Genomic DNA, 137531 nt, shown 5'->3' on the forward strand with positions numbered 1-137531 from the left:
CAACTTTGGAACCTATAGATATGTCACGCTTTAGGCGATTGACATATTTGATGAAATGTCCAACCATGACATCATTTATAATAGCTTTTGCAAGCTTTATTTGTGTAGCCTCGTTAGGAGCACTAACATTTTAGTATGGCAGTCTTATCAGGAGAATCATGCCATTTAGACCAACATGTTTTCCATAATTCGAGTGTGGTCTAGACTGCTTGTACAATATTTTTGCTTTAGGGAATTTTTATCCCTAGTATGAGGATTGTATTTAACACATGATTTTGTCACCTGTAAACCAATTCACTTCAGAAGTAATGATTAATAAATCCTTCGTACTTTATGTACGAGGCTCAATTTGAGACATGATAAATTTACTGATTCATGCTTAGGCATGAATGATTTTACCGGTCATACTTCAAGTACGAGGCCTAATACAAGAAATGATTAATTCACGCCATTCATTAAAGACACTTTTCTCCCCCTAACGGCAAGAATATTGTCTCATTGAAGTGACAAATCATATGTGCAATACTGCTCATTGACAAAATTCCTCATTAGCAAATTTTGCAATCATTATTGTTTAACACAATAAAATTTGAACTCGACAATAAATCTCATTGGAACTTGTTGGTAATCTTACACAACATGAATGACCAATTTGGTCATGCCAAATTAATGTATTTGGCTTGGTGAACTTCTGGTTCATAACCATATATGCCTCTTATTGTTGTGTAATATCATCCAAATGCGAGAGCGGATGTTTTTTCCAATATACACCACGGACTTTAAGTAATAAAGGTACCAAACACAAAGACATCTCTCATTTTGGTAACATAAATGCGAGCTCTTCTAGAGCTATCCACCAAGATCTATAGGATCTGGGACAGATTACCTTTACCTTGGTAAAGATAAATGTTGAGAGCTACTTGTGATCTTTAGAGATCATGCGCATCATTGCAGCACATATTTTTCCTTCTTTCTTTCGCCAAATTTACTTAGAAGGAAACGATGCATTGGAATCCATAAATGTTACAACTCTAGGTTCTTAACAAGGCGACATCTTTGAATTTCATGTCACAATATTTTACTCGAAACTTCTAGTTCGAGGCTAACAGTTGTGCTTTTTGTGACCCTTTAATTATACTCAAAGCGTCTGGGTCGAGTTTAAATAACTTTCGAAACTTCAGGTTCCAAAAGGAGCATGAACTTTATTTGGAGGATCCACATTAACATTGCTGAAGAACTACAAGCTCTCATATAATCAAGAATCAAGAAACTTCAAGTTTCGATATCTTTTTGGCGATACCTTTGTGAAACTTTAGGTTCTCATGTGACTAAAGATAAAGAAACTTCAGGTTCTAATATCTTTCAATCACAAAATTCACAACACCATGTTTCAATATTATTATGGTGGAAATCCTAGCCAAAATAAAGGATGACTCTTAACATAGCACAGTGGAATATCAAGCATGTTGAAAAAATCTCAGTGCTTACTTTGGTTACTTCTCTTCCAGAGTGGCTTGATAAAAATGTGCCGTAGTATGAAGTGCAAAACATGCATATGCCCAATGCTTAATTCCATCTCACATGTAGAAAACATTCCCATGATTTTTGGGCACCACTTAGATGGTCTTTTCATTTACCATTATTCTACTTTTTGTGGTTATGATTTAGCCATTTCAAAATTGGCTTTATGATACAACCCATACAAGATGGCAAGCACTTCCAACATATGTCTCTTTTGGAGGTGCATAATGCAACTATACTCCACTAGATGAACTCTTCCGGAGTCATTGATCAATCAGATCTACAAGACCTGAGATTATTGTTATTACCAGAGCTTTAAAAACCATGAGCACGATCGCATTATGTTGTTGACACAACGTTTTCATACATGGGATGTGTCAGGATTTAGAACTTCAGGTTCTTGTACAATCTCATGTTGAAAAACAACTTACTCGAAACTTTAGGTTCGAGGACGACACATACTAGAACTTTTTCATTCTTGATCCACTCGAAACTTCAGGTTCAAGTCTACACAATTAGAAGCTTCAGGTTCTAAGAGTGGAGTGAACTTCAGGTTCACATGTAATTATAAGAAGAGAGACTGTACGCCCATTTTCATGTAATACCAAGTTAAGGAACTTTAATTTAGTCCTGTTATAATAGGGAAACATTAAGTTTCCATCATATATTTACTCATAACTTCTGGTTCGAGTTTTACTAATTAGAACTGCATGTTCTAAAATATGGTATTTGCATGTGACCATCTTGTAGTAGCATCAATCATGACTATAACTTATAAATGAGAGATTTTATATGGTCATGTAGTGAGTATGATCATTGAGGAACTTCAGGTCCTCATGTAATTAAGGGTCAAGGAACTACAGGTCTCACTACAGGTTCTGATCTCTTTTAATTACAAAAATTCACGATCACAAATTTGGGGTATACTCGTAATCATTCGTCATAAACCAACGGTTAAATATCTGCTTACTTTTAAATTGGTGTCAATAAAATCCCCTCAAAACTTCAGGTTTGGGGTTGACCGAGATTAAAACTCTTCGATAAATTGTCCACATATCCACTCGAAAATTATGGCTCGAGTTTGCACAATTAGAACTTCAGGTTCTAAGGTGGAATGCTTTAAGCAGGCATAAAGAAGAATGTATCAATCGACATATGAAAATTTACTCGAAACTTCTAGTTCGAGTTGACATAAAGTCAAATAAACTATGAATGAATTGTATGTGTAATCGAAGCTTCAGGTTCGAATATTTTTTTTCTATGAACTGCAAGTTCTAAAATTTCGTAATTTGAACTTCGGGTTCAAATAAATTTGATACTCGAAACTTCAGGCTCGAAGTGACTAAAGTGAATCTTCAAGTTCACTTTTAACTAATTTATTTTTTTATACTCAAAGCTTCGGGTTTGAGTTTTAATGTTAGAACTTCAGGTTCTACTATGAAATTTTGAACTTCTGGTTCAAAAATATTACACTTGAAATTCATATGTTCGAGGTATAGGACTGCTGGTCTGTATGAATAACAAAAAAAATAATTAATGAAAGAAAAGAAATTAATAGAATGCGAGCAAATAAATAAAATAATAATGGAAATTTCTGGTTCCAATAATGAAAAGAATACACAGAACTTCTGGTCTGGTTCATGAAAATCCTCTATCTCTCTTCAAATTGCACAAGAAAGCAATATTGTCTTCTGGACAAATTCTCTTTATAAAAAAAAATGTATAGTCAAGGGGCTTCTGGCATTGACTTAGTGTCCATCCTCGAACTACAACTTCTGGAGGTGGTTTGAACCCCATTATTGAAAAAAAAAATTAGAGGAACTTCAGGCCCTCTTATAATTGGGGATTAAGATGAGTTTATATATTCGATTTTATAGGTACGAGGATCTTCTGGCCCTTGTTAGTTCCATAAACTTTGAGGAACTTCATGTCCTTTTGTAATCAGATCAAGAGACTTCAGGTCTCGATTTATTTTGATTACAAAATTCCCAACTAAATCTGAGTGTGAGTTCACGATTTCACTTTTCCAATCGAACGGACGAAGAAGGTGTATCAAATGATATCTTTCAATTAAAAAACGGAAATATGCACTTTCAAAAATAATGCAAAACGGAAGCATGATCAATTGACCATGTGTAAATATCATTGAAATTGCCTATAGCCTACAAGACAATATGTAATCATGATAATGATATTTAGAGACCACTAACAGTGCTTAGACCATTCATCAAAAAAAAAAAAATGCTATAGAACCAATTATATATTGAATGATACAAATCCACTTAACCATTGTCAGTAGCCTTTCGTTGTAAACACAGACATACCAAAATACCCAAAAATTGTTGAGGTTTAGCAAAGTCATGCTGTACGAAGGGGATGTATAATTCTCCAAAGAAAACCATGATACTCAAAGTATTGAAACAAACATATATAGAATTCCAACAACCTTCTTACCTTAATTAAGATGTACTCACCAAATTCCCTTCTGATTTCAGATTATAAGGATTATAAAGAAAAGAAGCTCATACATACATGAAGGTTTATGAAATTATATAAACAGCGAATGGATCTTTGATCATCATGGCAACTCGTATAGGATTTATTTAAAACACTTCCGGCATTGAATTGAAAAAGGAGTGATAAAAATACTCATAGATCAAGTTATGGTCACAAGCAACAATGTTGCCCCACGTAACTGTTTGATCATCATGGAGTATATATGTAGGAAACAAAAATAGAGCGGAGCGTGCTGATAACATGTTATAAAGTAGAGAGAATATGGAGAGAGCATAGTAGGGAGGAAGTAGAAGTGTTCTTATTCAGTCTCATTAACCTCCTTTAAATAGAGGTAGGGTTTACATCAAAGTACACAACTAATGAGTATTTAAGTGGACAGCCATATATATAATAATATTTACAACATAAAGCACAATTGTCCGGTCCTCAATACATATTACTACAGTTTTCTTTGGTTTATGCCTACAAAGTCCAAGCATAAACCAATGAAATTAACCCAACATCTCTTCAACTGATGACCACCGGTAGTTATCAAGAAACCGAGGTGAGCATTGCCATTAAGGTTTGGTGGACGAAGCGCTTGGCTAGTCACCCAAGTCATTTCCCCAAGTAAAAGGCGGAGCAAAAGATCTGGCTAAGGATGGTACATAACTGTAGTACTCTGGCAATATGAAAATTATATCACAGTATAATGGACATAATAGATTAGAGCAAAGTTCATAAGAGATTTCCTGGGACCACTAGTAAATGGACAATCTAGCAATATCTAAATTGTAACTCTTTAATATATGTTGTTCCTCCATTAATACATGCACATCAGTACATCACTCATCCAACAGGAAAGTGTTTGCTGGCACCATCAGCCAAAAAACATTTGAGTACAAATCACAGTTTTATGCCAAGTTAAAAAAATATATATACCTTTTTGAGAAGGATCACGTTTGTTGGAAGAATTTAAACCATCAGCCAAGTTCAAGCTTGATTGCTGAACGAATCATTGAATTCTACAACAGTCACACAAGCCTGAGAATGTTGGTTCCTCTTGAGGATCATGGTCATTGAGAATGTTAGTATCATCAAGTACCGTAAAAAGAGACGCTTCCGAGGGATTCTTTAAGAGACTCGATTGTTCCAGAGATGAGGACAGCCACTGCGCCTCTCGATGATCATCATAATCAATGTTAGTATCATGAACTGTTAAGGAAACCGAGGGTTTGGGAGGAATCTTCTGAAGACTTGTTGGTCCCAAAGATAAGGAGAGCCATTGCGCTTCTTGATGATCATAACCACTGCTAGTATCACCAACTTCCATGACAGCTGAGATTCCAGCTGCATCACTCTCATGAAGACTTGTTAGTTCCAAAGACAAGAAACCCAGTGGCGCCTCTTCATGATCATAATTAATACTAGTATCACCGTCTGCCATTAAAATAGAGGGTTGAAGAGGACTAATCAGAGAACTTGTTGGTCTCAGAGACAAGGAAAGCCAATTCTCCTCTTCATGACCATGACCAATGTTACTATCATCAAATGCCATGACATTGACTCCATGAGGCCCTTGTTGAATACCCGTTGGTGCCAAAGACAAGGCAAGCCATTCGTCTTGAGGATTAATAACATTGGTTTCATCTTCTTCCTTCAAAACTGATGAGGCCGCAGGAAGCTTCAGGAAACTTAGGAGGTCCAGTGTTCGAGTGGTCATTGGTTCCGAAGACAAGGAAAACCACTGCTCTTCCTCGTGATCAATGTCATCCACATCAATGTCAGCACTATCACTGTCATCGCTGTCATCCACATCAATGTCAGCACTATCACGGTCATCGCTGTCATCCACATCAATGTCAGCACTATCACTGCCATCGCTGTCATCCACATCAATGTCAGCACTATCACTGTCATCGGCTTGGCGAGTGTCATCCACATCAATGTCAGCACTATCACTGTCATCGGCTTGGCTAGTGTCATCCACATCAATGTCAGCACTATCACTGTCATCGGCTTGGCTAGTATCATCAACTCCCATGACCGCTGAGGCTCCAGGAGGCCTCTTTTGCTGTGGATTCATTGGTTTCAATGAAGAGGGAAACCACTGCTCTTTCTCTGTATCACCATCGTCGTCGATATCACTATCATTTGTTGCCATGACAATGACTCCATGAGGCCGTTGTTGAATACCCGTTGGTGCCAAAGACAAGGAAAGCCATTCCTCTTGAGGATTAATAACGTTGGTATCATCTACTTCCTTCAAAACTGATGAGGCCACAGGAGGCTTCAGGAAACTTAGGAGGTCCAGTGTTCGAGGAGTCATTGCTTCCGAAGACAAGGAAAACCACTGCCCTTCCTCGTGATCATTGGCATCGCTGTCATCCACATCAATGTCAGCACTATCACTGTCATCGGCGTGGTTAGTGTCATCAACTCCCATGACCGCTGAGGCTCCAGGAGGCCTCTTTTGCTGCGGGTTCATTGGTTTCGATGAAGAGGGAAACCACTGCTCTGTCTCTGTATCACCATCATCATCAATATCATTTGTTGCCAGGACGTCCCTAATTTGGTGGCATACTAGGTGGACCCCGTAGCTTTTAACTGACAGCAACGGTGACTCTGATGAATCACCTCTGTAACTGAAAATTACAACTTCGCACGTATCATACTGCAGCAAACTCTCTCCATCTACATGTGGCTTGTATGTAAGCGCCAATGGGATGTACTTCAACCAAACATGGGATGAATCCGGCCAATGAATAGGGCAAGACTGAATGTGCATATATCTGTGTACTCCATTGATACGAATTTTGACATGAAGACTGATTTTACTCGCGCACACTTCAAAAACAACACACACAACCAATCCTGACTTGTTCCATTCTATATTTCGAGGTATTTTAATAGAGACTTCACAAATAACAATAGAGTTGAAAATTCCTGGCAATAACAGCCAATCTTGATCCTCCTCACAACGATAGTTGAACCACTTTGGAACTTCACTGCCTGGAACTATAATTTCAAAAGGATAAGAGTGCTGGAAGATACCTGCAATAGTTACAACAGTCATGATCGTAACAACATACAGAGAGCGAAAATAAGAGAACAGAGAAAAACCTGATTCAGTAAAAGAACTTCGATCCTTTCCAAGTCATAACCATTATTTGCACAGAGTTTGTCGCAATTGATCAAGTACAGCCTCTCAAGCCCTTGTGACTCGCTCCGATGTCCAAATATACTTGACAGTTTCGGAAATATTTCCAATGCTCTGCAGTCAGCAGCGTTTACTTGTCTTACTTTTGGTGGAAGTTCTGGAATTTCTCGAAGCTTGGCGCAATGATACAATAAAAGGATCTCCAAGTTAACAAATTTGATAATGGACGCAGGCAGACTAACAAAATTGTTTCGTGATAGATCAAGAGTTCCTAATGTCGAAGAGCAATCAAGATCCATGAGGAAATCACTTTTTGATAACTTACATCCTACCATCAGCAAAGAACGTAGATTCGGAAATAATGAGCTACAGTTGTCTTGTGAGATATTTGAGTTGGCTTGGGAAGTACTGATACTTCTTATTGACATATTGTTACAAAGAGTTGTATTTAATTTTTCAAGCCCAGTGAGATATGAAATTGATGGAGGCAATTCACTTATGCCACTGCCTCGCAATTCCAATTCTGTGATGAATTCCATCTTGTCCTCAATTTCTGGGAAAGTCTGAAGTCTTACGCAACCTTTAAGACAAAATCTTCTCAGCGATTTCAAGCTAATTCTTGTTGGAAATATCTGAAGGTTGGAGCACCAATCAAGATCCAAACTAACAAGTTTAGGAAGGAATCCAACAGAAGCATCAACCTCAACTAAACTTGTGCAACCAAAAAGATCCAAGTGCTTTAAGTTTGGGCTTCCTGAGAGCATCTTTAGCAATGCTAGCCATTTTTGAGTCAAATTTTAGCTAAAGTAGCTAAAAAGTTATTTTAGCTAGCCACTTTAGAATTACGTTTGCATCAATGCTCTCTATTTTAGCTAGTTTTGAATTTATATTATTTTTTAAATGAAGATTAAATAGTTTAAATGTATTTATAAATTACATAAAATAACTTAAAAGGAATGTTTTAAATTATAGAGAGCCTCATCCCGCTCTCTATATTTAGGAGCGAGATAGCTAAAAGTTATAATAGAGAGCCACTTAGGAGTCTGGTGCAGCTGCTAAAATAGATAAAAAGCTAAACATGCTCTCCAAAATAGCTAAGGAGCCAAAATAGAGAGTCTGCTAAAGATGCTCTGATAAGTCTGGTAGTTTTGTAAGGAATTCACAACCTCTTAAGTTTAGATATGTCAGCTTTGATAAGTTCTGAGAAACCAAAGAAAGAAACAAGAATCAAGAATCAAGGATCAAATGTTAAACTTCATAACAATTAATTTAGAACAAGATCTTTTCTAAAGAAAAACTCTATTCCAACACATGGAAATAACGTATGCACCTTAAATCCGCTCCCAAGTTGTCTGATGCAACTGTTAGGCATATTGAACACAACAAGTTCATTTAACTGAATATTGGATGGCAGAGATTGCAACTCACAATTACCCCAATCAATCATCCTCAATTTGTTGGGGACAAAACCAAATTCTCCATAAAGGGAGGCATTATGGTTTATAAAAAAGCAAAGGTTTGTCATGCCTGAGAAACTATTTGCATTCAAGTGTAACTCATCTGGTTTAGGCAACTTTATCATGATGCCTTTAATTTTATTTGTTCCCTGCAGTGTGAAAAAGAAATAGGATTAACAAACCACGTCATTTATCAAATCAAATTGCAAGGACTACAGTTCTATTTGTTCTACTTACTGTATTTTCTCTTAGAACATGGGACACATCTTCATGAAACCACAGTCTGCTACGTTCACCAGGTTCTGTGGGAGATTCTTCATGAACTATATCCTTTCCCATTTGCTCTAGCAAGTCATGCATCAAAATCCTATTGTCTTCAATAGTTATAATGGCTTTCTGCACGAGTTCTTGAATACAATCCTCAGCGTTCTTGAGGGTTTTACATTGTAGTATCTGCATCACATAGTCCTTATTTTGACCCTTGAAGAAACAAGCAATATCAAGGAAAACTTGTTTCACACGATCTGCCAATGCATCATAACTTATTCTGAGAATACTTTGAATAGACTCAAAAGCATCTCCTTCCTGACAATCTAATTTAGCTCGCCAATGTTCCATGCTTTGGTTACGGAGATGAGATCCTAAAAGTGTCAGACCTAACGGAAGATGTTGAGCACAGGCAATTGCACGTTCTGCAAGTTCCAAATAACCATCTGGGGGTGCATTCATTTCAAAGGCATTCAAACTGAACAGCTCAAGAGCTTGTTGGTAATCCAATTTTCTGACCTTGTATATCAACTCTATTCCATGCCGAGTTAGCAATCCCCTATCTCTTGTTGTTATGATAACTCTACTGCCCTGACCAAACCAACTTTCAGCTCCAGCTAACTTGTTTAACTGATCTAAATGATCCACATCATCAAGAATTAAGAGAACCTTTTTCAGGCTCAGACGTTGCTTTATAACACTGATTCCTCTATCGACACTGAACACATTCAATTCTTTGCCTCCCAGAGTCTCTCGAAGAATTCTCTCTTGTAGTTGTAGTAGTCCTCCATGTGACATTGAATTTTCTCTAACATTATCCACAAAACAACTACTTTCAAACTTATGAGCAATGGAATTATAAACAGCTTTAGCAACCGTTGTCTTGCCTATTCCAGGTGTGCCCCATATCCCAACCATGCAACAACGATTTCCCCCAACATCCAATATCACATTCACATCTCGTACAGATGACTGTAATCCAGTAGGGTACTTGGCCACATGCAGATATGTGCAGCTTAGCACATGGACTGAGATACTCTCAACGATTTTGCTGATGAAATTATATTCGTACCTACCAGTAAAAGCATATGTTAAATTTCACTCCCAAATAGTTCTATATTATTTTTTTATCTGTTATTGAATCTTATACTACCATTTTCTTCTTTATCTAAACTTTGTTTTGTTTGGAAAAGAACAGTATAAGCTTAAAAAATTCAAAGGAGAGATGTAACATTTTATTATAAATTATAGTCCATAAATATGCATCAGAGTAATTAGAAACATACTCTCCTTCTTTGAAATGCCATCCAGACAAATTTGCTGCTTCCGTAAGAGCTTCTCTCCATTTAAGCACCCTTTCCAAGTTATCCCTGAATTTGCATTCACATTCAGCAAATGAAGCACCAAAAGTACCTGTTTGTTTGCGTACATGTGACGGATCCACCTTGTAGAAAACTGGCCAAACCATTTGATGGTTCAATTCTTTACATTGAAGGATCTTGACGAGTTCATCCAAGCACCACCTTGAGGATGCATAGTTTTCAGAGAATACAATGATAGAAATCCTCGACTCTTCAATTGCTTTGAGCAGCGCCGGTGATATTTCTTCTCCTCTTATAAGTTGATCATCGATAAAGGTGTTGATTCCCTTCCTGAGCAAAGCATGGTACAAATGGTCAGTAAAATTTGTGCGTGTCTCCTCTCCTCTGAAACTCAGAAAGACATCATATGTCCATGAACGAGTTCCAGTGTTGGTGAAAGGAGCCATATTGTTTTTGGTCAGTTAGCCTTGTGCTTTCAGCTTGATAAGCAGTTTCCTGCAATGTGGAAGTGAAGAAGAAATAGGAAGATGTAATCTATTATATGACGCGCTTTATTGTCAGCTACTCGCTAAGTCACTATATTCAACTAAAAGTCTAAAAGCTTCGGCATAGTGTCTGAAATATTTGACCCTTTGTTATCACATATTTTAATAGATTCCAGCTTCCCGGAAAGTTGCACCAACCTATTATCCTCGTCCCTTCCCAGATGGCCAATATTTGAAAGAAGGAATCTTTTTCTTTTTCATTTTTATATTTTAATCAAAACTTTATAAAACAAGCTCTGATCACTTTAATGGTGTTTATTCGGTCATCAAGGAATTCATAGTAGATTTCATTTTTTAAGTCTTAGCTCATTGCACTAAATCCAAGGATCGGCGACCACAAATACTAATTCTGACTTCTGAGGTGGATGGGGCAACTGAGCACAGAATGTATTGAGTAGGAACAGGACTGTAGACAAAAATTATTCACACCACTGTTGAAAATTGAAAGTTCTCACTAATTTATGTTTATCAATCAAATAGTTCAAAACTTCAAACACTTTCTTGTACTTGGGTCAATCTAATCAAGTATCCTGCCCGCAGGCAAAGAATGCGCACTATAGACGCTATGCAAAACATTAGGGACAGACAAAGAATAGAACTCAAAAATGTACATAATCAAATTTTCTTTGTTGCAGGTGACAATGATTCTACATGAGGTTCTTGGGTTGTAGTCGCCAGGTATTCAGAGTTATAGAGGTTAATGAGGAGGTGAGATAGGAGACTTTACTGTACCAGCTGGACCATTTTGTATTGCCAATGGCTTTCATTCATCATGGTAAAGGGTGACAATGTACATGAATTCAAACCCGAGTGATCATCTGAAGTTTCATAAGCAACAAAAATAACGAAGTAGCACTCTTTCCATTCACCACAGATCCAGAACCTGCATTGGTCAAAAGATCACAATCAGGCAAACAAAAAATGTCAGAATGATCCTACAGTTCTTTTCTTTTAAGCGTCTTTCAGTTCACTTGCACATGACGCTCAATATAAAATGCAGATTTTAAAGGGCTGTAACACACTGTAAAAACTCATATAATTGAAGGTGTTCTATAATCTGTAATGTACCATTTGAGTACGAACTGGGAAACCAGTTGCAACTTAGAAGTATTCTGGAGATACACCAGAAGTATGTTATCATTATACTTGGTTATGGACACCACATGAGAATAGCAGAACAATCTACAAGTATTGGAAATGAAACCAAGAAAATCTTTTGCTTATTATTTTTTGTTCTATTGAATCATTTGTCAACAGTTATGAACTTCAGCAGGAGTATGTGCAAACATTTGGAAAGGAACATATCAGATTATTTTGTCCCAAATAAATAGAATTTTTTGCCATGGCAGCAGTTCTCAACAGGTTTCCAATTAAATTTATGGTGATTCCAACCAACAAACTCTATTTCAAAGACTAATTTTAGGCTCATAACCAATTATACTTAAAAAATGACCCTCAGAGGTTGTGTGGCATGTGGTAGAGCCCAACCTTCCACTTTTATTATCGACGGCTATCCCAACAGCCATTATGTATGAGACTTCAGTCTGGCAACTTCCGCTTGTGGTTTTTTTCTTTCTTTTTAAAGCAACAGAATTTTACTAATCGGTCTCAAAAAGCATTACAAAATGCCATGTACACATTAGAGCTTCTGAAATCTTGTGTCAATCATCTAATACACCACTGAGAATTTCTGACAACAAAAGATAAGAGAGAGATTCACAAAACAAGCAATAAACACCCTAAACAAGAATAGAATCATTTGTATAAACAGGAGGCATCATATTAAGAAAGTGAGCCTACATTCTTGAAATAAAAAACAAACCTAAAACTGTAAGTAAAAGAATCTGAAGGAATATTAATCCAGTTTTTCTCATTACAAAGTGGAAAATGTTTGAAATATGGCCACCGGATCGGGTAAAAACACACCAAGACTATATTGTCATGGGAATCTGAAAAAGAAATAACTGCTAGTTGTTTTTCATGCTTTACAATGCTTCTAAAATTAACAGAGGCAGATCAAGAATACTCAACATGTAAATGAGATTAATTTCAAATGAAGTGGGAGAAATTCTTTAAAGTCTCCAACAGCCGGATAGTTTCAGAGTCTAATCATTCCACTCATCCAACTTGCTGGAGATATGCTCGAACAAGAGTGACCAGAATAAGAATGCAACTACCATAGGCAACAAAGACTAAACGTTCTTTGTTGTGCAAACAAATTAAAATGCTCTGCCTGAGCTATCCAAAAAGTTTAGCCTAAAGTTTCAAAAAAACAACATCTTCAAGTATCATAAATATATCAGAAGCAAGCAACCAAAAATAACATGATCTGCAAGTATCATGTTGTCATCATAGAGTAACCCCCAAACCATAAACGCAGCAATTCAATAACACAAAAGCATTGCAGGTATAAGAACAAAATTCAATGCAAAGAGAATTCAATTGGAGATTTACCTATAACAATATAATCTTCTTTATGCTTAGTCATCCACTGATCCAAAGCCATCAGGTGGCCATACCTAATAATAACATGAAAGATGAAAATTTCAGGTCTTCCTAAAAGCATAAAAAGAGGCCATAAAAATTACTTATTGTGCATAGTATATACAAAAGTAGCATAGTGAATTATTTATTTCATAACCACTTTTTTAAAAGAATACATGACAGAGAGCAAAACAATGAGTCGATTAGGAATCCATGCCCAAAGAAAAGAATAAAACACAAAGACTACCAACCAGGAAATACAAGAAGCTAGCCTCACTACACAACAGAACCGATTTATAAATAGCTCTTTTTCAAAGCTGTGGACATCTTTATTTAGACAATCAGAAAACCAGTACAAGTCTTCTAGCATATTAATCATGAAAAGCACATGACTATTTAGCAACATCAACCAGTATCTTAGTCACACTACGTAACAATTGTCAATTCAATTTAGTGTTCGTACTCTACCTTACGAATGGATGACAATGGTAAAACTAACAAAGTAGCTGTACCAAGATTTAAAAAAAAATCTTGGAGACAACATAAAAAAATAGACCAGGGGCATAAATATCTCAGACAATCCTATCAACCTTGAAAAGGTAAGAATATCCCCAATAAAGATATTACAGTAACTCATATATTTCACCACACAAACTACATCCTTATTATTGTCAGGGACTGAATTCCAACCAAAATTAAAAATGATGGAATATATAACTTTTCATAAACATCACTACATTTTAGAAAGGAGAAAAAGCATTACCCTGAAGAACACTCTGCCTTGAATAAGACCGTATGGCACAGGTCCATACGATCGTGAATCAAAGGATGCATAAGTGTTATCTCCCTGAATCCAAACGTGCCCCTTAGGAACCTATTCACAGAAGCCCAAAAAGATACAGAAAATAATTAATCACATTATCAACAATACAGTATCACAATTTCAAAAAGGAAAAGTAAACAACTAAATAAATACCATATATAAACCAGAAACTAACATATTTCACCAACCAAACTCCCACATTACTTGTATGTCACCAATTTCCGACATAAGTTATGTTTGACTGCCGCTGTTACACAGCACTGCATTCAACCTTTTGGGGTTAATGCTCTCAATGGTGAATCCAGTATAGCACTTAATAGAATAATACTTGTTTGCACCAAATAAAGAGAATTTTGTAGGCATCAAGGCACATTCTCAAAGTTGAGATCCTCTGGGCATTTTTTTGCATGTATTTTAGGGATAAGTCCCTTGATGCAATTCATCTTGACTAGGGGCAGTTTTGAGTTGCTGCAACCTAAGAGTTTGATACACCAGGGCTGCTCTTTTTGCTTATATGGACTTCTTGTTCATCCATTCTACCAACGTGTTTAGATACATAGATAGTAACTAGTAGAATTTTTAAATTGTTTAGATCACCACAGCAAAATATCCCATGTTAAGAATTCAAAGCTCAAACATCCCATGTATTAAGCTTAAGATAGGAATCATAGGATATTTATATAGAGCTTTATGTGAAAAAATGAAAATAAGGATGGTTCACAATAGTGAACACAAATTTCTACAGGTTCTTTCAATGGCTTCTCTCTTACATTATTATTGACAGCAGAAACTAATGAACACAAATTTTCTATCAGGTCTACTGCTAAAAGTGTTAAAGAAGGAGAAGCAATGATCCTAAGGTAGAAGGTAATTACACTCCCCCAAAGGAGTTAATACTTAAAAGCTGTAGAATACTACTGAAATCGCCCCTCATAAATTGGCTGATAACATAAACTTCAAAACAGCTACCGGCATTTCTTATACCTTTAGTTTAAAATTACAGAGATTTAAACAAGCTGCAAAAAGACCAAGACATTAAAAATCCGAACACTGGACATACATAAATGGCCAATGGCCAAGAATATCACAACCACATTACACCACATACCACATTGCAGCAACAACATACTTACCAAGCACCAATAAACTCATAACACTAAAACGGATTAGTCACATGAAAATCAAATGCACCATCTTTTGCACTCATAAAAACCACCCTCACACACAAAACAACAACTAGCAATGCATAAAATTTCGAGACGAAAACCGAAACAAAGATCACAAATTTGACATACCACAGTTGTATTGTGCTTGCGAATCCGATTGGGGTCGAAAAAAGTGACCTGATCACCCTCCAAACCGAGGACCCGCTTGGCCACCATCTTTTTCGGGTCGTCGGGAGACCGAACTAGGACGACGTCACCGGGGACTACCTTCCCTAATCGATGGGATAGGTGCTCGGCGAGCACCACATCGCCGCTGGAATTGAAGGTAGGGAGCATACTCGGACCGTGCAACTGCAACCACCGGAACAAAAAAAAGTTAGAGCCTTTGGATAAAAAAAAAGGGATGAGATAAGGGAGGGAGGGGAATGGTGGGGTTACGGACGAGGGTAGAGGAGCAGAGGTAGGACTCGGTGAGGTGGATGAGACCGATGAACTTTGCGACGGCGAAGGAGACATGCTTGGCTTCGGTTGCGACGGCTCGCCATTGTTTCAGGTGACTGAGGAGTCTCATCTGCAATGCAAAGGTTCAATCTTTACCGACGAATTTGGGGAACAATTTGTACTCAACCGCAACTTTGCTTGCCAGAGAATACAGGAGCGAAAAGATTTGAGAGGAAGAAAACACAAGGTTTGAGAGGGCCGGGCCGGATACATCCATGACCCGTTTCAGGGGTGTTTCTATGGAAGGCGCTTTTCTAATGTACTTTCTACATGAAAAGTGCTTTTGGTGACTCACTGTGAGGACATACAAGTACAGTAGTGATGAACTGATCTAACGGGTTGAGAGTTTAGAGTTTCAAACTTTCAATCAATAGTATGATGCACTAGAGAACTTTCGGGATATCTGTGGGAGTTTATAAAACCGGTTCTATTTTAACTTATGAACTAGTGTCGTAAATAATTTTGGATAATCATGTAAATAGATGTTGAGTGATCATTACCAATCACTACTGATTAGTGATTGATAAGCTTGTAATTGTACGAGTGATTGAATTGTAATTAAACGTTACTTTTTATGTGCACCATGTAATTCTATATAAACTTCCTCATGGTGAGATCAATAGACACATTCCATTCTCTACGTCATTTCTCTCTTCCCCAAACTCTCTTACTTTATGTTTTACAACAACTAGAGAATTTTCGGTAAATCTGTAGTAATATGAACTTTTTATTCATGAGTACTCCACGCAGATATATATTATAAATGCACAAAATATGGTGTTTTCCCAAGTTCAAATTCTCACTCCGTTTGATCAAAGAAAGGAGGTGTTTCAATCGCAAAGAAACGAGTCTTGCTTGAATGATATGCCTGAAATGTGTACCAGTGGCTGATTTACAAATTACACACATGAATAATATGTAAATACCAAATATAAGAGAAAAATACTGCTGAGATGGTTAAAAACTATATTATTGGAGAATATTATTATTGATGAGCAATGACTCAGAATTTCATCGTACAAGAAGTATAAATGATAATTTCATGGCCAAGTTGTGACAAAACAATTAACAGTATACTGAGCTGAAGCTGGAGCATATGAATGTCTCTACCCAATTTGCAAGCACTCGCGAGCAGCCTGTCATTGGCAGAAGCAATTGTAGATGTACAGAAAATGCTTTTACCGGTAGAAGCTTCAATTTTCGGCCTTTCTCCTTCTACCTAAGGAATTTTTGTTTCATAGAGGCTTTCCAAAAAAAAAAAAAAACTATCCCCACTAATCAATCCGTTCAAGATTAAACATCACCATATCCTCTAGAGCTAATCGAAATGCAGTCCGAGGAAGGCACTCGAGATTTTGGATTGCAAGCTGAGCTTTTTCTTTGGCTAATTCTTGTGCTTGTTCAATGCCGCCACTACCCTTAACCAAATCAATGGCTTCGTCAAGTGAACCGGTTTCACTGAATTCTGATTCAATCATATCTCTAAGTTTTGGCTCTTTCTCCAGAGCAAAAATAACCGGGGCAGTAAGGTTTCCTTTGGCCAGATCAGTTCCAGCAGGCTTCCCCAGCTGCTCTGCTGATTGTGTAAAATCCAATATGTCATCAACAACTTGGAAAGACAGACCAAGATTCTTGCCATAGTTATACATTTTCTCAGCTACATTGTTGTCAACCCCACTAAAAATAGCAGCTCCTTTGGTACTGGCAGCAATTAAAGAGGCTGTTTTGTAGTAGCTCTTGATTAAGTACTCGTCCAGTTTGACATCACAGTCAAACAAGCTAGATGCCTGCTTTATTTCACCACTTGCAAAATCTTTGATAACCTGCCATATGCACCCACACACTTGCATAAGCTAAAGGTACTTACAATTACGTAACAGACTGCAATCTCTTTCTCAGTTTTGGTTCTTTGATTTGTAAATTTAGATCTGTTATGAAAACACAAACAACTATAAGGGTCCATTTTGAATGGATTGAGTCCAAAAAGCTTTGGAAGTTTGGCTGTAGTTAGCATTATAAGGTCAAATTTCTTGTTTAGTCTATAACAATCCCCGTATCTCAAGATGGGAGCTAGGATAAGTATAAAAAAAAATAAAAAAATTAATAATAATAATAAAATGAAAAATAGAAAACCTGAATGACTCTTTGCACATAGATTTTTGAAATCCATTTCAAAGTTTTTGCATCTAGTCATATCAAATGCAGTCTATTTATGTTTTCCACTCTCTTCTAACACAAACAGCCTAACAATTGAAAGAAGAATGGGATTAAAGCCGTTTAGAGTAAGAATATGATATGGCTTTACCTGGCTAATGAGCTTAATGACCTGAAGATTTTCAAGATTTGCAAGATACCATGATGACTGTGCAAACATGAAGTCCCCAGCTAGCACAGCCACTCTTGTACCAAACATTTGATGAACAGTTTCCTTCCCTGCAATTAAGTATAAAATTCATTGGAATCTGTTCTAAGGGCTAAAACAGAACAAACAAATCTAACATAGTATGTGTGAAATCCATTGAAACTTACCTCTTCGCATGTCACTTTCATCCAATACATCATCATGTATCAAGCTTGCTGTATGGATCATTTCAATAATCTCTGCCAATCGTCGATGTTCTTTTGTAAGTTCCCTGCACAGTTCAGAAAGAAGATCATATAAGCCCCTGAAACATCATAAGATACAGTGCTTCAAGAAGTTGGAGAACACTCACTCCAACCCAACTATTTCTGCTGTTGCTCTTGAGACTAGAAACACCAAAGCTGGTCTCATCCGCTTCCCACCAGCGCCAAATATCTGCTCAGCTGCGGACATTAAGACCGGGTTTTCTGCACCAACAATCTAAAACAGCAAGTTATCAGAAATTGTGCTGCTCCGTAAAATTCTGTTCAGACATAAAGTAACAAATTTAAAGGCCTGATAATATAAATATAGCAGGAATTAAACTGCCCCTCACACTGGCCTGCATGCTAATCTAATTTTCCATACACTATCAGCACCCTATCAATCATACAGCAGCAGTAACCAGACAGAGATTTGGCGCACGGTAACAAATGGAGACATAATGTCATCCTGATTGATTTTCTATCACTTGATAAAGAGAAATATGTTTAGGAAACCAAATAACTATACAACGTTAAAGATCAAGTCCATAACCCCAAATATGGTCTGTCTACCTCAACAAAATCTATAAAGGTATGACATGAGGAACATAGTTCAACAGTGACAAAAAGGAAGAGTTGACATTTGTGGGAAAGGATAGCTAATATGGAGATTATACTATACACCAAGGCCTCAAGATTGGAAAAGTGTTTCCACAAGTCTAGCTGAAACTGACGAATATAACAAAATCAAGTCAGACTGTCCGATGATACTTTCTCTTTTTGAACCAGCTAATTTGGCAACAACAAGAGTGGGATAAAGGCAAGAATGATGACGATGATATTTGGATAATACAAAGAAAATAGATGAACGGGACAAGGAAAACAAGAAACAATAGGGTAAGAATTTTGTTGCCTACCCAAACAGCAGGGATCAGGTACTGCTGACCTCTTCAATTTGATATCTATGCTCATGTATAACTGATAAATCAGTCAAATAGTTAACAGCCAGATCTACACGACATGGACAGAATAAGTGAATAAGGATTCTATTCGCAACTAAGGCCCAGCAATAGAACGGGAAATGCAAGATAGGGCATCCAATATGAAGGAGACCTCCACTTATCAGCAAGGCATTGGCAGATATCAGGCTCAAAAGATGAAACAATACAACTCACATGACACCAAAGCACAAAAATCAACACACTTCAGAATTGTGCAATGATGCATATTATTTCTGAACCAACTCAAGTTGGTCTTTGAAATGTCTCAAACTCATAAGGAAATTAGTTCATAAGTTCTAATGTAAACCATCTCTTTTCCACAAAATACATATGTTAAATGGTATATAACATCATAGAATCAAACTAATTAATCACATAAGCATGCTGAATTTCTGTAAAACATTTCTTTCTTACTGCCTCCCAGAGAAAGAAACAAACATTTCCACTCTGCCTTAAGCAGTTCTCTGCCCACTTCAAAATCAAGCACATCACCACAAAACTAACACAGAGATCAGAACTACAGACAAGCACATAAACACATTTGTTCTGGTTTCTTAGTGGAATACTGCTTTCTTAGAAGCAAAACAAACATTAGTTCCTTAGCTTCAGGGGAAAATGTAAAAATCCTTTCTGTTCTTGAAAGGATGTCGCTAACTGATTCAAATTTAGCAACTTATAGAACACCATCAAGCCGAAAAGGATTGTTTAAAACTAAGCTTAGCCAACATCAAGAAATGAATAGAAATGTGAAAATGCACAGCAACATTCTAGACCATAAAACACTTTATAGCTATAAAACAACACAGCAGCAGGAGTTTCAAAAAGAGTACTTACTGACTGAAGATTTTGATTTAATGTCAAGAGGTCATCAGCTACTACTTCAAACAAATTCGTCAGTGAAATGGGCCTTCTCTTCTCTTCCTTCAACTCCAAGACACTTGGAAGGCCTTCAGGAACACCTGTATTGGTCCAAAAACAGAAACCAAAACTATAATTTCAACCATTGATAGAAAACAAGACTCTAACTTCAATTAACGAAAAGTCTAAAACTTCAAACGAAAAGCAAACAATAAAGTCTTACCATTTAGCAGAGTCTCAGCTGCATTCATTGAAGAAACTCCGCACCTAGTTCGGTCCCTCCCACCAAAAACTACCTGCCTAGCTCCATAACCTCTACTACTCCCCTTAGTATTTACCTTTCTGTAATTCCTTATTGAAGAGCGGTCCAACACAGCATTTGAAGAACAACCACAAGCCACCAAATCCAATACAGTTCTTCCAAAATCAAGACTACGGCATGTCATTGATATCATTCTCAGCAATACCCACAAACCCAAATCACCAAAACTCAAACTAAAACCAAAAACCCAGAAACAAAAATCAGTTCAATTGCTCAGAAACCAAACACCAGCAGGAAAAACAGTCATTCAGATACTTGTGAGTTGAGAAAACAATCAAATGGGCCACTGGGAAAGAAGCTTCTGTTTTCACATGCAGCACAGGTTGGAAGCAAAATTGAGTGGATCCAAGAAGCCCACATAGAGTTATGATGTATGCTGTGTTCCTTATCAGTTGGAGGGAATGAGATGAGTGACCCTCAGAGAAAGACTTGTTTTTGTAGTTTCTAGGTGTGTGTGTTTTAAGAGCCTAGAGATGAAGTGAAGGACTAGTCCATGTATATGGTTACAAATGCTTTAGCTGTTTCTTGTTGGTCAAATGAGAGCCAAAGAACCATTTCCCTCTAAACTACCGGTGCCTTCTTTTTCTGTTTTTTCATTTCTTTCTTTGGTCCAGCACTCCCACATGAATATAGATTTTCCTTTTTTTTTCTTTTTTTTTCTTTCAATCTTTCAACCCAAAAATATATAGATTTGCTTTTCAAAAAAAAAATATATATATATATATATGAGAAATATTTGAATAAAAAAACACAAACACATGTATATGGATTTCAACCTATTAGATCTCAATGATGCCATGGATATGATTTTTAATTTTAATTATTTTGCAATTATTACATTGTGCAAATTAATGCACATACTGTATGTTCACAAAATTGGGGGGCAACAACTGATCAACGTGGTTGTAAAGTTCTAGTCATTTTCATACAAAGATTCGAATTGATGTTACATGTAATAAACAGAGAAAGTTGGTGCAAGTCGATTCAAATCAAAACTATTCTCTTTACCCATCTATTACAAATGAAATAAAATCTATTGTCCAAAAAAAAAAAACAAATAAAGAAATAAAATTTATTTAAGTTATTTTCCAACCAAAAGAACTTCAACTCTTTCTTCTTAAAAGAAACATATAATCATTTTCAAAAAAAAAAACAAAAAAAAACAAAACATATAATAAAGAAGCCTGAATAGCTATAACGAACAGTAAGATTTGACCATTAATGACCGAAGTCTTGCGATTCATATCTAGTGATGGAGCGAAAATTTCATACCTGAAGAGATACTTCTGTAAACACAATCATGAATTTTCTTATTCGTTGTTGTTGCAAATCGAACAAAACGAAATCAACAAAGTCCTATCAATTCAAGAAATTTAAGATGGTTTAGCGAAACTTGAAATTTAAAAGAAGAATTAGAGAAAATGATTACCTTTTGTTTCATAGAAGTACCTAACTAGAGTAGAAATGGAGTAAACAATGTAGGGGGTGAATAACAAAAGAGGGAAAAGAACGAGAGGCTTCAACAATTTAACCGTTGATTTAGTAACCGAAAATTGCACATAAATCGATAGTATAGATAAGGACAAAAGTTTAATGGATATACGCAAGAGCCAGCTCCCCTTCTCATCCATGAGCAGATATTTGGTTAGGCTGCCGAACCAACAGACTTCTGCGCCTGACGAGTAATAAATCGCCACATTTCTTCATTTTAAAAAAGTAACGGTAATTTTTGGTACTTTCATTTTCAAAACAAGAGACATTCATAGTATGTTGCGTTTTTCTATTAGCTAGCTTAACAAATCCCAAGAAGTGCTCCTCATTGATAGCTTCTACATGTACATACTATGTTAGCCTTGAACACCATCGCAACAATTCTACCATTGTGGACTTCAACCATCTCAGCAACTATTTTTCTATACACCGGCGATGTAAGCAGTGAACCAAGAAATCCAATAGATCTCAACCGTTGATATTTATAGACAACTTTTTTTGTATAATAAAAAAAATGTACTTGACATTATCCACTCCTTCATTCTTGTTGGTGTAAGTGCACGTCAGTGCACTGAATACTCTCTCCTCATAAAATTGATTTTTCAAATAAAAAGGTACTTACAAAATGTAAGATACATACCGACTCATGCTATATATAAATAAAATCGAATAATTACATATAATGTATAAAAAAAAAAAAAAAAAAAATAATGATCGCGTTGGTCCCTCAACTTTCACTCAATCAATATTTTCATCATTCACATTTGAAAATATTACTTTAATTCCTCAACTTCAATTTCATCTCACACTTTCTTCCATGTCATTTATTTTCCTTACGAGTTGTTAAAATTTAGAGTATTTTTGTCAAATCTCAATAACTTCTAAGCAATTTTTGTCCTCGTGATCCTTCTTCGCTTCAATCCACGGTGACCTAAGGATCCCTCGAAACAACAGACTAGATCTCATACTTGCCACTAAAGTTTGGTCAACAGCCGACTAGATCTCCGCTGACCATCGTTAGGCCGCTAGAAATATACGTCCACCACGTACGCCAACTACAGTTGTCACTCGCCATAAGAAGATGTTGAGTTCCTGGCTTCCTGCACAAAAATGCTTGATCATACAAGACAAGAAACAAAGACAAATGATGTACGTCAAGAAGTAATGCTCCGCTCAGCGCAATGAAAACTCGCTTCGACCCGAAGAAACGAAGTCTGAGGCGTTGCCAAGGAGAGCCGCCATGGCTAGATTAATATATATACGATAGTATTTTGGAACATAAATTAGTATCACAAATGTAATCTTGATATATAGTACACTGTAGTATAAGTATAACATACTCCGAATTTTTAAACTTTAAATCTACTTTTTTTTTCGTATTCTTCAAAAACCAGTACTCCCAGAAGCATAGTAAGTTCAGGAGGTATTTCCATATGCCTTGCATGACAACTGATCATGTTTTTTCTGTGAGTTATTATTGATTGATAGGTAGGAAGGAAGGTGTGTGCATGTGAGCCCATTATATATTGATGAAATGGGACACATTCAATTATTTTCAACTCCATATGAATGTGACAGGAAGGAAGCCAATGAGGACCTCCATTACTGCGCAGTTTGGTTTCTTGCATTACCTCTCATTCAATTTATGTGATAACTTCAATCTTGTATGAAATATATACGAACTACGATTTTTATCATTTCACCACTGTTGAGTCATTAGAGACAATCTTCCTAGTTTCTCCTGCAAATGGATTATGGATGGTTCTCCATATGGTTTCCAACCCATATATATAAGACCAACATTTCACATTAAGTTTAAACCTATTGCATATGCTTATTGATTTTAGTCCTTTTTTTCCCTTCAAAAGCACTTCTTTCTTTTATCTTTATTATTTTTGTCAGAAAACAACAAAATCAGATAACAAAATTGAGGTAAACTGACAAATTGGCAGTCCTACAGAACAAAGCATGCATCCTGCTGCATATTTATTAGTGACATTGTCATAGTTTCTACACAGTACACACCACATCACCAAAATAGATCAAGGTGCATGTCCTTTGAAGGAGGCAGTTCTGCTCAAAATTATGCATAGATGCAGTCGCCATAACCTGCAAGTCAATACCAAACAGAGGTCAATAACAGTTGGCACTACTCATTTGAACGATATCTGAGATTTTGAGGGCATGGTTGAAAATCGGGACCTCGATGAACATTCAAGTGCAAAATGTGTAAAGTATAGGGGTATAAAAATTTGGGGGTTACGAGAATTTATAGGGATCGACCAGTAAAAATGACATCCTATTGACCTTCCATGCTTTACATAACCTTTCGTTGTTTGCTACAATTTAGACTTTTATTGAGGATTATAGTAATTGGCTTGCTGTAAAATGTGACTTACTTGGATTAGTCATGACAATAAGACCAGAGCACCTAAAATCACAGTTCCACTGGTTCCTTCCCTTAGCTTGGTAGTATAGATTCATGGCTATAGAGGCATGATTCATGAGATTATCCGGAGAGGAGCATGGACATCCACCTTGAAGAATCCGACAATCTACGTGAGAGCATGCGAAATTCAGATTTGCTAAAAGGGTCGCTTGGTCTGTTGAAGGTTTGGCCACACACCAAGTTTTCTGCATTTCCATAACAATATGAACAAGTCAGTTTAAAACGTGATCTACAGATTTGATTTGAGTTTATATTCAGTTGAGAAACTTGATATTACCTGCCCATTTACCATTACCAATATTTCTGCAAAAGATACAACCGTAAATATAATTAGCAAAGGATCCTAGGATTGCCCAATTCTTCAGCTTTTTATAAATTGTACTGGTAAGAAGTAAAAGTACCTGAAGCGAAGGACAAGAGCAGGAGCAAAAGAGTGAGAGTTGCTTTAGCCATAGAATTTACTGACTACTAGCTAGCTTAGCTTTTGATGAAATGAAAATGATGATACAATCACAGAAATGGAGGACTAAATAAAGTGAGAGAAAGGCAAAAGGCAACGGCTACATTGAGTTGCCGACCAAAGCAAAACGGCTATATTGCATGACAATGGAGCGTTTTGGGTTGGAATTCTCAGCTTTTGGGATTAGTAAACTGAAAAGGGACAAACAAAGGAGCTTTACACGTGAAGTGACTTTGTGTCTCTTTCACATCATTGTCTCTTGCACTTACTTGGGATTTACCATAAATTAATGGACTTGAAGTAAGCAGCAACTGATGGATCAATCATCAATGATTAGTATTTTACCATCAGTAAGCTTATCCTTTTACTGTCTCCAGAAAAGGCAAAAATTTAATTTTACCGTCTTTTGTATGTTGTACATGGGGATGATGAGAGTGGGTAAAAAACGTTTGATCTTCTTGGGTTACAAAATAGTCTCTCTGCTAAGTTTGAATTTTGGTCTCTCAATTTGGACCAAAAGATTAAAAAAAAAAATCTAGTTGGTATTTTTTTTTTTTTTGAATGGCTAGTTGGTAATTTTTATGCCAAAAGGCTTGTTGGTAATTTTTTTGAATGGCTAGTTGGTATTTTTATGCCACTTAAGTTAGAGTGTAATTAGTTAAATAGTGAAATTGAAATACACTCTAACTTAAACTGAAAATCACGATTTAACTTAAATCAAACACTTCCGGAGATCACCATTTAATTCAAAATCCAAAACGCAATTTGTACTAGTTAAGTGGTGATTTAAGTGGTGAAAATGTACTAATCACTATTTAATCCAAAATGTACTGAAATCACCATTTAATCCAATGGATCGTCTACAGTACATTAATGTACCGATACATTAAGTAGACTAGATTCAATACATAGGTAGACTAGCTCAGTATATGGGTAGACATGCATGAAGTTAGTCTATCCTTGTACCGAGCTAGTCTACCTATGTATTGAACCTACTCTACTTGATGTATCGGTACATTAATGTATTGAAGTATTTTCTTTAATCTAAAACCTAAAACTCAATTGGTACTATATTTTCACCACTTAAACCAAAATGTAATAGTAGTACATGCTTTAACTTAAATCAAACACTTTCGGAAATCACGAGACTTATTTACACTTGCCCACAAGTACAAAAAACAAAGTACCAAAGTCCAAACATGACTTTTACCATTTACAGAAGTTGGGCCATAATGGACCGTGGTAAATTTTTGGTTCTGTCTTTTTCGGAAATCGAAAAATTAAATGCGGGATCCAATTTCTTGATTTTAGCCTTTTAGGCTTGGCGACAACCAAACAATCTCGTTGAGATAGAAGTGAAACACACAACTCTGCAGTGTAGTTGAACCCACCTTGCTCGATCAGTTCTCAAAAGAGTTTCTCTTTCCTTGGCTAAAAAAGAAAAATCTGTTCTGTTTATCAAACAGTTGGACAGAACAGACTGCTTCAAAAACAGTTGAACTTCAAGAATGTTTGAAGCTGAAGCAATTTGCACTCCAGCATTCCTCCAATTACCCATTCCCACCAGAAAATTTATCTCCTTAAAACCCAGAATTGGGTTTCTGACCAGAGTTTCAACTCCAAATGTCTTGCTTTGCCAAACCCATCATTACTCTTGCTCTCTCTTTTCTACTCAACAGGACAGTAGAGCTCAGAACAGAAGCAGTTTCTCTTTAAATGCTTCCTCATCTTCAGGTGAGTCTAGCTTACTCATATCATGTTGCAGTTTTCTACATGATTTGTCTTCAATCTTATGCTATGTGAAGTCGAATTGTTTAAAAGTATGTTTCTTTGAAATTCAGTTGCCATGTTAAAGGGACAGACTTTGGATTATTATCACTTTCTTTACCTTCAAATACAAGTTGGGTTTTGGGTTTTGCAACAATAGCTGAATGCATCTAGAAGTACAATTGCTACTTTTGCAAAGAACATGTAGAGAAATGCCTGTATGTTACTGTAGGTAGTGTTATTTACTTGTGGAAACTATATGTTTAAAGAGTAGAAACACTGCAAATGTGATATGGAGAGGGTTACAAGCGCAACCTAGTTGAATTGAGAGTCAATTGATTCTGAAAAGTGGTGATTTCAGACAATTGTATGCTTATGGATCAGAAGTATACAAAATTTCAGAGTCCGGTGAAGTTGTTAAAACAAGGAATAGTTAGGTTGAACTTTGAGCACCATGGCTGACTTGGCTGCTCACTTTGGTTGGAAATTAGGCAATCAGTTGACTTGAATCTGAGAAGACAACAAAGGCCTGGTATTTGCAATCTTTATATTGTGATGTCAAAATGTGTACTTGAGAATGTGAGGAAAATTTATAGTGAAGCCTTTCTATATTGGTTATCACATTGGTACTTTTTAGATCCTTTTGCTGGCAAGTTTGTTACTTGCTCCTCTATGCACTGTTTTATGTGAAACCTCAATCTCTGAATTAGTTTCGTTTGTGTTCGCTCAAAAATTGTCCCGACCGCGTATCATGGGGCCAAGGGTATTTTTGGCTTACACGTGTCCTTCTATTGCGGTGACGTGTGCGCGGGCGTGCCAACTCGCGGTCGGGAGTCCAAGCGAGGTTTCGTTTTAGATTGTAGACATTGCGTCGATCTGGCTTCTGATCAGTCGATTGTGGGCCGAGGAAGAATCAATCTTGACCACGGGGTTCTTTCTGCCTTATATGCAAGGACTTTAGCACGGATCGGCCTTACCTAGCCGCAGTCTTCGTACTGTGTAACTCGGTGATTGATGTGAAAGTGAGGTGACGATGATTCTTTTTATGATTTACTTGATATTTGGATAAAGTAAATAACGTATGCAAAGTAAACACAGAAATGTAAAAGTGTAGCAAATAAAGATAAAGAACAAGAATGTAAATCGCGGGAAATAAAGTGCAGCAAAGTAACATCGCAAAGATAAATTGCTCGAGAACGGTAATGTAAAGTGCAGGAAAGATAAATATCAATAAAGAAAGCGATAAAATAAACATGTAAAGATTGATAACTGTTGTTGAAATGTATTGAGATAAAATTGTATAGTCGCGTAGAGCGTTTGGGTGAGGACCTCTAACAAAGATGCCTATGATCCTTTTTATAGTGAATGATACATTACTAAATAAAGAGAAAGATACAATCTTGGCTGTAACTGTCGAGACCGTATTGATTAAATAAATTCAAAATTGAGAATCAATGCGCGGTTATATGCATTTGAATGCCGTAACTGCTAACTTGAGAATTAAAACTCATAATCGTGCATTTAATCTCTGCGGCTTTTAAATATCTTGAATCATTTTAACACCTGCACCTAATTGCCTTTATGAACTTGACTAAGGGCTAGTTTGGGATTGATGTGACTTTTAAAAAAAAAGTGTTATGCTGTGTTGTGAGAATAATCAGCTGTGAGTTAAAATAGGTTCGTATTTGGTAAAGAATATTTTTAAAAGTGCTATCAGTACATAAAACAACGTCAGAACGTGTTTTAATTGAAAGCAGCTTTCAAAAGCAATCTTTGTGTTGCTTCTAAAATCTGTTGTCAGTGATCTGTAATTTTCAATTAACGTTGCTTTTTATTTATTTACCAAACACAATAAAATCTAAAAGTTTAGACAAAACCTGATTTTTTTTAAAAGCGAAGCAATCCCAAACGGAGCCTAACACCATTCAATTGCGACCATTCATTACGCCGCCGGAATTCAATAGCAATCATCCATTAGCGGCTGATTAGCCGCAGTCATTCATTACGCCTTGTGGGTCGGGGCCACTTGTCTGTCACTTGGGCCTTGCCAAATTTATGTGCAAACAGATTGATATATTTGCTTGTTAGACTTTCCTTTTCTTAATTCATAAATTACTCTAAAATCAGCCATCCTTTCATTTCCTTCGCTGTATTTAGAATATATATGCTTGATAATGGTTACTGTACCCTCATACAAGTTTTAAGGCTGTAAGGGTTGTGCTCCATCAATGTTTTCTGTAGATAGTAAACAGACCGAAATGAGCACTGGTAATCAATTTCGCTGTCTTATCAAGCTTCTACTCCAGGAAGTAAAATTCTTTTGTTCAGAAGAAATTCAGTAAAGCTTTACTCTGTTAGAACTTAGAAACATTGAATTCTATTGTACTAACTTGAAAGAGGTTTCCTTTCTGAAAGTCCAAGTTCTAGTAAAATGGAATTCAATGTTTTGATACTGTATTAAGTTTTGGTATGCAAACATTTATTTTGCTGTTTCATTTCAAACGTACACTCATACATTCTAACAAGCTCTCGTAGCTCAGAGCACCCGTTTAGTAAGTGGGAGGTCTTGAGCATTCACCAAAAAAAAAAAAAAAAGCGCACCGAGACATTCTCCTTTGATTGTATTCATAACAAAATCTGATGTATTTTCCCTATATAAACCAAAACTGCAGTTGGAAGTGCAGAATACATAGAGGAGCCTGCTACCAAAGTGAGATTTCAAACATCTTTGAGCTTGCCTGGGTGCTCGAGTTCATTGGCATTGCTTGGAACTGGTTAGTTTCTTCATATCTCTGCTATTTGATGAAAATAATGATCAGTTGAATTTTGATATAAAAGTCAAAACTAGAGAGAAGAAGCCTCTATGTCTCATGTTTCATGTAACAAAAAAGATAAAGCTAAAAGAAAATACACGTATACACGTGTAAGTATGTACTAGGTAGCATGTAAGAAAATTGGTTCTATTATTGATCTTCTGTTTTTAGTTGATACGTCAGGTAACAGTTTATACCAACGATGATATTTTTGTATGTTTAGCTCATCCTTTTCTCAGAAATGATAAAGAGTAGGAAAAAGCAATTCTCCATGAAAACTACAAGGTGCGATGTTGAAACTGGTAAATAACGGGAATATCAGTGACCCACTTGTGCAATCTCTTGATCAGGTGGTTGTTGGTTGGGGGAGGGGGAGGTCTTCATACTATAGGCTTCCAACACACCACCCAAAACATAAAGAAAGATAGCGTGCATTAAATTGAAGTTTTGTACTGTTTTCTTTAAAAATTCCGAGATTCAAGCAGCTTTTTAGTTTTTATGTGTACAATGCTTTTAGCATATAACTTTAGTGTTGGCAATGATTTCAGGATACAGGGAAAAAGTCTTTGCAATTATTGGCGTTAAAGTATATGCTGCGGGATTATACGTAAATCAGTCTATCTTAAATAACTTGAATGCCTGGAAAGGAAGATCAGCTGCTGAGATTCAGAGGGATCCATCCTTGTTCAGCTCCATTTTTCAATGTAATAACTCGAAGCAGATGCATTTTCCTTGATCTGCACACCGACACTCACACATAGGTTGCTGACATTAATTTTATTAATTGCAGCTCCTTTTGAGAAATCATTACAGATTATTCTGGTTAGAGATGTTGATGGGAAAACATTCTGGAATGCCTTGAATGATGCCATCTCTCCAAGAATCAAATCACCCACTTCTGTTGATGAGTCCGCACTGTCCACATTCCGCAGTACCTTCGAAAGGCAACCCCTTAAAAAGGGAACATTCATATTTTTGACTTGGCCGCAGACTTCCAAAATGCTTGTAAGTCTGAATTTAGAGTTCAACTACATTTTCTTATGGATGTGAACTAGTGTAGGCTTCTGGGAAGTTTTATCCATCCTTAAAATATTTTTTTAGACATATTCTAATACTACAATTTGTTGTTTTTGGGCATGCAAACATAAAACATCATTAACTTAAGCCTTCCTATACTATTTTATCAAAATTTTTACCTGTGTGCATTCTTATCCTGTTAGATCTATTGTGACATTCAGGTTTCTATCTCATCTAATGGGCTTCCGTCTAGTGTGGATGCTACAATAGAATCAGAAAACGTGAGTTCGGCACTTTTTGATGTGTTCTTTGGAGATACTCCAGCTTCTCCCCCCTTAAAGGCTTCTGTTGCAACTGGATTGGAATCATTCCTCAAGTAGATGTCACAAGTTAGTTTTTCATTTTTTTTTATCTTTTCTTTGGGGCATCTTGGTTGTTCTCTTATATGTATGAGTCCATTGACTACTTGAGCTGGCTTAGCTGATAAATAAAAGGTTACCTGAGCTGTAATCTGTTGTATGTGACTGCATAATTACCTTTGACTTTATCAAGAAATTGAAGAAATATAATATCAAAAGAATAATGAATATATAAGATGTGTGTGTGTCATCTATCTCATTGGTGGATGCGAATAAATTTGTCTTCGGTCTCTTAATGTATCATTTATCTAGCACAATCTTCAATTATTTATAGGAAAAACTAGTTGCACCTCATATATAACCTCTGGATCTGATCATGTAAACATGGTCTTAAATTTGGTTTTATAGCTTCATGGCTAGGGCTAAGTAATGTTGGGATTAAGAACATTAGTGAGTATAAGAGTTTGGAGCTAGTTGAAGGCACCATGATATCAATAATGCATGAAATCAGGTTGGAGACTTCTCTTAACTTTTTGGAAAATTAGGGATATTCCTCAAAATTAATAAAGCCTCTTGGGAACTTTACAACAGAAATATTGCTCACAGTGGGAAATCAAAAAATATAACAAAGAATTTTGTAATTGATTATCAGTTGCTTATCATTTCTGAACATCTGAGAGATGATGAAAAAAGCTCTTGGTGACATGGCTATGACTCCCATATAGAGGAGCATAAACAGACGGATCAAAATCAATAAATCGTCTTAAACAAAGAAGAATTTTCTTTTTCTTTAACTTGGTGCAAATAGGAGACTAACAATATGATTCAAGTATCTATAACTTTGTCACTTCTTATCTGCTCAAGCATCTTGACAACCTCAGCCATGGTAGGCCGCTTGGAAGCCTCTGGTTCAAGGCACATTAGTGCAATGCTAAAGGCATTGTTAATCTCATCTCCTGGACAACACCCTAAGCTACTGTCAAGTACATACTCCTCCCTCTTGTCCTGAACAACTCCCTTCACCTGTGACAAAGTTAACCAATTGATTTTTAGGCAATTAGTCACCGATAAATTTGAACATAACTTGTTTAAAAAGTAAAATGAGAACAGTTAAGGAAGAAGACAGTATCTTGATTGAAAGTGCAATATTAAAGCTAAATGAAATTCTTTCTATACTTGGCCTTCAGTAACAGAAACAGTTGGTTCTGAAAGATAATACTCTTTTGCTCTTAATCAAACCCAAAATCTCTGATAGTTGTTAGCTTCTCCATGGTCAATCTCTGATATTCTTTCATAACTTACCCACGTCACAAGCTTTGTTCCTTCCTCAACAAATGCTTCATCTGTAGGCTTTTTACCAGTTAGAAGCTCTAGTAAAACCACTCCAAAACTGTAAACATCCCCTTTGGCTGTTGCTCTTCCAGTATCAAAATATTCTGGAGAAAAAGGTTGACAGTCACATATACCAATACACACAAGATAATATACAAGCAATATAGATAATTTTGGTGGTACTGTAAATTCACAACTGTACCAGGAGCTAAGTATCCAAAAGTTCCAGCTACTAGTGTTGAAACATGAGTCTTATCCGGTTCCATCAAAGTTGCCAGCCCGAAATCAGACACTCGAGCCTCCATGTTTTGATCCAACAATATATTGCTTGACTTGATATCTCTATGGATTATGTGAGGGATGCAATCATGATGAAGGTATGATATTCCTCTTGCAGCACCTAGTGCTATTTTGTATCTGGACGGCCAATCTAAACGCTTGTTGGTCATTGATCTTCCTGCATCATAATGTACGGTAGACACAAACGTTAAGAAATTCAACTTTATTAGTGTCCCTTAGGAATTCTGATGCTAGTGACTTTCGTATCAGCATTTCATTTTCACTTTTCAAGTATGGCAAACTAAATTAATGCTGAAACTCAAACGTATAAATCTTGACTTAACTAATGTAGAAATTGAACCAATATATGCATACCATAAAGTACTCCATCCAAGCTGCCATTAGCTACCAGTTCGTATATGAGAAGGTTATAATGTGGAGCAGTATAATATCCATGAAGAGTCACAATGTTCCGGTGCTTTATGTCCCCCATTGCTTCGAGTTCTCTCTCAAATCCTCGATCTCTATCTGCACTTCCTCTGTTCAGTCTTTTCACAGCAAAGGCCATGGTTTCATTTATTGTAAGTTTATAAACTGTCCCATACCCTCCTGAGCCAATGATGTCCTTGTTGCTTAACTTCAGCGTCTTCTTTAAGAACACATCTGATTTCAGAGATTGCATTACCGGTGCCCTGAACAAAACCATTTTCCCACCTGTAAATTCAGATTACAATACATCAGTTAGCATATATAATTACCTTCCTGTTTCCGATGTGCATGTTTCATGGAGTTCTCAACTATCTCTATACCTGAGAAGCCATGTTCGAAAACCAAGTGCTTTCTCTTCCATCGCCTATAGATGAGGACTGCGATTATAATCTTCGATATTACAAAAGCAATACAGCATATGGTTATGTAAAATGCCAGAACCGAAGCATGTTTTCCCATTGGATTCAACTGGAGCAAAACTCTGTTATCTGAGAAAGAGTTTGTTACAAAACCAGAGGAGACTGCATAATTTGAAGTAAAGTCTAAGATGAGTACCCGTACTTTATACTGTACAATAAACTTTAATGATTAACAGAAACAAAGTGCTGTTGGATCATTGAAATTTTGACACATACAGTATTAGTGCAGAACTGGGTCCTACCAAGTGCATGTTGTCTCTGTAATACATTCACATGCATTAGTTTACTGAGTTAGCCGACCAGAGCCTAAGATGGGCAGCAGGACAGCAAGAAAACCTAGTTAACCCAAAAGAAAGGTGAAGAAGATAAGCATGAAATGGGGATGCATCATGTGAAATTCAAAGTTGTCACCATATATTCCACTCCACTTGTCCTTTCCCATTCATGTGGAAGTTGAGAATTCACAGACGAAAAGGTGCTTCCCATTTTTGGGATGAAAAGCACAGCTGTGAAGTCTCAAGTGTGAAATTGAAAACTAGCTTTGGTTTCTCTCTACTGTCTTAATAGCTGCCATCTTTCTTTTCTGTGTATCTGCATATGTATCATGTTTCAATTGATAATCTCTGAATCAGATCATGGAAATATACTATTAGAAATTTAGAATTGGATTGGTAATGCAGAGCATTTAGATTGAATCGAAAAGTGTCATTAATGCCATGGAAGAGACCGACTTCAATTCCTTAATGCCACTCTCCTTTGTCAACGGTACTAGACTCTGAAGGTTCGACCCCAGAGTTTCAAATCTAACGTTGTCTAAAGACAGTGGCGTTAAGGAAATGAGAACAATCTCCTCCATGGCAGTGGTCTATCAAGCTATGGTTGGCACTGATAGGCAGCCAAAGAGGACTGAAAAGTTCGAGTTGAGGAAACAAAGGCATAGCCACCATTCTTGCACCAAATAAATTGTATGATTGTATCTCATTATAAGGTTCTGTGTTACTATGTTGACATCTCTCATACATCTCTAATTTCATGAAATATTTATCACTCTAATAATTCATATTATCACTTTAATAACTCATGTGGTAATTAGAAGAAGAAAAAAATCCTCATTTAGATAAATAAAGCCGCCATTAAATAAAAAATTATTTTTATTTGAGTAATTAAGTTTTAATTTTTTTTTTAATTATTATATGTATGTTATATGTCAACAATTCAACATATTGTAAAATTATGAATTATCTGACCGATGACAAGCGAGTTCCTTCTGAGTTCTGACTTGACGAAGTGACAAGATGTCAGTATTCCTGTGGTCTCTAAATGGACAGGAAAATGCTCGTATTATCTTTGTGACTAACTAATAACCGAGTGTAACTCTCTTGGTGACCATGTTTTTACATAATGGACTTTCCATTTTGATTGATGATGGCAAAAAGGACTAGATATATACATAAAACGCACAAAGATAATACATGGAATACATTGCCCAAAAACGGAATAGTAATATGAATTCCCAGCGAGCTTAGTGACTTCTTATTATCCTGCAAAATTATATAAAATCACTGACATCAATCAATGCTGAATGTGGAACTTTCACCTACAAGTCAGAACAATAGCAAAAATTTCTTGCCTTCCCAATTGAGAGAGTTCGGGCTCCGCAAGAAGCATGTCTTGCAGGGGCTTTGCATTCTTTGCCTCAGAACTACAGGATAAGGAGACAACAATAGTTTCAGTAATTTCAAGCAAAAATTGGCTAGCCATTACCCCAAATAATTTGGATCGAAAAAAATTGATATTAGATCTCCTTGCCATCTCAAATCATTTAAAACAAGTAACAATCACTCAATTTTTGACTCCATACCTAAGAAATCGTTAAACAAACAGTCTTACTATTTGAAAGAACTTTTCTTCCTTCTAACATGGTAAAAGTAATGTCGTATGACTGAGAATACAATATATCCAATTCAACAGCTAATTCTTCATGATAATTCTATGATAAGACCTAGCACATGATCACCAGAAGCACTGAATGTTGGGCAACATGTTACAAGTAAGAAATTGAAAATATGATAAACAAGAAACCATCTAGATGAACATATTAATGCCCACCACAATTTTATGTTGTCCCAAAAATTTTATTTCTTATCTTTAAGATTCTCTACTTTTGTTATTCTCTCAACAGGTACTAAATTATCACACATTTTCCGAGTCTACCTTGGTCATGAAGGACTCAAATATGTGAATAGATATTGCCAAGGACACTTCTTCAGCTATCTACTAAACAAGAAACTGCCCTTTACAAAGGTCAATAAACAGCAATAATAAGAATCATGTCATTTCCTTCTTATTCAACTTGCTCAACTTAAATGGCAAATGACAATATCATTTTATCAGGTCATTTCCTTCCTCCATCCAACTTAAGTTGCAGATTACCCTATGCATTACTGTTGCTTCCGAATTTATCATTTTAAGCCTCTCGACCTGTCTTTCAGATTTTGGATCATTGCTTAGCTCTCAAATGAGCAGACCTTGAGAACCTATCCAATAACTTTTTATATAGAGTATGACAGCTTATATATAAAAATAGGATGGGGAAGAAAATGAACTACGCACCTAACAATATTATCCAGGGAAATAAGCTTGTGGTGAATGGTGCACTTGCTGCCAAGATAGGTTACAACTAAGCTTCCAGCATCTGGATGAGGCCAACTCCTTGATGTGGGAAATCGGAGTACAAATGTACCAGGTTTCTGGAAACCCCTTGAAGCTTGAAGAGAAGATTCAGCTTCTTCCTTAGTAACGAATCCTTCTATCCACTTGGGTGTTGTTGAACTCCACATTGTATTTATCCAATATTTTGATAATGTAAAAGCGACAGGATATAACCAACACCACATCTTTTCAAAGTTCTCTTGGGCCAGATATTCTTTGCAACCAGCAATTCTCTTTAGTAGCTCAAAGTCCTTAAACAATAAATAGATGAATAAACAGACTCAAAATCTTTTGCAGGAAATTCTTTCTACAATATAATTTTACACTTGCAATGGTGGATTATACTTATAAAAATCCAGCTAATTATGAATTTATAAATTATTGCTAAAATTTGCATCCAATTTTTGAGTTCCCATTGTGCACTATATTATATACAGTAACCCACTACTTTGAATAGTTGAAGACTGAAAAGAATTAGGTCTCAAATATAAAAGATAATATATATATATATATATATCAATATAAAGTTATATTATAACGGTTATACTAAGGTCAAAAGCAGCAAAAGAATTGCAAGAGAAAAGATGTTACAGAAGTATGCATTATTCTAATTTATACTTCTAATTATCTAATAGTATTGGGAAACAGTCACCAGAATTAACATGTTAAGTCCTTAATTAAGGCTTGGCTTTGCTCTAGACCATTATGAAACACAAAATGCATAGATGCCAAAACATTAAATATGAGAGAGAGAGAGAGAGAGAGAGACCTGTTGTGTGAGAGATCTAGACCTACAGCAAGCAATCTTCATGAATTGGTCTTCAATTTCAAAAACCACACTCTCCCATTGAACCTGGTCACTGTTTTGTGAGATCAACTTCCAAGCTTTAGTTCCTTCCTCAACCAATGCCTTTGCCATTATTATTTGGTGCCTGAGGGAAGGGGAAAAAAATAGAGAAAGGATTGTCACTAGCAGGCTAGCAGCATAATGACAATTTATTTTTTTATCTCTTGTTTTTACCGGGAACTTTGTTTTGTCTCCAGCATGAATTGAATAAGGATATAAATAGGAATGGTGTTTTAGTGACTACATGATTAGTCAATAGTGACCCTGAGCTGAGAACATCATGTCTTCTTACTCGAAATGTAAATCATCATATAGGAAGGATGCAGAGAAAGAGAAACATATAGCTGGTTCTTCGGATTTAAAATGACCTAAATTTTCACTGGAATCTATTTGCAACCCATCGATTCAAGAATTAAAGAAGCAGTAAATAAGCTCAAAGCAGAGTTCTATTTTCCTGTCATAATGAACAGAAATCACAGATATATTAGTACTCTAGTAGATTACCTATGGTGTGAGCATCCTGAATACAGCGAAACCTGATGGGCGAAATCCTGAAGTTGTTCATTAGAAGCAGAGGTTGCAATCTCCTTAAGCAGAAGACTCTTCTCAGTTAAACCCGCCAGGCAGTATTTAAAAATGGCGACATCTGACATTGGAATTCCACTACTTGATGTACTGTTGAGAGTCGAGTTTCTCGCTTCGGGATTCTCTGAATTGGATTGGGAGTCATCTACTTGTTCCATTTCTCTCACAAAACCATTTTCCAACCTGATTTTCAATTCAACTCTCTAAGAATCACATATTTCCATATTATTGATATCATCATCTTAGAAGATTTCTACATTAAGCAAAATAGCCTCTAATTTATTTGCTTAGCCTCTAATTCAACACTGGCACTAGAACTACTCCTCGATCTATTCGGCACTAGTCTAGAACTAGCAGGAGGATTCCATCCTTAACTAATTCAAGTTTCGATTATAGTGTAATTGAAAATTGAATGAAGAAAATATCATACCCAATCAAAATTTTACCGAGCTTGAAGAAACAATTGAGAAGGGAGAATATTGCGCCAAGATTTCAATCCCAAGTAGTTTTCGCGCGATAAGCTGCTGTGTGTGTTGGGCCAAGAGGAAACTGCTTTCTATCTGAAGTGCGGGATCAAGCTAGGTTTTTATGTTATTTTACTTCTTTTTATTAGACTAAAAGGTCTTATTTACCCCCGCGTATCCCTGATAATTGCAAAATCACGTATCCAAATCGTATCCAATGCGTATCTAAATCTGGGTACGTGTATCCAAGCCGTATCCGACCCGTATCGGTACGGAATTCGCAACCATTTTCGCTTATCCGTGTACACTTCCTAGCCAATAATGTAGTAAATATGCAAAGATATGTGCAAATTGTTGTTGTATTCAATCACCCTCATCATATACAAAATTTATCAAATACTAACAAAAATATTTTTTGTAAGGACTCTCCTTTTTCCCTGCAGAATTTACAATTAAGCCTTTGTATGTTTTCCTTATGTTGGAAGGCTTGTGGCAAAAATTTTGGAGAAGACAAGTTTAGTCATGATCGATCATTAGCATCTGTTTATCAATTGAGATGTGGATCATATTATTTCCAACAGAGAAGAGTAGAGTTTTAAACAAAAAAGCATCTAATATCATATTACTTGCCATGGAACTCACTTATCAATATAAGAGTAAAAGGTGAATACCTGATTACCAGTCCTGAAATGAGAGTTACATTTGCTCTCGAGTTGCCCCAAGGCAGAAAAATCTGCATATATCCTATCTCCTCCTAATTTAAGCCGTTTTGGTGATACATTTAGTTTTTCAGTTTTTCTTCAGGAGCAGAAATGTTATGAAGGTCTAATGCTTTATCATCCATCCCCAATGGCTGATATACATCAATTAAGCGGTGCATATGGTGATCTTCCTAACGTGAGAGAGGAGATCGACCGGAGTATTATGGCTCATTGAGATACAACGAATTGGAGGGGTGGATGCCTTGAGGAAAGGATACTTTTCCAATTTTGGCATTTGAAATATTATGCGGAACAACCGATTATCACACTCGGATGAAAGCTGAAATGTGAAAGAAGAATACAATAAACGATAATAAGTTCTTGCAGAAGATGAAAACAATAGTCAGATGAGTAGATCTTCATTAATCAAAACAGTCATCCTCACTTCATAAGTTGGAACACTTTCAAGAATAAAACAATAACAGGATGCTAAATGATCGAGAGGGATGATCATCCATGCCAATTGTTGGCAGTTGGCACTCAATAAATGACTGAGTTTGTAGTAAAATATTTTAGACACCGCACAAGCAGGCCCACAAACACGTATATTTCAAATGAAGTTCTAGCATATCAAACCAAAACTCATCTCTGATAAATTTACACATTCAAGCCCCACAACGAGAATAATTTTCTCCACATGCAGAATTTGTGTCACACTGGAGTTTATCACGAGGATGAGGAAGAAATGTGCAGAACGATAAGTAATCTTGTCTAGTGTTGCAGAAACAAAAACATGTATGAGATGGGCAAAGCACTTCTATGACTGAGGATTCAACAGTCTAAGCAAATGATGTACATTGCATTGCTTCTGCTGCCCAATACTTTAAATAGAACTAATTATTTGTCGTTCTCAAATATATGAACATACTTTTTCTTGACAAAAGACCTCGCATTTGGTACCATATACTGATACTTTACCTAACAATACTAATAAGAAAGGTATTAAATATTGAAACCAACTGATATCAGGTTTTTAGAACACAGAAATATTCCATTAAATATTGTAACCAACAGATAACAGGTTTCTAGAACACAATAGAATTCACGAAATATTAATATTGTAGGCCCATGAATACCTTTTGATAAGAGACTTATAATGTTGTCAATACTTAATGTGATGGATGTATGGCCAATGTATAAGGGAAGAACCTCATATATCTTGAAAGAAGGTGCCTAAACTATGTTTTTCTGTATCTCAGTATCTGAGATATCTTGAGCTTAAAAGATGCACGCCCTTGCACAACTTTACTTGGTCTATCACAAGAAGCAAATTCAATCCCATCATGGGTTGCCAAGATGGGAGATTCTCCATAACTTGTCTCCCCAGATGCAAGGGAAGCAATAACCTGTAAGACAAGCAATGTATCAATTGTGCATGCTAATATTCTTGTCAGTGTTGAAATTAGCAAGATATACAATCTGAAGACAAACCTCCAGTTTCTTGTTTACGGTATGGGAAAAGGCATCTAGCAATACAACATCTAGTGAAAAAATCCTACGACAAGATGCATGCCATATGTTAGATAAAAGTGTGAATACCAACTAGGAGATATCTCAGTGAGAATACTGAGATGCCTGTCACTTTTATATCATGCATCAACCAATATTGGGATAATGGAGTATTCTACAAAAGTTGTATCAATGTATCCAAAATCACTTGAGTTATTCACCTAAAAGCTCAGGTTTAGCCTCTGCATAAAAATGGAGATGCTTCTTTTAAACAAAAACCTATATACTCCAGAGCTTCACATGATTCAGCATAATATAATACGTCACTAAATGTTGACAGTTAGTCCCTTTGAAATTTAAGAGGTTTCTTTAATGGTCGTAGAAGATGATGCTTTAAAATAAGTAACCTGAACAAAATATGTTAAGGTTGAATATTTAAAATCCAGAGAATTTACAGCCATCGCAGTTGATAAAACATATCTAGTACAAAATAAGACGACCAAAATTTGATGAGGTGAAAGTGGCAGTTTATGTATTAAAGAAAAAATTACTAAACTATGACCTATTCCTTTAAGGATACAGTCAAATAACAGTAAAAATGTAACTCGAACTCAGAACAGTCAAACTAACCTTTCTACCAACAATACTCCAAATACCAGCACTCATTTCTTCAATCTCAGAAACAGTAGAGGAATTATCAATAGATAATTGTAGAGGTGGGTCCTAGCATTAAAATATGTTTGTGTGTAAAATAAACAAATTTTTGGTGGAGTGGGAAATAGATGGGAAAGGAAACTTCACTCATAACAAAAATTGCATCAGCAATTACTTTGCATATTAAACCATGTCAGCTCGTAGATAAAGAGAAGCACTTGCACCCAGAAGAAGAATGACATTAGGGCAGAGACTAAGAAGATTACATGCGGTCATTATGTTATCCTTCCTTACTTTGGTGTTTATGACACTGCTGTTTTTTAATTGCACGTTAGTACTTGACGCATTTACTTAATTAATGGTGGATTGTGTCTTGCATCTGCTGGATGGTTGTTTACACGTTCAAGTTTTTATTGACCAGAAAAAGAATTCTTCATGTAGTTCATGATCTTAGTTATTTATTCTTTAGATAGTTCATGTTTCTCATTACTATATATTAAAATTGAAAACCAAATTCACTGCATCGGTTCGTTCCATATTTACATTGAAATGTAAAAAGTTAAGAATGATCTATTTAGTTTGTAATAAATACTCTTACTTATTTGGATTAGTAAAACATTTTTTAGTTCTCAATGCTAGTCAATCTCGGTTCAATATACAATTTTTGTCACACTTAGAAAAATAAAATTTTTACTTGTGCATCTTTATGTTTGGGTTTAGGGCTAACAAGTATCACAAACTATAGAGTCATGCATCTTTCTTTTAAATAACAAGGTTATGTTATGTACTAATAAAGGGTAGCCCAACAGAAGGTGGGAAATTAGGTTATGTCAAATGTTAGATTCGCATCATTGAAAATAATAACTACTTTTTCATAACTTTCCAAACCAGTTTTCAACTTCTACATAATATAATGAAACTATAAATAAAATAAAACACAGGATCAATAAGTTCTGAACAACCCACTTTTTCATAACTTTCCAAAACAGTTTTCAACTTCTACACCTTACTAGTTACCGTTAACTTACAACATCGGCAAGCGAGGATAAAACGCAAGTTTTATCCGAAACAGAAAAGGATTAAAAACAATGCATACATTTGTCCAGAAAGCATGCCCTATCAGTGAGGCTTCAAAAGAATGATCACCCGATGATGACCAATCCGTGTCTCATTTACCCGACCAAGGTGACGAAGGACCTGTGAAGCAGGAAAAGGCACCGAGAATAAAAGTTTCATCACTGTAAGTAGCTGAATTTGTAAAGAGTCCTGAAAGATAAATGCTATTTCAGAGAATACACATATCAAAGTCATGATCTTCCAAGTCCAAGTAGATATGACAGTAACTACTACATTTATCAGCTACTGAGAAAAGAGGATTGGACTTGAGACCTCTTTATTAGTGAAGATGGGAGGTCCATGTATTCACTCAACTTATGCCAAATAGAATTGAACCTTTCTTGAGTACACTATGATAAAGTCTACACAATACATGTTTGAAAAATAAAGACAAGAACCTTACAGTTAGTATTGCTTTTCCAGTGTTGTCAAGCTTCAAGGATGGTCCCTTCATGTCAGTTTCGAGAAAGAAGTGTTTTCCCTTTACTGCTTCATGCATTGCTATATCTCTTATTTCCTGTATTCATTATAGCAGTATCAATGCTAATGGCATACATGAGCAGCTATAAACCATGCTTACAAATATGAAAAGTTAACCACCAGTGAGAACTGACAAAGCTACATGCTCATTGATTCACATGGCAATACAAATTACAGAATCCCATACTTGACACATTATTTGCATAAAACAATGGTTCCAAAAGGATATTGCTTATTTATCCTCTTTTCTTTTAGTACAAATGAACAATGAGCGACAAAATATGAGGTAGGCAGCCCCAATCCTGATAAAAGTGGGAGTAAGGACCTAACTGGCCATAAAAAAAAGTCAGAGAAGGGACATCATCTTCGTCCCTAATGAAATTCAAGGGTTTATGAGGAAAAAGGGAGGGAGGGAGGGATGGAGAGATCTAGAAATTTGAGATGTAGAAGGTACTAGCTAGCTTAAGTGTGTTAATTCCTTTAACATCTTACTTAGGACCTGAGAACAGACCCAATAACCTGATTTAATTCACTTACCAAGGCTTTTTCCCATCGATCCCCTGCCACCTGCATGACAATTGATAACCAAAATCAGACCTTGCCAAAGATGTACAAACCAAAAATCAGAGAGGCAGAACTCAAACATTCTTCTTTGGAGCAGCTATGAGCTGATAATTTGCTTCAGCATATGTTGCCATGTCATTAATAGCTGCATTGACCTTCTCTAGTGTAAGCCTTCCTCTCATGTATCTGCAGTTAGTAATACTTAGAGCAAGAAAGTGATGCCAATAACAAGGCTAGATACAGAAGACCTCTTTTTTCAATACCGACCCATCATGGAGTAGATACACAACAGCCTACTATATAGCATTACTTTTGAGGCCATAGAAATCATTTTCTCCTCTTTGGAGACAAAACAAACCAAGTTAAAGATGGCTTGATAATTTACAATTAGTGTCTTTCAAACCTTTAAATTCATGGTATCTGAGCTAAAAATTATAGCTGGAAAGAGTTGTACAACTTTCAAAAGGGTAGAACATCCTTCAATACAGACAAAGGCTCATTTTATAAGATACATGTATGATTTAACAGGCACAGACCTCCTAATCCATTTTCAGCTCTGTCAGGGTTGTTTTCACTCTCAATGTCTCTTTCTGAAACTTTTTTGTTCATTGTGCATACACTTCTTGCATAGCAAGGGGAAACTTGAAAAAAAAAAAAAAAAAAAGTGCAGGGGTTGTGAATGTATAGTACTTTACAGTAGCGGAGAGACAACATTTTATACATTTTTTCCACTAGTTAACACTTGCGACAATGACAATACTAGATTGTACACAAAGTTCCACATCTATGTATATCACTTTGCCAGGTTAGCATTACTTGATCCCTTACTTGATTTTGAGATCTCTTATCAGACAGCCTATGTGACTATGTCCGTGTCAGATGTATAAAAGTATAAGGGACTACCATGTTAGTATGCTATTGTTGTCCGAAAGAAAACAACAAAGACAGGACTTCCTCTTAAAATATATAGCAAAAGAATTGAGAAAGGAAACTTTACTCACGATGACAAGGAATCCAACTCTTCAGTACTTATAAACCACAATGGTGGTGTGGAACGACCCTTTTTCTCCTGAAATTAACAAAAACAGAAAGAATAGTGGCCCTCATAATGTTTACAGAGCATGTAGCTATAGATAATTACAGAACAGACAAGTGTGTGTGTGTGAGAGAGAGAGAGAGATGTACCTTTGGTGGTGGTGGTGGTGGTGGTGGTGCAGGATCCTCGTCAAGATTGAAGGTCCCAGAACCAGTGTTTTGCTGAGAGCTTTCTGGAAATAAACTGAAATAAAGAAACAGTATAAGCTCTCTACCAAGCAAATGCAAATAAATTTCAAACTCAGATCAACAATATGTCATCCATGGATGCCTGATGCCTAAGAAAGTTCTACTACCATCTGTTTGTATCCAAATTCAACATTGACATCCTTTCAGGAACATGAGTGGGGGCATAAACTGACATATCCTTCAATTTCCTTTGCTGCTTCAGCGATGCATCGATCAGTTTCTGCGATCACATTGTACCATCTAATTATGCATCATTCATGAAAACACATACAACTGAAACCTTCATTAACAAAGAAGATACACCCAGATGATCAAAATTGCTTATTTTACTTTCCTAGTAAGAAGATCAAATTCTTTCGAATTCACTTTGTAAATTGATTTTCCAAGTAGCCACAAACACAATTATCACAAACTCCACCCAACACATGATGAAAATTATAAGGACCTCGCATACTGATATATCAGCATTTTCATAAAATTCCTCAGAAATCAAACAAAGCCCAATCCACACATTCTCAGAGAGAAAGAGAGAGAGATAAAGGGAACTACTTTTGCTTTGGGGATGGCTAGGGTTTCGTCGCCAACCCGGTCCTTGATGGCCTGGACCTGAAGCTCCATGGCCTTCACGGCGGCGTCGACGGCCGACAAATCGGTGACGCTGCTGGCTGGGTACACTGAATCGTTCAAATTTCAGAGCTTTAGAGAATGCTATGCTTGAAATTGAATCAAAGTAGGGTTGAGTAATTGGGTCGGGTCTTACTGTTTCGCGCAATAACGAGTTCTTTGAGCTCCGAGATCCGACTGTTGAACCCGGCGATCAGCGAGTCCAACGACGCCCCTGCTTTCTCCGCCTCCATCTCTCTCTCCCTCTCTCTCTCTTCAGAAAGTTTCGATCTTCGATTTGTGGATTTTCGTTTTGAAGTTGGGAAAGTTGTTTTGGCGGGAAACTGAGAAGCGTTTGAGATTTTGCGAGAGGAATCAATCACGCCTTTAACAGAATTGTTTGTAATGGTGGGTGTCCTTGGGCCGTATTGGGCCTGGGCTTGTTGAAGTGGACGGTATCATAACTAGATCAACATATTTCCTTTTTTTTTTTTTTTTTTTTTTTAAATAACATATCATATTTCCTTTGTTCTTCTACAAGGGGATGAAACCAAAATAGAAAATTAAGACAAAAAAATGATACTAGAGATTTAAACTTGCAACCACTTTCAAATTTCTGATATTTGAAATCAGAACGAAATGTCTAATTGACTAATTTATTACTATTGTGGTTTAAATCGATCAATTGCTAAGTGTCAACTCACTTACGTAAATGAGGTTATATTCACACACTCGTCCTGTTTTTTGTGTGCACAAAACAGTGTGATTAATAAAGGAAAATAATGTTTGAACATCATCTCTTTATTGTAAAGCTAGCGGTTTTTTGGTTACAATAAAGGAGATTTGAACGCAATAGAATTTTTTTTCTTGCTGGGTGACAAATTGCAGTCCTAGTTATCACTGTTATTCAGTGGCTTGATTTAGTTTTCAAAAAATGCCTACACCGTGACATCAGAAATACCTATAATGAAATGAAATATAAATCATTTTCCTTATTTGACCTAAACCTTTTAAATTGAAAATACTTCTTTCTTTTTTTTGTTCTGACACACTAAATATAAGCTCTACCAGTCATTACACATTATCATTTTAAACAACCGCTAACATTCAAACCCAAGATAGAGAAGAACTGAAGAGTTGAGGGATTCTAAACATGGAAATAACCAACAATGTATCCAGACACTAAAACCTGAGGAGAGTTCATATGAAAACAGCTAGGTGGGAGCAGTAAGGTTGGTGCATGGTCTCGGTATTTAAAACTAGTTGAACAATAAGCACCACAATAATCCCTAATCAATAAGCTATATATGCTACGGTATATCAGAGTCGGTTAATAAAAATCAAAGCACTATCCGTCTCTAACTGGATACAGGCTCAAAGCTTTGACAACTTTGGAAAATGTCCATTAGATGGAGCACAACCGAGACCTGAAAGTAGAAAAGTAATTTTACGTTTATAATTTGTATATATGTATAAAAACTCTGAAAGTAAGAAGCCCACATGCTCAAACCTTTTCTATTTGCAGTTGTTCCCAAGATAACAAATCAAGGGCACTTTCTTTGTACATAAGAAGCCCCATGCTCCTCGTACCTGTCAAATGCCATCACAAGAACTCAAAAATCAATACAAGCTGAACAGTCTGCATGAGTTTTTAATCATGCCTTCTAATAAATTAAGTATGTGCATTAATACAATAGAACTAAAAAGAAACTAGACTTCATGGAACTTACTCAGCCTTGGAGAACCACATCTGCTGGAATGAACCAAGAGAAGCCAATATACTGCCACCTATCCAAACACTGCAAAATTAAACAACATGAAGTCAGGGGAAGAGGACCTGCACAAAGTAGAGAATCTCCGTTCCATATCAAGGATTCCCCGGTTGGAAGCTCAATATCTTGTACAGATTGATGGCATTATCCAGAGAACATATGTTTTGTATTCAACATGAGAGATGTGAAAGAGTTCAAATTACAAACAGACAAACTTCACAAAGTCCCAGCATATTAGCCTAGAACAAATTTCAGGATAACCAGGTTCCATTAGCTTTCTTTGGAAGTATAAAAGAGGCAATTAGTGATTAATGATTGATCACTCAGCTCGTTCAATAGTTAAAGACTCACTGCCAGATTGTATAGATCTTTGTGTGACATAATTCGCAAAGAGGGGGAAGGAGGACCAGAAACAATGCATGTTACCTGAATCGCCTTTCTGTTGCATTTCCACTTGCCAATACTTTAACTCTAGCAGCTTGGGGAGATTCCTGCAGATAAAATAATGACATCTTGATGAATACTTGAGAATGTTAAGTATTACTCAATCAGTTGCAGTCAGTTTAACTCTTCAACACTCGTTCGTCATTTTACACCTTAGAAGAGTGGCTATTTGAGTCAAAACAAAGTAATCATGCAAATGATTACGTGATCCTCCATTTGGTTAATAAAAAGGAGAAAGTTTGCTTCCCCAAGAAAAGACCATGTTTCTTGGCAATTGTAAAACCACAAAATCATGTAGTACTTAAATCTCACTCAGAATTTTTGAGATCATGAAGCAATTACCTTTAAATCGTTTAAACACAACACTAAATGAAATCTAAATTCAACAATCAAACATTGGTGGGAAAAAAGAATCAAATCCATTGCAGCTATACCTCCAGCAAGTCTTTCTCAAGGCGTTCCTTTAACTGTTGCATCGATGCTGTGCCACCAGCAAGCTGTATAACCAAAATGAAAGAAGAAACAAGATCATTGTCTGAACTCTGATGCATGTCAAGGAGGGAAATTTGAGATAAATTGATGAAACCCATTTACTCTTGTTAAGATACCAAGTCAGGAGGTCTGCAGATTTCCCATAGAAATTTGCAATTGGTAAATCCAACCAAAAGATATTTTGTTTCATCCAGATGTTGATTTATGCTATTAATTTTTGTTCATAGTTGGGGAAAATGTAATTTCATGCATTTTTACCAGTATACTACTAAATAATTCACGACGGATGTCCACGTCACACTTGTTAATGCTGTCTATAACCTGGACAGAACAAACAAGATAAGTTAACTGTGAGATAACAAAATGAGGGGACCAAGAAAAGCAAACGACAAAAAAGGGACAAGTGAAGAAACAACTCAGCAGAAGAATCCACTTACCATTTGAGGTAAACCACGAAGAGAAGGAGCAATCTCTGCAAAACTCTCCATACCAGGAATTGTCTGACAGTTTCACAAAAGCAAAGTAAATAAGTAAGTCTAAAAACTATTGAGACTTAAAAGCCAACCAATACCACCAACAACAACAACATAACAGCGTGATTAAATGAGGGGAAAAAATAACTTTTGGCATCTACCTGAGCTAAGGATGGGTTAAACAGTACATCAGGGATCTTGAATCTATCAGATCCAATTTCAATTGTCCTACATCATGAATAAGAAGCAACTTTATATAAAAAAAGAAGATCAAACTGATTCAACAGTATACAATCTGTATGTTATAAGGGAGTCACCACCTAATGAGGTGCACCATGGATAAAGCAACTAAATGAGAGGAAAACTGTAACCCCATCAACAAGTAAAGAAAGGGAATTGTTAATTTGTCATAAACACTCTCAAAGTCAATTTGTCATAAACACTCTCAAAGTCAATCTACACTCTTTTACGCTTTATGAGTGTATGCACCTCACAGAATGTTGACTTTCTAGTGTAAATTGACTTTTTGGGAGTGTTGATGACAACAACCTCAAAAACATATAAAGATTTTAAAGAAGAATAAGACTCACTGGCCATCAGGAAGCTCATATGGGGTCATTGGAATGTTTGAATATGAGCTTTCTGAAACAAAAGATATTTTGTTAATTCAACATATGCAGAGCATGAAGATAAAAGCTTAATAAAGCTATGATCTATTTGAAAACAACTGACTCGACTTATTTTGTGATAGGAAACAGAAAGACAAGCTAGATTAGAGCATGTAAATGTGAAACTTGAGACTTGCTATGCTTAGAGACATCAAAAAACTCCAATCAAGTTGTCATACAAATAAGCTATTCATGCTACCAGACAACCAAAAATTCCAACTAATTAAGTTGTCAAAGAACTAAATTCTCTCATCACTCCGTAAGTAGACTACTTATCTTGACACTTCAATAGATTTGCAGGAGGACCTTACAGAACAATATGAGGTGATTATATACAGGCAATAATCAAGGTAATCATTTTCGGAAAAAGTGAGAAGACATGCCCTTCAGAATATCAAGAATTGATAAGCCCAGTCACAAAAATAACAAACACAAGCCAATTGAAAAGAAAAATGGCATGAACAATAACAATCTTAAGGGTAATCAGTAACAGGATGGATATGGTATAGTCCAAAACCATTACAAGTTATGATTTTAATTCTGTTATGAGAGATTATAAGAATAACAAACCATCATATGGAGTGTCAGGCGCTCTGCACACACATTCCTTGATATCACTAGCAATTATCCTCTGCCACAAGAGATCATTCCGAATAAATGGAAACTAACATGAAATCTTAATACAAACTATTCTGGTCAATCACAAACCTTGGAATAGAGCTTGTAGCTCTCTGTGGTGTTTGGAAAATCAACATCTACAACCTACAACATTGAAATAAATGACATGTCAAAACAAGCAAATGAAGCAATAAAGCAATCTAAATTTGAGACTGGAAGCATGCTGATGGTGCTTGAGTATAAAAATAGGTTTTTAGTTGATTTACTCTTACTCTAACTTCCTGAGGCACTTGTAAGGGAATGCCAATTACAATTAGAATTGAATCAGAAAATTCTGGAAGAACATTATCCAGGTTACAGTGCCATTCTCCAAGGCAATTATGTTCTTGGAACCATAAATTACTCAGCAAACCCAAATTACTTGGTCTCTTTTATATGGTTTTCAAAACCACTGTATTTTTATTTTTCTGACTAGCTATAACTTTCTGTTAGTCTTTTGTATACTTGTAACCATAACTAGTTCTTTATACTTCCTTGTAAGAATTATTTAGCCTTAACAATCCTGTACACTTTCCAGTAACTATTATTAAACATGCCTTTACACTTCCCTGCAACTACTATTTATAATACAATTTAGACTTTCCTGCGACTACTGTACATACATCAGTACAGTTGAAATGAATACAAGTTATGACAACTGACAACTCAAATTCTGACAACCTTGCTACTAAACTTCAACTATTTGTGAATAAATCTACTAATGAACCCAAAAAATACCTGAAACTCTCCAGGTCGTGTTTCCTTTCTCTTGAATGAATATCTGGGTTTGATCTACAAATAAATAAGACAATAAGCACAAAAAGCCATGCAACTTCAAGCAATTAATTCCTTTTCAAAACAAAATTCAGGTAGTCACTCACCGTCATTCCTTTGCTTTCCAAACTTTTCGTCAAACAATCAGTAAGAAATTCTCCTCCAATAGGAGAGGATGACACAGCCTGTGAAAAGACAAGAACAGAAGTGTCAAAGGCTGAGGTAGGCATACGAAAACATAGCATCAAGCATTCTTTTACATCTGCTAATTCTCTTTCGACAGAAGGTTGGCAAAGGTATTTGGACACAAACTTTTTTGTTCTTTTAATCAATCTTTAGACATCTAGATCAAAAGGAGAATAACATGAAAGTCAAAACTAATTATTGCAAAGTGGAATTTTTTTATTTTATTTCCAACCTCATTCAACATTAGTATACCTCATTCCCAATATAATACTTCAACATATACATATATGAAGAATACAGAAGCAAATAAGATTCACATTAAACTAAGTCGTTGAATACATTTACACAGCAGTTAAGAGGGAGGAAAATAAAAACACTGATACAAAAGTACCTAATTTGACATCCCTGACTTTCATGAAGGAAAAGATGACTTATATGAAGTAAGAATGTAGGATATTTGATCAAACTCTTCTTCCGGATATATATTGTGTACAATATTCAGATATATTTCATGCTATGTACGATTCACGCTATGTAAGATATTGATCCATACAAGGAAAGAAAAGAAAAAAAAAACCACACATAGATGAGAAACTCCTGTGGATAAGTAAGGTGTAGTAAACAGTTAAACACGAAAGAGTTTCTCACATAGAATTAGCACTGTGATATGTAAGCACAAAAATTATATATATACACACACACACACACACACACACACACACACACACACACATTAACTCATTCAGAAGGTGAGTCATGTATCTTGGTTGGAACATGAGATACCTTTTGGAGAACATAACCATCATGAACTGGAGCAACTGTAGTTGATCCTCCGCCACTAGAATTTGTCATTATGGTAATAACATACATTAGTTTTGTGTTCAGCAATAAATGAAAAAACTAAATAAATGAACATTAAATTATAAGAAATACTTTTTAATAAAGAAACGTACTTTCATCAAAAAGAGATAAAAGTTACAATACAGGCAAGATCAGAACAGACTACGAACTCTACAACTAAAGGGTAAAGACAACAAGAAAAACACTATAATAAGTGGATGTATACGTGACGTGTCAAAATGGAAGCAAATAACCATAGTATCGATATTCTATATTATATACAAATAGGCAATAGCTTAAAAAAAACAAAAAAAAAAACCAAACAAACAAACAAAAACAAAAACAATCATGGAATGAATATGCCAAATTATACAAATGACTTATCTAAGCAAAAGGGAATTTGTAAGAGTGATGCAATTATACGTAGGTAGAGTGCATCATTAGTTATAGTCACTCTTTGAAATCTTTTACCTGTCAACTACCAACGAGGTAGCACGGCCAGATGCAAAAGATGTGAGAACCTGGCATTATAAAACATTCCAGTCACTAACAAAAGCAAGAAATATTACAGATTGTGCAAGTAATTCATGTTCTGCAAGTTGGAATCCAAAGGGTTGAGAAGGACAAGGGGCATACAGCATTCTTAGCCATGAATAAAGCAGGAACTTTGTATTTTTCAAACATGAGCTCTGCCGTCCTGTAAGGTACATAACAAAACTCAATCATTTGGCACAAAAATATAGTAATCTAAATATACAAAAATTGATACATAAGACATGAACAAAGTGCAAGCAATTAAGGGTACATTGTCATAACTTACAACAACAATAAAAATATAAAAACAATTATCAAGTGGGTTGGCACAATTATTACAAGTTAAAACCAAGGAAAATTAAGGTGTCCAACAATAGTACTTTAACATAATGAACTAATGAAGGCATCAGAATACACAACAAGAAATATTGTTTCATTTTGTCATCATTACAGAACTTTAGAGTCCAAGAGTACACTATGGAATAGAACTTGTGAAAAGGAACAGAAACTATTCTGAAATATGTTTGTTCAATAAAATTACTTTCTTTGTTCAAGAAAATTGTCTGTCTAAAAAGCTAACTAAGCAAACACTCAAAGAAGAAAAAACTAACAAGTGATCTTTGAGAGGCATAGAAGTATCAGGAGGGAAACGTTTTGTCACAAAAGAATACAAAAGTAATTCACATGAGGTTTTTGAATCAAATTGATATTCACAGTTGTAAGCCAACGATAAAAGATCACCTTTCTCTCTGTTGCTGGGAGTTAAAAGATGGCTCTGCAAGTAGCATTGGATGCTCTTTGGGATCAACCAATAGGCAGTCCCTGAAGAAAATAGCCAGCAGTTAGGTATATGATAATATATTACAATTTTAATAATTGGAAACTAGGCTAGATGGACAAATAACCGGGAGTCTGGGTGAAAGTACATCCTTCCCATTATCTTAAAACAATGACTATGAATTTTCAAGGCATGTCGTGAAGGTACACAAATCTGTTATATTAGGGAAATAAGCCCAGTAGCAGAAAGAAGCTAACCTTCAGCATGCCATTATCTTACATATGTTTATATCAAATCATTAATCAACATTAGAAAACACCAATACAACAGCAGTTACCTAAAAGCATGGTCCCATATACCCTCCACAGCATCCCAATCAACAACAACTCCATCCTTTATGGGGGGCAGCACCTGATAGAACAGCAGTACATAATCAAAATCTTATAGTAAAATATCTTATTTGTACCCCCAATGAGAAAATCTTAGAATTAAGAAACTAACCTCCATATGATCCCGACGATATCCTAAAGCTTGAGATCCTACATATAATTTCCGTTTTCCCTTGGTTTTGTCAGAATCACTTTTTGGATCAGCAGATCCAGAGTTTTCAGTTTCATCTACTTCCATTTGATCAATTGACCCAACAACCTTAACAAAGAAACATACACCATCAGTTTAAGTTTAATTGCACATATGAACTAGTAAAAAATAATCAATTAACAGATTACAACATAGTACAGAATTGACTTTTGACATTCTAAAAATCCAATAGTGGAAGCAAGAATGGTGTACAAGCAAAGAAACCACAAGTACAGTATCTGGGAACAGTAAATGCTGCTCTTTCCCGACAAGCATAATATACAGGAAAAATTGAACATCATTCGAAATCCTCTAGCCTACAGCTGCCAGAACAATCCTACAAGTTCATCTGGCATTATTCATTATACATCTCTTATTGTTGGAACTCGGAACAGAACTGGGAAGAATACATCCTACATTGACACACAAGCATGATAATCCGGGAACACTTTACAGGTTGCATATCCTACTGTGAGTAGCTCAATTAGAAAGGCTGGCCATCTAATGTTTATAAACTCATATTATGCAACTAATAGACCTATAATTTCAACTAATCAATCAACAAAACAGGTTCCAAATGTCCTAACTGCCACACTATCGGTCATGAAAATTCTCAGTCATACTTAAACAACAAACCTAATTTCGAAACAATACTCACACTAAATGTGCCTACAAAAGGAATATGACTAGCAAAACAGTTTCTCCGTAACCCTAAATCTTCAACAAGGCTAAAATCAACAGTTGAGGGGAAAGACAACACATACCGATGGAAAAACAGCCTTTGGCGCATCTTCGCCGGCATAGCCGGCCTTGCAAGTGTGGGAGCCGAGGTCGATTACGATGGCCGACACCTCATCTGCAAGCGAAAGAAGAAACCGGAGTAAACAGAAGAGAATTGAAGTTGAAATTGAAGATAGAGAGAAGGAGAAATTAAGAGAATGCAGGTTTTGGTAGGGTTTGAGTGTACTCACCGCCGCCGTACATGATTCTAGGGTTTCAGAGAGAGGAGTAGAAGAGGGTTGTGGTGGTGGCCTGAGCTCCGAGCTAAGGGTCTCAGAGAGAGTGAGGAGGGACGACGGGGTTTTATGACTGGGTTTTCCAGTCAAATAATCGTTTTGTGAAAGTAAACGACTGGCGCTAATTTTTACGATCAGTAATTCTATGCGGTCATATTCTAAATTCTATTTTTTTTTTTTTTGAGAATATATTCTAAATTCTATTCTAATTCTAAAAATATACTAAAGTTGGGTTTACTGTTCCTACTGTTCATAAGCCGTCTGTTTTGTATCGGCTTGAGCCCAGCCAATAATTCTGCCTTGCTTTCTTTCTGTTGTGATCAAGCCGTTGGTGTATTGAGTGGAGCCGAGCTGAGGTGGTGATCGGATTTACCATTCTGTCCTTGCTTTCTTTCTATTCTTATCTATTGCCGACATAAGATAAGGTAGATGTCAACTGAGAGAAAGACTCCACAGAGACAAATTCATATCAGATGCGCAAGAGAGGAAATTGAAAACAACAGAGAGAAAGACTCAACAAGTGAAACACAGAGACACATCCGTTCGATAATGTCGCCGAATCCAGACAAATTGAAATATCCTAATGCTTCCACATTCCGGGATGGGACAAACAGTGTTGTTGTGGATCGATTTTATCTTCTTCTCTACTCACCAATCCTCAAAAGAACAACAACCCGAAATCGATACAAATTGACTTTGTTATGACTCTTCTATACATTTTTAGCTTATCCTTATTAAATGATACCGACTCTTCAACAACTGACACCGACTCTTCCACCTAAAGGTAGAATACCATGTGATAATCTTGTTGATGTCGCCAAATCAAGACAAAATGAAGGAGGTGGAGAATTCCATATGCTATATCTGGACAAATAGTATTATAGAGGGATTGAATTTGGGATAACGTTTTTGCCCTCAATAGCTAGCTAGATATATATAAAAGATACTAGGGTTAATTACATATAAGTGCATCTTAGAATGTTTTTTTAGCCATAAGACCCCAACTAGTTTTTTCCTTCATAAAGCCACTAGATTAAAAAAAATGTTCTATTTTGGATATTAAAAACCAATATATTTACATAATTACCACTAGAGTACAAAATCAACATTTATTCTCTCTCCTCTCTGGCGAGGCCTCCGGTCAACTCCGGTGGGTCTCCGGCCGACCTCCGGCGAACTCCGGCAACCACAAAAGCTACTGTCACTGACATCAAGTCTGTTTTGTATCGGCTTGAGCCCAGCCAATAATTCTGCCTTGCTTTCTTTCTGTTGTGATCAAGCCGTTGGTGTATTGAGTGGAGCCGAGCTGAGGTGGTGATCGGATTTACCATTCTGTCCTTGCTTTCTTTCTATTCTCATCTATTGCCGACATAAGATAAGGTAGATGTCAACTGAGAGAAAGACTCCACAGAGACAAATTCATATCAGATGCGCAAGAGAGGAAATTGAAAACAACATAGAGAAAAACTCAACAAGTGAAACACAGAGACACATCCGTTCGATAATGTCGCCGAATCCAGACAAATTGAAATATCCTGATGCTTCCACATTCCGGGATGGGACAAACAGTGTTGCTGTGGATCGATTTTATCTTCTTCTCTACTCACCAATCCTCAAAAGAACAACAACCCGAAATCGATACAAATTGACTTTGTTATGACTCTTCTATACATTTTTAGCTTATCCTTATTAAATGATACCGACTCTTCAACAACTGACACCGACTTTTCCACCTAAAGGTAGAATACCATGTGATAATCCTGTTGATGTCGCCAAATCAAGACAAAATGAAGGAAGTGGAGAATTCCATATGCTATATCCGGACAAATAGTATTATAGAGGGATTGAATTTGGGATAACGTTTTTGCCCTCAATAGCTGAAGATATATAAAAAACCTCTTCGGTACCATTCCAGTTCGAGAAGCATCCATCAGTGTCATTACCCACTTTCAGCCAACATCAACAACTAACACCGACTCTTCCACCTAAAGGTAGAATACCATGTGATAATCCTATTGATGTCGCCAAATCATGACAAAATGAAGGAACTCGAGAATTCTAGATTCTGTATCCGGACAAACAGCTCCAGCATTCCATATATATTCTGTATCCGGACAAACAATAAACAATACTAATACTATAGAGACAATCCTATTCTAATTAAGACTAGGATAATATCGATAGAGAATATTTTGACCTAGTGCTCTGCTAGGGTTTATCGTTGGCTTTCCCCCTTCGACAAATTTCTCAGGATTTCAAGATCTTGATGGTCATGGCTATTGCTCGTCTGGTAGCTAATCGTTCCTTTCTTGTTTTTGCTTTTGTGTTCTTGCTCGGAGAGCCGCCTTGGTGTGGGCTCCATGTGGTTTCTGATTGGAAGGGTAGTGTTGCTGTTTGGATGGTTGATCGGAGGCCGAGCTCTAACGGCGTGGATCTGGTTTGGCCTGAGTTGGATGGGCATGTCTGGGTTTTGGATCGGGGTCGTCAGACTTCAGACGGTGATTAGGATTGTACAATTGATTTGGGTAGCCCTGGTGGTTCGCTGCAGCGTCAGGGTGTTGCAGGAGTGGGGTTGGCCCGACCAGTTCAGGGGAGCGATCAAAGTTTGGAGGATCTTCAGGTTGTCCTGGGCGACTCCGATCGGGTTCAGTCCGATCTAGGATCTGGTTCCTTCAATGCTTGCGAAGGCACCGGAATGGATCTGAAGTTGGTCCGAGGTGATCCGGAATGGGAACGGATTTGGGTGTCTTTCGGTCTTGGAGATGGTACAGTCTCATCGGCGGTGAACCATGGTGACGGCGGCTATGGGGATGGAGGTTTCCAGGGGTTCCCCTCGACTGGTATTGGCGACAGCGCATATGGTGTTTGTTGGGTGGAAGAACACGTGTGGGCTCAAGGAACTAGGGCTATGGTGTACCCTACTCTTTGGGCCTACTCCCGGTGCTGTTGGGCTTCCTGGGCCTTGACCTGGTTTGTGACCCTTAGGGTTGGGCACACTGGGCTAGGGTTTCAAGCGAGCTGGCTTACCCTTTTGCTAGGGGGTTGGATGGATTGGGTCTCTATGGCCCATAGTGCTGTTTAATTTTTGTTTTGGGTCGCAAGAACTAGTGCCTTAGTTGGAACCATTTTATGTAAGCTTCGAGGTTTCTAGGTTTTTGTTAGAATAAAAGTGCGTGAATTTACTAAAATGTGGGTGTACTCGGGATTTTTTGGGGTTTTATTCTTCTAGAATAGAGGTTCAGGAGGTTCTAAGGAACGATTCTTTCTGTCGACCCCATAGGGGTGTTTCGTTTTTGTACTGCTTGCTGAATTATAATGAAAGGGCTGACCTATTACCATAAAAAAAAAAAAAAAAAAAATACTAATACTATAGAGGGATTGAATTTGGCATATTACGTTTTTGCCCTCAATAGCTAGCTAGATATATATAAAAGATACTATTCCAATTCGAGAGCGTCAATACCCACTTTCAGCCAACATCAACCATTTTCATCAAAATTGACATCAGGCTTGGTGAGCTTTCGTTTTTGGTCTTTATCATCTATTCTTTTCCTTTAATCTCGGTGACTGGATTCACAATTTATTCAATTTCATCACTGATCTTGGTTTTTGTATACAGCTCCGACACTTGGATTTGGGTGCTGATCTCGGACAATAGAGCTACAGCAAGACCAGGTCAAATAGACGAATACCTATTATAAAAATGTTTTAGCTTTGTTGTTTTGTCCATCTTCTTCTCTTCTATTCAAGTCTTACTCTATTATCTGCTTAGATGACGTTAATTTTGACCTTTTGCACTCTTTGATGAGTCGTTTTTCTTACAAGAGACTGGAATCGTAAAGTCTGTGGTACTATCTTTTTCTCGCTTGGAAGAAGGACCGAAGCAACTAGATCTTGCGTTCTTGGAATCGGAAGAGGAGGAGAGAAAACTTTTGATTGAAGGTGGGTATTTTAATTAGCGGTTTCTGTTGTGGTTAGGTTTTAAGTTATTTAAGTTTCTATGTTTTAGAGGTGTTTGTGCTTAAAAGAAAGATCAAAGTCAGTAAATCTTGCGTTCTTGGTTAGTTGAATTGATGGTTTTTGATGTGGATAAGTTTTTATTTATTTGGGTTTCTATGTTTTACGTGTGTTTTTTCTGTGTTTTATGGTAAGAGATATCTAGATTGTTCATCCATTGTGATGTAATAGTTTACGTTTCATAATCAAGTTGTTTGGGTTCTGTTTACTGAGTTTCTATTGTTTGTGTAAATAACTGTTTGTTTTTCTTTTCTATGATAGATATTTTCCAAAAATAGTGGTATGCTCTTCCGGAATGGGTAGATTCTTCAATTTAAAATCATCAAATGCACCTTCTTTGGGAATACAAGACTACAAGTACAAACAATTTAGGATATAGTAATGTTAAGGGAATTTTGTTTCAAACTTGGGGAAAGGTTTAGTATTATCAACGCAGTTGATAATAGTAATTGGGATGTAAGCTATCATATTGAATTTGGAGATTAAAGGTTTGTAGTGATCAACATGACTATTAAGATTCTATCGTTTCAGATTAAAGGTTTTTAATGCTTTAAACATTTTGCGATTTTTTTTTTAACACTTAATTAAATCATATGGTCTCTTTCTTTCTGAATACTCTCTATCCCTTTGTCATCTAATTGAACTACTTTGGTGCGAACAGAGGGTACCTTTTCAGTGATTGACAAAACACAGAAAAAAAGAACTTCCTTTCTTTGGTTGTCAATAAGGTAATTAAATCTGTCTTTTCCTAGAATTTAAATTCTCCCTCCTCAATTCATTTGAATTCCTTTTGTTGGGATATCAACATTACTGTTATATTCAAACTGCTAGATTCACCTACTCTTATTTAGTTTTTCTTTCAGTACTGATTAGTTGACTCCTATACAGTACTGATTAGTTGTTCCCTCTTTGCCCTCTACCTTTGTTGTATTTTATTCTAAAGTTTGAAGCCTAACAGTTTGGTTTTAAAGATTAAAAATTACTAATAAAAACCATATTAACAGTTTCAAGTCTAACAGTTTGGTTTTAGTTTTAGTAGTTTTCACACTTTAATAATATTGTATACCTTCAATATGAACTTTCAGACTCCCATGTTATGTTTTTCCCATCTTTGTAAAAAAGGCCTACTTACAGATCAACCAAAGGATTCATTTTCGAACATGAACTACTTTAAAAAGTACCTTAGATTTCATTAGAATAAAATTCGTAACAACATACTGTGCACTAATTTTATTCAATTAGTTATCACTTTTCAATTATGTCGCTAACCTTTGCTTTTCATCAAATCTTCATTCCTGTCAACACCATTGTTTAGTTGTGATGCTGTGTAAATTAACCAACTAACCTTATCATGGTATTCCCATTTATCCACTGTTGCAGGTGAACTGTGGGAAATCAGAACAAAATGGTAAATTCTTTTCAACCCCATATATCCCCTTTTGATTACACAACTAAATTCTTTGGAATATTCTCAACAATGTTGCCAACAGATTTATAACCTTTTCCTTCTTTATCACAACTTTGCTATGATTGACAGTGTCTTAACTTACTCCAAGTAAGATGTCTAAATTTTAAATACAATTTAATGCGTATTCCTTCTCATTTCCAGCTTGAAGAAAACGTTCAACCTACATTGGTTCGTGAGATAAAGGGTTATCAGGCCGTCTTCAAAGTGAGGGTTCGTGTATCCAGAATATGGAGGCCAAAGAGATTTAAAATTGAGATATGTGATGGCCTTCACTACATCTTAATTGACGAGGAGGCAAGCTCTTTACAAATTATTTATGATTATTCTAAATCATTTCAAAACTCATATATAACTTTCTTCTTTCCTAAACATGCGCAGGGAGATGCAATTCACGATGTAATTGAAGAATCTGATTATCTCTACGTCTGCAAAAAAATGCAAGGACAGATATATGAGATTACCGACTTCTATACGCGAAAACCACGGCTGGTGTCGAAATATAAAATAGTTGATCATAAGGCAGAACTCCGTTTTGATGAATCAACAAAATTTAAAGTTGTTAAGGATACCTTCCCTCCGATACCAGAGCATTTGTTTCATGTTCTTGAATTCAATCAGTTGGGAGCACAAGTGAACACTCAAGAAGTACTTATAGGTATCTTTATTAACTCTGAATAAACCAGTTCTGCATTCATACATTAAATTAAAAATTAAATCATATTAACAATGCTTTGTTTTTTTCCCTCCTTTTTTTTTTTTCCAATGCAAGATGTTTATGGCTGCATAAAATCGATTCTACCAGAGCATCAAGTTAATGTGAAGGACGGTACAAAACTGGAGTCAAAATGCGAAGTCTTCATAGAAAACTTGAGGTACCTTATTTCCAAATTATTTTATGCATTACATATATTGGAGTCTGTCAAAAAATTAAAAAACGAGTTTTTCAAAAAATACAGGAGAGGATTTAAGAATCACCTTTTGGGGTCATGCTGCTAGACAGTTTGATATAGAAAGTGTGAAGAGAAAATCTCCACCAGTGCTCGCTGTATTCACAGGTTTAATAATAGGCAAATATCTGGGTAAGCCTCAATTACAAAAAAAAAAAAAAACATGATTCATCATTAAAATTAACACAATTATGTGTACCTAGCTACTTTTACAATTTACAGAGCGAGTCACAGCAACAGCAACAAATCATACTTGCATGATCATCGATCCACACAATTCAGCAGCAAGTGAATACATAGCTGAGTAAGTCGTTTTATTATAATATTGTTGTATTCTTCACTTCAAATTATTGATCTATACTTTTATTATCTTTTGTATTAGTTACTAATGATTTTGAAAAATATTAACACAACAACCTAAAAAAATTGCAGATTTTCGAGACGTGGCGATAAAGTCAAGATACTTCCTGTACCATTCAAACGACCAACAGCAGAAGAATTGAAGAACCAAATGACAAAATCGATCTTTGATCTGAATAGACTGGACCCAGATTCATACGTGGTATGAAAAAAACAACCTTGCTTTACATTTTCATGTGATTGCATATATCTATTTCACTGAAAAAAAATTTATTTCTAAATCTGCATTTTACATCACATAATCATTTAGTGTATTGCACTGCTTCCACTCTCTGGTTCCCAACATATGATGGCTGGTAGTACAAAGGCTGTCCGAGCTGTTCTAAAGTGCTCAAAGTAAAAGAAGACAGTGGGGAATTTTTTTGTCCTAAACACCATGCACAAATGCCTCTACCGTGGCAAACCTACCACTGTATTCGTTAATATTAATTCTATAGCTAATGAAAATATTACAACTTTAGGCGAAATTAACTTCACTGCAAATTAACCCTTTTTTTTTTTTTTTTTTAAATAAAGTTACAAAGTTTATGTGACAATTCATGATGATCATTATCAAGCAACAGTGATTCTGATGGGGAAGCAAGGACAACAGTTGTTCGGCATCAGTTGTCAGGATTTGGTCAATAAAAGACTATATCCAACAGAGCAGACGTTACCAAAAGAGATTAAGAAAATGGTTGGCCAAACCTATCTATTTCATATCCAAATCAATCAATATGGTGAACTGGTGGTTGAAAATGTTTTCCCAAGTCAACAATCATCTGCGTCAATGGTAGAACAAAACCCAAGCACTGCAACACCAGAGCGCCTTTCATCTGAAAAAAAGAGAGGCATTGAAACAAGTGGAAAAACATTGTTCATCACAGAGACTGAGAAAAAAGCCAAGAGGTAAATATCAATCAGAAATTGAGGTACTTTCTTATTGTTCCTTAGAAATTGAGGTACTTTCTTATTGTTCCTTATAAACAACTTTGTGACAAATTTTATAAATCTGTCGTAATTTATAGTTTAACTTATCTCGCTACTGTTGTAATTATATTTTTTTTCATTTGAAGTGACAAACAAATCAAACACGGAGAAACAGTGTCACCATCGTCAGCATCATCATCAACAAGCAAGGAACTATCTCAGCAAGAGAAAGCCAACTGAATCCAAATCACTCTTTTGTATAGCTATGGTTCATTTTCTTCCATCATACCTGCGTTGACTACGTTTTGTGTACAAGCACAGTCAGCGAAACAACTGGAGAACGCTGTACAGTTGGGACTGCTAGGATTTTGCTTTTTGAACAAAGTGTTTTGACAACCAACTCCAGTTGTTCCAACAGGATGTTAACTCATGTTTAATTTTCTTTTTGTAAGTTTGTAACTAAGACAATCAACCTGACTATGCAGCTGTCCCTTTTTTGTAGAGCTGCAATTAACACAGCTAGCAATACTGTGCAGCTAGCATTTTTGAACTGTGTCAAATAGAATGCAGTGCAGCTGAAATGTAAATGTAATGTAATAATTTTCACTCCCTATATAATGTAATGTAATGTAATAGGTGGACTGTGATTCCAGCTGAGATATAATATAATGTAATAGCTGAACTGTAATTGTGCAGAATTTCAAATCGAATATTGTGTTAATGTGTATCACTATATAAATGCAAACCATATACTCCTAAACTCTGCTAAACTAATCAGCAGCTTTGGATTTGGGTGAAAAAAAAGAAAAAGAGGAATTCCCACAGCAAAGCGCGGGTACATTTTACTAGTGTGTGTGTGTGTGTATATATATATATATATTTTATATGGAAAATTTCACAAATAGTCACTCAATTATGACTCATTCGACACTTTGGTCACTGAAGTTTCAAATATATCACTTTGGTCACTTAACTATTACACTGTCAATCACTTAAGTCACTTTGTTAATTTTTTTCATTAAAAGAAATTATAAAAAATACTCTTTTGGTGACTTAAGTGATTGATAGTGTAATAGTTGAGTGACCAAAGTGATATATTTGAAACTTCAGTGACCAAAGTGTCGAATGAGTCATAATTGAGTGACTATTTATGGAATTCTCCCTATATATATATATATATATATATATATATATATATATATATCGCAAAAGAGAGAATCTTACGTGGGGCAGCCGCACGGACATGTGGTGGGGCGGACCAATCACTGTCCAGCAGTGGGGGTGTTTTGGGTATTGCACTTTAAAGAGCAAGGACAGTTTTGGAAAACAGGAAAGGTTTCCTTTCTTCTAATTAGGTGGCCCTAAAGTCACGTGGTGGGGAAACCCCCACCTAAGAATTTTCTATAGCAAAATAGAAGACTCTAGTCACGACTCACGAGATGTTTTTTATGGAGTTCTAATTTTGCCCTTGCACATATCACCTCATGAGGTAACTATATGTCACATCCGATATTCCAATTATACTCAAATAAAAATTATTTGTAAATATCAGACGTGTCACTATAACGAGTGAGTGACATGAGAATATTTTATAACCATTCATGAAAACTATAATGATCGACATTCGTGGATATTTACTACAATAGTGAATTGGTGACCGTGCTTAGGGAAGTGAATCACATTTGTATATCTACTTCTACGGTCCTTGAGCAAAAGGTGTGAGAGCCCTCTTATGAAGAGGGATATATTTGTTTTAGGGAAAATATCACAAATAGTCACTGAGTTATGACCCATTCGACACTTAACTCACTGTATTTTCAACAATATCACTTAACTCACTCACTTTTACATCCGTCTTTCACTTAACTCACTGTCGTTAATTCTACAGTTAAAAGTCATTAAAATTGAGGGTATATTTGTCTAAACACTAAAAAAAATGCATTTCTAACTTTTTATTTTATTTTAAAAAGACAAATTTTTTTTTTTCAAATTATACTTAAATTAAAATAAAATCCCTTTTTATTAGAAATTTCAGAAATAAAAAAAAATTGAAAAAAAATCTAATAAATTTAGAATTTTTTTTAAGTTAAAAATGTATTTTTAAGTGTTTTGACAAATATACCCTCAATTTTAACGGCTTCTAACGGTAGAATTAGCGGCAGTGAGTTAAGTGAAAGACGGATGTAAAAGTGAGTGAGTTAAGTGATATTGTTGAAAATACAGCGAGTTAAGTGTCAAATGAGTCATAACTCAGTGACTATTTGTGATTTTTTGCCTTTGTTTTATAGGATACAAAGGACCCTAGGTTGCCACTATTACGCTACTACGACTATAGTCTCACCATTGCAAGGACCATCTTTGATCATTATAAACTTACTTGAGCTTATTCTAAATTTCAATGAAACTTTGGAAGAATGCAGTTACAGATATCTCAGCTGGTTTTGCGCTTTGAAAATAGTTACAAATAGGCTTGACATGATCTTTTATGGGAGTTTTTGAATTCTTGTTTTGGCATTAATTGCTTTGTTACATTTTAGAAGATCTGAGAGTTCTTGTGTATGTTTAGTGTTAAACTAGTACAAATACTTGGTATGCTTGGCAGTATTTTCCATAGAAATATTGGTTTTACGCTGTAAATTGTGATCTGTTCCCCATTTTACTTGTCTTTTTCAGTTTCCATTCTCTCTTTTGGTCAGCACTGTTAGTGTGAGTCATCGTTCCCTATTAGGAAGAGACTACAAGGGAATATATTGTTGTAACTACTTACCTTGTATATGTTGTGTAGTACAGTAGTACACAATAGTTGTAGTACGATTATAATCTGTTTATATACACCACAGAATGAGTGTAATAATATATCAGAAATATTCATTCTCAATCTTGTTCTATTTGACTTGGTATCAGAGCAAAGATCCGACAAGGACTTTGTCTCTTTGTTCTTTCTTTATTTTTCTCTTAATTAGAGGAAAAAGTTTAGAACCCCATTTGTTAGGGTTCTATCTCCAACCGACATCAGCCTTCATCCTTTCAAGATCATCTTTGTCGTCATCTGTTTATTTCTCTGAAGCAGCGCCATCCTTCATCTGCCCAGATCGGAGTTGTCCTTTTTCACCAGATCGGAGTCGCCCTGTTCACTAGACCGGAGTCATCCCTCACCTACCAGACCGGTGTCGTCCCTCTTCCATTCCTCCAGAATTCCAGATCGGCTTCACCAGACAGAGTCTCATCTTCTCATCAGCTCGCACGCGTCAATCTACCAGACCTTAGTTCGTGCGCCGTCAATCCACTAGACCGGGTACTATCTCCTCGTCAGTTCGCGCACGCGCTTCAATCCCATCTCCTCATCTGATCGGTTCTTCAGACCGGTCGGCTTTCACTTGTTGCCCAGTTCCCGACGCTACTCTGCTCAGACCAGCATCACAAGTCACCGTCACAGACTAGTCAACCCGAACAAACAGGTTCAAAAAAAAAAAAAAAGGAGAAAGGGTTGCTACACGATTTTGTTATTATTATTGGAGTTTTTCTTTTATTATTTCTGCTGCATACTCTGTGCTTTTACTACTATATTGTTGTGATGGGTAGTGATGAAATTGAAAGCCAGAGTTCCAAGATCAATGAGTTCCAAAAGGTTGAGGTGCTGTCCGAAGTTCAGACGGTGGTTCTTTTGGGGGTACGAAACTCAATGGGACCAACTTTCGGACATGGAAGAAGATTATGTCTATCCACCTTCGTGGCATACACAAGATGGGGCATGTGACAGGAACAACCAAAGCACCTAGTGAGGAGGATGTGGATGCCTATACTAAGTGGGAGGATGGTGATGGATCTGTGATGGCAATTTTATTCAAAGCCATGTCTGAAGATGTGCTACAATTAGTGGAAGAGTGTGAGACTGCTGAAGCTATATGGAAGACATTGGGGGACCTATATACAAATGAGTCTGATTTTATACAGGTTCATGAATTGATGTGTAAAGCTGCCAGTATGCAACAGAATGGGCAACCAGTAGCTGTGTATTTCACCAAGCTGAAGAATGTATGGGCTGAAATTGATCAGAAGCGTCCTTACAAGATCAAGAATCAGGAAGATCTTGTGTGGTACCAGAAGGAGAAGGAGCTAGAAAGGGTTCATGTATTCCTGAGAGGACTTGATGAGAAGCATAGCAGTGCCAAGGGAGAATTGCTCAGAATGACAGACCCTCCTAGTTTGAACATAATTTTTACATACATCCGCAAGGATGAGTCTCAGTAGGAAAGTGTCAAACATGCACAGGTTGAAGTATCTAGCCTAGCCATTCAGGCCAAGTCACTGACACCTTTCCTTCAGCAGCAGAGTTCAACCCCACATCATCAGCAAGGTTTCCCACAAGGCTTCACCAATCGCCCTCGCCCTCAATGTTCTTATTGCAACGATCTTGGGCATGTTCGGGAGACTTGTTGGAAGTTGAACCCACACCTTAAACCTAAAAAGCAAGGTTATCGTCCTAAGGTGAAAGCAGCTGCTGTTCAATTGGTCTAAGAACCAGATTTCTATGGAGTGGCTGGCTAAGATCATCATACAGCAGGTGGAGCTACTCCTACAGCCTCTATAGCTGGTCGAGGTAAAATTGGTATGGCTTTAAAGGTTTCTAACTTTGTTGGTTCTAATACATTTATTATTGATTCTGGTGCCTCCGATCATATGACTTATGACAAATCATATTTTATTGAATTGTCTTCCCCACAAGTGTACTATGTAACCAATGCCAATAGCGAGGCTTTTCCTATGTTAGGGTCAGGGTCAGTGCGTATTACTCCAACTTTAGAACTTCATAATGTGTTATATGTGCCTGACTTATCTCATCACTTGATATCTGTCCCACAGTTGAACACTGAGTCTAAATGCTCTGTAACATTTTATCCTATGTATGTGATTTTTCAGGATCTTCTCACCAGGGAGATAGTCGGTCGGGGTATCTGAGGGGCAGGTTGTTCCATCTGGATCAGACATACGCAGGAGAGAAACCAGGAGCACAGTCCCGAGCTGCTTTGACTTCGAATTCTGATAAGTTAAGTGAAATTTGGTTGTGGCATCGCCGTTTAGGGCATCCATCTTTTAGTCTTATGAAAAAGCCATGTCTACTCTGTTTATTGGTGTGGTCGTGTGGATGAGTCAATTTTATATTGTAAAACATGTGTTTTGGCCAAGAGTCATCATACTACTTATTCTCCTTATGTTTCTAATAAAAGTGTTATTCCTTTTGAGTTGATTCATTCTTATGTTTGGGGACCTTCTAGAGAGCCCACTGTATCTGGTATGTGATACTTTGTGTTGTTTATTGATGATTGTACGAGATTGTCATGGGTTGCTCTTCTTAAAACCAAAGATGAAGTCTTCCCTGTTTTTCAAACATTTCGTAATCTTGTTCAAACACAATATCATAGCACCATTAAAGTCCTTCGTTCTGACAATGGGGGGAAGTATGTTAACCATGTGTTCCAAGAGTTTTTTAAAACCCATGGGATGATTCACCAAACCACGTGTCCGCAAACACCAAAATAGAATGGAGTGTCCGAAAGGAAAAACCGTCATTTACTTGATATGGCTCGTGCCCTTCTTTTTAGTGCTCATATGCCTCAGTATCTTTGGGGCGATGCTATACATGCTTCCTCTCATCTTATCAATCGTCCTCCATCCACTGTCCTTCAGGGAAAAATTCCATTTGAGGTTCTCGCCTCTCATGTCTCCTTACCATCATTTCATAATCTTCCAGCTCGTGTCTTTGGTTGTGTTGCTTTTGTTCATGTACCAAAAAATTAGAGGTCTAAGTTGGATGCCCGGGCCCTTAAGTGTGTGTTTGTTGGCTACGGAGGCTATCAGAAGGGGTACAAGTGCTATCATCCACCAACCAGAAAGTATTATGTCACTATGGATGTTACTTTCTTTGAAGACATGAGTTATTTCTCCTCTTCAGATATAGCTCTTCAGGGGGAGAATTCATATTTTGAAGAGCTATATCATGGAGAGAGGGAGGAATCAGAAGGAGAAGGAGAAGCCATACAGCCAGGAGGTATTTTGACTGATCCGGTTGAGACTATTAGCTCGTCGCCTCCAGCAGCAGAAGCACCAGTTTCCATCACTCAGAATGAGGTTGAAGACACAACTGCCCCTCCTGCCATCGCTTCTACCCCTGACCCACAGCTTCCTGGTACTGAAGATCACCCATTTGAGGTATGTCCATCCACTGATACTAGTAGTAGTGAGTCTAATGTTGAGCAATATGTGTTACCATATAGGACCATCGAGGTCAATCAGTCAAAAGATATGAACCTACTCTTACTGCCAAATCAAAATACCCAGTAGCCAACTATATGTCCACTAGGAGGTTGTCTAAGTCATATGAATCATTTGTGAATCAAATAGCTGCTGTATCAATACCTAACAAAGTGCAGGATGCATTGGGGGATCCAAAGTGGAGGAAGGCTATGGATGAAGAGATGGAGGCGTTGCAGAAGAACAATACTTGGCAACTTGTGCCTCCACCACAAGGCAAGAAGGCTGTAGGTTATCATTGGGTGTTTACCGTGAAGCATAATGCAGATGGATCAGTGAATCGATACAAAGCACGTCTTGTAGCAAAGGGATTTACTCAGACGTACGGTATAGACTATGATGAAACTTTTGCTCCTGTTGCCAAGATGAATACTATTCTGGTTCAGCTCTCGTTCGCTGCTAGTTTAAACTGGCCACTCCGACAGTTTGATGTCAAGAATGCATTTCTTCATGGAGAGTTAGCCGAGGAAGTGTACATGAACCTTCCACCAGGGTATGTAGTTGCTTCTCCTGGTGAGTTTGTATGCAAATTGAGAAAATCTCTGTATGGTTTCAAACAGTCACCTCATGCTTGGTTTGGAAGATTTTCACAGTTCATGCGGAAGGTTGGTTATAGGTAGAGCAACTCAGACCATACCTTGTTTCTCAAGCATCAACAAGGGAAGGTAACAGCTCTAATTATTTATGTGGATGATATGGTAATCACTGGTAATGATACTGTTGAGATGGATAGACTGCAGAGACAGCTAGCCTCTGAGTTTGAGATGAAGGACTTGGGTGAGCTTAAGTACTTCTTAGGAATTGAGGTAGCCAAGGGAAGAGAAGGAATCTATATGTGCCAGAGGAAGTATGTTCTTGACTTGCAGACAGAGACAAGTTTGTTGGATTGCAGACCTATTGAGCAGAACCATTGTTTAGCTGAGTATCCAGATCAGGTACCTACTGATCGAGCTCGCTATCAGACGTTAGTTAGGCGCTTGATTTATTTGGCTCATACTAGACCAGACGTTGTATTTGTAGTGAGTGTGGTGAGTCAGTTCATGCATAATCCGAGTGAGAGTCACATGGATGCTGTTATGCGAATTTTGAAGTACTTGAAGTCAGCTCCAGGAAGGGGAGTACTATTTTCTAAACAAAATAACATTCTTGAGGTTTGTGGCTTCACAGATGCAGATTGGGCTGGAAATATCACAGACAGGAGGTCGACATCAGGTTACTTTACCTTTGTGGGAGGTAATTGGGTTACATGGAAGAGTAAGAAACAGAAAGTTGTGGCACATTCTAGTGCTGAGGCCGAGTATAGAGGTATGGCTCACGGAGTGTGTGAATTGTTGTGGCTGAGAAATCTGTTACGTGATCTGGGTTTCAAACTCAAAAATTCCATGCAGTTGTATTGTGACAACAAGGCAGCTATTGACATATCACAGAATCCAATACAACATGATTGTACTAAGCATGTGGAGGTTGATCGTCACTTTATAAAGGAGAAGCTAGATGCCAAAATTATTAGCTTTCCTTTTGTTCTAACTGAAGAGCAACTTGCAGATGTACTTACCAAAGGAGTTTCCAGAAGGCGTTTTATGACTCACTAAGAAAGTTGGGCATGGTTGATGTATATGCACCAACTTGAGGGGGAGTGTTAGTGTGAGTCATCATTCCCTATTAGGAATAGACTACAAGGGAATATATTGTTGTAACTACTTACCTTGTATATGTTGTGTAGTACAGTAGTACACAATAGTTGTAGTACGTTGTAGTACGATTGTAATCTATTTATATACACCACAGAATGGGTGTAATAATATATTAGAAATATTCATTCTCAATCTTGTTCTATTTGACTAGCACGCACCCAAAGGTGCTTTTACTTGGTCTCTTGAGTATTTTATAAACCCCCCAAAACCCTTACGTCTCTGTGAAAATTTCAGAACAGGATTAAGAGCGAAGAGGAGCAATGTCGGACTATTTTCCGGAACCAATCATAGAAAAGATCCTTCTCAGGTTGCCTACCAAGTGTTTGATGAAATGCACCGCAGTTTGCAAGTCATGGATGTCTCTTATCAAGTCCTCCACCTTCATTCATCTCCACCTCAGCCGCACGATCTAAGACAACGACGCTTGCCTCCTTCTACTAAACGCGTTCTCCTCGTACCCGGAGATGAGTAGCAAGTCTTACGCTTTGCTCTGGGATGACCCTGTTTTTGGTGAGTGCAAGCTTATAAACCCTATTACTTACAACATTGGAACTATTGTTTATAGAGGAAGAAATGTTTCAGCTCAGAGTCTCTTTGTCATTGGGACTTGTAACGGTCTCGTATGTCTTGCTCCTGACAGTTATGTTGATTCTCCCGTTTTAATTTGGAACCCATCTATTAGAAAGATTGTGATTTTGCCTAGCCCACCATCTAGTAGACAAAGATATGCTTTTGGTTACGATTCGCGTACCAATGACTATAAGGTGTTGATAATTAAGATAGTTTGGGATGATTTCACAAAGACGATGGAAACTCGAGGTGAGATTTACTCGCTAGCTAGGGGCACCTAGAAGAGTCTGAGTGCAGCTGCTACTCCTGTAGATTTTGTGCCTCCTGGTATGCATAATATTGCACGGGCATGTCAATGGCTCTCCACATTGGTCTGGTGGAATGTATCGCCCCTGGGGAAACAGGGGCAACTGCATTATGTCATTTGATATGGTCAGTGAAGTGTTTTGCAAGATAGAGGTACCTGAAGCTTTGAGGGAATAGACATGCTGGGTTTCAAAACATGGGGACTGCCTCGCCTTGTATATGCTCGACAGGCTTTCCCCAAGGCCATCATTTGACTTCAACATTTGGGTGATGAAAGAGTATGGTGTGGCGGAATCATGGACTAAGTTAACCCTACGGCAGGAGGGATATCTGTATATGCATGATCAATTGTTGTATTGTAGGCGTGAAGATCTCATGTTTGAAAGATATAATGGAAATTTGCATACTGTGGATTGTAGGACTGGTCGAGTAAAAGATTATGGCATTCGTGCAGCGTACTACTTCATGGATTATTTTGTAGAGAGTATTCTCTTACTTGGCCAAGCCAATGCTATATCGTACTGAGGTAAAAATACAATCAAGTAGTAATGGCTTGTTGGCTACTGATCTAAATATCTGCATTGCCTATCACCATGTACCTTTTTTGCTACTGCATATTTAGGATAGTGAGCCAGTGATTATGATTAACATCCTTGACTTGCTTTGGCTTTAGACATCTTTGGTGTCATATGTTCCTTTTTCTTCCCTGTATCTTGAGTAGTTCTTTGACCATTGGACTAAACTTATTTCAGCTTATGAACAATTTGAATGGATGGAACTTCTTAGTTACAGATTCAGTTGGTTTTACGGTTTAAAACTAGTTTGGATGGCTAATGCTCGGTAGGAAACTGATGTAAATTTTTGAATTCCCTACGTTAGATTTTTTATTTCTTTTGGCTTACGTTTCAATTATTTTTAGAAAATGTTTTACGAGTTCTGGAACCTACTATAAAACAAGTCCAAATACTTGGTATGCTTAGCATATTTTGTTAGGGAAGTATTGGGTTTGTGGATGTAGATTCTGATTTGTGCTTTTATGGGGTTTGGATCTGTTAGTTCCAAAGTTTTCTTCTTCCTCTAAATCAGGGTGAGTACAAATCTACACACAGAAAGTTATTGCTAATTGAACATATATGGTTTTGCAAATCAAATATTGTTTGCAGTAAAAACTTTTTATTACTGCTTATACTGTGTGTAGAGGTAAAGGACTAATTACACAGCAAGAACTACTCAAAGGATAGATATAATTTCTAGCTAGACTTGTTTCGGACTGGCCTAGTTAATCAATTTAGCTTCAGAGTACAAGTGACCAAGAGTTCTTTTTATGACTATTCATGTAAATAAATATAATGACAAGGAATTTCATGGCATCAGTGAGTGACCGGGTGAGCATTACAGGAGCTATAACACTGTCTGTTTTTTGTTTTCTTTTCTGCCCATGTGTGTCTATGTTTTGCTGCAAATTCGTAGGAAAGTGACAATGAGTAACAATTTTCCTGTCAATCTTCCTAGCTACTGGAACTCGGGATGGAACTTCTCTGAAGTTCTGATTTTGCTCATTACACCTATCTTCTCTAGAGATTTTTGGTGGATGTGTACTTTACGCCAAGTTCTGCTGTATTCAGTTTTGTAAATTTCCCTTCGGGTTGTTGCTCCCTTCATCAGTGTCTCTTCTATAGCCTTCTACATATGTTGTACCTAGTAAAGCTGCGTCTACAACGCTTTGCTTTATATGAGAGATCACAAGGCAATGTGAACCCATTACAAGTCTCTCTCTTTTCATTCTATTCCCAACTCAATATGACGATCCCATCATTTTGAATATACTTTCATGTCACTGACACTCTCCGGTCTCTAGCATGAGGAAGTAGCTACCAAGATTGCTTTTCTAGCTGCTTCCTCTACATAAAATTTTTCCACCTTAGCCTGCAATTACACAAAATATCGATCCCCATGAATTCGAGGATAAGGATGTTGCATAATAGAGTATGATTTAAAGATTTGTTTCGAAAGGGGTCTGATTATCATTTGGAGATGATCAGCTAAAAACAATTATTTTACTGGGAAAATGGTTCATACGGTACCTGAACTTTTCCGCCTTATAAATTTTGGTACCTGAACTTCAAAAAATATCACTTTGGTACCTGAGGTTCTTTGCCTAACCGAAGATTGGTATATATGGTCATTACCTCCGTTACGGAGCTTGCCACCTGGCAAATTTACAAGGGTAGTTTCGTCCCTTCACTCACTCCCGCCAAAATTTCCAGTCATACTTTCCCTCCTGCTGTTTTTTTGGACTCTAGTGACTTTTACCTCCAAATTAGTCAACCATATAATTAGAATGTGGCGCCAAAGTTGAAGAAAAAGGTGGGCTATTGAAACTATATATCAGTTTAGTACCTAATGTTTTTGGCCCGACCAAGGTTCTAAAAAAAGCTAGGCGCTAGTCGGGCGGTGACCCAGGGACTAGCGCCTAGAGGCCTAGGTGGGGACTAGGCGGTTTTTTTTTTTTAATTTTTAAATTATTTTAATGACATATAATAATATAAATGATAATATTTAAAGTCTAAAATTAATTATAAATATAAAAATAGTCAAAATATAGAATAAATTAGGGTTTATGACCGCCTAGCCCGCCTAGTCCCCGCCTAGTCCCAGCGTAGCCCGCCTAGTCCCCGCCTAGCCCGCCTAGTAGCCCAGTGCCTAAGGGAAACGCGTAGGCCAAAATCGGAGCGGTTCCTTGCCGCCTAGGCCGTTTTTTAGAACATTGGGCCCGACAGAGCATAAGTACATGTGATGGCTAATTTCATCCTACCACAAATGACTATCTGAAATGCATATAACCTGAAACAGAGAATGCATTTTGATAGAGCTAGAGTCAAATGCAACATACCAATTACATCTGTTTGAGTTATTAAACCCAACAAAACCATAGGCTAACAATCTGCATTGTCTAGCAAATCCAAAAAAACCATTGTGCAGCAAACCCAACAGAGCTATACTTTAGCATTCTGCATTGTCCAGCAAACCCAACAAAATACAAAAAGTAAATTGGACACTAAAACCCTAGTGAGAATCATTTTCTTGTGATGGAGGGGCTGTTGTTGGTCTAGGTTTTCTATGAGCAAGGACTTTGAACCTTCTGTTTGTGAAACCAGGTCTGGAGGAGCTTCCTGAAGCTGTAGTAGTCTGTGATTGCTGGGAAGGCACATAAGTTGGTCGGGACTCTTCCACATTCTGAGAAACTTGTGGCTTTACATCCTGAGTTTCATTGTGCTGTTGCTGGACAGGTTCAGCTTCCTGAGGATCTTGCTGCTGCTCTCCCTCATTTGCCTGCTGCTGCACCACATTCTCACCTTGCTGCATTCCAACAACACATAATGGACCCAACAGTGAATTTAAATTTTCCAATCACATCAAGTGTGAACCTACAAAAATGAAATGAAATTGATAACCATACTTGGTTACTCTGTTTGCATGTCCTCCTATTGTGGTCCTTCTTCTTACATATTCCACAACTGACCTGTGAGTAATAGACTCTTGGCAGCTTTTCTGCTACATCTGGGGAGGGGGGGGGGGCACTTCTCCTTTTAAACCAGTTGCAGTAGGTATAACAAATTCAGATATATGTCATAATTTCACAACAAATAATGACCAAAACAGTTGAAACATAACAGATAACCAAAATTTGTGCAGAGGAAGGATGAATGACCTTGTTCTTTGTTCCTTGACATTTTGGGTCTCCCAAGTTGCCTCCTATAAAAAGGAGGTGTAATTGGCCTATGTATCTTGTCCCACTCAGCCACTCCAGATATTGGGAACATTACTGGGTCATAAGCCTTCATGTATGTATTCTTGGTGAAGTAATCATGCACAAAATCTAGGCCTTAACCCTTTGGAGTGAATTGCAGCTACTGCATGCCCACATGGTACCCTAGAGATGTTCCATCTCTTGCAAGTGTAGGTCCTTGCTTCCAATGAAACTGAATGTCCAGCCACCACACCACTGGCACATGTTACACCTCTACCTTGAATCTCAAAAATGTTATTACTTGAACTGATAACTCTGTATTCATGGCTAAGCTTAGCATTTTTCTTCAATTCCTTCTCAATTCTTGGGCCAACATTACACCTCCAATTAGGGCCAGATTGTCTTCTATTAGCCATCCTGTGTCATTGTGGTAGCTCTTATGTCTTCCAAACAACCAAGTATGGGCTTCTTCCTAGCTGGTAGGATGCTTTTGTTGAAACTTTCACTGTAGTTGTTTAACAAAACATCACACTTGAATTTAGGATCAAAGTGTGACTTTGACCAATGTTGTGCAGGTCTGTCCATGCACCATTGCCAACCAGTAGTTGAGCTATTCTTCATGTCCTCCAAAGCATCCTTGAATTGATTCATTGTGCAGCTTCTAGCAATAGCCCATAGTTTATCCTTCAGTTCCAATCCTACGGACACAATACAAACAAACTATTACAAACCTAGTAGCATATAAAACAGGTCAGCAAAGTAATGAGAGAGAGATTGCAAACCTTGATATCCATCTGACTTGAAGTTATTGTGGAGATGTCTGACACAATGCCTGTGTGCAGCATCTGAAAATAACTCCTTTATAGCCTGCTCAAGGCCCTTTTGCTTGTCACTCATGAATGTGTAATGAGTGCTGTGATGTATATCTAAATCAATCTTCAAAAATTCCAAAAACCATGTCCAGGTCTCCCTTGTTTCTACTTCCACAATTGCCCATGCAATGGGATAAATCCCATTATTCCCATCAATCCTCACAGCTGAAAGCAACTGCCCCTTATGTACTGATTTCAAATGACACCCATCTAACCCTATGTAGGGTCTGCCACCCTCCTTCCAACCCTTCTTCAATGCCTCGATGCATATGTAGATCCTTTTGAACCTTGCAAGCTCTCCATCAAGTTAAGTGTGAATCCAAACAGAAGTTCCTAGTTTCCTCTTCTTAAGCTCATGAGCATAGCTCTCTAACAAGTCATATTGATCTGCATGGCTCCCTTGTGCAAGCTTAAGTGCCTTCACTCTTGCTCTATAACACATCTGATAATCCACCTCCATTTCAAAATCCTTGTTGATAGCATTCTGCATCCCTTCCCTAGACCAATTAGGATCACTCATGAAAAAATCCATGTATTCTTCAGCAATAAAAGGTGCATGCATATGGAACACCTTTTTTCCAAAAGAAGCACACTTGTGCTCTTGCCTCAGAGTCCTAATGAAAATGGTGGGATTATCCAAGTCAATAGTAGAGGCATAGATCTTCCAAGGGCAACCAGGAGATGTCTTGCACCTTGCCAAAACCTGTGTCAAAGTACAGTGGACACAATAGAGTCAGTTTAATTGGAATAACTTTTCAACACTTCAAACTCATACTATATAAACAAGATTGAAACTTACCTTGTGTCTTGTGTTTGTTGGAAACCTAATCTCCTTCCTTGTTTGAACTGCATGCTTCCTAATTGCACTCTTAAACACCTTGGAGTTTGGAAACTCCATCCCCAATTCAAAAGTAGGTCTCTTCATGTCCTCCTTATACTTGAACTCCCTCCATGAACTGTATCTTTTCCTACACTTTACAGGGAACTTCCATCTGTCGTCATCATCCTCACCTGAGGATCCATGCATACTATCTAACCCTTCAGACTCATTCCCACCATCTTCAGATATATCCCCCTCGAACCCCATCTCTTTAAACTCATTTACTCTGCTTCTGTCACCATTTACATTCTGCTGAAACTGCAAATCATCATCTTTACTGTCCAGTTCATAATCTGAATCCACTATGCCATCAAAATCTGGGTCCTCTGAGTCTGTTGTGCTTTCAGAGGAGACATCCACATCAGGAACCAAGTGGCCTCTTGAACTCTCACCTCCAGACCTTGTAGAATATCTCCTTTGCACCTCAGGCCTTTTTCTGCCCTTATTCTTCTTTGCAGGTGGATTGTCTTCTTCTTGAACCACATCTTTGCCTTTCTCCTTTCTTCTTTTGTTTGCTCTTTCCACTTCTGCCTGAGTCATGGATGCCTCAACATCATCAACAGTAGGCTCATGTCCTCTATCTTCTGGAACTCTATGTCCATCCTCATTTTGCTCAGGCACTTATGCATCCTGTTCTTGAGGCAAATGTCCATCCACATCAGGCCCATTTCCATTTCCATTTGCAGCTATTGTTTCACCATTGGGCTCATCACTTAACTCATCCAAGTCCACAAAACTAGGCTCTTCAGCATAACACATTTCCTCTGCCCCCAAAGACCCTTCTTCCTCCTCCTCATCAGATGTAACATTGGGCCCTTCCTCCACATCTTCAATCCACCGGCCAATAAACATAGCATGGTTGAGATTTTCTTCAAACTGGTCAAGCTTTTCAACCCCTAAATCCTCCTTTCACTTGTGCACACTATGTACAAGTCTATATAATTCAACCTTGGACATACATAGTGACACATCTCCACAGCCTCTTGATCAGTACATAATGACAGATACCCATCCCCCTCCTCACTTCCAGGAATTCTAAACCAGAATTGAATTAGGGGCATTTGGTACCCCAAATCATAGGCCCAATAGTGTATCCCTGTCATGGACATTGTGTCCGGGTCTACTCCATTAACATAGCACAATTGGCCCCCTCTATAAACCCTATTCACTCCCCTCTCACTATAAAATCTCCCCCCATGATGAATCCTCATAGTGAACAGATTGGGATCTGCAAAGGTAAATTCAACATGTTATTTTACTAAGATTTTTTCACTTAACCTACCTATCTAACATGGTCAATTCATCTTGTTCAAACTGTTACACACAATGCACACACAAAAAAAAAAGTTTATGAATTTCCAACACCCTCATTCATTTAACAGTTATGAGAGTCACCAAACAATCACCAAACCCAATCATCTTCATTTATGTCCAGAATCGACTATTGCTAGGATTTAAGAACCCTCACCAACCAGCCTCAAATCGGTCACCATTTTTACTTCCTCTTTCATTTAACCTCCCCAACCACTTCATCCCCGACATCAAAGCGACAAAACCCTAAATTTTAAATTGCAGACCCAGACAAAAACCCCAAAAAACAAAACACATCAAACACCCCAAGCCCAGACAATACCATATAAAGCCATAAACAATACATAGGATTCCACCAGATTCGAGTAAAATGGAATAACTTTTTCGAGGGGGGGGGGACCATTTTTTTTACTTGAGTACTTCGGTGGATCCCCATCAAGTCGAAAGTATCTCCAGCATCTACCCACCATCTTACACTTCTTGGCTTTCTCTGTTTCGCTTCAGACATTCGAATCTCTGTACAAAAGTGAAACAGAGAGCGACAGTTCCGAGATTCGGAGAGAGAGAGTTTTAACTTTCCCTTCGAGATATAACAGACAACGGGGTAGAAACTGATCGAGTGAAAAAGAAGGGGAAAACGACTTAGGTTAAACTCACACAGACGAAAGGACCAAAGTACCCTCCCCCGTTTGAATTTTGAATTGCTCCGTAACGGAGGTAACGACCATATATACTAATCTTCGGTTGGGCAAAAAACCTCAGGTACCAAAGTGATATTTTTCGAAGTTCAGGTATCAAAATTTATAACGCGGAAAAGTTCAGGTACCGTACGGACTATTTTCCCTTATTTTACTTTCCATTTTGTCTTTCATTAATTTAAGTCTCAAATACGAAGAGATTGCCAAGCTTACTTTCTTGTTGCTTAAATGTACAAGTAGTTAGATACTGTGGAGGACGAGGGTCGATGTGTAAACCACTACGTCTCCAGTTCTTCCCACATTGCTAGAAGTCCTAGCTGAAGTACTTTACCCCCCTCAATGCTCAATGCTCACTAGCTTTCACAAAAAATTCTAGGCTCAAACTATAACCTGTAAAAACAAAAAAGTGACTGATCTTAACCCGACTTCTTAAACCGGTTCCGGATACCCTATTTACCCGAACACATTCCTTGTTTAGCAGCACTAGCAAACAGTCATTTTCCACAAAGCCAAACTCCTTATTTTCTCGTTAAGAAAGAGAAGTAGAGAACAGAGTGGAATCAATGACTTCAATGAGAGCAATAGCATATTCACCATCCCAAAAATGGGACTCCAAATTCCAAACCCATCTCCCAAAACACTCAAACACACCCATCAACACCAACCAAATCCCCAATTCAACCCCACAAGACACCCGCCACTTCCCTGCTTCTCCCTAGACTCACCAAAATCCCAAAACCCACTGACCCCAATCACCACCACAACGGCACAACCCGACCGCTTGTGGTGGTGGGCTCAGCCAATGCAGACATCCATGTTGAGATTGAGAGACACCCCAAGGAGGGCGAGACCATCTCAGCCAAAACCGGTCAGACCCTGGCTGGGGGAAAAGGAGCCAACCAGGCTGCCTGTGGTGGCAAGCCGGCTTACCCAACCTACTTTGTGGGCCAGGTGGGTGAGGATGCCCATGGCAAACTGGTCATTGAGGCCCTCAGGGGTGGTGGGGTCCACCTGGATCACCTGACTAGTGTGGCTGCTGCGCGCACCCACTGGGCCTGCTGTGGTGATGTTGCAGGGTGATGGGCAGAACTCCATTATCATTGTGGGTGGTGCCAACATGAAGTGTTGGCCGGAGAGCCTGAGTGATGAGGATTTGAGGGTTGTCAAGAGTGCTGGGATTGTTTTGCTTCAGAGGGAGATTCCAGAAGTGGTCAACATTCAGGTTGGAAAGGTCGATCAGGTAATTGAATGATACACTTTCGGTTTTATATGATATCGTCGTGTTGTGTTAGATTGGGAGCATTTGATCTTACTGGGTGTGACAGCATGCAAATGCAAATGTTAATGCCCTGCGATGACGGGGATTGATCAGAGTTTTAGACTTTTAGTAGTACTGAGTGGTCGTACGTTGGAAATAGCTTACATTAATTAGTGCATTAGACTAGTTGTATTTTAAGAGAGATTAGCAATTAGTTGGTTGGCGTACGTCAGTGTGCCCAGTCATATACATGTGATGATTTGAAGTGTATGTAGTATGTAACCGTCCTCTAGAAGAATTACTCAATGCGATTTTCAAAGGACTCATTCTGTCAAAAACTCAAAATCAAAACCTGGTAGCCATGCATGTATGTCCTTCATTCTAATTTGGTCAAAGAAAGGACCAGTGGACAACTAAAAAGAATTTTCTTTGAATAATTCATTACAAACTTCCTAAAAAGAATTTGTGCTAAGACAACTTGTTTCGTTTGTCATGATCAAGGGCCGCAGAAGAAACCAATAAAGTAATAAACAATATGAAGGGAAAATCACAGGAGAAAATCTTATTTGGGCCCTTACAAAAATCATGTGAAGCTAATAATGTACTACATCTGTTTGCCAAACTTCAAAGCAAAATAATCACATTGCTGAATTTGGAGACAATTACAAAAATTTGGGACCATTGTGATAAGTGCGTAGTTGTTTTACTCACGTACAAATATATGCATATGCTTTTCCACAGAGGGTGATGGCCGGTTGTCTTACAATTCTACCACTCAATATTTATAAAAAAAAAAAATCATAATTTCACATTTTAAAATCGGTGGTTTTGAACTTTAAATAACAATTAATAAACATTGTCATGACAAATCATTTCATCGTAATTAAGTAGATTTCTAATTTGTATGGATATGTGACGCAGTCGGATTGATAACTAGGTTTACCAGCAATAAACCTAACAAAATGATTCTGGAGTCCACCAGAGATAAAAGAGAAAATCTCTATTTTATTGATTAAAAGTTGAAAGATCCATTCTGCAGCCGCAAGTAAGAGAAAAGTACCCTAGGGTGACTAACAACGAAACCCTAAGGCCCATGGATAAAAACGAAAACAACCCAAAAATAACTAGGAAAACCAAAAACGGGTCAAATAGAAAAATGCAGTTTTGAGGCCCTAAACGATCCCGAAAGCCTGAAAAATACAACAGCTCATAGCTAAGCAATGAGTCTTGTTTCTGGCGCGATTCCCTTTCCGGAAAGGTAAGGTACGTCTCAATCAGACACCGAGCTGCTGTTTCCTGTCTACTAGTCACTTTTCGTTTTCCTCCTTTAGCACGATCTAACTGTTCCTCAAATTGGGCTGCCATCCGCTCTGCATCAATATGTGTGCACATGAGTATTTTCTTTTAAATTTTTCTCAGAGAAAATACAAAAAGAATAATTGGAAAGTCGAAAACCCTTCCCAGTTGCCACTCTCCACATACGTACGAAAGGAATACACAATCTCATTTGCCTAGTCCTAGATGCTTTTGGTTAATTGTTCTTAATTTTTCTTACTGACGCTGATAGGTCTAACTTCTTGCACTACAAGCAATTGAGCAACGCTAGCTGACGCTGATTATACGGACTCATACATACATTGGCCAAATAAAATGCTGCTACGTACTCACTCATGGCGGTCTTGCTTGGTATCTTCCATGTGAACTAATCTTAAGTTGGACAATATTTGATCGCAGTAATTTGACCATTAGATCGAGTATTTCCAAGAAGCTAGACATGCAAGTCAATTACAAACAAAATTGGATGTCAATCTTTTCATGCCAAGTGGGAAGCTTTACTTCCCGGAAGTAATGGGGACAATCGACTTCATCTTCGTCGTTGGATCACGTAGTTAACCCATTGTTCAACAAGAGCTAGCCACAGCACGGATACCAGTCTTCCTTCTCCTATAAAAGGACTACTGGTATTCTATAACTTTATCAAGCAATACAATTTGTAAACTATTATTCGATCTGTTACCATTACTGGCTAGAAGGAATACTAGTATAAAGTACTAGTGCCATGGCCTTTTTACACTGGCGGATGCAAATGATGAAACTCTCTTTGGTGATATTATTGGCAGCTGTAACAACAAGAGCAGCAGCTGATCAAGCCCTACATGGTTGTGCAGAAAAGTGCGGTGATATAACAATCCCATATCCATTTGGGATAGGCGATGGCTGCTACCTGCGTCCAGAATTCAACATCACTTGTAATGGACCCACCACACCCACGTCAACAAACTTTGCAAACAGTACCTATACTTTTCCCATGGCCATAGCTAACTTTTCCATTTCTGAGGGTGAGCTGCAAGTCATGCAGGCCGTAGCCCTAGATTGTTATGACAACAAGGGTGTAAAGATAGCCAACAGCACAAGTACGCTGGAGCTGCCGCCTTCTTATACCATCTCTGCAAAAAACAAGTTCTTTCTCGTTGGCTGTAATAATGCAGCAATTTATGAAGGTCTACTTCAGTTCCCAGACCCAGATGAAGGAAGTGACTTCCAAGCAGCCGGGTTCACTGTGACCTTGTGTGTAAATGAGCTTGGCAAAGAGTTGCACGAGTCTTGTGACGGCTTTGGGTGTGCCCAAACTTCCATCCTTAGTGGACTCCAAAATATCACTGTGTCCTTGGATGCACTTGATGCTGATAACCGAACAGATTCGTGGAGCTTAAAGTACCTGTGCAGCTACGCATTCATTGTGGACGAAGGCAATTTCACATTCTCCCCGGAGAGAAGTTTCCAACAATTGAATACCACAAGGCAGCAACTTCCAGTACTTATTAACTGGGCGATTGGGGGCGAGCCATGTGAAGTAGCAAAGAAGAACCACAGTACTTATGCATGCAAAGAAAATACCACCTGTGTCGACCGAAGTACCATCACAAATGGTACGGTTGGTTACCTTTGCCACTGCTTGCCAGGTTACCATGGAAATCCGTACCTTGGTTGCCAAGGTAACTATGCACACCTTAGTGAAAGCTCAGTATGAGATTTACCTCATTGATCTGTCACATTATATAACCTTTTCATGATATCATTTTTTTCTTTAATTTTTAATTTTTAGATATCGATGAGTGCCAGGCTTCAACTAACCCCTGCCAGAATGGGAAGTGCATAAACTCACCTCCAGGAAATTATTCTTGTCAATGTAACGGAGGGTACAAAAACAAAGATCCAATAACTTGCGTTGAATATCCCAAAGCAAAGAACACTTCCCTGAAAATTTCATTGGGTGAGTACTTATACATATATACACGTATATTGATTAGGTAGGGACACTTAATTCAGTAAGCCATATGTAATAATCTACCTTAGAAATTATTTTTGGTTGGGAGTTTTTAATCATGCATATCTATATTTTCAGGTCTCATTGTAGGATTCTTGGTTTTAGTTGTTTCAATGTCATGGATATATTGGAAAATGAACAAAAGAAGGCTCATCAAACTCAAAGACAAGTACTTTAAAGAAAATGGCGGCTTAACATTACAGCAACGGCGCCTAGCTACTCATGGAGGAGGAGTGGAGACAACAAAAATCTTTACGGCTGAAGAGCTTAAGAAGGCAACGAACAATTATAATGCAGGTGAAATTCTTGGTGAAGGAGGCTACGGAACAGTTTACAAAGGAATATTGCCTGATAAAAGAGTTGTAGCCATCAAAAAGTCAAAACTGGGTGCCCCAACTCAAAGTGATCAATTTGTCAATGAGGTGACTATTCTTTCTCAAATCAACCATAGAAACGTGGTAAAATTATTAGGTTGTTGTTTCGAGACCGAAGTGCCTTTACTAGTATACGAGTACATCACCGGTGGAACTCTTTCTGAGCATGTATTCAAGAAAAGACAAAGATCTGTGCTTTCATGGGAATTACGACTGAAGATAGCATCAGAAACGGCAGGGGCACTTGCATACTTGCACTCCTCTACTTCCACTCCAATCATACATCGAGACGTGAAATCAACGAATATATTATTGGATGACAATTACACGGCCAAAGTGTCAGACTTTGGAGCTTCACGTTTCATTCCTATAGATCAAACTCAAGTAGCAACACTAGTGCAAGGGACACTTGGATACTTGGACCCTGAATACTGCCATTCAAACCAACTGACTGAAAAGAGTGATGTATATAGCTTTGGTGTTGTGCTAGCGGAGCTACTAACGACGAAAGTGGCAGTTTCTTTTGCTAGGCCCGAGGAAGAGAGAAACCTAGCAAGTTTGTTTATTTCTTCAATGGAAAAAGAATGCTTGAATCAAATTCTTGATGCTGAAATTCTGAATGAGAGGAATATGGAGACAATACGGCAAGTGGCGAATCTGGCGAAAAGATGTTTGAGGATAAAAGGAGAGGAAAGGCCTTTGATGAAAGAAGTAGCTATGGAGTTGGAGGGGATGAGAATTGAGGCAAAACATCCATGGAAATGTGGTAGTTCCTGCTCTGAGGGGACTGAGTACCTGTTAGGGTCATCCAATTCGAAGACTAATGTTGCGGATACTAAAGGTGAAGGTGTTTCTAGTGGTACGACCAGCGGGTATGCCAGTATGCAAATTCCGATGTTAATGTCACATGAACATGGGCGATAATTGATCAAACTTTTGGTTTAGTTTAGTGTTAAATATGTAATGCTCTGGTGCGTTAGGATTGTGTTATGCTTAGAATCCTTTAATCATTTTCTGTTGGTTTAGCTACAATTAATTGTAGAGTTTTTTCTTCATGTGACACGTGTTAGTAAGATAGTGGATCTGGTAATCTACCAGATGTATAAATAACTGGCTGGGACTCTCCTCTTCTTCATCATTTTGTTTCTTTTTATTCAAGAAATATACAAAGCTTCGTACGTGTCTACTGGAACTCAGCACAGAACTGCTCATCTGAAGAGCTAATTTTGCTCATTGCATCTTCTTTTTGGAGATATTCGGTGTTCGCAGTATTCGGTTTTGTGAAAATTAAAATGGAATGGAACTATTGTACCATGTATATATCTGTTCTATAACACTTTTGTTGGTTTTGCAGCTCGAAGCTCTGCACTAGTTTGCTAGTCTTAATTATTTTCTCAAGGCTGTTGCCCCTGCATATACTCTAGATATTAAAGCTGCGTCCACAGCTCTCTGCTTGAGTGCATTGTTAACAAGGCAATGTGAACCCATTACAAGTGTCTCCCTTTATGTTATATTCCCAACTCATGCAATATAATGATCCTATCATTTTGAATCTGCTTTCATGCCAAGTCCTCTTCTACTAGATTTTTTTTTTTTTCCACCTTGCGTGCCCTTAAACAATATCGCTCCCCACGAAATCAAGGATGTTGCATAATAGAGTATGATTTGAAGATTTTTCGGGAGAAGTCTGATTCTCATTTGGAGATGATTGGCTAAAATATATAATTTGTGAGAGCCGGTGAGTATTGAGGGTAAAGTACTTCGTACATATTGATCCTCGTCCTCTATAAGCAACAAAATATCTCTTTGTTCCAGCTATGTATATGCAAGTATTTGAGATATGAAATTAATGAAAGCCAAAATGAAAAGTAAAAATAAATTGTAGGGTCAAGCGATGAACCTGTAAAAACAAAAATATTTAGCTAATTTGAAGATAAATTTTACTCCAACATAATATTTAGCAGCACAGGAAAGGAAAAAGTCCATTTTCCGCAAAGCCGACTGCTTTTCGCGTTGAGACAGAGAACAGAGTTGAATCAATAACTTCAATGAGAGCAATAGCGTTTTCACCCTCCCAACAATGGGACTCCAAAATCCAAACCCGTCTCCCAAATTCCTCACACACACCAATCCACACCAACCCAAATCTCCAATTCAAAACCACAAGACACCCACTTCCCTGCTTCTCCCTAGACTCATCAAAATCCCAAACCCCACTGACCCCAATCACCCCCACAACCCCACCCCTCGTGGTGGTGGGCTCAGCCAATGCAGACATCTATGTTGAGATTGAGAGACTCCCCAAGGAGGGTGAGACCATCTCAGCCAAAACAGGTCAGACCCTGGCTGGGGGCAAAGGTGCCAACCAGGCTGCCTGTGGTGGCAAGCTGGCTTACCCAACCTACTTTGTGGGCCAGGTGGGTCAGGATGCCCATGGCAAACTGGTCACTGAGGCCCTCAGGGGTCGTGGGGTCCACCTGGATCACCTGACTAGTGTGGCTGCTGCACCCACTGGGCATGCTGTGGTGATGTTGCAGAGTGATGGGCAGAACTCCATTATCATTGTGGGTGGCGCCAACATGAGGTGTTGGCCTGAGAGGCTGAGTGATGAGGATTTGAGGGTTGTGAGGAGTGCTGGGATTGTTTTGCTGCAGAGGGAGATTCCAGAAGTGGTCAACATTCAGGTTGCAAAGGTCAGAGCTTTGTGATTGAATGATACGCTTTCGGTTTTTATACGATATTGTTGTGTTGTGTTAGATTGGGAGTATATGATCTTACTGTGCCTTTTGTGTGTTACTTGCAAGATCATTTTTATTCCCTGAGGTGTTTGAACTTGAAGTATGTTTACTCTGGTCATGCTTGGTGGTTTTGTAGAGTTTGTGAGATCATGTAATTGTCGTGTGCGATTATGTTTTAGGGTATTAGAAAGCTTTTAGCTTGTGAAATCTGGCTAGGTGAAAGAAAGAGGGTTATTGGATTTCTACCTGGTTTGATGTCCATTGTCATTCGGTGTTGAGAATGTGCTAATGTGGTGGAGATATTGAAAGTCAAAATGTGGGAGTTGATATTAATATGTTTATGAGTTATGAATTTGTATGGGGATGCCATGTTCTGCTAACAGAAAAGAGACCTAACACAGATGAAACAGTACTAGCTCAACAGAATACTTGTTCTTTGGCAATCTATGTAACTTTATATTCTTCTCAGAATAAGAGGAATTTCTGTTTATCTTCTGAATGGCATTAGTCAAATCAACCAATTTATTGTTTGTCTCTATATACAATGAATAGTTCAGAATAGCTTTTTCAGACCAACAAGGTGAATAGAATAAATGAATTTCGGTCTTTTGGAGAGACTATGCACTTAAAATTTCTACTTGTAGCATATGTGCAAAAAATCTCACCAAATTTCTATCAAGTTGTTTTCTGATATTGAAACCCAATAGTGGTTAATCCAATGAGTTAATAATTGCTTCTTAGAATGTATAGGACAATTGCGATTTCTCCAGAGGATTAACTGATGACTGGTGCAAATATATTTTAGTCGTGAATTAAGGTCTATTTCCTTTAAACAGCACATAGTTGAATATGATTTACAATGATAGCTTTATTGTTTTGTAGTTGAATCTGAAGATGAAAAAAAGGGGAATATCAGTAGATGCTTTGGAATCAGATTTCCATTGACCCCAAAGAATAGCTGCAAAGAAAATCTACATATTACACCTATGATAAAAAAGTAATAGTCTGTTGTATATATTTTTCTCTTACATTACTGTTCCTCTGTATCCTATTCGGCTCATAAGTATATTGATATTTATTTTTTCCTCATTTGTCTCTACATTATCTATGTAGTAACCTGATGTACTGCTTAACCAGTAGTTGAACTTTGGACTCTGAAGACTACCAAAATTCTTGGCATGCTTTGTACATCAGTTCTGTATGCGGGGCATATCTATAGCCCATATATTCTTTTGACAGTTAAACATTAAAAGATTAGTGTATGGGTTAGACTTGCATCATTGGGTGACCGGTTTGTGTCTCTTCAATTGTTATGTTCCATATGCTTTCCAGAGAATTCCTTTAGCTTATGACTGCAAAATGTGAAAACATGGCTAATCTGTGCATGGATGGGAGTTCTTTGTTGGTTTTAAGGATTGAAAATTTTCAAGAAGTAATGCATTTGGATTTTGAATACTTGAGAAATGTCAAATTGACCCTTTAAATGAGTTAGATACAGAGTTTTCAATTTAAATCGAAATCTTTTAAATTTGCATATTGTAAATGCAACCTAATGGATTTGTTTGCTTTTCAGCAGTTTAGTTCCTTGAACACACTCTAGATAAATCACTTTGATGTTTCCTGCATTCCAGATTGTTTCCTAGAAAAATTTTGGGGTACCATGTCTTTGTGCTAGTTTCTGTATTGTACGGTTTTTAGTAAAGGTTGCAACTGGTGATGCCTAAGATAACCATCATCTTCATTATGTGTGACCTGAATTCTTGCATGAATGAAATAAGAGAAATAAGCCAAAACTCTGCCTACCTGCTTCCTCCCATTAGGTAAAGTTTTGACTTTATAAGTTTATAGTTGGATGGGTTTGCTGGTGTCACATCAATACCCTTGGTGATCTAACTGTTCCTTGTTTTCCTGATTTAGGCCAGTTGCTGCTTATGCAATATACTTTAGACAGTCAGTTTGCTTTTATGCATCAACAGTAACCATAAACATAAAGTGTCTTAATATTCATTGCCTATCTCTTACATACAGTTTATCCAGTCTGACATATCATTTTATCTTTAGGCTGCCAAGAGTGCAGGTGTACCAGTCATTTTGGATGCCGGAGGAATGGATACACCAATCTCCCAGGAGCTATTGAACTATGTTGATATTTTTAGCCCAAACGAAAGTGAACTTGGTCGTTTGACAGGAATGCCGACTGAAAGCTTTGAACAGATTAGTAATGCCGTTGTCAAATGCCATAAAATGGTGAGTTTTGCTAAATTAAAGCAGTCTTTGTAACTTGGGCTTCTTTGGCGTTTTCTATGAATTGAAGAATTTTCATTCTCTGATGATTTATTAAAACCATACTTCTTTTAAAATATATTGGTTAGCTGTTTACTTGTAAGTATATGTACAGTTTTATTCATGCTATGTAGATCTATGACAGAGAGGCACAATATCATGCAAATATTAGAATCTTCGCTGTTTATGAAATTCTTTAACAGTTCCTTTATCACCATCTTTATGACGGCTAGATGGCATTGATTTAGATGATTAGGGTCTGATTTCAGCCAAATGGGGTCATCAATCTCTAAGGGTTGCTTTTGTTTTTGGATGGTCCACCAATACAAGTTTTAAGTTGACCCATGTAATGGTATTAACTGTGGGGGTTCTGATCAGTGAACTTTCAATGACACTTCTCTGCTTTTCTTTTATCAATCTGGACAGTTAGGAAAGTGTTTAGAACTTACAGATTTTTTTTTTTCAACTCTGGTAACTCGGCAACTCTTCCCTGCTAAAGCACTGAACCAAGTTTGTCGTGAAAATGTGATATTATGACTATCATAATTCATGTCTTAAGTACCAGAAAAGGAATAACCCTTGCAGTTGAGGAGCTGTGATTCTAGCTAGTCGATACTCATTATGTCTACTTTCAGGGTGTTAAGCAAGTCCTAGTAAAACTTGGGGACAAAGGGTCTGCTCTATTTGTAGAAGGTGATGAACCAATTAAACAACCTGTCATATCTGCTGCGAAAGTACTTGATACTACTGGAGCCGGTGATACATTTACTGCCTCTTTTGCTGTTGCTTTTGTGGAGGGCAAGTCCATAAAGGAATGCCTGAGATTTGCAGGTGAGGGTGGCTGCACCTTATAAAATTTTCTTTATAATATTCTCTATAAAGGATTTCTTTAGCAAAAGATTTATGCGCCTACTTTTCACTTTTGTCAGCTGCGGCCGCTTCTCTTTGTGTTCAAGTGAAGGGAGCCATTCCTAGCATGCCCGAGAGGAAATCAGTTTTGAATCTTCTTCAATCTCTTTGAGGATAACATTGTATCTAAGAGTCGATAGGTTTTTAACATGCTTGTTCATATAATAAAATCCTTCTTTTACCTTCTATCGACTCAACGAAACTGTTATCTTGTTTCCATTTCCAACAGCAGATGTAACATTCCATGATATATGCATCTTTCGCACATAAATTGAATTTTAACGCAAAAACTCATGAAGCAACCAATTTGCTAGCATCTTCCCCTTCTATAGTTTCTCTATTATTAAACCTTTCAAGCTCACATGAGGAGTAAAATTCCTTATACAGACAAGTAGCTTGGAGGAGCATCGTGACATTCTTGATTCTCGATAAAAGAATTCTTGTGGAGAGGGGAAACTGTTGCAACAGTTTTACTCCGTATTTTTTTTTTTTTAATGGTTACTCCATATCTTTATTGGTCACACAATTTGGTTTTATTTTAAATAAATTTTGAAGAAAAGACACTAAATTAGGGAAGTAATGAGTGTTAGTAATAACAAATAAAAGGGAGAATATCACAAATTGTTTGACACTTTGGTTACTCAACTTTAACTCTGTTAGTCACTTTAGTTACTTTGTTAATTTTTTTTATTAAAACAAAAAAATTATTTGTCACAATATTAATGATATTTTCGTCCAACCAATTGTGAAAAATTGAGAAATCTGTATTAGAATAATTTGGAAAAGTGATTAAAGTGAGATAAAATGCCCCTTAGGTGACTAAAGTAATTGACAGAGTAATAGTTGAGTGACCAAAATGACAAATGAGTCATAGTTAAGTGACCATTTGTGGAATTCTCCCTAAATAAAAATAAAAAACCTATCGATCTTAATCACATAATTATGTAAATACTACAATTATGTGGCATTATATGGTTGTCCATATAATTATTTGGAGGTTAATTTGTAATATTCACTAACTAGCATCTTCATGATCTAATATCAAGTAAGCTTGTAAGTAATCACCAAATTGTTTGCTTAATTTATGATTGATCACCAAGTAACTTGCAGTGACCACCAAGTTAAAATATGAGTGGTAATCAAGTAACTCCAACCCTATACAGGGTTAGTGAATCGTGAAATGGTCAAAGAGGACACACCACTTTCTTGCATCTATTCTCCTTTTACTTTCTATAGCGAGCAAATTACCCTATTTTATAACAAGACGCCCCAACTTGTTTGGAGGTCGAGGCTTTCTATCGTCTACTAGGGTTTACGGTGTCAATATCTTCTTGAGCCAACCTCGAGCTGCCACGTCATATAAATAATAAACCAATATTTGGAGAAACCACACGTCACAAATATTCCAAAAGAACCCAAATTGTCAATAGGGCAGAATCCAGTGAAAGAGAATCCATCACTTCCTAATCCTCTTCTTCTTCTTCTTCTTATTCTTAGTGCCGCCGCACACCAACTTCAAACCCTAAATTTGAACAAGAAGAAAGAGAGGAAGCCCAAATCGAATCGGGTACTCAAATCCAGCTCTTCTGGGTAAGCAGATTTGGTTTTAGCACTCTGAAATCTAGATTATTTATAGTGGTCTATTTCTCTTTGGTTTGCTAACAAATTGTATGATAAATCTGATTGTTTATGTGATGCTGATGCTAGCTAGATAAGAAATATGGGTTCGCTATCATCTCCATCTTTGGATTGAAAAGTAACCATCTTTGGTTTTTGTTCTGCTTGCAATCTTTACGAACCTATATGTTAATGTTTGCTAGTTTTGGTAAATGCTTCATCCATGGAACCCGTGCAGGTTTTTGTTGTGTATTTCACATAGATTTTTATATGTTACTTGGTTTTACTTATAGCTTTAGTCAATTCTTGAAATTTTGGATGCTTTGGATTACCCTTGCTTGTGCAGAGTAAAACCCTACGTTGATTTTGTTCATGTTTCTAGTTGTGTGTGCTACTTTTGTTTTCGTCGGTTTATCTTTACTGGAGAGTATCGTTCCGATAATGCCAGCTAGTTTGGTTGGTCATGTGTGATGCTTCATCCATGGAAGCCTGGCTGGTGTTCCTTATGAATTTCACTGTGCTTTTCATCTTCACACCTCATTTTTACTGTCAGTTCTAGTTTGTTGTCCCTGCATTGGAATATACACATATACTTTTCTTTTAAAGATGAAATCCTAAAGTTGTCCTTTGTGTTTACTAATTCAGGTCACACATTCAGCTACCAGCCAATCTGTTTTAGCTTAACTCTGAGTTGTTAGTATTTACATTGGGTTACAAGTGACAACAATTCTAATGGCTACCGATTCGGCACAGTTAGGTTCCCAACTGGCTGAAGCAACTTTAAACGAATCTGTCTCCGCTCTGAAAGCAGAATTTTCTGACAGAGTTCCCATCAGATCCATAATATCACGAACTGATGGGGGGTCTGGGTTTGCCGGGCAGCATGTCCGGATTGGTGGTTGGGTGAAGACGGGCAGGAAGGCAGACAAGGATGCATTTGCTTTTCTGGAACTTAATGATGGATCATGCCCTGGCAACTTACAGGTGATTGTGGAAGCAGACAAGGGTGACCTTGGGCAGCTTGTGCCAACCGGTACATGTGTGGTTGTGGATGGCGTGCTTAAGCTGCCCCCAGCTGGGGCCAAGCAGAAGGTGGAGCTTAGAGTTGAGAAGGTGGTCCATTTAGGTCCAGTTGACCCTGCTAAATATCCGTTGCCCAAGACCAAGCTCACCCTTGAGTTTTTGAGGGACGTTGTTCATCTCCGTTCCAGAACTAACACCATCTCTGCAGTTGCTCGCATCAGAAATGCCCTGGCATATGCAACTCATACATTTTTCCAAAAGCATGGCTTCCTTTATGTGCACACTCCAATTATCACTACCAGTGATTGTGAGGGTGCTGGTGAAATGTTCCAAGTCACAACATTGATTAGCGAAGGTGAAAGGTTGGAGAGGGAGCTGATTAAGAACCCTGCCCCATCTGAAGCAGACCTAGAAGCTGCCAAGCTAATCATCAAGGAAAAAGGAGATGCTGTTTCACAGCTGAAATCTGCTAAAGCAAGTAAGGAGGAGATTGGTGCTGCAGTCGCTGAACTTAAAAGGGCGAAGGAGAATGCATTGAAGCTGGAGGAGAGATCAAAGCTTCAGCCAGGAATCCCCAAAAAGGATGGGAAGATTGACTATACACAAGATTTCTTTGCCCGTCAAGCTTTTTTGACCGTTTCTGGCCAACTCCAAGTGGAGTCTTATGCATGTGCTCTTAGTAGTGTGTATACATTTGGGCCTACTTTTCGTGCTGAGAATTCACACACTTCACGGCATTTGGCAGAATTCTGGATGGTGGAGCCTGAATTAGCGTTTGCAGAGCTCAAGGTATGTTAAGTTCACATTGTGAACCTTAAATCTAGCATAGTCTTCACTTAATAAGATACTTGACATTAAAATCCCTAACAACAGATCTGTCCTGCTTATCATTTCTTCATGTCCGTTATATTTTTGCCTCAAGAGCCTTCCAAGTATTGCCAAGTCCCTTATATCCCTAGGTGATTGTTGATAGTGGTGATTAATCAGGAATTTAATGCTAACTTTCATGTAGGACAAACATTTTTTTTATATTTTCCTTCAGTTTGATTTTGCTGTGATTTATAGTTTAACCGCCTCCTTATAAAGGAGATGCATTATCTTCCTTCCAGTAATCATTTATCATTTGTATTTGTTTCTTGAATCCTGTTCTTGTATAGTACACAGCTACTCTTTCCAAAATTGTTGTTTTTAGTGGTGATATGCCTGGAAATCAATGCAAACCTTCATTTCAAATTACTTGGAGATGCCATTTGGTTTATTTTCTCTGGGAGCATAGGAGCAGCTCATTCCTCAACTTTTTGTTGTCTATGTAATTTTTCAATTTTTAATCTTATTGTGTATCCGGAAGTCTTACACTTAGTCTTCTGATGTAGGATGACATGAACTGTGCAGAGGCGTATGTGAAATTCTTGTGTCAGTGGTTACTTGACAACTGCTCTGACGATATGGAGTTTATTTCTCGGCAATTTGATAAAACTTGCATAGACCGTCTAAAGATGGTTGCATCCACACCGTTTGAACGGATTACATATACAGAAGCTGTGGAGCTGCTAATTGATGCTGTGAAAAATGGCAAGAAGTTTGAGAATCATGTAGAGTGGGGGATTGACTTGGCATCTGAACATGAAAGGTACTCCTGCATCATTGTTCTGCTCGATCAGTCGTATTATGGCTGCTGATTATAGGGAGTTTACTGATTCATTGTCTTGCTCCAGATTCTTAACAGAGGTGAAATTTCAGAAGCCTGTTATTGTGTACAATTACCCAAAAGGGATCAAAGCTTTCTACATGAGACTCAATGATGATAACAAAACAGTGGCTGCTATGGATGTCCTTGTACCAAAGGTGGGCATTACCCTATCAAGGATTCTGTCATTGAGTTCTTTTTGCATGGTTTTTTTATACACTAATGTGTTGTGCATCTTTTGCTGTATTGACATTCATATTTTTTGCTTATATTTCAGGTGGGAGAGTTGATTGGGGGTAGCCAAAGGGAAGAACGCTATGATGTGATTCATAGCAGGTATGAGAACTGTGCTGCTTTAAATTGATGCACATACTGCTTCCTTTTAGTCTTTTTGTTTTTCAGTCGAAGTTTTCTTTAACATTCTCCTTAAGAAGAATTATGACATATCTTTCATTGTAGTTTCTTATGCCCAACTTTTCTTGGCATCTATTATGTATTGCAGGATTGCAGAGATGGGTCTGCCTATTGAGCCGTACGAGTGGTATCTTGACTTGCGCCGCTTTGGAACTGTCAAACATGCTGGTTTTGGTTTAGGGTTTGAACGGATGCTTTTGTTTGCCACAGGCCTTGACAATATCAGAGATGTTATTCCATTCCCTAGATATCCTGGAAGAGCAGATCTTTAAGACAGTAGTCTAGTCTACGAGTTTGATGGGTAATATTCGAATTTGTTTTCCATTAATCCCTGTGTGGGCTTTCTCTAGGTTAACCACAGTAATGTCTCATTAATATTCCAAAATTTAGACCATTGTATACTGTTTTCTGAATTTATGTTATCTGAATAGCAAGTTTGTGCTCCCTGCGATTCTGCAGTTCAATATTACTTGGCTTTCGTAAAACGATTGTTTTTGGCTACTGGACATATTTTGAAATTGATTAATGGTTTTGAAGATTGGTCTTCCGTAGTTTTTGTTAGAACTGGTTGTTGCCCATTTGAGAAACTTCATCCAGGAGACAAGGACAAGGAACAAACTTGTTACAAACACATTTTGAACACTTTCTTCATAAATGCTGGAATTGTGATCCATCAATTGAAATTATTCTATGCACCGACGGCAAATGAGCCAACACTTATAAGCGGATCTCAATTCTTGATATTAATAATTAACATTTTTATTAATAACCTAAGAGTGTATTTAATATAATCTTACCATCTATTTATGACGGTGCAAGTGATGTCATTTAGCTAGATAATTAATTGACTACTTTTCTGTTTAGGATTGATGTTATTTTTTCCCTTCCTTCCTTCCTTTCATCTTAATCATCTTATCACCATTAATAATTTGAGTATAAGTTAGGGGCCGTGATCACTTACCCAATTTTAACCTAAAAATTACCCACTTGCTCCATTAAGAGTTTTTTGACCCCATTTACCCAATCTAACTTCTACTGACATAATTACCCTCATTTTAATCTCTCTCTCTCTTCCCCCTCACCGATTTCTCTCTCTCTCTCTCTCTCTCTCTCTCTCTCTCTCTCTCTCTCTCTCTCTCTCTCTCTCTCTCTCTCTCTCTCTCTCCCCCTTCCCCCCTAGCCGGACGGCCAGATGCCGAGCCACGACGCCTTCAGCACCATCTTCTCCGAGATCGGTGCCGGCAAGCATGTCCCAGGCGTAATCTTCGCCGATCTCGAGCCCACCGTCAAAGCCCATCGTCCCAGTCGCTGCTGCTCGTGCTGGAAGCTCCTGGAGGCGCTGGTCCCGATGTGGGAATTCGGGTCGGATAGGAACGTCGGCGTCCACCCCTGACTTGTAAGAATTCTTCCTCACCTCGGTTCTTGTGCTCGGCCGCAGAGACATTGCACCTCTCTTTGCATATCCCAGGCGCTGTAGGTCCTCGTTCGTCTGGGCCGAGCGACGGCGCTGCTGGTGTTGCCGGAGGAGTGACATGGATTACTCCGGTTGCTGCGTTTTTTTTTTTTTTTTTTTAAGTATTGTTGTTCAGTTCTTTTTTTTGGCAAGGAATAGCATTTTTTTTTTTTGAATGTCTATTAGATTGGAGGCCAATGATCTACTATCTGTTCAACAATGTAAGTAATCTGACATTGCAATGTAACTGTGGGGTTTATTTGATGGTCTACTGGGGGGCAGTAGACACATTATTGGCCCCCAGTAGACTTTGATACGAGGGACAGGGATCACTATAGTGTGATGTTTTGATAAGTTACATGTTGTTTTCTGTGTATTAAAGTCAAATTATCTGTGAATCCTACAAAAAGGTGCATTTTTGGTGGTCTATTGGAGGCAGTAGAGACATTGGACTTTGTATTGGGGGGCAATAATATGATTATTGGGAGGCAATAATATGATTATTGAGAGCCAATAATTTGATTATAAATTGATCAATTGTGCCTGTAGTGTATTTATTTTGGTTTTGGGAGTTCATACAATTCATTGGAAGTAGAGGTGGCAAATGGGCCACAAAGCACGAGCATGGCACGGGCCCGGCACGCTTAAAGGCGGCCCGGCACGGCCCAAGCCTGTTAGTGGCCCGGCACGACCCGAGCACGTTAGAATAACTGGTCGGGCTGGGCCTAAGAATATTGGCCCATTGGCCCGGCCCGGCCCGAGCCCGTAATGGGCCCGGCACGGCCCGAGCACGACATATTGTGGGCCGGCCCGTTACAAACACAAATTTTCATTTTTAAAAAAAAAAAATTAAAAAACTATAATGATGAGATTTGAATATGAGACATTTTTATTTAAAATCTTATGACTACTTTCTTTTATATTGTCAAAATAATGAAACAAAACATTATATCCTTGTTTTGACATAAGTATTTTTTATAATATTTATTAATAAAGACTAATCTCATAATAATACAACTATAGAATGAAGGAAAGAATAATAGATACTAAATCTTCATTATATTAATAAAGATTAATCTCACAAAACAATATATTTTGAGTTTTTTTTTCTTCTTTCTTTCTTATAGTGAAATATAAAAAATTATTAGAAATCTAATCTTAAAAAGCTAAGATTAAGAAAAACGTTATAGAATTTAATTTATTTTAATTTTCTAAATAGTTAAATAAAATTAATTTCTATTTGTTCAAATTAAGATTCTAAAATTGTGCTTTATAGTGGGTAGGCACGAGCACGGCCCGTTATTGACCCGGCACGAGCACGGCCCGGTAAGATATGGGCTCGGGCCATGGGCCGGGCCGGGCTTAATGTTTAAGTAAATGGGCCGGCACGAGCCCGGCACAATAATAAATGGGCCGGCCCAAGCACGGCACGAAGCACGACTAGGCCCGCTTAAAATGGGCCGGGCCGGGCCGGCCCGTTTGCCACCTCTAACTGGAAGGCAATAATATGATTTTTGGGAGGCAATAATATGATTACTGGGGGGCAATAATATGATTACTGGGGGGCAATAATATGGTTACTGGATATTATTAGGGACTGGTCGCTGGATTCCAGTCACCGGTCGTCTGCCACCTTTAACTGGAAGGCAATAATATGATTTTTGGGAGGCAATAATATGATTACTGGGGGCAATAATATGGTTACTGGATATTATTAGGGACTGGTCGCTGGATTCCAGTCACCGGTCGTCTGATTCCGGTCACCGTTCGCCGGATTCCGGTCGCCGGCGCCCTGCCACTGGTCACCGGAGGTCGGCAAGGTGGAGGATGACTTCTCCCTCTAAGTGAAAAAGAAGGAGAAGGCAAAAAAGTCTCAAAAAAAAAAATAAAAAAGAATTAATTGGGTAAAGGGGAAATAATCCCTTAGAGTGTTTTGGGTAAATGGGGTTAAAAAACAGTTGGTGGAGTAAGTGGGCAATTTTTAGCCTAAAATCGGGTAAATGATCATTTCCCCTATAAGGTATTTAGGAAAGCACAGAACCTCTAACATATTTTAAAGAGTCATTCTCTGGTGGTTAATTGATCACATCACCTTTGCAACCTGTGACTCTGAAACACGATGGTAACGACTCAGGATGATCAAACAGATAACTGTATCCCATAACGCGCTTAAGAACACCTACAATTTGTTTTTCCATAACTTGCTTCGCTTTAAATATGCAGAGTTCCAGACTAATTAACCTGGTCACAGTCCTCGACATAAGGCTCGACTCTCCTCCAGCTAAAATCTGGTGTCAATATAGAATAGTAAATAGCCGAGAAAGAACAAATGCATGTTGGACCAGCATTACTCATACCGAAAGCGGAAAATATAGCCCCAAATAATCTTCCAACTTAATTAGCAAACTTTATTCCCGATCAACTTGTAACAAACCACGAAAAAAAGAAAATAATAATAATATAACGTCTACTGTAAGTGCATATATTTTGTGAAATTACCTATTGATCTAGAGATCCTTCTCGTATACATGAGTTCTGATTTCGAATTCCTTTTCATTCGGCCAAGATCAAAGATGGAGCTAAAGAAATCATTTTCTAGAAATTACATTACCTTCTGTACGTCCTTCAGGCTCCAATAATTACACGTATTGATTCTGATCAAACTGAACTTATCTATCAATGAATTATCAAAACAAGGCTAGAATTCTCTCATGTAATATTGTTTTAAGGTCCCAAATATAAACAGCAATGCATATAGTGGTCCAGTAAAACTCCAGTACCTAGTAGGAGCTATAACAACGTAGAAGAAATATATGTGTGCAATTATTTAAGGAGCAAATGTGGCTGCTATTTCTTTAGTGGCCAATTTGATCATGAAGATTGTGAATATATATGATGGAGACATTTGGGATAAACAACAACTAGATATAGTGGGAGGACATAAATTAGTGACCTTCTGCATAAGGCGAATTGATAGCGGTACAACATCAATCCAAGCCACAACATCTATGCATGAAAATGTAGTAGTTTACAAATTCAGCTAATCCTAATAATTATGTGTTATCCATCATTGAATTGGTGGGTCATATACAATATGTGATGATCACCAATTTTTGGCAAATTTCTTAAAACCCTGAACTCTAAACCATGTGAACAGTAGTTGGATAGCTAAACAAATCTAGAAATTAAAAGAAATTTGGATCATGAAGTTACCATACGCATCGAGTTATATAATTAAAAAAATAAGTTATACTCTTATATAATACTAGATATTTTGAACGATATATGTTGAATGGTTACAGATTGGTTGATTAACATTTGGTGGCAAAATCAAACTTCCCACCTTAAAATTATTATATATATGCACAAAATAATAGAATATACAGCTTCCTTTAATAGAAGACGTCTTTTTGCATTAAAAAGACAACCTCCATATTCTGATGTGTAAGCTACTAATTACCAATCGTATTGTTTATATATAAAGTATTCCTACAAGGATCATTTTGACAAAAAAATTATCTAAATTGAAGAGAATTTAGCATTACACTTCTATATTCCTCGTTTAAACTTACACCTTATTGATGAATTGTATTTATTTATAAATTAAATGACAAAAAATCTCTAACCGAGCTGAGTTTTTACAATTTACGTGAGACGAACTTTGTTGCAGATGTTCTTGCGGATTTGGGTCACGACGCTGACATAGCTAGCTGAAATCATGGCCTCCCTCTTTCATGGCTTCCCTCTTTTTGTCCTACATGCTCAAAAGTCAGCTTCGAAAAATGGACCAATATATGTTTCAGCTGCACTGTGAAATTTCTTCTGTTGGTTGGAAAATGGTCAACTAATTGTAGTGCGCAATTTGGCAACTTGCACACCGAAAAATTAAAATTGTACTTCTCAAATTGAGTTCATCTTTGGCAACCCACCTCAATCATCATTACCCTATCGTTTTCTTTCCCGAGTATAAACTAATTAGAATGGCTACCAAGAATTGAATATGTCACTTAATAACGCAGTCATAAAACCTTGTAATTCCTGCCTCCAACAAGTTTTCACTTTTCATAACAAGGACAAGAATGAGGAGCTCTTGAGTCTTGTCATCACAATGTCGACCTATAATACATAATACAGAGTTACTGAACATTGTTTTTTTTTTGGGTCAAATTATCAAACTTTTTTCTTTTTGAAAAGAAAAAAAAATCCTTAACTCACCCTACCTTTACATATGTAATAGTGAGAATCAAACCCTGACCTTTACAATATTGAAATTATAATTTACCAACATGTTACAGCTGACCGGCTCAAATTATTAAACATTGCTTACATGCTTACATGTTATAACATTATAGGGATAAGAAATTAGATGTATTTGGTATTGGATTAATAGAAAACTTGGATTCTCAATCACATTGTGTAATTTTTTTTTTATCACATTATATGTAGTAGCTACTTGTACTTGATTACAATTATGATGCATGGCAAAGTATAATGCAACAAATTATATTGAAGCTTTATAAGAGATCAAGTGAGTAAATACGGAGGTTTCAATATAAAAAATCTTACGCAATTATTTGATTTATCATAAATAAGCATGCTTTGACTTGTATATGCTCCAACTAATTTACAAAAGGGATCACTTTGCTTGAAGATATTTAGAAAAATTGTGATGTCAGCTAAGACCGCACGAAGAAAAACTCAACGTACGTAATAGGATGAGGTTTTATTTTATCACACAAGAGACTTCTCACTTTTGTTAGGAGACATTTAATAGCTAAATACTCTGTATTGGTAAGTCATTATCCATTAATTATTTAAGAGAACACTCTTTGTGAAGTCACGACATCTATCTTCATTTATAATTTTATATCACAATCATACTTTTTTGAATTAGCTATTAATTTGGCGTTATTCTTATCCTTATTTAGAAAGAGAAGATCTTGGTAAGAAAGGAAAAAAAATCCAAAAATTACTTAATAAATGAAAATTTCACCAAAAGAGGAATTGTTGAGATGAAAACTTACACATACGACCGCCGTACATAATTTGAAGACAAAAAAGGTAAAATTTGGGATAATAAAATATTAAAATAAAATATAAATATCCGCTTGAGTGGATAAAACACAAAACGAAAACGAAACGATCACATTTTAAAATCAAAGAAGAAGACGACGACGACGACTCTCTCTTCATTTTCTTCGATCCGACCACCCCAACCGGTCTCTCTCTTTCCCCGAAGAGATCGTTGGGTTTTCAAATTTCGAAAAAACAATCCTAGGGTTTGACTTTTTCAAAATTGGCAGCCCTTCAATTTCAATCTTGCCTCTTTTGAATTTGGGATTGGGGATTGCTGGGGATCTGGGAAATTGGGGGAAGATTTTGAGGGCTGCGGATTTGGATTTGAGAGAGGAGGTTTGGATTAGGGTTTCAAGGTCTCCCCGGAGCGAATGTGGGTAGTTTAGTATTCTTCTTCTTCTAAAGCTTTGATCTTTATACGTCGTCGTCTTCTCTTGAGTTTGGGTTTTGTTTAATTTCTCATAACAAGAAGAAGAAGAAGAAGAAGATGCATACCAATCACCCAAAGAAGGTCTCTTTCTCTTTGTGTTTTGAATTTCTCGGCGTTTTTGAATTGGGGGGTTGTTAAAGATTTTGGGTATTTGGTTGAACATTTCATTGTGTAACATTCTCTTTTTCCTCCATATTTGTAAGGTCTTTGTTTTCTGGGGTGGCATTCCTTTTGGGTGTGTTTCCATTTTTGGTGTTCTTTTACCTTATGTGATTGCTTAATTTGAATTCTAGTTCTGTTTTGAGTGTTTGATGTGGCAATGTGTGCATCTTTTTCTTTCCATATGTTGTGGTGGAATTGTGTTTAAAGAAAGGGACTTTTTGTTTATAACTGTTTTGATGCTCCACCAGAGCATGTTGTTTTGTCTGTGTCGCGTTTATTCTAGCACCCGATTCCATTCTCCTCTTTGCAATAATTTTCTCTGATTTTATGGTTTTGAAAGTGGATGTCTTGATAATGCATGGTGGACTGAGATAAGCGTATTAAACCATGCACCTGTGGAAAGAGGGCTTGTTAGAAAACGAATTGGTGCTTTCTGGTCAGTCGTTGGATTTGGTTCATAAAAATTGCTTTGTAGACAGTGTTCTATAGGACTTATAATGTTAAGAAGTTGCAACTGGTTTGGTTTTTACAATGTCTAACAAGATCGCCACATGCTTAGCCAAAAAAGAAAAAAATCCCAACATGGATGAATTTTGATGTACTCCTTGCTATTTTTTCAGGACCTGAAAGAGATGGAATTTTTCACCGAGTATGGGGATGCTAATAGATACAAGATTCTGGAAGTCATAGGGAAGGGAAGTTATGGGGTGGTTTGTGCGGCTATTGACACACATACTGGGGAGAAAGTTGCCATAAAGAAAATTCATGATATATTTGAGCACATCTCTGATGCTATTAGGATTTTGCGAGAAGTTAAGTTGCTTAGGCTTTTAAGACATCCTGATATTGTTGAAATTAAGCGCATCATGTTACCACCTTCAAAGAGGGAGTTCAAAGATATTTATGTTGTTTTTGAGCTGATGGAGTCAGACCTTCACCAAGTTATCAAGGCTAATGATGACTTGACCCGCGAACATCATCAGTTCTTTCTTTACCAGATGTTACGTGCATTGAAATATATGCATACAGGTGACTGTCTCATTTTCTTTATTTGGGCGTTTCCTTAAATTGTTCAATTTCATAAATTATGAGTGGAACTACAAACTTGGTCAATCATTGTGTATTTTTTTTCAATCAAAAGAGTGGTGAAAGCCCAATATATAATTTTCTCAATTTCTTTACTTAAGCAAAGGGAATGGGGTGGGGTGATATTCAGGATTATTTTATGAACTATGACCTGATTCGAAGACGTTTGGTTGCAGCAAATGTGTATCATCGAGATCTTAAGCCAAAAAACATATTGGCCAATGCAAATTGCAAGCTTAAAGTTTGTGATTTTGGACTAGCAAGAGTTGCCTTTAATGATACCCCAACTACAATATTTTGGACAGTAAGTAGTTTTATTTGAAATCTGAATTTGTCTACAGAATTTTGTATTTTGCTAAAAAAGAGAAAGAAAAAGGTCCAAACAGTTACTTGTCTAATTGTGGCAAAATACTTGATTATGTAATCTCTGGTTTACTTTTGATACAATTGCAGGATTATGTTGCTACACGATGGTACAGAGCTCCGGAACTATGTGGATCATTCTTTTCCAAGGTATGGCTTACTACCATCATTGAATTTTGTTCATATCAAATGGCAATGTAATCAGATCACTACTATTTTTTCGTTGGACTTTAATTTTGGTTAGAGCATGATGTAGTATGGTTTTCTGTTAATCATTCTGTCAGTTAAGACAGTTTCATATAGCATGCCCTATGCACATTTATCTTCTATCTTTAAAAATGAGTCTACTCTCAAAGAAGAAAGAGAAAATTTAATAAGAAACTTAGAGGCCAAATAGGCAAATACAGACTGGTGAAACACTTGGCTTGACATAGTCAAGAAGATTATGCATTTATTTCTCTCTGGAATGCCTTCTAAGTGCTTTATAGTAAGCAGTAATGCTAGATTATAATAATTCTTGTTCAGGGAGGACTATTGAATTCTCCTGGAAGTTGAAATATCTGTCATTCAGGTAATTGTGTCAGGTTATATCCGTTTCTCTGGAGTGGTTTAAGTGCTTTGTCAACTTTTGATTCCGCTGCGAGGGTCTGATTTTAGTTTGCATCTTTTGTGCAGTATACACCGGCCATTGATATATGGAGTATTGGCTGCATATTTGCAGAGGTTTTGACAGGGAAGCCATTGTTTCCCGGTAAAAGTGTTGTTCATCAATTAGATTTGATTACCGACCTCCTTGGAACGCCTACACTAGAGACCATCTCTGGAGTATGAGCCATTCTCTCTCTCTCTCTCTCTACACACACACACACGTGTGCATGTGTTTATTGTATATATTTCACACATCACATCTGTACTATGCTTTATTGTTGTTAGTTCTTTTATTTATTTATTTATTTATTTATTTAATGTATTTGATGTTATGAGTATTTTTTATGCATTCAGGTTCGAAATGAGAAGGCAAGGAAATACTTGACAGAGATGCGGAAAAAGCATCCTGTGTCATTTACACAAAAATTTCCCAAGGCAGATCCTTTAGCACTCCGCCTATTGCAAAGGCTACTGGCCTTTGACCCAAAGGATCGACCGACTGCAGAGGAGGTCTGTGATTTCTCTGATTGATTGTTGTCAGAAAATGCGTATTTCCTCGCGATGCATCTAGCAACATTATCAAGTAGATTTGTAGAGCCTTCTTCTTTGCTTTGCTAATACAGTTGGACCGAAACCTTTTATTTATTTGTATATTTTATATTTTATAGGCATTGGCGGATCCGTACTTCAAGGGTCTGGCCAGAGTCGAGAGAGAGCTTTCTTGTCAGCCTATTTCAAAGCTGGAATTTGAATTTGAAAGGCGAAGAGTGATTAAGGAGGACATTAGGGAACTAATTTACCGGGAAATACTCGAATACCATCCACAACTTCTTAAGGATTACATGAACGGAACTGAAGGCACAAGCTTTTTGTATCCAAGGTTAAAATTGCATCTTATTAATTTTATCACTATATTGTTTCAAATAGATTTTTCTGTTTCCATTTGATAATCTATAACATATTTATCAATTGCAGTGCTATAGGTCAATTCAGAAAGCAGTTTGCTTATCTCGAGGAACATGGTGGTAAAAGTGGACCGGTCATTCCTCCAGAGAGGAAGCATGTCTCCCTTCCACGGTAGGGGTATTTGCAAGCTTATATCAATTTTGGTCAATATTGTAACATTCTGCTGCCATGGAGAGAAAAAAATTGTATCTACAAGGTTTCCGTTACTTTACAATATTAAATATTCTTTTGGATGCATTACCAACAGTAATCCATGTTTGCAGATCTACTGTTCACTCAAGTACGATACCCCCTATTGCACAACCAAATTTGCTCTCGTATGAGAACCGGCAGACAGAAGAGGCTTCTAACTGTCTTAAAGTAACAGACACCATTAATGGGAATCCATCAAAGGCCTCACGTCCTCCACCAAGGGTGCCAACAGGTACCCTACTGCATTTTTTCTCTGTTTAGCATAACTATGCAGATGCAATGAAGTCTCAATTATATGATTATATCTAGTTACTTATGGCACTTCAAACTAGAATTGACCGAGTTTATATTTTTCTACATCTGTCCTAGTTGCTCTGATGTAGAATATGTTTCATAATAACCTTAAGATGCATGATCTGGACTCCAGTTTCAGAGGAACAGATGACATTACTAAGGGTTTAGTTTGATTTACTAGTCTTGTTCCGGCAGAATGTTTTGTTTTGTGTTGTTTTCTTTCTGTTGTATCAATGTTGATTACTTTGCCATACACAGCAAAACCTGGACGAGTTGTCGGACCGGTTCTTCCACATGAGAATGGCAGAAATGCTAAGGAAACCCACGATCCAAGGACGTTCTACAGAAACGCAGTTCTTCCTCAGCAGTCTATCTCTCCACACTGCTTCTTCAGAACTCATACTGCCGGTCAAGAAAAGTCCCTGTTGGAGATGAAGAGGGACGCAGCACATGCTAAACTGCAACCCCATCTTGAACAACGTAACTTGGTGTCAAAACCTATTCCGGGCATGGTCATCGATGTCAACACCAACCCATACCACCCGCCATCCACCAAGGTAGATCAACTAAATGCAATAGATACGAAGCTGCTGCATGCGCAGTCACAGTTTGGTCCTGTTGGTGCCGCAGCTGTAGCTGTAGCTGCTCACAGGAACACAGGAGCTGTTCACTATGGATTGTCTTAGGTGGGTTTAATTGGGATTGTTCAGTGTTAGAATTGAGGAGGGAGGAGTGATTGTATCATTAGCTATTTTTTCTTTCCAATTACCTTTGTAATTATAGTGTTGGATATTAATAAAAAGTTCTAATTTTCAGAAGTACTGGCAGATCGTATACACATATCAGTGATATCACATCTATTATCTGTGTCGATATATACACTTGCGCCTACATTAAATTATGCTGATGAGATGAAAATTGTTTATGGTGAATTGTTGTTAATGTTAAGCATATGCACAATTTTTATAAAGCCTATTTTGGTTTTGGGTGGCAACGAGGATTTACAAACTATAGAAACAACTTGTGATTACTAAAAACACAGAATAAAAAGGTAGGACAATGAAACTAGTAGATTAAGTCATTAAGAACATATATAAAGCATAAGACCTTTGAATGGAGGATCAAGGGGAGTACAATAATGGCACGACATGAAGAGGAGCTTTTTTATGGACAGTGAGACCGTAAACTTCAGTCATGTCCAAGGTCTCGGCCAATGCACTACCACTACTAGGCAATTTCCAATCAAACCAATAAAGAAGGTTTGCAAGCTCGTATTCAGCTGCAGCAACCGCAAAGGTCACTCCAGGACACCCCCTTCTCCCACCACCAAATGCGATGAACTGGAAGTCCTGGCCTCTGAAATCAACTGAGTTGCCCTCAAATCGTTCCGGAAGGAACTCCTCTGGTCTGTCCCAGAATTCAGGGTCCCTTTGGATTGCAAATGCATTCACAAACACTCTTGTTTTCGCAGGGATATAGTAACCTCCCAATTCCACACCTGCAATTGTTTCTCTAGGAATTAAAAGAGGAGCTGGAGGATGTAGTCTTAGAGCTTCTTTGATGACACATTTTAGGTAGTCCATTTGTTCGATATCACTCACATCCACCCTTGCCTTTTTTCCCACCACCCGTCTAACTTCTTCTTGGACTTTGGCCATTACATTTGGATTTCTCACCAGCTCTGCCATTAACCATTCCAACGCGGTTGAACTAGTATCACTTCCCCCAATGAGCATGTCCTATAAAAGATGCAAAATTTACCAAATGTGGAGAGAAAAAAAAAACAATAAGAAAATGAACTCCCCTTATTACCTTAAGAAGAATAATTAATCCTAATAATAAAAATGACAATGAGTATATACAAAAATGTTGAGGGAAGGAGAGACAGACCACTAGGATGGCTTTCAGGTTGTCTCGAGTAAGCTCGAAGTCAAGGATGCTATCCTTTTGAAGCTGGAGGAGAATATCCACAAAGTCCTTGGAATCAACTTCTCCATTTGCTGACTTATGCTTTTCAATTAACTGATCAAGGAATCCATCTACTTCGACAAAGGTTTTATTCAACCGCGCAGTTAGTCCTCTAAGACTGTCAATCCATCTCAAAGAAGGGAAGAAATCTCCGAAGCTGAAAACCATTAGTTGAGCCATCAACGTTCTTGACAACTCTCCAAACCAATTTCCATTTTCTTCTATAAAATTCTGTCCAAGAACGCACCTAGACATTATGTTGTTGGAGGCTTTTATCAGCATCTCACTTAGATTAATAGGAGACTGGCGGAGGCACGCTTTTCCTATCTTGTTTACCAACTCCCCAATTTCTTCTTCTCTTGCATACTGAAATTGTTGCACCCTTTTGAGGCTGAGAAGTTCAAGAACACAAAGTTTCCGAACTTGTCTCCAGTACTCCCCATAAGGAGCAAAGCCGATGTCGTGGCATCCATAGACTAATATGTTTGCAGCTGTAGTTTTGGGACGGCTGGAGAAAACAGTATCATGGGTCTTCATGACTTCCTTGGCCATTTCTGCTGATGAAACTACTAGTGTTGGAACTAGGCCCAAGTGAAGTAGCATTAGAGGGCCATACTTCTTAGACAGATTGCCAAGAGAGCGGTGTGGGAGTGTGCCTAGCTGGTGGAGGTTTCCAATTAGTGGTAACCTTGTTGGAGATGGCGGTAACTTGAGTTTCGAACCTGATCCGGAAAATGAAAACAAAATGAATATGGAAAGCGAGAGGAGAGAAACCAAGAAAAGATTGAAGGGAGTGGTGATCCTTTGTAGCTCTTGCCCCAGTTGATTCAAACATGGTAATAGAGCCATTGCCATATCTTTTGGGCACCACTTGAAATCTAGATCCTTCGTAAAGAAGTTGTGCTGAGATTTATATGTTGTAAATTCTTGTATGCATCGACGCTGTAAGTGACCCAATACTTATAAGATAACCTTAGCCCTTAATATTTATAATAATACAAAATTGCCAAAAATATATTCCGCTTAATTTCTCTATGGCCCAAAACTTATATGGATCGTCATGCTAGCTAGCTACATGATGACCGTATTTCACAGTGCCATACACATTTTTCTCCCTTCGACCCCATAATTCACATTGCGTCGACATCGAGTTCAATTACTATTATATTCATATTGCGTCGACATTGAGTTTAAATACTATTATATCATTTTCTACAGTTGAAAATAAGTTATGACCGAAGAAAAAGTTGATAATAATTGATATTAGAATATTATTAAACCAATTAATTAAAGAATAAAAAGTCAAAAGAAAATCTTTGCTCTTGATTTATATTGAAAGGCAATCAAATTATGGGTCCCATTATATTTAACTTTGCACTAGAAGCTGCTGCTTTCAGCAAAATATCTAGGTTCTGACCGAAGAACAATAACGCAGGAAGCACCTAAAATGTACAAATAATGCTGAGGGCTTATCTCCCGGGAGAACCAGATTGCAGCTTCGCCACCTAACGCATGCGCAGCTGTAATTATTCCTTGGCTCATACGTACACTACAAACAGAAGAAAAACCAAGTATTAACAGTCTAAAATGCACCATGTCAGTGCGGTTCGTGAATGCGAGGCAGAACCTTTTTTAATTGGGACTCTTTTCCAGCTCTTTCTTCTGGAGTTCTGACCTGTTAAGTCGTTCATTCTGAGGAGGATTCATAGCATATTATTTCGGCTCGCTTTTAGAGACGATTAGCTGCAAAAGGACAGGATTCAGTTTCACACCTTTCTCCTAATTCTGACCTTATATATGTATGCGTCTTCTGCAATGCTGTTCATGCAGGAATCCTCTAGTTTGTGAATTTGCTTAGTTTGATGGTATTTGGGAGAGGACGAGAGGTGCATGGCCTAGTGTCACAGTCCAACAGTTGGGGCCTAATTGTAGATGCTCAAGACCCATGTAGAGATATTTTGCACCTTTTCAAGTATCCCAGATCTTTCTAGGTTGAGTTTTAGTTGTGTCTACATGTATACACTAATTGTGTCCTTTTAAAGAATTTTACGTTGTAAGTTGGACAGTTAATCAAGTCGATATCAACTGCCCAGCAGCCCAACTATAAGGATTAAGGAAGTTACGAGGTACTAGACAAAGGGAGGTCTTATTTACCCAACACAAAACAATTAGTGGGTCTACACTTGCAGACTTGCTAGTCTAATGAGGAGAAGCTTCAAAAAGTCTTTCTTCAGGACTGAATTTTAGTAAGTTTACTTAATCTTATATAAATCATTCTCTACGGAGAGAATTATTTTAAGATCCATATTTTCAGACGTGACATCTATTACTTACGTTCAATAAATAATTGTCTTGATTGTCACAAACTTAGAAAGTATGTAATCAATACCTTAATCATCCAGAGCCTTCCTTTCTTTTATTTACAAATCATTTTTCGTCTAATTAATATTGAGAATATAAGTCGCAGCACCTTGGAATATGGAGACTTCGTCTATATATGAGTTTACAAGGATTTGGGTAAACTCAATCCATTATCAATAGGTTTTGGTTGTGAACCTCAAATACTTTATCCATTACAAGGTATCTCCCAACTGAATTGGTTTTGGTTATGAATCTCAAATTACTTTATTGATTACAAGGTATCTCCCTACTGAATCTGACATGTTCAGTTTTGTTATGAAGTCATGAGTAACTAATGCTATGCTAGAAGGGGACATTACAACATTAAGAATGACAAGGTTATCAACCAAGTAGTTCATAGCCTCGTACGTAAAGATCAAACATTATTTATGTATTTATACATGTAATTTACCTTAATTAGTACCCTCAACGTAATTCTCCTACATTTTACTCCAACCACTATTTTTGACAAATATTAGGCCTGCAATACATCACCATAGTTAAACAATACAGTTATCACTAGATATAGAGTTATAGACTAGACCAAAACACACACTTTGTGTGTGGGTTTAATTTTTAAAAGAAAAAAAAAACAAAATAATCATTGGAGAAACGTGGAGAGTTTTGGAATTTTTTTTTTCCTCCTCTTTTGCTGTGGAACTGTGGAAGTGGGAAAGTTATAGAGAGAGATTTCATGAGTAACTAATGCTATGCTAGAAGGGGACATTACAACATTAAGAATGACAAGGTTATCAACCAAGTAGTTCATAGCCTCGTACGTAAAGATCAAACATTATTTATGTATTTATACATGTAATTTACCTTAATTAGTACCCCCAACGTAATTCTCCTACATTTTACTCCAACCACTATTTTTGACAAATATTAGGCCTGCAATACATCACCATAGTTAAACAATACAGTTATCACTAGATATAGAGTTATAGACTAGACCAAAACACACATGTGGGTTTAATTTTTAAAAGAAAAAAAAAACAAAATAATCATTGGAGAAACGTGGAGAGTTTTGGAATTTTTTTTTCCTTCCTCTTTTGCTGTGGAAGTGGGAAAGTTATAGAAAGAGACTTTATGGGGAAATAAATTAAAATTTTATTCTATTATTTTGTTTATTACGATTATGGCCTTCATTTATTAAAAAACATTTTTAGATAGTCTACGGTCTAAGGATTAAGTCGTCTTTTCACGCTCACTTTGGCTAACAAAATTTATTCTCTTAATAATAGTATAGATAATGCATATTACTGTCGGCGATTATCTAATCACTTTTTTTTTAATATATATATATATATTTTTTTATCAAAGAGGTTATCCCATTAAATAGATTCAGCAAACAGTACAAAAACGAAACCTGAGGGGTTGACATAAAGAATTGTTCCTTAGAAAACCCTAAAACCTATCCTAAAAAAGAATAAGACCCAGGATACCTCAGTACACCCACATTTTAGAAAATTCACTCACCTTTATTCTAACAAAAACCTAATACTCCGAAATATGATTAAAATGTTCCTCAGAGTTACTAGATTTTTGCGAACTCTTCTCTCAAAAAAAGAAAAAATTAGGCCCATCATCTTTTCGTGAAAAAAGCTGGGAACCCAATACTATCTTAAAAAATAAATAACTAATAGTTCCATGAACCCAGTTAGACCAGGCCTACCACCGCAGGACGAGGCGACCCCTGCGCGCCCTCGTTCCAAGCCAACTCTGATCCAAGATCCGGTCGGCCAAGAGTCTATCACCGCCATCACAACCAACAACAGTAGCAATGAGAAAAAGGCAAAAGCCTATGTTTAGGTAATACCGACAAACTAGCCCGCCGTCACCACCGCAAATCAGACGAGGAAGAGGAGAAGGGACCCCCTTCTCTGTCAAAGGAACAGAGCTGCCACCAGTCGAAACAAACCGCCGCGGAAAATCCTCTCTTGCGAGAGTCAGAGGAGAGACCATTCACACTTTTGACTGTTGAAGTTTGCTATTATCTGATCACTTTATTCTAGACTTACCAATTGAGTACACAATATTCATCTTGATGATCTTAACATATTAGGTACCCGAAGAACTTAATTTATACTTTGAGATCATCAAGAAAAGATTTTCCTTGAAGCTTACGCGCAAAAAAGGCTTTGGTGTAGTCTTGCACTCCGATTCTTGTATATGCAGCAGGTGTTTGTTCCGTGATCAAGCTAGAGGCTGGTCCAATTTCACCATCAAATCTCGGGTTGCAAAATGTCGCGATTGAGAGTCTTTCTTTTTCGGAGTTTACAATTGCTCGATGCTCAATGCTACGATAAGTCCCATTTGTTTTAATCTGCCATTAGTTCAATTTATATTTAAAGCTAGCTAGTGAATATTTCTCATTCAAGTAGGTAATAGCGTTAAGTAATTAAGAAGTTGATTACCTCCAAAGCGTCTCCGATGTTGACAATAAAGGCATCAGCAAGTGGCTTAACGGGAACCCAAATCCCGTCCTTCTTGATTTGGAGACCTTCAATTTCATTGACTTGCAGGAGGATGGTGAGGCCCGAGGCGTCCGAATGTGGAGTAAAGCCGATGACTTTCTCCGGCTGAGGACATGGAGGATAATAATTCATCCTCATGGATTGCATTCCATCTTCAAATAACTCGGTCAATTCCTTGGCATCAATTTTTAAAGCATTTTCCATTTGTGTCAGGATAGCCATGGCTAGGTTGTTCAGTTCCAATGAGTACATCTCCAAGGTGTCTCTGTTCGATCATGTAACATATGTAAGTTTCTTTGTAAATAGTCACGCACCTAGATCATCATTCATCATGCAATAGTAGCCTAATTTAATATGCACACGCAGAGAGAGAGAGAGAGAGAGAACTTGAAAGGAGTAGGGAGCTCCGGGAATAAGTGAGGCTTCCTCATCCGGACGGGAAGGGTGGTGAGGAAGAAAACATCAGCCCAATCAAGTTTTTGCTCTTCGGAAACGACAAAGAGTTGTCCAAAACCCTCCATTTCGTCTGGATGCTGCCATAACCTTTTCTTCTCCTCTATCGAGAGGTTGAAGAAGTCTTGAATTTCTGTCTTAATTTTCTCCAACAAAGAAGAGCTCACCCCATGGTTTACCAACTGCTTGCAACATACAATTAAAAGCACTCTACGGTCAATGATTGCTTTCTTGCTTATTTTGAAGTGATATACTGATACTTTGTCCAAAATATCCAAAATAAACGGTTAAGTTCAAGTGTTTAACCCCACATACATTCAAATGGTACCTTTCATCAATAGAAGTATTGGTACATGAATGTATTGAAGAAAGAGGGAATTTAAATACTTTCTGAACTCTAAACTTGAGGTACCTGGAAGAAACCCCACTCTTTGCAAGCCAAGTGGAGCCTAGCCAGTTCATCAGAATCATGAGAACTGTTCGATTCTTTCCTGGAAAGCAGTTTCTCGAAGTTGATGGTTGGTATTTCAGGCTGTACAGAACTGCGCGCGTCGTCGGAATCGATCTTGTTTTTTTGGTCTCGAGCATCACTATCATCGAGATCTTGCTGTATATATCTGGGTGGAAGGGTGGTTATGGGCTTCTTGGCTAATTCTTGAACAGAAGGAACAAGATGAGAAACACCGCATACCCAGCTGCTGCTCTCTTCCTCTACTATTTCCATGGCTTTTGCCCTGTTAATTTCTTTTCCCGAGGGGTTCCTCGTGTTAACAAGAATATAAATGATGGGCACCAAAACCCTGGGTTAATTGTTAATTGAGAGATAAGGAAGAGATAATCAAAAGAAAGAGCTAAAGACTGAAAATGCAAATTCATTCGCATTTCTCAAGGTCAGCAGATAGAGTATATCTATTTGGTGCTGGTTGCTCCAGGGGAGATTCCATCTAGTGGTTTGTTTAGTCGTTTTGTATAACATAACGACAAGCATACTTGTCGATCTGCACAAGGATACTTGTCAATTCAATTAGATACTTTACGAATTTTGTAACACAAATTAGTAATTGGTCTTAAATTTCATTCATACTAATTTTCTAATGACCTAAAATTTAAGGTGATTTCATAATTAATGTAGGAGTAATTGGACATGACCAAAAATTGATTTTTGAATGGCCTAAAACGATCTTTCTAGTCTAACATAACAATATCCGATGTAGCAGTAATATGTAGGACATTGGGATAATTATTTGGGTTAATTACATATAAGTGCATATTTGAATGTTTTTTTAGCTATAAAGTAACCAACTATTTTTTTTTCCCTCGTAAGGCCACTAGAATAAAAAAAGGTGTTCAATTTTAGATATAAAATTTAATATATTTACATAAATGCCACTAGAGTAAAAAGTTAACAATCATCCTCTCTCTTCTCTCCAGTGAGGTCTCCGGCCAACTTCCGGCGGGTCTCCGGCCAACTTCCGGTGAACTCCGGCGACTACAAAAGTTACTGTCATTAACACCAAAAGCTACTGTCGTAAGCAATAAAAGCTACTCTGATCAGATTTCCGATAACCTCCGGCGAGGTTACAAAAGCAACTGTTATCAGTAACAAAAGCTACTGTGGTGAGATTTCCGACAACCTCTAGCGAGGTCACAAAAGCTATTGTCACCAGCAACAAAAGCTACTGTCACTAGTAATAAAAGTTACTCTGGTGAGATTTCCGGCAACTTCCGGTGAGGTAACAAAAACTACTATCACTAACAACAACAGCTACTCCTTACCAAAAAGACCTAATGCTCCTTAAAACCAAAAGCTACTGTCACCAACACCAAAAGCTACTCTCATCAGCAACAAACGTTACTCTCACCAATAACAGAAAACTACTCTCACGAACAGCAAAAGTTGCTCTCACTAACACTAAAAGAAAGCTACTCCGGTATCAAAAACTACTCTCTCCATAAACAAAAACTACTCTCACCAACACAAAAAGCTACTACTACCACCACAAAAAAACTACATTCACCACCAACAAAAACTACTCTCACCAATGTCAAAAACTATTATCACCACCGCAAAAAGCTATAATCATCACCACCAAAAGTTACTCTCACCAACAACAAAAGATACTATCATCAACATCAAAATCTCTTCTCACCAACAATAAAAAACTACTTTCACCAACTCCGAAAGCTATTCTCACAAACTCTGAAAATTACTCTTACCAACATTGAAAACCGCATCTTAGATAAACAGAGAGAGTTTTGAGGGTTCTTTACTTGTGAGAACAAATGCATTAAAACCAAAGCAGGCCCAAATGCCAACAGAGGCTATCATAAGTTCAGAACATTAAAACTAGTCTGTGCAGAATCAAAGGGACAGAGGAACTTGACACAAGAAAATGGTAGGCAATATATAAAGAGTTTTACCAGCAGGGTGACAGAAGCACAATTGAGAAACCAAACAGGCTTTGAATTGATTAAGCTTATCCAGGTCTCAGAGCTAGTACTTTGAATTGATGACTAGTATATGAATTACAGCCACTCGGTAATTCTACGACATCAAATACACATCACAAATTCACTTAAATCTTGAACATCAAACTTAACTATTCCAATCGCTCTAAACAATTTGTAATCATGTAGAGGTTTCTCAATTCTTACAGCAAATCAAACTCAAGAAATTCGGAATCCAAATACTCAGTAAATCAAACTTAAGAATTCCATAAGCTCTGAATGTTCAAAAATCAAATAATCCTAGGCTGAATTAGCTCGGAGATGCAATCTGGAAATAGAAGGTAAACCTGAAGCTCGACGACGATGACGAATTAGGGCCGATTGCGCTCAGGCCCGACTACGAAGAACGCATCTGGAATCCGCTCAGGTTGAATTAGAGGACATCGACGACCTCGTATCTCGACGAGGAGCGTAAGGTCGCCGGAGTTGAACAACGCGGCGGTATCGAAGACGTCGATCATATCAGATCTACTTCACCTTCATCCTTCTCGCCTTGCGCTGCGGGATCGTGAGATAGCCAGATTGGTGTTAGAGGCAGTGGATTTAAGGACCTCGATGATCCATTTTCCGGCGACGTTATCCTCATGCGTGGAGATGATGAGAATCTACTCCGGCTCGTCTCCGTTCGAGTCCGCTTCGATTGAGAAAGGTAATGGAGATGGAATCAGCGACAGAATCAGTGATGGCGTTGAGGAAGGGTGCCGCTGAAGCCGAGCGAGATGGTGAGAAAGGGAGCTGCCGGAGCTGAGCAAGGGTTTTCTCGTCGGAGAGAGAGAGAGAGAGAGAGAGAGAGAGAGAGAGAGAGAATTTATGTCGTTTTGGTGAGAGACTAATCGATGGAGTCCGTTTAATTTCTTCCACGAAGGGCAAAATCATCAGTAAGGAAATAATTTTAAGATAAGAGTGGCCTTATGTGTACAAAAAATCTTTGGTGGCCTTATGGCTAATTTAAGTTTTAAAATGACACTTGTATGTAATTTTCTATAATTATTTGATTTGGAATGGCAATCTAAGGTGATTTTCCTAGTTTGACATAACAAAATACGATTTAGAGCTTGAATTTACATCCAAACCCTAGAGAGAGAGGAGGCCACTTGGTAAACCACAGAGTCATGGCAGGCTGGAAGGGATGTAGTATCCGAATGTAGGTGGTCCGGTCGAAGAAGGGGCTGCAGGGTGATGGTGCCACAGTCCAGGGCGCTGGGTGGTTTTGACGGAAAACAGCAGTGGTGGTCTGATGGCCAGAAGTCGAGGCTGATATCGCTATACACCAGAGAGGATCGCGGTCGGTCTGGCAAGTGGTTCGAGGCGGTGTCGAGGGATCGGAGGTCGCCGGGTAGTGAGACGGTGTGATGGCAGCGTTGAGACCTACTCTGATCAGATCGGGTTGGATGGATTTGATCCCGTTTGGATGGTTTGAATCCGATCTGGGGTGACTTGGGTGGTTTGGATCCAATCTGGGATGCGGCGGCGCCTTTAGCTGGCGTGAAGCGGTATGCCGCCGATGGTGGGACTGTGCGGGAGGTGCAGGCAAACTGTTGGCGTCATGGCTGTTGGAGTGTTCAACCTAGAGTTGGGCTTGGTGATATTTGGGCCTGGCCTTGGGCCTTGGACCGTACCCTTGTTATTTTTCTTTTATTGTAAACTACTTTTTACTATGACGTGGATCTATATCGGTAATAAGTCCCTACTATCTTTTGGTAGGGCGACGTGAGCTTTGTCTAGGTATGCACACTCAATGTGCCTTGTCTTGCCTAACGAGGCGGCGAACTATTTGCTTGATCAAATGGACGCAACCTACTAGTAGCAGAATGAAATTGAGTGTTGCCAGATTTATTTCCATGCAGCAACATAGTGGAAAAACTGTGCTATTTGTAATCATGTTTATTTGTGATAAAGTTATCTTTCCGGTATGTCACTGCTGTGTCAAAGCAAAATGGAGTAGTCACACTCATGAGTACACTCTTTGCTAATTGGTGCTTGTTAGAATACATAGTTTTTGTAGAGAATCCTAATATTATTTCAGGATGTTCTCTTTATGCTTATTGTAATCTGGGGTTCAGATTCTACGTCCTCCCTTATATTCTGCAATTTCATTAATCAAGACTTGAGAGCAGCCGCACTAACCCTTTAAAAAAAAAAAAAAAATGAAATACGATGTAGTGACAATTTTTCATAAGTTGTAACATTAAATATTGCTGATGTTTTGCTCTTTCATCTTCTTATCTTTTTTATTTTAATTTGAGATTTTGAATCATGAACTCTTAAGCATCTCCAATACATTGGTCCAATTAAAATATAGTAGAATTCACAACTCCAACAATTTTATTACTTTTGAAAAGTGGCCATCACTATTTAAAAAGTTTGGTTTGTTAATTAAATAAACTTTATTCTATTTTGTCTCTATTTGGAATTTAATTTGACTATAATAAAATATTAAAATTTCACTACTAACACTGGTTTAGTGGAACTCTGAAAAGTAACTGCTCAATTTTTTTTTTTTTTTGAGAGAAAGATGACAGAATTGTATTAAATGTTCTAGCAATGGCTATCACTGTTAGAGATGTGTGTTCTCCCAAAGTTTTGAATATTTTTATGTTCCACTTTCCTTTCAACAAACATAGAAAAATATTACAAAATTTTTGTAGATCTTGATAGAAATACCAAGTAATTGATCTGAAAAGATGCAATTATATACCCATGTCAAGAATATTAATATGTGTGTGTACGTACATGGCACTTCTAGTGACAGATCTCTCAGCCAGAAGATGTGGTGAAGTTAGGAGTGATTTTTTTTTTTAATAACTATTTTAAGGGATCACTTATTAGACTCACTTTTCGATCACATATCCACATCTCAACCGTTTAGTTTTTAGGCCTATATGAGTAGATCACCTCTATAAATTTTTATCCAAATTTATAATTATTAAGGCAACATTGCAATTTACAAAATTACTCAAGGCCCAACACCTTTTGGTATTATAATACCTTCTCTCCACACAGAAAGAAAAAGCGTAGAGCCCCGACCCGACTTGACCGCTCCGGTTGGGACAGGAAGTAGGGATTGAAAGGGGCAACTCCAATTATAAAAGGTTCATGTTGAATAGATTTGGTTAACCAATTAATTTAATCTAGTTCAATACCTTAATGATCATCAATTTGGCTGAAAATTTGTAAAAGTGATTTATACAATAGGACCTAAAAACTGGACGGTCGAGATGTCGAAATGCGATCGAAAAATGAGTCCCACAAGAAATCCCTTAATTACATACATACATACATACATACATACCCGGTCTATACTGCACCCAATACCAAACTAGCAAGGCTGTGGTGCCCAAGTCACAACTGGGCAGCCGACGGGTTATCCGAAAGTAGGAAAGCTGCCAAAAGCCTAAAAGTCAATCTCTACCAAAATTGAAGGAGAACAAGTAACCGCGTTCTAGAAGGTTTCCTAACCTCCAAAGATCTTGAGTCATTATCACTCAAGCAATCACGCCTTACAAGGGAAATAAATCACTCAATATAGACCTATCTACCCCATAAACAGGTGATTAACACAAAACACCTTACTCTAACATCATACTTAATTACGTTGAAAATATTCTGACTTCACCGTTTATAAGTTTGTTAGTCATATTTCTATGTGCATGACAATGATAACATACATGTGGATATAGCAGAAGTTTTGGTCTTTTGGATATAATTAATTATATTTCATGCCAATGCCAGCATGGTTGCAAAATATATTCCAATCTCACAAACTGAACACACAATATTCTTCCTGATATTCTTAACTTATTATTGAGATCTTGATGAACTTAATTTATAATCTAAGATCATCAAGAAAGGATTTTCCTTGAAGCTTACGTACAAATAAGGCTGTGAAGAAATCTTGCACTCCGATGCTTGTATATGCAGCATGTGTTTCTTCAGTGATCAAGCTAGGTGCTGGACAAATTTCGCCATCAAGTCTCGGGCTGTAAAATGTCGCGATTGACAGTCTTTCTTTTTTAGAGTTGACAATTGCTCGATGCTCAATGCTACGATAAGTTCCATTTGTTTGAATCTACCATTAATTTATGTTAGGTTTCAAGCAAGTGAACAACTCTCATTCAACTATATTCAAGTAATAGGGTTAGGGAAAAACTTGATTACCTCTAAAATGTCTCCAACGTTGACAATGAAGGCATCTGGAAGTGGCTTAACAGGAAACCAAATCCCATCCTTCTTGACTTGGAGAACTTCCAATAATTCATTGACTTGCAGGAGGATGGTTAAACCTACGGCGTCCGAATGAGGAGTAAGGTCGGTGACTTTCTCCGGTTGTGGACATGGAGGATAATAGTTCATCCTCATGGATTGCATTCCACCTACAAACGACTTGGTCAATTCCTTGGCTTCAATTTTTAAAGCATTTTCCATTTGGGTTGGATAGCCATGGCTAGGTTTTCCAATTCCATTGAGTAAATCTCCAAGGTGTCTCTGCATGTACATGTAAAAAGTAAGTTTCTTTGTAGGAGAGAGAGAGAGAGAGAGAGAGAGAGGACTTGAAAGGAGTAGGGAGCTCCGGGAATAAGTGAGGCTTCCTCATCTGGACAGGAAGGGTGGTGAGGAAGAAAATGTCAGCCCAATCAAGTTTTTGCTCTTCAGAAACGACAAAGGCCTGTCCAAAACCCTCCACGTCTCCTGGATGCTGCCAAAACCTTTTCTTCTCCTCTATCGGGAGGTTGAAGAAGTCTTGAATTTCTGTCTTCATTTTCTCCATCAAAGAAGAGCTCACACCATGGTTTACCAGCTACAAAATATAATTAGAAGTACTATGCCGTCAGTGATTGGTTTCTTGCTTTTTGTTAAAGTGATATACTATATATATGTTGTCCAAAAAAGTATAATGGTGTATAATTGTATATGAGAATTAGGTGGTAGTTTTAGTCACCTGGGTATTTATTCCCGTACGTAATTCCCTTTACTTATGAGATTTTAAATTCCAATTCTCCTCTTTAATACCAATTGACAAAAACATTATGGTTTCTAAATTCTTTATTACAATGACAATGATCTCTATCAACTCTGATAAAGTAAGGCCTACTTTTGGTGTCAAAAGCTTGTATAAACCGACAAGGAATTGCCAACTTTGAGTAATTTTATATTGAAATCATCAATTAAAATTCTTAACTGAAAAGGCAAGCATGAATCGATATTAAAATAATGTATAGGGGTTTTGTCTATTTATCCCATTTCTAGGGATTTTTTTCTCACTTACCCCATTAAGTTTTTTTAATTCCCTCTTACCCAATACACTCTAAGGGAGTCTTCCTTAATACCCCATTAAGATTTTTTTTTTGTTTTTAATTTTTTTAAATATAATTTTACCCCTCACCCCTTTGTTACTTAGAGGGAGAGAGAGAGAAAATGGAAGAGAGAGAAACCATAGGAGACTTCGCCAGAGCCCATCACCGACCGCCGGAATCAGGCCACCGGTCGCCGGATTCCGGCCAACTTTCGCCGGAATTCGGCACACCGGCTGCCGCCCACCGGAATTTGCTGAAAATCTCACCGGAAAGTTTTTTTGCCCCCGATAGACGTCAATTGCCCCCCAATAGACGTCTATTGCCCCCCAATAGACGTCTATTGCCCCCCAATAGACGTCTATTGCCCCCAATAGACGTCTATTGACCCTCAATAGACGACTATCAGCCATGTATTGGCCCCCAATAGACGTTTAAATTACCGAAATGGTAATTAATCTTCCTAAAACTACACAAATAAAACTTTGATTAAAGAAAAAAAACGAGCAGATTACATCAATTCAAAACGTCTATTGCCCCCCAATAGACGTCTATTGGCTCCTAATAGAACTTTCAATTGCCGGAATGGGAACTAATCTCCCTAAATTTAGACAAATAAAAGTTTGATTAAAGAAAAAAAAAAAGATTACATCAATCCAAAACGTCTATTGCTCTCTTATAGACGTCTATTGCCCTCCAATAGACCTTTAACAAGCCTCTATTGCCCCAATAGAACTTTTTTTTTTTTAATTTTTCTTTCATTCTGACCTTCTGCCAAAAAAAGAAGAAGAAGAAAGAAATTGACTTGGGCACCCAGAGAAAAGCTCTGGGCACCAAAATGTCGTTCACCTCCGCCTCCGGCGCACCAGATCAACGTTCTCCTCTGCCACCGGCCTGTGACGAGCGCCGGAGAGCCTGGATTGAGCACCGGAGGTCGAGCTTGAGCGCCGAATCTCACCGGAGATGATTGATTTGCAGCGGGCAGCAATGGAATTGAGGCGAACGCCGGAGATAACGGATCTCTTTCGCCGGAGATCAACGCGATTCCAGCTCGGTCAACGATTCCAGCTCTGCCGGCGCTTTTCTCTTCCATCATCGGATCTGCAGCATCGACTCTGGTTCCGAGTTGTAATTCCAGTTTAGATTCAGGCTCCGGTTGAACATCAAACTCTGGTGTTGGCTCCGGTTGAGCGCCGGAGAACCTTGATCTAGCGCCGGAAAGCCTTCATTGACACCGGAGAACCTTGGTCTAGCGCTGAAGAACCTTGATCGAGCTCCGGATAGCCTTCGTCGAGCACTAGAGAGGCTAGATCGAGCACCGGAGGGCCTGGAACGCCTTAGGGCCTATGTCGAACGCCGGAAGGCCTACGTCGTACCTCGGAGAGGCTGGGTCCAGAGCGCCTGGGTCAAGCGCCGAACGCCGGAAGGGTTGGGTGGAGCGCCGGAGGGGCTGGAACGTCGCCGGAGCTAGAGGTTAGTTGGGGGGAGAGAGAGAGAGAGAGAGAGAGAGAGAGAGAGAGAGAGAGAGAGAGAGAGAGAGAGAGAGAGAGAGAGAGAGAGAGAGAGAGAGAGAGAAAGAGATCGGGGATGAGAAGCTCGAGTGGCAGTATGTAATTTATTAATTAAGCAGAGGGCAGAATAGTCATTTCTCTTTAAATTGGGTTAGTAAGAATAAAAATCTGTTGCTGGGGTAAGTGGGATAACTTTGACTCATTTTGGGGCTTTTGGTCAAGAACCCTAATATATAACTTAGTTCGACTTACCTAATTGAAAGTTTTAAGGCACTGTGAGGAATATATAGATTTCAACCACATGTATTAAATTTAAAGTTTGAAATTACACCACTACAAGAAAAATCGCCTTTTGCAAGGAATTTTTTCCTTGTAAAAGAGTGAAAATTCCTTGCATAACACCAAATGCAAGGAATAAATTCGTTGCTAGGGTCCTTGCAAAGATGCCCTTGCAAAAGAGCAAATGCAATGATTTAAAATTCCTTGCATTTTTTACACTCGTTTGCAAGGAATTTGTCCTTGCATTTATCATTATGTAAGGATAACTCCTTTGCATATCAGTCCTTACATTAAACCATTTGCAAGCAATTTTCATTATTTTCCCAAATGCAAAGACTAATATACAAGGAATTTCCTTGCATTTTGATAATAATATAATTATGCAAATAACAAATACAAGGAAATTTCTTTGCATATTAGTCTTTGCATTTGCTTTTGAGGAAGCTATTGCAAGGAATTTGAGAACGAGCATTCCTTGAATAATTATTTTATCTCTAATAAAATATAAATTAATTTTTTAGCTAATAGAAAAATTAATTAATTATAAAAGAAATTCTTCATATTCTACATTAAAAGTTTAAGCTAAGCTTACGACATACACTAGTTTATAAGAAGACTAGATATAAACAATTGCTTCATATATAATCAATTTGTTCATTTATACATCAAAAGTTAGAAGCTGCATAGCCTATACTAGCTACACTAATCTAAGTTAGATGTCCTATGTGTTTGAGTGAGGTAGAAGGTCTAAACTCAAGTAAATCCACCACCGATCTTCATCTTAGTTATGTGTCAGCTTGCATTTCTCAAAAGGGACACATTGGATTTACTTGAGTATTGCTGGACAATACCATAATCAAGGTAAAAAGCCATAACTGCACAAAAAGGGACATCAGACCAAAAGTCCAGCAAATGCTCACCCAAACTACTAAAGCAAAGTCTTAGAAGTTGGTGCTGGGGTGGGGGAAGTCATCCTCACTCATCTGTCCAGGAGATTGCCTTAATAAGCTTTCTACTTGAGCCTTCAAGTGTCCATTTTGTTCCTTCATACTGAGCATGTTGATGGTAAGTTGGTTGATAAGAGCACGTAATTCAGGTACCTCAGAATTAGTGCCAGCACATGCAGATACTCTGTGTATGTTGGAATGTATATGAGGGACGTTACCAATGCCATGGATCATCCTACCCTTCCTCACAAGCTCCTTAGCCATTATTGGAAACTTGCTTCCAAAGTCAGTTTGATAGAATCATGTGGAGTACCCTCGGGAGCCTCTCGGTACAACTTCTCTATAAGAGCAATCCTCTCAGCCTCCATCTTCTCCTAAAAAACAAAATTAAAATTATGAATAAATAAAATCAAATAACATGATTCAACACTTAAAAGTTTACCACTAGAGTTAGATTGGTTGCTACTCATTGGCTTATGTTCTGTTTCTACATTAACTGCAATAACCTCATAGTACTTGATTGTCTGAAAGTTTGACATGATATGGTTTTGAAACATGTACTTACAAAATAAATAAATAAATAAATGAAAAGAAAGAAAAAAGAAAGATTCCCAGATTATTGTTATGCAACTAATAAGATAAAGATGAATGATCAAGAGATCAAGACGTGATAGAGAGATTGGCCAAATGGATAACATTCAACTATCCATGATAAACTATAGCAATCTGGTAAGAGAATAACGAGCTTATTTTAAGGGCCAAGAGGAATGGAGGGCTGAAATCATCACCAACAAAAAATAATGCAGTGTACACAACCTAAATTTAGTCAAGTGACTTACATATTTTTTCTTGGCAACCTCATTAATCCATTCATGATTATCATCCTTGTGTTTCTCTCCCCAGTTATTTATGAGCGACAACTCCTTCCCTTCCTCCATTAAACAAATATACATATATCAAGAATAATCAGTTAATTGGCCATCTAAAGTTTGCTTTTGAACTTGAAACTAATTCATATTTACCTTAGAGGCTGCCAAAACATGTTGCACATATGGTCGTGCACCGACCCTGTGGGTATGTTGCTGCATGTAACGATTAGCAGAATTCTTTTCTGCAATTTCCTTAATTATATAAAATCGATTATCATTCAATGTAAAAGTTTCAGTTAGAATAATTGAATAATAAAACCAAAGAAAATAATGTAAGCATACTATGCAAGACCGGTTGGTGTATATGTTGTCACAAAGCCAGTGCCAATGCAAGACAGGCCTCTCATTCCATAGATCTGCATTAGGTAGATTTGCTCGTCCCAGCTCAGGCGAGCCAAATCCTTGCCACTCCTTCTTCAGTCGAGACTTGAATTGGGAGTAAGCAGTGGACATTTTAGAATCGACATAAGCAACAACAACTGGATCGCTTAGATCCACCACAAAGAACACCTGATCAAGAATCTATAGTTCAGGTATATGAAATTTAAAATTACCTCATGTACAGGTATACTTATCAAAATTGTTAGTAAACCATTTTTTATTTTTAACAAGGAACAAATCCACCTCACAAGAAAACTTCTAAGTTTAATTCTCATGAACTTCATTCAGGATAAACTCACCCGCAAATCCTCTCTTAGGTCCCTCTTATCATCTTCATCAACATCAGACCAACCATATTGACATACTGGTGCCCCACCTCTGACAGTAATTCCTATCTCAGAAGTAAACATTTTAGAAATTATGTCATCAGATGGGACATGGATGGTTGGATGAAAGTCAACACGCAGAGGTCCACCGTTAGCCTTTATAAGGTCCTGAAGAGCTTTACCACCTGATTTACCACGCTTTCTTTTCATACCAATGCCCATAAAAGGCATCCCTGCAAATAAAAAACAATTCTATATATTTACCTATCCTATATCTCTAATTGAATTGGCTTTGAAATATCAAATTTTTACGTGTAAAACGGAGAAAAGAAAAGAAAAGACAAATACAATTTACCATGTTGGGTAGGCGGTTGATGCATTGTTGGGGCCATATTAGCTGGTGGTGGCACGTTAGCTTGCAGTGACACATCAGCTCTTGGTGGCATGTTAGCTCTTTCTCGCACATAAGCATGCACAATAGTTGTTGCTGGCAAATTCTCACTCACAATTGTTGTAGCTGGATGTTGAGGTGGAGGAACCTTCTTAACCTTCCTTATCCGCTTCCCTCTCCCTTGAGCCATCTGCAATATTAACAAATATTCCTTTTAGTTCAAATACAAACTAATATGCTTTTATTTTCAAATAAACATCTTCCATAGGAAAAACAAAAAATACAAGAGGTACACTGACCAAACATAGAGTACTCTATAGAAATTGACATGTATATTTCTTTGGTCTTTCTAGCAAGTGTCAAACAATAAACATCATACCTTTTAAAGCAAAGCAAATGAAGATCAATAATGAGGGCTCTAAATGATCTTTAACTCAGCCCCTGAGAAATATGAGAAAAAAAACCCAAGTATTAAACCATTAACAGAGAATAAATGAAGAAAGAAAAACAAAATCAATGTCAATGATTTTCAGTCTGCAGTGTATCTTTGGAGGAATTTACAACATAACCTTGCTAAACTAAATGATTCTTATCTTATGTATATATGTACATATTTTACCTGTATCATATGCAAAGAACAAAAGGCCAACAATTTCTCTCATATGACCAAGTCCGAGTAAATCATAAAAGATTAAAAGATAAATATCAACCTAGCAGACAAGGAAACAAGGAGCAAATGTACATTATTCTCCAATTTAATGAACTTATTTAAGATCGCACTTATTATATTGCCATAACTAAGCTGTACTACATAGCACATAATTGATCCATCTATGGTAGGTCTAACACTATAAACACAAGGTTGCAAAAACAATGGTGGACTGCAATGAAAAACAAACTCCGAACATATGGATCAAAGCAAAGACCTTTTTCTACTCACCTTAGGGATATAGTTGAGATGGTGATTATTGTTTGCATCAACTGTACCTAAGGTAAAATTATAAGCACAAAACATCCACAAATAAGAATCACAAAACTGACCTTTAAGAGCAAAATCTCATAAAAGAGGCTCAAACACTATTATAAGATGAGAATCTTTAATATATTCCCTTCCTTCAGTACTCATACACACAGCAAAACTCTAGATTATCATACATCTTTCACCTTGCAAGTTGCCCAAGTATGATTAACCCAATCAGTACTTAGTAATCAATGTGAAATATATATGCCACAACAACACAACTAACCTCTACCACATACAAGTTCTCAAAGTCCCCATTTTTCATGAACGTAATATTGAAAGCCCCCACTTCACTTTAATCTTCCTCTCCAACCAAACAAAGCTTCCTTAATTTTTCATACTTTCCCTCATTTGCCGACTTGGTTTCCGCAGAGTTCTTTGTGATAGAGCTCTGAGTTTGCAAAGGTATGAACTTTACAAGGGTTTTTAGCAATTTTCATTCTTTACATTGTCAAAGGATCATTCTGGTATACTTGCAATTGAAACAGTTGGGCAATAGTCTTTGTTGTAGCATTTATATTAAGCAAATTGTAAACCTTTTCATCACCACTGATACACAAAGAAACATCATAAAAATTTCAAATTGGTATAAAGAAGAGAGAACCCAGAGCACGGAAATAGAAATCCCATACATCAATTCGCAAGAACATAATTATTAAAGATTAAATCTTCAAAGAGAGAGAGAAGAAGAACCTAAATACAACTATTATTGATAGCAGGGACAGGAGAGATGAAGGCCTTCTTCTAGAGCCCAAGACGAATAGGAAAATTGATGGCAACAAGAAGCGTCAGCGGTACTCGGAAGAGTTCGTCGTGGGATCCTGAGAGATTATTGAGAGCTTTCAGACTTGGTTTTTGGGATAATAGAGAGGAAGCTTCGATCTGTTTCTAGTTCTATTTAATATCTGCGAAGGAAGCAAGGACTTGGTTCCCTTGTTTTTTTGCTACATTCAAGGAATTTCTTATATCCTTGCAATATTAGTTTCTAAAAAACAAGGAAATGGTGAACTCCTTGTATTAAGTTTTTTTGTTGAGCGCTAAAATCTCCCGCTCAAAACAATGCAAGGATTATGAAAACATTTGCAAGGACTTCATTGGTTATAAAATATCTGGAGCCCAAATGCAAGGAATTCTGCTCTTCTTTGTATATTATCTCAAACAAATACAAGGAACGGTAACATTCTTTGTTTAATCACACCAAATACAAGGAATTTTTGGTTCTTTGCATATAAACCCATTGCAAAAGCTAAGATTTCTTGTAGTGCACCAATTTAAAACTATGCATTTATTCTTAGTAATCAGATTCACATGTGCTTATAGTCCCTAATTATCTCGTATGGGAGCTCATATATAACTTGCAAACTTACAGATAAACCTTGATAAATGATGTTTGATTAATAACCTTGATTATATAATAAAATCTTATGATCCCAATTCGGACCAGTGTACTAAAATAATAACTTTCTTAAATGCATAAAATAATAATTTTTCATAAAATCTGTTAGGCTCAGCAAATATATAAATTCATAATTTTTCATAAAATTCTTTAGGCAAACGACTTTCATTTGAAGCATATTAAGAGACTTTTTACTTTGCAACTTTTTTTCTCAATTCAACTCTTTCTCAAAATATGCTGTTAAAGTCATTTGGTTTTTCTTTGTACCTAAACTGAATGGAAGCTTGTCCTTAATTTTTTGCAATATACCAGATTTGGTGTATATTTGTATTCATTTTGAAGCAAGTATTATTTAAGGTTACTATTACTTAAAAAGGCCTTCTGAGAGAAAGTTTGGTAGAAAACAACTTTCATGTAGATCATGATCATCTTCTATAGGCATGCATATCCATTACCCTTTCAATCATGATCTCGATCTTCATCTGCATGCACAATCTAATCCAAGTATGTACTTATCTTGAGATCACTTGATCTCCTATTTCTTAATGTCTTTTTAAAAGCTTGAAGTCATAAAAGTATCTTCGTCAAAAAGGAATAATTATAGAAAAAAAACATAAAATTCTTTTTAAGTTAATAGTAATCATCTATCCTTATATAAATAACGGACAGTTTTTAAGTTCACCCATAGGGTGAATGAGCATATTCACCCATATTGTTGATTAACATACTTTTATTTAATAAATTTATTATCCAACGGTCCATAGTTTAAATTAGCATTTAAAGATCATCACTATAAAAAATCAATCGAATCGGAAATCTTTTAATTATCTAATTGAATCAAACAAATGGATGGTTCTAACAACACATACTACTATTATGATGAACCGTCCATGTATTTCAAACAAATGAATAACTAAAAGGTCTTCAATTTAATTGATTTGTTACAGAGCTAATCTTTGTGTTACGTTATACAACATGAATGGTTGGATTAGAAAATTATAAAGTTATTATGAGCTAGTAATCACAAAAGAGGGTGAATATACTGATTTACCCAAAGAGTGAACATAAGAATTATCCATATTGTATAGGGGTAGTAATTTTGTGTAGGTGATTCTACGGGTTTTGAATTTCAATTTTCTTATTTGTAAACCATGCGGGGTGTCTTAAGCAAGGTAATCTTTCTGATAGTGTTATTAGACACTCGATCTCAAATATTTAGGAAAGCAGGTATTATCAACAAAAGTATTGGTACGTGAATATTTCTAAACGCATGTTTAATTTAATATAATTTACATGCAGTAGTACCTGGAAGAAACCCCACTCTTTGCCGGCTAAGTGGAGCCTAGATAGTTCATCAAAATTGTTTGATTCTTGCTGGGAGAGCAGTTTCTTGAAGTCAATGAATGGTATTTCAGGTTGTACCAGTGGCGGAGCCAGAAAATGATCTCAACTGGGGCACTCGAAAGTTAAAAAAAAAAAAAACAAATAAACTTAAACTTAAAATATATCAAAATTGTAATAAAAATAATAACTAGAATAAGGTTAGGGAAAGATCAATATCTATTTTTGTGCTAAAAAAGGTCAATATTTTTTTTAAATTACATATTTTATTAATAAAAATTATAATTTTTAGATTTTAGATAATTTTTCATGATGGAAATAGAATTTATCTTTAAACTTTGAAACTATATGAAAGAATACTATTAATGTTTTTTTTTCTTTTCTTTTTTCTGTGAAGAAATACTAGTATTAATGTTAGAAAAAAGAAAGAAATAATAAAAAAGAAAATATTAGCACATTGCTGAGAAGAAATAATAGTATATTTTTAGATTTTAGACAATTTTTCATGATGGAAATAGAATTTATCTTTAAACTTTGAAACTATATGAAAGAATACTATTAATGTTTTTTTTTTCTTTTCTTTTTTCTGAGAAGAAATACTAGTATTAATGTTAGAAAAAAGAAAGAAATAATAAAAAAGAAAATATTAGCACATTGCTGAGAAGAAATAATAGTATTAATGTAAAAAAAAGAAAAGGAAAAAAAATTGAGCACATTGCTGTTACCAGCAATCGAACCGGTGACTAGCCAAAACTCATTCATCCGCCTCAACCACCAAGACAAGGCAGACCTCAATTATAATATGCAACCAGATTGTATATATTTCAAACCTCACTGGGGCACGGGACCCACTGTGCCCCAACGTGTGGCTCCGCCCCTGGGTTGTACAGAACTGCGCATCTCATTGGTATTGATCTTGTTCAGTTGGTCTTGAGCATCATCATCATTGTAATCTTGCTGTAGGTATCTCGGTGGGATGGTGGTTATGGGATTTTTAGCTAATTCTTGAACACAAGGAACAAGATGAGAACCACCATACACCCAGCTGCTGCTATCTTCCTTTTTCTCTATGTTGGATATCTTGTTAAATATCAGTCCACTAATCTCCTTTTCTTTTAACAAGACAGCCCACTAATCCCCTAATTGCTCTGATTCAACTACAATCGCATAATGATGATCATAGGTGCACAGAAGAAAAGAGGCAAGAGAGAAAAGAGAAAGGCTAAATGTTGCAGCTTTATTGTTTCTCAAACTCGATCAGATCTACAATCTCTTGTTGTGGTTGTGGTGGCTTATGTCAACCCTGATGCAACATCTTAGTGCAATCTCAACCATACATGTAACATTTAATCAGATTACACACTTGTCCATTTGGTTTAGTGACATCAGTCTTCCATTCATATGTGGGAGGTAGTGAGTTTGACTCACGAAATACTAGTTGTTATAATTATAAGTTATTAATGCGATAAAAACAAAAAGAGTTATATAAGACAGCAAATATGTGGGCTTATGTCTCACAAAAACAAAATTTAATTATGAAGAACAATAAGAAAAACAAAAACAAATTAGTTCGCCATCAAAATTTAACAGTTGTTGATCAGATCGAGAGAGTGTTTACTTGTTGAACACAGCAATTATCCATCAGAGGGTCCATTTGTTGGAAAGTTAGATAGCTAAATTGGTGGAGTACGTTTGAAGAAAAAGGGGTTGGCTAGCTCATGAATTATTACCAATACAAAATATATGCGTATCGAGAGAGTTTGTTCGGATATGCTAGTTTTATTCAAAACTGAAAAAGAGAGCAGCAAAAACGTGGTGGAATATTTTATATTTTTGCAGATATGCCGTCATCATCTTCATCAATCAATATATGGAAAATCACCAGTTCAATTTCTTTATGCTTGGTGTTAGTGGAGATCAATTTAAAATCATAAAGTCGTCGACGCACGCAGGGTCTAATGAAACTGACGACAAATCTCGTTCATCTTCATCGTTTTCTTGTATATTAAAGTTGATGAAGACGACGTACCTTACGCATCCACGGTCAGTGGAAATTTATGATAACGCAGTATTTCATTCCTTTAACATAAAAGTACAAATTTGAATTCACAACTATATATCACACATCATTTTAGTTGCACCAGTAAGTCATTTATAATTAACAAATTTATATGCAACATACTCATCATCATGGGTCTACGTACCAAGCTAGCTAGTTCAGCTGGACCGTTTATTCATAATAAACTTTGGAATGCATACTTAAGCCTTCTCGAAGACAACAGGAAGCACAGAACCATCCAAGGCCAACAGCCTCTTGTCATTCTCAACCAAAGCACCCACATCTCCGCAAATGAACCTGCATGTCGGACACACTTCTGTAGGGCACCACTGCAGGTTGTAGACGCCATCATGATCTGCCTGTTTATTAATCCTGAAGTAGTTTCCGGCCGGACCTGGTAGGCCTTCGTTTTGATCAATTCCGGTGACAATCAATCTCCTCTGAGTCTCTGACTGAGTCTCACCGACCTTCCATGCCGTTGACTGCACACAGATTGTGAATGCAGAGAATGTGATCTTCTGATCCCTAGTCTCCCTCACCACCGTCTCGCCCTCTGCGAAAGGCGCAAAGGTCACCGGGAAGCCCTCGGGGCCCGAGGTGTTTTCTTGACCAGCATAGAAAGGACACGAGTCGTTTCGGTCGATCAAAGTGAAACGGCCGCCGTTGTCGGTGATGGCGGGTTTGATGTAGTAGTCTACACCGGATTGAAGAGCCTGCCCAGAGGTGTCGAGCACTGGAGCGCTATCTTGGGCTGCGGTTGCCATGGCCATCACTAGCCACATGCAACAGCTCAAGCTTCCGATCAAATTCATGGACTTCATCTCGATATAAGAAATTACGATTTGTTGAGTTTTGCAAATGAATATTGTTTTTTTGTCTGTGTTTCACTGTGCCTTGCCCATGCAAGGTATTTATAGAGGCGTCATAGCTTCAGATCGACTGGGACGTAGAAGATGAAAGTCAACTCGTCTAATCCATTAGAGGATGCTATATTTCTCTTACGTGACCAGTAAGACCTTGAATTACTGAACCAGGAAAGGAAAATGTCAAAATTAAAGGCTCAGCGTGCGTACGGATATGTACCAACGTATATAACAGTAGACATTTTGGACTTTGATTGCTAATCATCTAGAATTATATATACACGTTGTTTGAATTTAGTTTTAGGGTTTCATAATCAATCGGTCATTCGAATAAATGTCTGAACTATTATGTAGAACAAACAAAGGTCATTAATTTGTAGAATATTTCAAACCTTAGGATATTTGATGACCTAATTAGTTCTGTGTCGGTTAGCATAATTAGTTTCTGGCCGCCATGGCCAAATTAAAGTAGAGCTTACGTACGTATCCTAACCAGCATCCACATTTATTCAAATAAAAAAAACCCGCATCCACATAACAATTCAATGTCTGAAGTCATTATATTAGATTTGGCTTTGACACTTTTGCCTCATCCACCACGCCAGCATCTTCAAAAAAAAAAAAACGAAACTTTTGATCTCGATTCCATAGCTGTGTATTGCAGAATACTGATTGTTTACAAAACTTAATTTTCAACAGCCTCTTTACTTTTTAATATTTTAGGTGTATAGCTCCTACTAAATTTTTATTTATTTTATTTTTTTATCAAATCAAGAAGTCATATACAACAATTAGCCTATTGTGAGCCAAACTCACGGGATCACCTATTTACGAATATGAGACTTATGTTACTAAACCAAATGATACTGAGCGGCTCCTATTATATTTTAGCTAAACTTGAAATATTCTTATCTAATTGTTTTGTATAATTTTTCAATACAGCTAGTTAAACTAGATAAATAATACTGAAGGAGGGAATTTTAGAATTGACTAGTTAAAATAATTTTTTAAGTTTTAACTACTTTAGAGAAACTTGTGAGCATGAAATTAACTTGAATATTGAAAGCTTTGGTGGTAACCATGCATCACTTCTAATCGGGAATGGTGCTTGAACTTCCATAATTAGCAGACGAGAAGAAGAAATTGTCGGGCAGATGTAGATCAACTTACTACTGCAACGAGTGGCCACGATCGAGATCCTTACTCCTCAGCTCCTCTTTCTCTCAATCATTTGACGTGCATGACATACACGACACATTTTGTTGTTGCTTTGCTTTTGGATGAGAATATTTCTCCTGTATTTGTTTTCCGTTCATTAGGAACTGTTTGATTTTTGACCACAAAACAATTCAGTTTCCTCGAAGCCTTCCAAAAGGCTTCTTACGTACTGAAACTCCTATCAACTAGCTTCTAGTAGTGGACTAGTGGGGCTAATGAGTATGTGTAAAGTGCGATAAGTACGTGTTTGAAGTAGAAGCCTTTTATCATCAAAATTATTAGTGCGCGGGGTGTTTGTTTCTGATCATTGATCATGTTCAATCTCTTTCTGACAAAAACAATTCATCGATCTATTACAATTTGCTTATTTATTTGTCCACTGAATGCGTTACTATATCAATCAAGAGTCAAGATCCTTTAAAACCCTCCCATCGAAAAATCTATAGCCCGGCCGGCCTCTCGTGCCGAGCTATAAATAATCTATACTAGCATCGTAGTGCCAACACTTCCACATACACAGTTTGTCCCAAACACGAGACTCTAATCTGAGATGGCTTACACTTTCCCTTCTAGTTCCACTGGAAGCACAAAGCCTCATGCTGTTTGTACTAATGTTGCTTCTCAAAGTCACATTAAGGCGATGCTCAAACTAGCCAAAATCCTTCACCATAGAGGTTTTCACATTACCTTCGTCAACACAGAATCCTACCACAAGCGTTTTCTTGAATCTCAAGGACCCAATTCCCTCAATGGCTTACCTGATTTTCGCTTTGAAACCCTTCCAGATTCAGATAAAAGTGCCCCCAGAAATCATCTGTTGGCTCCATTTCGTGACCTGTTGATGAAACTCAATGACACTACTCCTCCAGTGACTTGCATTGTTTCGAATGGCTTCATGTCCACATTCACAATCACTGCTGCAGATGAACTAGATATTCCTATTGCATTGTTCTACAGTTTTGCTGCTTGCAGCTTCATGGGATTAAAGCAATTCCGCACTTTGCGGGAAAAAGGCCTTGCACCACTTAAAGGTAACTTATATGCTTTAATATATAAAGCATGTACGCTATATATTGATGATTATAATGTAGGAAAATGATCGTTGGCCTAACGAACCCTAAGATTTGTGGAATAATCAAAGAAAGAGTGTAATTAAGGAATGTATAAAATAGAAGTCATCATCCATATTGAACTAACATGTGTTACACGAACAAATAATAAGTACTAAACAGCCAATAATGAGTTAGTAAAGTTCACCAGAGACTTTTCCCTTATAGCATATTCACACTAAAATAGAAGCCAGCATCCACATTGAAATTGAAAGTCAGCTAATATGTCTTACACTAACAAGTACTAAGTAGCCACTAATGAGCTAGTAAAGTTCATTGCGGACCATTCTCTAATGACATATTCACACTAAAATAGAAGTCATCACCCACATTGAAATTGAAAGTCAACTAATATGTCTTATACTAACAAATAAGTATTAAGTAGCCAATAATGAACTAGTAAAGTTTACTGAGGGTTTTTCCTAATGGCATTTCACACTAAAATAGAAGCCATCATCCACATTGAAATTAAAAGTTAGCTAACATGTCTTACACTAACAAATAAGTGCTGAGTAGCTAATAATGAGCTAGTAAATTCATTGCGGACATTTCCCTAAGAGCATATTCACACTAAAATAGAAGCCATCATCCACCTCGAAATTGAAAGTCAACTAACATGTCTTACACTAACAAATAAGTACTAAGTACGTAGCCAATAATGAGCTAGTAAAGTTCTCCATGGCCGGGCTTTTCCCTAATGGCATATTCACACTAAAATAAAAGAAGGGCTAATTACTGTTTAGTACCCTGTGGTATGGGTCGAATATTAATTTAGTCCCTCAACTTTAAATTTCATCAAAAACACCCATACACTATCATTTCTCGTCCAATAGGTCCATCAGTTATGATTCCGTCAGTTCCAGCCGTTTAGCTAATGATGTGGCGTTCCAAGTCAGTACAGGTGGGGCCCACACGGAAGTGAAATTCCCAAACTGACCCTGGCCAACCAAATATGAAAAAATCCAAAATAAATTCCAATCTTTGAGGTTGGGGAGACTCAAACCCACACCAACACGTATGCAAATGAAAGGCCCAACCACCAGACCACTTGTATGGTATTGCAATATTACAAACAAGAATAACATATGTATACTAGTTTAAAAAACACTTTGTCATCCTCCTTCTCCACCCACCTCTCTCCTCCTCTCATCTTCTTCTTCCTTTGTGTCTTCCCAGTTTGCCAGACTTGCTTTGGTTCCTTCTTTCATATCGTCGTTACTTTTGCGTCTGGTGTGCAGTGCTGGGCAGAGGCTGGAGGTTGCCGGAATTCGATTTGGAGCTGCTTTGGTTCCTTCTTTCATGTCGTCGTTGCTTCTGTGTCTGGTGTGCAGCGCTGGGTAGAGGCTGGAGGTTGTTGGAATTCAATTTGGAGCAGATCAGGTCTAGTGCTGCACGCGAGTCGAGTCTGCAGGCGATCTAGGTAGCGAGGCCGGTCTGGGCTGTAGGCGGAGGCGGAGGTGAGCAGCAGCACGTTGGGATTGCTTCCTTAGGCAGTGAGGCCGATCTGAGCTGAAGTCCAGCAAACTGGGAAGGCACAGAGGAAGAAAAAGAGGAGAGGAGGAGAGAGGTGGGTGGAGAAGGAGGATGACAAAGTGTTTTTAAAACTATTATACATATGTTATTTTTGTTTGTAATATTGCAATACCATGCAAGTAGTCTAGTGGTTGGGCCTTTCATTTGCATACGTGTTGGTGTAGGTTCGAGTCTCCCCAACCTCAAAGACTGGAATTTGTTTTGGATTTTTTCATATTTGGTTAGCCAGGGTCAGTTTGGAAATTTCACTTCCGTGTGGGCCCCACCTGTGCTGACTTGGAACGCCACGTCATCAGCTAAACGGCTGAAATTGACGGAATCATAACGGATGGACCTATTGGACGAGAAATGATAGTGTAGGGGTGTTTTTGATGAAATTGAAAGTCGAGGGACTGAATTGATGTTCGACCCATACCACAGGGTACTAAACAGTAATTAGCCCATAAAAGAAATAAGTACTAAGTAGCTAATAATGAGCAAGAAGTTCACTGGGACCTTTTCCTAATGACATATTCACACTAAGGGCAATGATATAGGGCCTCAATGAGGCCTAAGATTTGTGGCCTCAAATCCTAGGTGTCATGCCATGTAAGCAAATACAAATTTTATTTTCAATTCCACATAATAAATCTTGTCATGTCATAATATTGCAACACCAATTTTACCCTTTTATATTTCCTTCTAGATGTTAGGGGATGAATCAATTACATTGATGAATTAAATTAGGTGACAAAAAAAAAGATAAGCTATTAATTATGTATTAATTTAAGAGATATGTCTACAAATTCTTTGACAAATATTTTTCTTCATTTAATTAAATTCTTTCCTATAATTTTTCTTTCCAAATAGCATCAATATAGTCAAGAAATAGGCATTAATTTTTCTTTTCAAATATTGATTAATTTCATCCCAAAAAATAGCATTAATAAATTGAATTTGGAAAATACGTATGTCTAAATTAAAAGGTAAGAAAAAATTCCGGCCATTAATTATCATCTACAAATCTAAATATAAGGGAAAAAACAATAATAAACTCAAATATAAGGTGTAAACCTGCTACATAAAGAGAGAAAAAAATTAACAAAAGAATATATATAATCATATGAATATGTATTTTTCACATTATATTTTCAAAATTTACAGGAACCCAACAACGGTTAAATTCATATACGTATGTTATGCAAATATATTGATCGAGTGTACGTGCAAATTTATTGACTGAATTACATGAATTTTTTTCTATTTTTGATTGAAGAAAAAAATTGTTGTTTAAATATAAGCATGAGTGTAATGAAAAGAAAAAAATCAAAATAAAAAATAATTAAAAAACCAAAATAATTTTTTTAGAAGAAAGCCAAAATAACTTCTTTTTTTTTAAATAAGTCAAAATAACTTAGATTCATTAGATTTTGGAAGGATAATATGATATTTTTCTCAAGAATTACATGTCATGATTTGACAAATTGGTGATATGTATAGGTGAAATGGCATGACACCTAAGATTGAGGCCACAAATCTTAGGCCTCATTGAGGCCACAAATCATTTTCCTTCACACTAAAATAGATTGTAGATGATAATTAATGAGTTTTTCTATTGGAATTGAACCTCCAAATTTATTAACTTGACCTCCTATGATTTTTACACCTCCTATCAAATTTTCAAATACTAAATTTACTTACTAAACCTCAAATAACCTTACTCATAAAATTTACAAACAAACTATTATCTTTAAAGGAAAATAATAAAGAATGCAATCTAATATTATTGAATTGGAAAGTCTAGAGAAAATCAATATAATATTTTTTTGATATAATTATTGTCCTTAACAGTCATTTTATAGTATGTTATATGTCATTTAATAATTCATAATAGAGTGATGTCAAGTGAACAGATTCCGAGGTCTCAATAGAGACATGTACTCACAATTAATAGCTGCTACTAACATGAAATATTTTCTTACCTCTTAATTTGGACATACATATTTTCTAAATTTAATTTATTAATGCTACTTTTTTTGGACAAAATTAATTAATATTTGGAAGGAAAAGTTAATGCCTATTTTTAGTCACCTAATTCAATATATTAATGCTATTTGGAAAGAAAAATTAAAGGAAATAATTTAATTAAATGAAGACAGATTCCTTAAGTTGAAACATAGTTCATAGCTGCTATTAAGACACAATAATTTTTTTTTGTTACCGAATTAAATTCACTAATGTCATTGATTCACCCCCTAAAATTTAAAAAGAAAGGGAAAATTTCAAGAATAGTACATGAAGTATCACCCGTTCTAACCTTTCGTGAATCAAGTTTTGTTAAAATCAAAATGGTACATCAAGTTTAAATTTCTACCCAATTTAGGTACATGCCGTTACGGGTTCCGTTAATTAGTGTGCTTTCCATCATATTTACAGGGGCAAATCAGTCACACCCTACTTTCCCTCCATTTGAGAGCGCCACATCATCACATTTCCTTCTAATTCACTAACCTCCTAAACAGTAAAAAAGTGAAGAGTTTTCCCTCTAAAAAACCAATGTT

At 37.3% G+C, this 137531-nt stretch overlaps 21 protein-coding genes and 3 long non-coding RNA genes across 34 annotated transcripts in view; 9 read left to right on the top strand and 15 right to left on the bottom strand.

Annotated features, from left to right (window-relative positions):
• Window positions 1-4441: 4441 nt before the first annotated feature.
• Window positions 4442-7941, bottom strand: LOC121049169. Its single transcript, XM_040505768.1, has 2 exons — window positions 7141-7941; window positions 4442-7060 (listed from the first exon to the last, which is right to left on the bottom strand). Exons 1-2 carry the CDS (start codon window positions 7939-7941, stop codon window positions 5033-5035), a joined length of 2829 nt encoding a protein of 942 aa, XP_040361702.1. The 3' UTR covers window positions 4442-5032.
• A 343-nt stretch (window positions 7942-8284) lies between these two features.
• LOC112202837 (disease resistance protein RPV1) lies at window positions 8285-11069 on the bottom strand. The gene is made up of 4 exons (XM_024343852.2): window positions 10188-11069; window positions 8872-9973; window positions 8508-8783; window positions 8285-8377 (listed from the first exon to the last, which is right to left on the bottom strand). Exons 1-4 carry the CDS (start codon window positions 10667-10669, stop codon window positions 8297-8299), a joined length of 1941 nt encoding a protein of 646 aa, XP_024199620.2. The 5' UTR covers window positions 10670-11069; the 3' UTR covers window positions 8285-8296.
• A 131-nt stretch (window positions 11070-11200) lies between these two features.
• LOC112202840 (mitochondrial inner membrane protease subunit 1) lies at window positions 11201-16083 on the bottom strand. Of its 2 annotated transcripts, none has more exons than XM_024343854.2 (5): window positions 15684-16083; window positions 15371-15592; window positions 14016-14126; window positions 13223-13287; window positions 11201-11651 (listed from the first exon to the last, which is right to left on the bottom strand). In XM_024343854.2, exons 1-4 carry the CDS (start codon window positions 15810-15812, stop codon window positions 13249-13251), a joined length of 501 nt encoding a protein of 166 aa, XP_024199622.1. In that variant the 5' UTR covers window positions 15813-16083; the 3' UTR covers window positions 11201-11651; window positions 13223-13248. The 2 variants fall into 2 exon arrangements, with proteins under 2 accessions (XP_024199622.1, XP_040362115.1); XM_040506181.1 differs by lacking the exon at window positions 11201-11651 and adding an exon at window positions 12345-12458.
• A 608-nt stretch (window positions 16084-16691) lies between these two features.
• On the bottom strand, window positions 16692-20996 carry LOC112202839 (solanesyl diphosphate synthase 2, chloroplastic). The gene is made up of 6 exons (XM_024343853.2): window positions 20429-20996; window positions 20182-20306; window positions 18457-18584; window positions 18272-18375; window positions 18048-18175; window positions 16692-17565 (listed from the first exon to the last, which is right to left on the bottom strand). The coding sequence occupies exons 1-6, from the start codon at window positions 20658-20660 to the stop codon at window positions 17017-17019; spliced, it is 1266 nt and encodes a 421-aa protein (XP_024199621.1). The 5' UTR covers window positions 20661-20996; the 3' UTR covers window positions 16692-17016.
• A 2973-nt stretch (window positions 20997-23969) lies between these two features.
• On the bottom strand, window positions 23970-24996 carry LOC112167672 (glucan endo-1,3-beta-glucosidase). The gene is made up of 4 exons (XM_024304719.2): window positions 24869-24996; window positions 24745-24770; window positions 24418-24652; window positions 23970-24127 (listed from the first exon to the last, which is right to left on the bottom strand). Exons 1-4 carry the CDS (start codon window positions 24918-24920, stop codon window positions 24102-24104), a joined length of 339 nt encoding a protein of 112 aa, XP_024160487.1. The 5' UTR covers window positions 24921-24996; the 3' UTR covers window positions 23970-24101.
• Window positions 24997-26255: 1259 nt separating this feature from the next.
• LOC112202486 (fatty-acid-binding protein 3, chloroplastic) lies at window positions 26256-31093 on the top strand. Its single transcript, XM_024343499.2, has 5 exons — window positions 26256-26661; window positions 29367-29468; window positions 30056-30211; window positions 30298-30512; window positions 30746-31093. The coding sequence occupies exons 1-5, from the start codon at window positions 26436-26438 to the stop codon at window positions 30902-30904; spliced, it is 858 nt and encodes a 285-aa protein (XP_024199267.1). The 5' UTR covers window positions 26256-26435; the 3' UTR covers window positions 30905-31093.
• Window positions 31094-31513: 420 nt separating this feature from the next.
• Window positions 31514-33888, bottom strand: LOC112166321 (receptor-like serine/threonine-protein kinase At1g78530). Its single transcript, XM_040519479.1, has 5 exons — window positions 33304-33888; window positions 32870-33208; window positions 32418-32672; window positions 32186-32319; window positions 31514-31906 (listed from the first exon to the last, which is right to left on the bottom strand). Exons 1-5 carry the CDS (start codon window positions 33440-33442, stop codon window positions 31709-31711), a joined length of 1065 nt encoding a protein of 354 aa, XP_040375413.1. The 5' UTR covers window positions 33443-33888; the 3' UTR covers window positions 31514-31708.
• Window positions 33889-34623: 735 nt separating this feature from the next.
• On the bottom strand, window positions 34624-38117 carry LOC112166322 (SH2 domain-containing protein B). Of its 2 annotated transcripts, none has more exons than XM_024303141.2 (6): window positions 37993-38117; window positions 37466-37729; window positions 36884-37046; window positions 36016-36365; window positions 35033-35104; window positions 34624-34943 (listed from the first exon to the last, which is right to left on the bottom strand). In XM_024303141.2, exons 2-6 carry the CDS (start codon window positions 37702-37704, stop codon window positions 34925-34927), a joined length of 843 nt encoding a protein of 280 aa, XP_024158909.1. In that variant the 5' UTR covers window positions 37705-37729; window positions 37993-38117; the 3' UTR covers window positions 34624-34924. The 2 variants fall into 2 exon arrangements, with proteins under 2 accessions (XP_024158909.1, XP_040375416.1); XM_040519482.1 differs by having other exon boundaries at window positions 37977-38116.
• Window positions 38118-39858: 1741 nt separating this feature from the next.
• On the bottom strand, window positions 39859-45889 carry LOC112166002 (spindle and kinetochore-associated protein 1 homolog). Of its 6 annotated transcripts, none has more exons than XM_040519480.1 (10): window positions 45079-45889; window positions 44865-44992; window positions 44426-44538; window positions 44220-44313; window positions 44036-44103; window positions 43115-43220; window positions 43008-43037; window positions 42394-42507; window positions 41971-42140; window positions 39859-40117 (listed from the first exon to the last, which is right to left on the bottom strand). In XM_040519480.1, exons 1-9 carry the CDS (start codon window positions 45173-45175, stop codon window positions 41994-41996), a joined length of 897 nt encoding a protein of 298 aa, XP_040375414.1. In that variant the 5' UTR covers window positions 45176-45889; the 3' UTR covers window positions 39859-40117; window positions 41971-41993. The 6 variants fall into 6 exon arrangements, with proteins under 6 accessions (XP_040375414.1, XP_040375415.1, XP_024158517.1 ...); XM_040519481.1 differs by lacking the exon at window positions 39859-40117 and adding an exon at window positions 40248-40266 and having other exon boundaries at window positions 41971-42071; XM_024302749.2 differs by lacking the exon at window positions 39859-40117 and having other exon boundaries at window positions 41726-42071; window positions 44868-44992.
• A 162-nt stretch (window positions 45890-46051) lies between these two features.
• LOC112166001 (actin-related protein 4) lies at window positions 46052-54246 on the bottom strand. Its single transcript, XM_024302742.2, has 21 exons — window positions 54090-54246; window positions 53883-53974; window positions 53041-53187; window positions 52877-52950; window positions 52503-52583; window positions 51864-51924; window positions 51699-51748; window positions 51171-51225; window positions 50309-50386; window positions 50166-50219; window positions 49479-49532; window positions 49341-49401; window positions 48693-48744; window positions 48264-48330; window positions 48067-48129; window positions 47888-47950; window positions 47572-47634; window positions 47120-47184; window positions 46652-46720; window positions 46432-46511; window positions 46052-46348 (listed from the first exon to the last, which is right to left on the bottom strand). Exons 1-20 carry the CDS (start codon window positions 54100-54102, stop codon window positions 46466-46468), a joined length of 1308 nt encoding a protein of 435 aa, XP_024158510.1. The 5' UTR covers window positions 54103-54246; the 3' UTR covers window positions 46052-46348; window positions 46432-46465.
• Window positions 54247-56185: 1939 nt separating this feature from the next.
• On the top strand, window positions 56186-59908 carry LOC112201909. The gene is made up of 5 exons (XR_002936950.2): window positions 56186-57647; window positions 57754-58076; window positions 58813-58879; window positions 59532-59559; window positions 59761-59908. It is a non-coding gene; the product is annotated as an uncharacterized LOC112201909 (long non-coding RNA).
• Window positions 59909-60001: 93 nt separating this feature from the next.
• Window positions 60002-62555, top strand: LOC112201908. 3 transcript variants are annotated; one of them, XR_005810928.1, is made up of 7 exons: window positions 60002-60274; window positions 60389-60491; window positions 60576-60698; window positions 60789-60870; window positions 60999-61128; window positions 61503-61874; window positions 62042-62555. It is a non-coding gene; the product is annotated as an uncharacterized LOC112201908 (long non-coding RNA). The 3 variants fall into 3 exon arrangements; XR_002936946.2 differs by having other exon boundaries at window positions 61544-61874; XR_002936947.2 differs by having other exon boundaries at window positions 61550-61874.
• A 19051-nt stretch (window positions 62556-81606) lies between these two features.
• LOC121049170 (wall-associated receptor kinase 1-like) lies at window positions 81607-82578 on the top strand. Its single transcript, XM_040505769.1, has one exon. The coding sequence runs from the start codon at window positions 81607-81609 to the stop codon at window positions 82576-82578; it is 972 nt and encodes a 323-aa protein (XP_040361703.1).
• Window positions 82004-84216, top strand: LOC112202366 (wall-associated receptor kinase 5). Its single transcript, XM_024343351.2, has 3 exons — window positions 82004-82543; window positions 82654-82821; window positions 82954-84216. Exon 3 carries the CDS (start codon window positions 82989-82991, stop codon window positions 84171-84173), a length of 1185 nt encoding a protein of 394 aa, XP_024199119.2. The 5' UTR covers window positions 82004-82543; window positions 82654-82821; window positions 82954-82988; the 3' UTR covers window positions 84174-84216.
• Window positions 84217-85217: 1001 nt separating this feature from the next.
• LOC112167668 (ribokinase) lies at window positions 85218-89461 on the top strand. The gene is made up of 4 exons (XM_024304715.2): window positions 85218-85942; window positions 88049-88234; window positions 88906-89101; window positions 89200-89461. Exons 1-4 carry the CDS (start codon window positions 85298-85300, stop codon window positions 89289-89291), a joined length of 1119 nt encoding a protein of 372 aa, XP_024160483.1. The 5' UTR covers window positions 85218-85297; the 3' UTR covers window positions 89292-89461.
• A 1033-nt stretch (window positions 89462-90494) lies between these two features.
• LOC112165280 (asparagine--tRNA ligase, cytoplasmic 1) lies at window positions 90495-94405 on the top strand. The gene is made up of 6 exons (XM_024301764.2): window positions 90495-90769; window positions 91442-92608; window positions 93193-93449; window positions 93535-93664; window positions 93784-93842; window positions 94009-94405. The coding sequence occupies exons 2-6, from the start codon at window positions 91529-91531 to the stop codon at window positions 94190-94192; spliced, it is 1710 nt and encodes a 569-aa protein (XP_024157532.1). The 5' UTR covers window positions 90495-90769; window positions 91442-91528; the 3' UTR covers window positions 94193-94405.
• Window positions 94406-100502: 6097 nt separating this feature from the next.
• Window positions 100503-105463, top strand: LOC112202880 (mitogen-activated protein kinase 19). 2 transcript variants are annotated; one of them, XM_024343910.2, is made up of 10 exons: window positions 100503-100960; window positions 101662-102070; window positions 102304-102431; window positions 102581-102640; window positions 103166-103315; window positions 103493-103648; window positions 103807-104018; window positions 104114-104215; window positions 104368-104528; window positions 104849-105463. In XM_024343910.2, the coding sequence occupies exons 1-10, from the start codon at window positions 100937-100939 to the stop codon at window positions 105274-105276; spliced, it is 1830 nt and encodes a 609-aa protein (XP_024199678.1). In that variant the 5' UTR covers window positions 100503-100936; the 3' UTR covers window positions 105277-105463. The 2 variants fall into 2 exon arrangements, with proteins under 2 accessions (XP_024199678.1, XP_024199681.1); XM_024343913.2 differs by having other exon boundaries at window positions 100503-100822.
• A 164-nt stretch (window positions 105464-105627) lies between these two features.
• Window positions 105628-107495, bottom strand: LOC112202881 (cytochrome P450 71A1). Its single transcript, XM_024343914.2, has 2 exons — window positions 106481-107495; window positions 105628-106329 (listed from the first exon to the last, which is right to left on the bottom strand). Exons 1-2 carry the CDS (start codon window positions 107411-107413, stop codon window positions 105712-105714), a joined length of 1551 nt encoding a protein of 516 aa, XP_024199682.1. The 5' UTR covers window positions 107414-107495; the 3' UTR covers window positions 105628-105711.
• A 3095-nt stretch (window positions 107496-110590) lies between these two features.
• On the bottom strand, window positions 110591-112815 carry LOC112168289 (protein SRG1). Its single transcript, XM_024305407.2, has 4 exons — window positions 112301-112815; window positions 111823-112070; window positions 111376-111700; window positions 110591-111284 (listed from the first exon to the last, which is right to left on the bottom strand). The coding sequence occupies exons 1-4, from the start codon at window positions 112610-112612 to the stop codon at window positions 111042-111044; spliced, it is 1128 nt and encodes a 375-aa protein (XP_024161175.1). The 5' UTR covers window positions 112613-112815; the 3' UTR covers window positions 110591-111041.
• A 5359-nt stretch (window positions 112816-118174) lies between these two features.
• LOC112168290 (protein SRG1-like) lies at window positions 118175-129573 on the bottom strand. Its single transcript, XM_024305409.2, is given in 6 exon segments — window positions 118175-118465; window positions 118555-118829; window positions 118832-118881; window positions 118947-119194; window positions 128174-128290; window positions 129098-129573. Coding segments are annotated over 6 exon segments (945 nt in total). The 5' UTR covers window positions 129110-129573; the 3' UTR covers window positions 118175-118222.
• Window positions 122066-124558, bottom strand: LOC121049583. The gene is made up of 5 exons (XM_040507368.1): window positions 124034-124558; window positions 123636-123863; window positions 123447-123545; window positions 123264-123356; window positions 122066-122798 (listed from the first exon to the last, which is right to left on the bottom strand). The coding sequence occupies exons 1-5, from the start codon at window positions 124289-124291 to the stop codon at window positions 122688-122690; spliced, it is 789 nt and encodes a 262-aa protein (XP_040363302.1). The 5' UTR covers window positions 124292-124558; the 3' UTR covers window positions 122066-122687.
• A 690-nt stretch (window positions 129574-130263) lies between the features above and the next one.
• On the bottom strand, window positions 130264-131168 carry LOC112168291 (kunitz type trypsin inhibitor 104). Its single transcript, XM_024305410.2, has one exon. It carries the CDS (start codon window positions 131087-131089, stop codon window positions 130469-130471), a length of 621 nt encoding a protein of 206 aa, XP_024161178.1. The 5' UTR covers window positions 131090-131168; the 3' UTR covers window positions 130264-130468.
• Window positions 131169-132639: 1471 nt separating this feature from the next.
• LOC112168288 (7-deoxyloganetin glucosyltransferase) overlaps window positions 132640-137531 on the top strand; it is a 7766-nt gene continuing 2874 nt past the window's right edge. Inside the window, exon 1 of the mRNA XM_024305406.2 lies at window positions 132640-133380. Coding sequence (XP_024161174.1) covers window positions 132900-133380 — 481 coding nt within the window. The 5' untranslated portion in view covers window positions 132640-132899. The remainder of the gene's footprint in view (window positions 133381-137531) is intronic.
• Window positions 137262-137531, bottom strand: part of LOC112168292 — a 1412-nt gene continuing 1142 nt past the window's right edge. Inside the window, exon 2 of the long non-coding RNA XR_002924180.2 lies at window positions 137262-137531. This exon is cut by the window's right edge and continues 487 nt beyond it. This is a non-coding gene — a long non-coding RNA (uncharacterized LOC112168292).

Source organism: Rosa chinensis, chromosome 5 (genome assembly GCF_002994745.2).
Source record: "Rosa chinensis cultivar Old Blush chromosome 5, RchiOBHm-V2, whole genome shotgun sequence".
In the NCBI taxonomy this organism is placed as follows: domain Eukaryota; kingdom Viridiplantae; phylum Streptophyta; class Magnoliopsida; order Rosales; family Rosaceae; genus Rosa; species Rosa chinensis.

Excerpts from the sequence above, each read along its gene's own strand:
- LOC112202366 (XM_024343351.2), top strand. The coding sequence starts at position 82,989 with ATGTCATGGATATATTGGAAAATGAACAAAAGAAGGCTCATCAAACTC.
- LOC121049169 (XM_040505768.1), bottom strand. The coding sequence starts at position 7,941 with ATGCTCTCAGGAAGCCCAAACTTAAAGCACTTGGATCTTTTTGGTTGC. Across the intron at positions 7,061-7,140 it reads AAGTTCTTTTACTGAATCAG|CACTCTTATCCTTTTGAAAT; the intron begins GTTTTTCTCTGT and ends GGTATCTTCCAG.
- LOC112167672 (XM_024304719.2), bottom strand. The coding sequence starts at position 24,920 with ATGGCTAAAGCAACTCTCACTCTTTTGCTCCTGCTCTTGTCCTTCGCT. Across the intron at positions 24,771-24,868 it reads GCTCTTGTCCTTCGCTTCAG|AAATATTGGTAATGGTAAAT; the intron begins GTACTTTTACTT and ends TATCTTTTGCAG. Across the intron at positions 24,128-24,417 it reads TATTGTCATGACTAATCCAA|GTTATGGCGACTGCATCTAT; the intron begins GTAAGTCACATT and ends ATTGACTTGCAG.
- LOC112202486 (XM_024343499.2), top strand. The coding sequence starts at position 26,436 with ATGTTTGAAGCTGAAGCAATTTGCACTCCAGCATTCCTCCAATTACCC. Across the intron at positions 26,662-29,366 it reads AAATGCTTCCTCATCTTCAG|TTGGAAGTGCAGAATACATA; the intron begins GTGAGTCTAGCT and ends CCAAAACTGCAG. Across the intron at positions 29,469-30,055 it reads ATTGGCATTGCTTGGAACTG|GATACAGGGAAAAAGTCTTT; the intron begins GTTAGTTTCTTC and ends CAATGATTTCAG.
- LOC112166002 (XM_040519480.1), bottom strand. The coding sequence starts at position 45,175 with ATGGAGGCGGAGAAAGCAGGGGCGTCGTTGGACTCGCTGATCGCCGGG. Across the intron at positions 44,993-45,078 it reads ACTCGTTATTGCGCGAAACA|TGTACCCAGCCAGCAGCGTC; the intron begins GTAAGACCCGAC and ends TGAACGATTCAG. Across the intron at positions 42,508-43,007 it reads ATCGATGGGAAAAAGCCTTG|GAAATAAGAGATATAGCAAT; the intron begins GTAAGTGAATTA and ends TAATGAATACAG.
- LOC112166321 (XM_040519479.1), bottom strand. The coding sequence starts at position 33,442 with ATGGGAAAACATGCTTCGGTTCTGGCATTTTACATAACCATATGCTGT. Across the intron at positions 33,209-33,303 it reads TTTCGAACATGGCTTCTCAG|GTGGGAAAATGGTTTTGTTC; the intron begins GTATAGAGATAG and ends CTGAATTTACAG. Across the intron at positions 31,907-32,185 it reads GAACAAAGCTTGTGACGTGG|GTGAAGGGAGTTGTTCAGGA; the intron begins GTAAGTTATGAA and ends ACTTTGTCACAG.
- LOC112166322 (XM_024303141.2), bottom strand. The coding sequence starts at position 37,704 with ATGGAACAAGTAGATGACTCCCAATCCAATTCAGAGAATCCCGAAGCG. Across the intron at positions 36,366-36,883 it reads CTAGATCTCTCACACAACAG|GACTTTGAGCTACTAAAGAG; the intron begins GTCTCTCTCTCT and ends TTATTGTTTAAG. Across the intron at positions 35,105-36,015 it reads TCCCTGGATAATATTGTTAG|TTCTGAGGCAAAGAATGCAA; the intron begins GTGCGTAGTTCA and ends CTTATCCTGTAG.
- LOC121049170 (XM_040505769.1), top strand. The coding sequence starts at position 81,607 with ATGGCCTTTTTACACTGGCGGATGCAAATGATGAAACTCTCTTTGGTG.
- LOC112168291 (XM_024305410.2), bottom strand. The coding sequence starts at position 131,089 with ATGAAGTCCATGAATTTGATCGGAAGCTTGAGCTGTTGCATGTGGCTA.
- LOC112202880 (XM_024343910.2), top strand. The coding sequence starts at position 100,937 with ATGCATACCAATCACCCAAAGAAG. Across the intron at positions 103,649-103,806 it reads ATCGACCGACTGCAGAGGAG|GCATTGGCGGATCCGTACTT; the intron begins GTCTGTGATTTC and ends TATATTTTATAG. Across the intron at positions 104,019-104,113 it reads ACAAGCTTTTTGTATCCAAG|TGCTATAGGTCAATTCAGAA; the intron begins GTTAAAATTGCA and ends TATCAATTGCAG.
- LOC112202837 (XM_024343852.2), bottom strand. The coding sequence starts at position 10,669 with ATGGCTCCTTTCACCAACACTGGAACTCGTTCATGGACATATGATGTC. Across the intron at positions 8,784-8,871 it reads ATGTTCTAAGAGAAAATACA|GGAACAAATAAAATTAAAGG; the intron begins GTAAGTAGAACA and ends TTCACACTGCAG. Across the intron at positions 8,378-8,507 it reads AACTTGGGAGCGGATTTAAG|AACTTATCAAAGCTGACATA; the intron begins GTGCATACGTTA and ends TTGGTTTCTCAG.
- LOC112166001 (XM_024302742.2), bottom strand. Across the intron at positions 48,745-49,340 it reads GCCTGACACTCCATATGATG|AAAGCTCATATTCAAACATT; the intron begins GTTTGTTATTCT and ends CTTTTGTTTCAG. Across the intron at positions 48,130-48,263 it reads TTAACCCATCCTTAGCTCAG|ACAATTCCTGGTATGGAGAG; the intron begins GTAGATGCCAAA and ends TGAAACTGTCAG.
- LOC112202839 (XM_024343853.2), bottom strand. The coding sequence starts at position 20,660 with ATGATATCAATGACATGCCGTAGTCTTGATTTTGGAAGAACTGTATTG. Across the intron at positions 20,307-20,428 it reads AGCTGAGACTCTGCTAAATG|GTGTTCCTGAAGGCCTTCCA; the intron begins GTAAGACTTTAT and ends GGACCAATACAG. Across the intron at positions 18,176-18,271 it reads TGAAAGTGACATGCGAAGAG|GGAAGGAAACTGTTCATCAA; the intron begins GTAAGTTTCAAT and ends ACTTAATTGCAG.
- LOC112202840 (XM_024343854.2), bottom strand. The coding sequence starts at position 15,812 with ATGAGACTCCTCAGTCACCTGAAACAATGGCGAGCCGTCGCAACCGAA. Across the intron at positions 14,127-15,370 it reads GCAAGCACAATACAACTGTG|GTTCCTAAGGGGCACGTTTG; the intron begins GTATGTCAAATT and ends TTCTGTGAATAG. Across the intron at positions 13,288-14,015 it reads AAGGCAGAGTGTTCTTCAGG|GTATGGCCACCTGATGGCTT; the intron begins GTAATGCTTTTT and ends TGTTATTATTAG.
- LOC112167668 (XM_024304715.2), top strand. The coding sequence starts at position 85,298 with ATGAGAGCAATAGCGTTTTCACCCTCCCAACAATGGGACTCCAAAATC. Across the intron at positions 85,943-88,048 it reads TCAACATTCAGGTTGCAAAG|GCTGCCAAGAGTGCAGGTGT; the intron begins GTCAGAGCTTTG and ends TTTTATCTTTAG. Across the intron at positions 88,235-88,905 it reads TTGTCAAATGCCATAAAATG|GGTGTTAAGCAAGTCCTAGT; the intron begins GTGAGTTTTGCT and ends GTCTACTTTCAG.
- LOC112202881 (XM_024343914.2), bottom strand. The coding sequence starts at position 107,413 with ATGGCAATGGCTCTATTACCATGTTTGAATCAACTGGGGCAAGAGCTA. Across the intron at positions 106,330-106,480 it reads ACCTGAAAGCCATCCTAGTG|GACATGCTCATTGGGGGAAG; the intron begins GTCTGTCTCTCC and ends CATCTTTTATAG.
- LOC112165280 (XM_024301764.2), top strand. The coding sequence starts at position 91,529 with ATGGCTACCGATTCGGCACAGTTAGGTTCCCAACTGGCTGAAGCAACT. Across the intron at positions 93,450-93,534 it reads TTGGCATCTGAACATGAAAG|ATTCTTAACAGAGGTGAAAT; the intron begins GTACTCCTGCAT and ends GTCTTGCTCCAG. Across the intron at positions 93,665-93,783 it reads TGGATGTCCTTGTACCAAAG|GTGGGAGAGTTGATTGGGGG; the intron begins GTGGGCATTACC and ends CTTATATTTCAG.
- LOC112168289 (XM_024305407.2), bottom strand. The coding sequence starts at position 112,612 with ATGGAAATAGTAGAGGAAGAGAGCAGCAGCTGGGTATGCGGTGTTTCT. Across the intron at positions 111,701-111,822 it reads GAGCTCCCTACTCCTTTCAA|AGACACCTTGGAGATGTACT; the intron begins GTTCTCTCTCTC and ends ATGATCGAACAG. Across the intron at positions 111,285-111,375 it reads ACATCGGAGACGCTTTGGAG|ATTAAAACAAATGGGACTTA; the intron begins GTAATCAACTTC and ends AACTAATGGCAG.
- LOC121049583 (XM_040507368.1), bottom strand. The coding sequence starts at position 124,291 with ATGCCTTTTATGGGCATTGGTATGAAAAGAAAGCGTGGTAAATCAGGT. Across the intron at positions 123,357-123,446 it reads ATGTTTTGGCAGCCTCTAAG|GAAGGGAAGGAGTTGTCGCT; the intron begins GTAAATATGAAT and ends TGTTTAATGGAG. Across the intron at positions 122,799-123,263 it reads AGGTTGCCAAGAAAAAATAT|GAGAAGATGGAGGCTGAGAG; the intron begins GTAAGTCACTTG and ends TTTGTTTTTTAG.